This window comes from Carassius carassius, chromosome 50, assembly GCF_963082965.1.
Source record: "Carassius carassius chromosome 50, fCarCar2.1, whole genome shotgun sequence".
Classification (NCBI taxonomy): Eukaryota; Metazoa; Chordata; class Actinopteri; order Cypriniformes; family Cyprinidae; genus Carassius; species Carassius carassius.
Window position 1 is genome coordinate 5,279,371 of NC_081804.1, and position 144,179 is coordinate 5,423,549.

A 144,179-nucleotide genomic window follows, 5' to 3' on the forward strand; every position below is an offset into this window, starting at 1 on the left:
GCGAACTCAGCTACTTAAAAAGTGCTTCAGTGATGGAAAATTATTCCAGGACTCAATAAGTGCATAAGACTTGTTTTATTCGTAGATTGTAGAATCTGGCCAATGTATTAGGTGTAGCTCAACCTGCAGCTCTAAAAATTTCTTCTAGAAAGGCAGCATTTGCTTAAGCTGATGAAGCAGAAATGCATTAATTTCTGCTTTGGGAGATCTTTGTTTTCGAGACAGCATTCCCCTTCTGCTGACCTCCAGAGCACACAAAGAGCTGATTAGTCAGTCGCAAACTCTGTGTGCGTTCCGAATAGAGGCGCAGAGCTTGCACTGGGCACAACAGAGACAGGTCAGGGACCCATTCTTGTTGAGGAATAACTGATCTCTGAAAGGAGTGGTGGTAACCTTGGGCACATATCTAGGCCAGAGTCTCAGGTCAATGTGAGAGTCTGCCGGCCTAAATTCTAGGCACGATTCACTAATGAAGAGCCCTGAAGATCCCCCACCCTCTTGATAAAAGTGAGCACAGTCAGGAAGGCAGTCTTAGTGGAGATGGCACTAATTTCAACTGACTGAAGGGGCTCAAACAGATCTCTCTTTAAGGCCTGAAGGAAATTTGCTCTCAAAGATTGCCGTTGAAGCAATCAGGGTTACTCTCACTACACTTAGCTGTGTATGAGAAGGAAGAGACCACTGCCTGTGGTAAACAATGAGGATTCAACAACGAGGAGATTGAGATGTGAAAGAGTGCTGCTTCTCATAGAAAGACACCACATTCAGCTCCGAAAAACAGAAGGAGTGAACAAATGCTACGCTGGCCTATTTATACATGGATATTTTGGGTGTAGCCAGGTATGAAATTTTTGCTCGCCAATTTCATTGACATTTTCTTGATATCAGAGGTGTCTGGGCTGCCAAGAGTGTCCCCTAGTGTCAGAACTTCACACAACACAGCGTCAAAGTGACCGACTGAAAGGGAACTCCTCTTTTCCATAATATATCTGCTTAGAACATGCCTCATGGTGTTTGCTTAATGCACCACATGTACAAACTTTCACAAAGATCCCAAACTTTGAAATCCTGGCATATTAATGTTGTTTAAAACCCTAAAGCACCATATTTTTCTCATTCATTCAAGAGTACCCATAATCCTTCTGAAATGCATAAAGGCTCTGTTGGGAATTTTAGAAGCAGCATTCATTGCCATAGTGCTGAACAGATTGCTGGCAACACTGATAAAATCCACGATGGGATGTCCAATCCAACATTATACACACCCATATGCCAGCCTCCTCTCTCCAGTGGGACAGAAGTGATAGACAGCGCAGCTTTCACCGGCACTCCACCTCAGTCTTTCTCTGACTGCTACACTGAAAAAGTATGAAGTAAAAATGGCTACCTCATCTATTAAACACAAGCATGAGAGGATGGGAAAGAGAGATGGAGGTGAGGAATAGAGAGAAAGGAAGACAGTTGGGAAAAGAGAGGCTGGGGAAAGTGAGAGACAAAAATGTAGTAGAGGCCCACTAAAAGATATATCGAGAGGTGGAAAGAAAAATATCAGTAGGACCAGGTTGGCTGGTCTATGACAGCGCTGATGGATGATGTGTTGAATATGGCCTTTTCAAACTAAAGCTACAGGGCTACTCTTTTCGAAGATACTGATCTAAATCATCCAGCACTTCCTGTTACTTTCACCTGCACACTCTCATGGGCACATGTTGTATTGCTTTGTGATTGTGCGTGTGTTTTTAGCCCATACAGATTGTAAAGACAAGTTCACTAACTGCTAGTGTTTATTTGCACACGCTGTCCATGTTATTTTAACAGCCAATCACTTAAGGAATGATGCTAAATAATACAATTATGCACAAATACACATAAAAAAATTTGTGGGGAACATTTCTATTATGGAAGCACATGGGTAGCGATATTCAATTTGCAATGTAATATGCAAAATGACAATGCAATATGTAAAATGGCAATGCATTTCTGTATTTACATTTACATTTTCCAATACATTTGTGCAACGTTTGGTGCAAAATGAAAATGAAAATTAAATTACATAATTTTTATTTGCCATTTCATACACCAGTTTTAATATGTAAAATGAATACTAATTTTAACGCTTTATAAGTTGCAAAATTAAAATGAAAATGTATTACAGAAATGATTAGATATGTCTAACATGTTCAAGCAAAAACTGTGGCAAAATTATCATTTAAATGCTATTTTTCTTAAATGCATTAACACTCACAGTCAAGACACTTACGATTGCATTTTCATTCAGTGTCCCGCAATGAATGTAGCAAAATTCAATGTGCACATTGAAAATGCATTCCGAGCCGATCACGTGTCCGCCCCCTCGCGCCATGTCAATCACTGCGTGAACAAGGCGGGGCTTGTAGAAGGTCAGAGACTCAAATCTCAAGAAGAGGATTCAAGTGAGAGAACATGGACAAGACCGTTGGTCCGTGTACGTTTTGATCATTTCGGTTTATGGCTTCAATATTACATTTGCACTTGTGGGCGGGGCTGAAACGCTGCTTTCATCTGATTGGTCGAATCGCTCAACCTTCAGCTCGGTCTTTCCATTCTTTCAGGCAGAATAAGAGTCAGTGCGAGTGAAGCACTGTAATGTCTGAAACCACCGCTCACTGTTAATTATAATAATATTTGAATCAGATGATGCTGGCCACATAATTCGTGTTGCTGCGACTTGCAAGAGACCCCGTTAAATTATTTATAGGTTATAGTATTGTATAAATATTGTCCCACTGATAAATTTACGAAATAAAATTAAATAGGATTTTTGGGAAGGTAAGTCTGGCCAGTTATACAGCAACACGAGTCAGACGAGTCTGAAGATCTGAGCTGAATTTGGTGAAACATTAAAGTTCTAGTCTGTGTCAGTTACTCTCATAATAAATAATAATAATAATGTTACCCGTATTTTTCGGTATAAGTTGCATCAGTCCAAAAATACGTCATGACGAGGAAAAAAACAAACACAAGTCGCATTTATTCAGAACCAAGAGAAAACATTACCGTCTACAGCCGCGAGAGGGCGCTCTGGGGTAGGCTACAGGAGCACTGAGCAGCATAGAGCTAATTTTACTATTTTTATTTCAGAAATGTAACAATATTAATTTTTACAATTATTTATTAATGTCACACACACATACCTAGTGCCTTATGACTTAAAAGATGAGAGTGGTAAATGTTACAGACATGGAACTGTTCAGTCTATTATTGATTTTTAGAGACAGAACTATTTGCACTGTATTTATCAGTGGGACAATATTCATACAATACTACAACCTAGAAATAATTTGCAGGTCTCAGCAGCACGAATTATGTGCCCAGCTACATCTGATTCAAATATTATGCTAATTAACAGTGAGCGGTGCTTCTTATTCTGCCTGAAAGAATGAAAAGACAGAGTTGAAGGTTGAGCGATCAGATGAAAGCAGCGTTTCAGCCCCGCCCACAAGTGCGAATGAAATATTGAAGCCATAAACCAAAATGATCAAAACGTACACGGACCAACGGTCTTGTCCATGTTCTCTCACTTGAATCCTCTTCTTGAGATTTGAGTCTCTGACCTTCTACAAGCCCCGCCTTGTTCACGCAGTGATTGACATGGCGCGAGGGGGCGGACACGTGATCGGCTCGGAATGCATTTTCAATGTGCACATTGAATTTTGCTACATTCATTGCGGGACACTGAATGAAAATGCAATCGTAAGTGTCTTGACTGTGAGTGTTAATGCATTTAAGAAAAATAGCATTTAAATGATAATTTTGCCACAGTTTTTGCTTGAACATGTTATACATATCTAATCATTTCTGTAATACATTTTAATTTTCATTTTGAAACTTATAAAGCGTTAAAATTAGTTTTCATTTTACATATTAAAACTGGTGTATTAAATGGCAAATTAAAATTCTGTAATTTAATTTTCATTTTCATTTTGCACCAAACGTTCCACAAATGTATTGGAAAATGAAAATATAAATACAGAAATGCATTGTCATTTTACTTATTGCATTGTCATTTTGCATATTACATTCCAAATTGAATATCGCTACCCATGTGCTTCCATATTCTATGCCCAAATGTGTCTTTTTTGTACTGCATCCAGGAGTTTGCTTTTGAGTTTTTTGTAATTTCCATTCTCAGTGATTCTCATAAAAGAGAGGCGAAAATTATTTATTACACACACACGCGCGCGCGCGCGCGCACACACACGTTTGTTTTTTGTAAAAAATTGAGGACATCCCATAGGCTTTATTGGGTTTTATACTGTACAAACTGTATATTCTATGGCCCTACACCAACCCTACACCTAACCCTAACCCTCACAGGAAACTTTGTGCATTTTTACTTTCTCAAAAAAACTCATTCTGTATGATTTATAAGTGTTTTGAAAAATGGGGACATGGGTTATGTCCTCATAAGTCACCCTCTCCTTGTAATAACTGTGTTATACCCATGTCATTATACAGAGTTGTGTCCTGATATGTCACAAAAACATGCCCACACGCACACACACAGACACACACACACACATATATACATAAATTCTTTCTGATTAGCTGACAAATGTCCCTTAAATATTGCTTTGAAAAAGTGAGCTTAGAAAGGATAAGGAAATGTTAACTTGAAGAGGATATATTGGCTGCTTTTTGCAGAGACCTGCTCTTTCCTGTGAATAGCTTACAGGACATTACAGCACTATTGAGCCCAACTGTGAGAAATCCTTGCTGAAGCAGCTTTTCTGAAGCATTAGAAGTAGTGTCAGTGCCTCTTTCGGTGTCCAAAGGCGACAAACCTCCCTGTGTGAAATCATTCTACAGGACTGTACTTAAGTGCTGGGATTCAAGTCATTCAAGTTGATGCTGCATTAGATTTCACTAATGGATATATCTAAAATGTGACCTGAACTTTAGACCCAGCTCTTTTGACCTGAGACACTAAACAATCACCTAATAATTACAAACAACACTCTAACAGCCACCCAGAACACATAAAGCAACTGCATAGCAACATACTAAAATCCAGTCAGAACGTTTTAGAAAAAAATTAGTAGCAAAATTAATAGCTGTGTCCCAAATGACACACTATGCACTATGTGCTATGTATGCACTCAACCATGTAGTGTATGTATTACATGAGGTTATATTGCCGTTCATAATCGGATTAATTTTGCCCCTCACCCATTCGCTACCTAATTAAAGATGGGAGAGCGGAGTGCATGAATTGTCCAATATTTTTAAGTTATTTAAGTGCATCTTTCAGGTATTTAAAGTGAACTTTTTCTTCTTGGAATTTTCAGTGTGAATGCACTACTTGCACTATTTATAGTACAAAACATCATAGAATAGTGCATACATAGCCTACGTGATTTGGGAAACACCTAATGATTTAGAACACCATAGTAACCACATAGCAACTCCTTGAACTTGAAGCTGGAATAATTTCACCTGTATCAGTAAGCAAACAATTTAGAAATTATTCAAAAGACTCTAGCTACAGTACCATACAGCAACACACACTAAATACCATTCAGAACACCTCAGCTACTGCATAGAAACACATAAAAAAAAGAAAAATTAATTAATTAATTAAAAGCTTTTCAGAAACCAGCAGCCACCTAATAAACATTCAGAACATTCTAGCAACTACGCAGTACCAATTGGTGCTGCCGGTGTGTGTACACTCATAGAAATGTGTTTGAATTTTAAAACCTTTATTAAGTGGTTGCTAGGGTGTTCTTAGGGTATTTACATTGTTGCACACTAAAAAAAAAAAAAAAAAAAAAAAAAAACACTTAGAGCACCCTAGCAACCACATAGCAGTGTCCTGAACCAGCGGGCTGGTTCTTTTAGGATTGTCAGTAAGCAACCACCTAACAATTATCCAGAACACCCAAGCAAAAGCATAGCAACACTCGAAATGCATCTCAGAACACCGGAGTGAACACAGATACCAACAACAACAAAACGTTGTGGCAGTGCCTCACACAGACAAGCCCCCTTTTTCGTCAGAAATTATAAAAAGATATTTTTTGTGCGTCATGTATTTTGTCTTAATCTTTTGGAAAAATTGATAAACCCATACTAGCAATTTAATGTTTGTGTTGTGTGTGTAAGTGGGTACTTTGTTCATCTAGCGAGCTAATCAACATTCCAGTGTGACCGTGGTTTAACAGGGTATGAACATCTATGTAATTGGCATGCCTCGCTGATGTGTAATTTTGCTTGTCAAGGAGATTGACGTTTATTCAATTTAGCTAACGCTCTAACCATTCTTCTTTTCTTGTGGAGCTCAAGAGTGGCAACCCGAAGACGAGCAAATAAGCATATCTCCAAAATAACACTTACTGACCAGATAAACAAACCAAGTCAAATTTTAATTTAAAATGAGTATTTATAAACTAACACAAAACCAACCGAGATATAAAACTACTCATATTTGCATAACTGGTTTTCTCCTTCTAATAGGAGTTTGTTTATCAGTGATTAACAGGAAGTAATGAGGCACAGTTTGTTGGAATTGCTTTAACTGATTTATTTTGAAATATTCACTCTGATGCTAAATACTATGCATTATTAGATTTCGTCTCCCTCTACTGATCAGGGAAATATTGTATTCAATGTTCCATGAACGCTCTGCAAAAAGCTTTACATTTGAACTACTTTTGAATCAAAAACTAACCCATCATAATTGTCAAGTTAATGCCATTTATTTATGGTGTATTTAACTTATAATTGTAACAGCTTGATGAGAAAAATAGTGTAAAATGAATAACTGCAGTAGCTAAAAAGTAGATCATACTTATTTTTATTTTTTCATTTGCCCATCCCGAAAACAGTGGGAGCTGGAGGAAAACGGAAGAAAATATAAATTATGCATCTTGATGTCAGTTAGTTCAGAACTCGACAAAGGGAGTTGAGGAGAAATATGAAGGAAAAAAGAGATAATCTCTGACTTGCTTATAGTGAGACGAAAGGCAAAGAAAGAGAGAAACACAACATAAACCCTTGACTTTGTTTTTTATTAAAGTATGCCATTAATAAAGTTCAAAAATAGGTCAAGAATTTGTTACTTTGCTTGTGTGAGGGCGTCTATATCAGAGCATTCATGGATTTGTTTGGTGAGATCATGACATCTGGGGATGCAATATCTGAAGATGTTTGTGACGAGTGGGGCGAGTGTTTTGTCTTTATTTTGATTATTAAAGCTTTCATTTTGATTGTCTGCCAGTTCCCGCCTCCTTCTTCCTGAAGTTTATGGAGTTTTTATCGTTACAGTGGTGCCGAAGCCCGGGAGAAGGAAGGACGCGCTGCTGGCGATGGGTGTATTTGACGAGTGGGGCGGGCCGAGAGACATGGGTACAGAGCGAGGCCGGTGGCGTGATTGGAGATGAGCGATACCTGCTCAACCCACCCGGTCTCGAGTCCCACGGAGGAGATGGAAGGATATAAAACTGGAGCAACGACAGTGAAGGACGAGAGAGGACCAGGCCTGGACTTTTTTTTGGACTGGCCTGGTTTTTATTTGTGCGCGTCGGTCGTCCTGTGGGCTGACGCGCTGTTTTGTCTTTATTTTGATTATTAAAGCTTTCATTTTGATTGTCCTCCGGTTCCCGCCTCCTTCTTCCCATAATTATGGAGTTTTTATTGTTACAATGTTATATTTGATTGAAACATTTACCTCAGAATTCAAATTCTGTCATATGTACTTATCCCTAATGTCATCTTGCTTTTGAATTTCTGAAGTATATTCATGAAGCTCTTCTCTATAGAAAAGCCCAGAGTCAGAGTAAGGTGACTTAACCCTCTGGAGTGTAAGGGTATTTTTGGGGCAGAGTGAGATAAACTTAAAAATTAGAAATAAAGTCACAATTATGAGATACTGTAGTTTAATGGCGAGATATACAGTGATTTATATATGTATATGATTGAAATAATTTATTTCTTGTTGTGTAAATGAAGATCAGCGCAGACAAATGCTGCAGATAGCACACCTAGTTTGTTATCTTTATTTTATAAGTGCACAAAATTTTGTTGTTATTATGTCTGTATCCAAAAAAAGTAGATCTTTTTTCAATGGAATCTTTACAGATTCCATTGATGTATTGCTCTTATTTGTACGATTAAAACAGAAAGTGTAATTTAAAGGGTTAGTTCACCCAGATAGCAAATTTATGTAATTAATAACTTACCCTGATGTTGTTTCAAACCCGTAAAACCTCCGTTTAGATATTTTAGATTTAGTCCGAGAGCTCTCAGTCCCTCCATTGAAACTGTGTGTAAGGTATACTGTCCATGTCCAGAAAGGTAAGAAAAACATCATCAAAGTATTCCATGTGACATCAGAGGGTCGGTTAGAATTTTTTGAAGCATCGAAAATACATTTTGGTCCAAAAATAGCAAAAACGATTACTTTATTCAGCATTGTCTTCTCTTCCGTGTCTGTTGTGAGAGAGAGTTCAAAACAAAGCAGTCTGGATATCCGGTTCGCGAACGAATCATTCAGTTCACCAAATCGAACTGAATCGTTTTAAACGGTTCGCATCTCTAATACGCATTAATCAACAAATGACTTAAGCTGTTAACTTTTTTAATGTGGCTGACACTCCCTCTGAGTTCAAACAAACCAATATCCCGTAGTAATTCATGTACTCAAACAGTACACTGACTGAACTGCAGTGAAGAGAGAACTGAAGATGAACACCGAGCCGAGCCAGATAACGAACAAAACATTGACTCATTCATGAGTCAAGAACCGTTTCTGTCAGATGCATCCGATTCGTGAACCGAGGAGCTGATGATACTGCGCATGTGTGATTCAGCGTGAAGCAGCCCGACAAACAGGGCGTCTGAACTGAACTGATTCTTTTGGTGATTGATTCTGAACTGATTCTGTGCTAGAGTTATGAGCACGGGTAAACCGAAGGCTTGAATCAAGGGCAATCATCGCAAATGACGCCATTATACGCAAAAGAACCGGTGAACCGTTTTCTTCAACCGGTTTATTGAATCGAACTGTCCGAAAGAATAATGTAATGCATGCACTCACACTCTGTCTTGCACTCTGACTGAACTGCTGTGAAGAGAGAACTGAAGATGAACACCGAGCCGAGCCAGATAGCGAACAATAGACTGACTCGTTTACGAGTGAAGAACCGGTTGCATCGGTTTTCGGATCACCAGTAGTTCTTTCGGACAGTTCGATTCAATAAACCGGTTGAAGAAAACGGTTCACCGGTTCTTTTGCGCTCGACGTATAATGGCGTCATTTGCGATGATTGCCCTTGATTCAAGCCTTCGGTTTACCCGTGCTCATAACTCTAGCACAGAATCAGTTCAGAATCAATCACCAAAAGAATCAGTTCAGTTCAGACGCCCTGTTTGTCGGGCTGCTTCACGCTGAATCACACATGCGCAGTATCATCAGCTCATATAGTTCATATAATAGCTCTAAATGCATGTGTTTCCAAGGAAGACTGCATATAATTCTATGATTATCATTAAATACTTCTACATCAGAACACTGGCTACCGCGTCAGCAACCCACGAGTCGTTGTATTCTAGTGAGGGGCAAATAAAGTAGTTATTTTTGTTAACCTGGAGAAAGTTAATTGTAAGAATGTTGCAATTATGAGAAATAGTTACATCATGAGACACTGTATAAAGTCATATTCCTAGTTAGAAAGTCTATAATTAAAAAAAAAGTCACAATCGAGAGATCAATATAAAGTTGCGATTACAAAAAAAAAAAAGTCACAAGCCAGAACTTGGTGATTAACATCTTAAATTTTGGCCTGTCCTTTGAGTTTAGAGGACTTGAAATGTATGTATGTGTTTATTTATGCATTCATTCATTCATTCATTCATTCATTTTATATTCTATTTGGAGCTTGGCAGTCCAGGTGACTATAAACTGACTACAGGTGATTATAAATTTGAGAAGATTTCAGGAAAAAATAACAAGATACAGGATTGGAATGACATAAGGGTGAGTAAATAATGTCAGGATTTTCATTTTTGCTGAATTATCCCCTTAAGATTCTCTTGTGTAACTGAATAACAGTCTGATAATGAATAACTCCACTGGCTACACACTAAACATGAAGTAACCCAAGGCCTCCATCTCATCGTGCCAGACTCTGGGCTGCATTCAAGAGCTGCAAATCAATGTGAAGCCTGAACAGGCACAGGTGATTCACCTCGGCCAGTGCTGAATTATGCATGAGTCACCTGAGGAATCCATTCACTATTTTGTCTCATTGCAGCATGAATAAGCATTACGCTGATAAAACAGGCAAATAACATTTCATTCATTATGCAAACACCAGGGGATGCCGCTGCGGATTCATGGCTCTCTCAGAGTTCCCGTTCGGCTGCATTTTGTCAAAGTTGCTGATGAACTTTAATGGATCCGGAGCAGCACCCCGAGGCTTTCTGCACTCATTTTATTGTTGTTTACACTACCTGTTAAATTAAATATGCAGAGGCTGGCAGCTTTATCAGAGAAAAATAAGAGACATCCTCTATTTATTTATTTTTAATGATTTTCTGTTTGTTTGTTTATATGTTTATACATATGCCATTTGATATTTGAGTAAATATAAAAGTAAATACTCTTAAGCGTGTGTGTGTGTGTGTGTGTGTGTGTGTGTGTGTGTGTCTCCTCTTTATGTTCAGTTATTTCACTTTAATGTAATAGATTAGGATTAAAGTAAAATTACTCAACCTAAACATAGGAACCTGATAAAAATGCTAACTTTAGAAGAAAAATTATATTTATACATCTTTCATAAATCTATATAGATACAAATCTTATTAATATGTAAATATAAATTGTGAATATATAGAAGTAAATCTGCAAATTTAGTTGACTGAATATATAAATCTAAATCATGAATATGTAGTTATAATTCTGATTATGTAAATGTAAATTGCAATATATACATTTTAATATAGAAACAAGACTAAGTATATAATTATCAATGTGACAATGTGATATATATATATATACAGAAGTAAAGCTGAATATATAGTTAAAAGCCTGAATAAATAGAAGAAAATCCAAAAAGTTTTAATATATAAATATAAATTGTCAACGGATAGTTATTATTCTGATTATATGATTGTAAATCAGAATGTATATTTATAAATATTGAGTATTTTGAGTGCAAATATGAATATATATTCTATAAATGGAATATATATATGCTACAAAAATGAAAAATAAATAAATAAATAAAATACTACACATTCAGTTTAAACCTACAGGTATAAAAAAAAATGCTATTATGGCTCACTGATGCATCTGTAGTAAAGATAAATTAATTTTAATGTCATACTAAAGTGTTGCACACCACTGCACACATATCATTTGAGCTTTTACCTATAAGAAAATTATAACTCTTACCTAAGACAATAAGACTGTAATTCAAGATGATGCCTTTATGTGCTTTGTATTTTAGACATTTTTATTGCCATAGAAACAAAACCAGTGAAAATGTGCATCAATGGAATGAACAAAATCCATGCTTGAAAATGGGTGCAGTGTCTTTGTTTCACAGTTTACATGTTATTTATGATGAACAGCACAACCAAAATTGCTAAAAGATAAAAAAAAAATTACCTCTAGTATATCGTAAGTAAAAATTATTGTCACTTTACATTCATTTGACTATATGTATTTAAAATTGTTGAGAAATGCTTGGAATCTAGGGTAGGTTAAGAGCTCAGTGTTTGTTTTTTTTGTTTTTTTGTTTTTTTAGCTCACCAAGTCATTTGATCAAGAAAACAGTAAAATATAATTGGAATTTAAAATAACTATTTCCTGTATCGATATATATATTTTAAGCTGTAATTTATTCTTGTGATGCAAAAATGTATTTTCAGCATCCTTACTCCAGTCTTTAGTGTCACATGATCCTTCAGAAATCATTCTGATACGCTGATTTGATGTTAATTTACAAATATATATATTGCTCGTATAGCATGTTTTAGATTTTTACATACTGTCAGTACATTTCTATTGTATGTTTATTAATTAGTTAAAATATTAATGAAATTTGGATGCATACATACAAATACAATTGTCAATGTTGATACATTTTGCTGAAAAAAAAAATAGTGCTAAAAACTGGCATAAAACTCTATTCATTTAGTTACGCTTGGCAACTCTAATTTTGAGAATGGAGGTTAAGTCACATCTCTCAGTGGGTTTGGGAGGAATTCTGCAGAGAATAGCTTTTTGCTCCAAATCCAAACACCATTCTTCGCTCCTCTTTGTTCTGTGCACCGAATCCGAGACTTTGTGGTAGAAAACACATCTGCTGCTTTTGGACTTTAACTATGCTTTTGTGAAACTGTACATAAGGGGAAAAAAAAAACAAAGAAAACTGAGAGAGATGGTTAGAGAGACTGAGTGAGAGAAACCGTTTAAACAAATAAATAAAACACACAGCTGAAAATATAGGGCAATGAATATTCATACCCTTATGTGCTCTGACAAGCAAACTGAAATGGCTTTTCTGTGTCTGCAGACGTGCACCCTGTTCCTTTTGTCTGCTAACAGTATTTGCCCGATTGCATTTTCCATTTGTGAATGGTTTGTTTGCTAAGAGCCTGGCACCCATGTAAAGACACTGCTTAATCCTCCATCATGAACAAGAGAAGAAAGCGAAACAATGAGCACGGTAATGTGGTACTGGTACAGTATATCAACCGTTCCTTCTCAACAGACCTTCTACTTGGGATGTTTGTCTGCTGTAATCTTCTGGATTTGTTTCAAATGTAGGAAGTGGAATGGGCTGCACTTGAAGTTGTAAATCGTAAAAAGGCAACACGCTGTGTAGCAGACACCAGAATAAAGCTCTTCATTTGAAGAAAAGAAAAATGACACCAGTTGTTTTATTTTCAAGGATATCTCTTATTCCCAGTGCCAGACGTCAAGAAATAATTTATCAAGGAGCAGCAGAATGCTGTATAGTCTCATGTCGGTTTCCATTTCATGTGTGCATGGCTGGCTTTTAAAAGCTATATGTCGCAATACAAAAATAGTACGTAAGCATTAAAATAAGTACAGCTTTAAATATAAGCAACCACTTGGGATGTGGCCAACTCAATTCAAACTCATGGATCAAAAATGAACCAGCTCTTATATTCAGAATTCGGTCCAATCAGTCTCACCTGTTCTATTTTAGGTGTGTTACATTTATAAGTTTCTGTGCCCTTGACTTTCACACCTCGGTTGTGTTATACCTCAAAGATGTATCCTCATCCTCTCGGGCATCCATTCTCAGGCTTTCAACAGAAATCCAGAATTTCTCAGAAGGTGAAAAGATCAAAGAAAAAGAGACGAAAGAAGGTGAGAAAAAGTGCAAGAGCAATAAAGTGAATTTCACATACAACCGTAAATAAAGGTAGTTTTTGTTCTCTCTGTTTGCGTGATTGTACAGCGGCCTTCGTTTTCTCTGAAACTCGTTTTTTTACACCCAATCCATGTCTAGTCACCCTGAATCATCAAAAAAAAAGTGCACTGTATTAAAAAAATACAATATCTTTCCCTTTACAACTTTGGTGTTTCACATCTGGATGAATATTTAACATCTTGAGTAATACCAGCTTCTTAACAGTGCATATAAACCTCTGGAAGACACGAAGGCATGCTGAAATCATTAGAGCAAGAGCACAGGTGGAATAAAAAATCTTCAAATCCATTTTGCCCACTCAAGCAGCAAGACGGGACTCGAGCGCCCATATCCTTATGAAAGTAAATGATTTCTTCCATCTCCCCTTCAAGGTTATCAGAACTGAACACTGGCCCCAGTTCTCTGCGGGGCTTCTGTTTTCAGGGCATTGTGCGGAGGAAATGAAAGAGATACTATCAGCCTCACCACTGGATCACAGAGCGAACGCTCATAATGTTTCTGTCAGCCGTCCAATGTGGCTCCAGTTCTCTTATGAATCATTTAGACTTATGTCCCTGAACATGTAAGCAAAGCCTGAGCTGAAACGGCAGCTTTTTGGTCATGCGCTGTTAAGCTTGAGTCTTTGCGGAGTCTAGTTGTTTGCAAATTTGTTATGCTGATAACTTTCAATGATACGCAAGGAAATAACTGAATGGGTTGCTTCCTTTGAATATATTTGTGGTTTAAAGCACATCATGTTTGACAATGCAATGCAAAGCCAAAAGTTAGCTTGTTTTTTTTTTTTTTTCTGAATTTCCATTGCTTTCAGTAAAGCCGGATTTTGTTGTTGTTGTTTGCAATTGTTTAAGAAACCATTCATATATAACAAAATTACTAAAAAAATACAATTTTTTATATGATTTTTTTAAAATAAAGATAAAAAATAGCAAACTTAATCTAAAATGTTTAAAAAAAAATTATAATATAAACATTACCGATCAAGTAATATTAATTTGATTGTTTGTATGTTTAACAAGTATTTCAATTAGCAAGGATCATCTGAATTGATCAAAGGTGACAAGAATGACTTTAAAGATTTATTCTGTTTGAAAAGTAAATGTCAACAAATAATGGTCTTTATTTACAACAAATAATTCTCTATTCATCAAATAATCCTGAATAATATATATCACTGTTTCCACAAAAATCAAATGAATTATTTATTTATTTTCATTTTCAACATATATATATATATATATATATATATATATATATATATATATATATATATATTTTAAATGTCACTTGTGCACCGATTAAGCATACAAAAATGATTTTTGTAATACATTAGTTATTAAAATATATTCAAGTAGAAAACAGTTATTTATATTGTAATAATATTTCACAATATTACAGTTTTTACTGTAGTTTTTTAACAAACTTCAGCCTTGGTGAGCATAAGAGACTTTAAATATGTTATACTAAAATATATCACACTAATATACACTTCTGTTCAAAATATATAAGGTAACCGATTGACGACAATCACATAATGCTGATCGCATCACTTTCAACAACAAGCATCTAAATCCTGTAAGCAGGTGAAGAAACAGATGGCCAGATCGTATTGGCCGGGAACAGTTGGACCTAATTAACCTTTCTTTCAATGGAGGCAATGATGTCAGAGAAGTGATGTCACCAGAAAATGAGAGCTCAAAAGCAGAGCAGGCCAGGTTGAGGGTAACTGTAAAAAGTGTGTGTGTGTGTGTGTGTGTGTGTGTGTGTGTGTGTGTGTGTGTGTGTGTGTGTGTGTGTGAGAGAGAGAGACAAAGAAAGAGGCCTCAGATGACCAGCCAAACTCACAGACCTTTCGGCTTGACAGATGAAATGGCAAAGCTGAGGTCAATGTAGCTGTCAAAACGAAGAGCGTGTTCAGCTCGAGGTTCAACATACTGTAGTCCATCAGCGGTTCATCTTAGGCTCCTCTGTGAAAAGAAGCAAGGAAAAGTACAAAGTTCAAACAGAAGACAGCTTTTCCCAGTGAAAAACATGGAAAGACCCCCCATAAAGCTCTTTCTATATAGCGGACCACTTACTATGAAGTATAAGGAAACTTTTAACCAAACCATTCTTTTTATATTGTAATGGATGGCTGACAACTGCTGTTTCCGCATTAGAGCAGCTGCAGGAAACACCTTCCGATGCGTAAAACTCATTACCAGACCATTATGAGGATCCACCTGCAAAAACAGGTGCTGATCTACAATCCTCTAAAAGAGTACATTATTAGCTCAGCTGGTGAAAAACCATGACAAAGCGAAAAGTCGCACTGGTTGGTCCATCAATGAGATGCGACAAGCTGTGTTAACGTAAAACCACCAGTAGCATGTGTGTAAATGTGCATAAATCAAGCAGACCCCCTTTTAAGCTTTTCATTTACATTAGCTAAAGCATCCGGTTTCCCATAGTGCATTGTGTTCTTAGTTTATTGTTCATTTTTGGTATTTCTTTGCATATGTCACAGCTTTTGTTATTTGACCCTGTTTTGTTATTTAGGCTATCATTGATGGAAACCGTTTTGATTAGAGGTTGTTCTGTTCATTATAGGAGAGTGATGTTCATATTCAACTTAATAAACAAAATGTATTTGTTCAAAAACTGACTGTGCATCATCATGGATCCTTGACTTGTCACGGTTCATGAACTTTTGTGATAATGGAACATACTTAAATGTGGTAAATATTATAAGCAAGAAAAAATAGTATGATCTAATAGCATTTTATCCTAAATTTATATTAAAAAGGTATATGTTTTTTAAATGCAAATGGAAGATTAATTATTTTTGGATTATAATTAAGAAGCTGTGCATCTCTTCCCCTTAAGGATAGCAACATCCCTCAAAGTATTTAGAAAAAAAAACATGCTTCTCTAGTGTTTGAGTTTAAAAGGACAAGCCCCTGCAAAGTGAGAAATACACATATTTGGCTAATTAGTTGTTTGATGAAAGACAGCTATGAGTAAATTGTTTACAGTTATGAGTAAATTAACTAAACTTGGAGATTAACTTCCCAAACTTTGCATGAATAATGGGTCTGCTAAAAAAAAACTGTTTTTTTTTTTTGCACGAATCATGGGTCTGATTTAAAAAAAAAAAAAGAAACAGTGTTAATTATTCAGTTTAAAATGCATTCCGCAGCCCAACAAGACAACATATCTTAAAGCCATAGTTCACCCCCACCCCCCCCCCCCCCCAAAAAAAAAAGAATTCCGTCATCATTTATATCTGTAAGTAGCCTACCTCTTTCTTTAGCTGAACACATAATAAAATATTATGAAGAATGTTTGTAACACTTCCGGTTCCCACTGAACTGTATTTTATTTATTTTTAATTTTTTCATCTGTTCAATGGAAGTCAATGGGAAACTAAAACCATTTAGTTATCAGAATTTCAGTTTGACAAATTTCCTTTTTGGGTGAACTATCACTTTTACATATTATTTTTAACAATTATTCCGTAGCTGATGAATATTTCTGAGGGTGTGATTTTTAATGTATAAACTCATTAAATGTTTAATGTTAAAACACATTAAATTAGTTTACTAACAGTTTCTACTATTCAGTGGAAATGCATGCCTCACAGAAAAAAAAAAAAAAAAAAAAATATATATATATATATATATATATATATATATATATATATATATATATATATAATTCTGCCATTCAAGAAATTGTCATTTCACACTTCACATCTTAAATCATGTATTATGTTTAATAGCATTCTGTGAAGGAAATTACTTTTATTCTTTTTATTTTTTATGAGATATTCATAGTAATATTCTAATTTCATAGCTAGCATTTTAAGTATGCTATACCATAATTAAATAAGTACTTAAAAAAGTAAAATTTGCCTTGATTTTTGGTAAGCAAGTACACTAAATGTTGGGGAATATTAACAAACTTTATTAGGGTAAAAACTGTTTGTTGCTGTGTAAATCAGATAAATATGTATAATAATTTTCACATATTAAATATTTAAATTACTTATTTCACTAATATTATCTTAATGTTAAAATTATTAGTATTATTATTATTTTAAATGTATGATGTATTTGTGTCTGGGAGAAGAGTAAATCTATAAAACCTATACTAATAATAAACTGAAATGTGCAAAGCATCAGAAATGCATCAAAAATAAATAATGAAGGAATAATGATCAACAGTTTCCATTAGTTTTAATGTGACCTTCGCATGTCAAAAACTAGAAGTAGGAATTTGTTAGTTTTAATAAAAATTCACCCCAGGGATGTAAAAGTGCCTGAATAGAAAAAAACACATAAATCCTTCAGGCTCTGTTTTGGTTACAGAAAAATTGATTTTGCAGGAAAGGCAAAGAAGCAGCCAGTTTTAATGCATTTGAAATGTACCAACGATTAAAATTTAACTTGAGTATAATTACAATAAGATTCAGAGAAATATCAACTCGGTTTAAATTGATCTAATTTATTGTCTGCTAAGTTTACTCAAGCACGAGAGGTGACTTAAGGACAGAGTGCAGCACAACATGTGACGTGACTGAGCAAAGATCGATGCTAACCTTTGCTCTGCGCTTTGTTCGAGCTGCAACAGTGACCTTTGAATAATTTGTTACCCTTGCGATCAATAGCTACACTTATAAAGATATCAGATGAACGCTGTTGGGATTAATCTGGAATCTTTTCTAGCTAGTATTCCTCCCCTTTATCTCTCAAACTCTGGGATGGCGCCTGTTGATATCCAGGCCCTAGTAAAATCAATGGGACTCTTGTGCAGGTAGATCAAACAGCACCTAATCAGTGACTAATGATGTCTGCATGGCAAGCAGACCCTTGGGCCTTTGACTTGCTGATGTTACTGTGATATTGAGAATATTGAATTAAACTTGACCTCCTCCACGCCGCTCCTAACCTGCATTTCGGGCATCTGTGTGATGTTTGTTGCTCGGAGAAGCACCAAAGTGTGATTCACTAGTTCATCTTTGTTTTTCCAACTCCTGTTTGCTCTGTCCTTTTAAATTAAGCGAATAATCACAAGCACTTCAACCACTCTTAATAGCATAGTAGGTGGCAATCTGCAAGGACGCACACGCTATAAAAATTTCTTTGTATGTGTTTGCAAAGCACTTAAGCTTAAAACACTAGCGATTATAAAGCTATTTGTTTTACTGTTTGTGTGCTGTTTGAGTTCTATAATGATTCTATTCTCATAACAGACTCTGTGATTTGGTTTCATGCTGGAATCCCTTATTGCAGTTTTTAGTTCACAGAGCAAAGAAGATCAAATTCATACTGCTGCAAAACTGCATTAAAATTCTGCAACTGTGCTGCTCTACTAAGTGCTTTCTTGGCAGATGAAATCTTTGATGAATTACAAAAGACCCTGGACGGTGTGTTACGTTTCAGAGTGTGTGAGCGTGGCTCTGTGGCGTGTATATTAGTGAGGTCGGAGACTTTGGTGTGGTCAACAAAGTTTCTCAAACAAAGTCAAGGCCAGTTTTTATGCTTTTATGCATTTGATAGCACACGCTTTGTGCTACACCTTGTCTACACCAGACGCAACAATTGTGAAAGCTGATTTTAAACTAGGAAAACACTTTTATAATGCATAGTGTACACACACATTAACACACACACACACACACATTTATATATATATATATATATATATATATATATATACATACAGGTATGGAGATACAGACCAGAAAAAAAATTTGTGATATGAATATATGGGATTTTTAGTTATATATGTGGTTTTAAACTATTATAACTTTATAATATATAATAAAACATAATAATATTATAGGAAATAATAATATTAATAGAGTCTGTTTAACAAAAAATACTAATACAGTCTATTTCAAAACTTAATTTTTAAGTTTCTTTGTAAATATCTGTGAAATGAACTTGCAATTTGAAGAGCTAGTTATGCATTTTATGATATGAATTTATATATTCAAATATATCATTAAATACGATTCATAGTTATACATTCTGTAGAAATATTTACAATAATATTATAACATTGATATAACAGCATCATTTGAGTTAGATCAGACCAGAAACAAATAAAAAGTATATATTTTAATTTATATACATATAGTTGTAAATCAAATATCATTAAAGTTAAAATAAAAATAAAAATTTATATTTATATTTTATCTTTATATTTTAAAATGTCATGTTTAATTCACTGTTACTTGGTTTATTTGTAATTATTTCTGAAATATACTAGCAATTTCTAGAGCTAGTTATGCAGTGTATGCTATGACTTTATATATTTAAGTATAAAATATATAAATATATAAATATATATAAATATAAATATATATATAAATATATAAGTATTGCGATCTCGACCGTCTGGCTGAGGTCAGTCTAAAAAGGCGCTCAGGACAGTTGACAGAACGCTGCTGCGTGTCGTCACGAAAGTGTATCATTTTCATGTGTTATTAAGCCTGGCAACTTGCCAATTTAACCATTCAAAAGACTTTAAAGCATTCAAACACAAGACACGGAAAAGCTGAACCGAGTAGCTGGTTAACCGCGCGCTGCTCGGTGCTCACGCAGAGAGAGAGCCGAGTCTCACAGACAGTAACACTGAACTGAGCTCTCCTTTACAACCTTCTCATTTAAGTTCTCCTGCACCTTGAACGAACAACAACAAATCACAGTTTAAACAAACGTAAAAGGATGTGTAAGAACCCAGTTCAAAGCACCGCGGTGTTCTGGTGTTCAGGCTCATGCAGAGAGAGACGTCTTAAAACACTTGAACACCGAATTTGTCTGTTTTTGCTCTTGTACCAACAAATACATAAAATGCAAAGCCAGATCTGCCAAATTGCAAGCTCTTGAAGCAGACTTTGTTAGACTTGATTCCACTTTACAGAGCAATTACTCTTCACGGATAACAGTGGAACGGGACCTTGTTAAGAAAGCAATAAATAATATTCTGAAGCAACGCTCAGAATTTTTAATCCATAGAACTAGACAGCGTTACTATTTCCATGGGTCCAGACCTAGTCATCTTTTGGCTATGAAAATTAGGTCAAATGAACATTTTGCCGATATTTCCTCCATCAAATCCTCAGCCGGCATTATCACAACTGAACCCAAACAAATTAACGAGACGTTTCGTGTCTTCTATTCCAATTTGTACAAATCCGAGTCTCAGCCTGAAGAGAATAGATGCAGTGATTTTCTTAAAAAGTTACATCTACCACGGCTAGCAACAAATGCTTCCACTCTACTTGATAGCCACATTTCTTTAAAAGAATTGAACGAGGCTGCCCTTGCTATGCAAAGGAATAAATCACCTGGTTTAGATGGGATACCACCTGAGTTTTATGTTGTGTTCTGGAATAAATTAGGTCCCTTGCTTCTAGACATGATAACGACTTCAATTGAAAAAGGCAGCTTTTCTAGAGATGTCAATACTGCCCTAATATCTCTGCTTTTAAAGAAAGATAAGGATCCTTCAGAATGCGTAAACTATAGGCCATTAAGTCTGTTAAATTCCGATTTAAAGATTTATGCAAAGGTACTTGCCCGGCACATTCAGGATCACATGCCCTTGCTAGTCCATTGTGATCAGACAGGTTTTATTAAAACTAGACTGGCAGTGGATAACGTCAGGCGTTTTCTACATATAATAGATGCGGCAGTGGATGCTAAGGTTCCTTCAGCAGTGTTGTCCCTGGATGCAATGAAGGCCTTTGATAGGATGGAGTGGTCTTTCTTGTGGTCTGTTATGGAAAATATGGGTTTTGGTAAGGGTTTTATACATATGATTAAGGTTCTTTACTCTAATCCCACAGCATTAGTACTCACAGGACAATTACTTTCCTCACCAATTACTATCCCTAGGTCTTCACGACAAGGGTGCCCTTTAAGTCCAGCTCTTTTTGCCCTCTCCCTTGAACCTCTTGCCCAGATGATTCGACAATCTACTGAGATAAAACCTATTTCCATTCACAATACTTTGCATCATGTAGCATTATATGCAGATGATGTTCTGGTTTTCATGGAAAATCCAGTACAGTCTATTTCTAGCCTGCTGGCTGTTTGTGAAGAGTTTGGCCATTTATCTGGTTTCAGGGTTAACTGGTCTAAATCTGCCCTCTTACCTTTAAATGAGTCTGCTAAAATATTGCAGTACCCTTCCATTATCGCTGTTGTTCAGCATTTTAAGTATCTTGGGATACAAATTTTTCCCTCTTTGAACCACATTGTGACGCACAATTTTTCAGAAGTAGGCAAGGACATCAAGAGAGATTTGGACAGATGGATCAATCTGCCCAACTCTCTGCAGGCTCGAATCTCTATTGTAAAAATGAATATTTTGCCTCGATTGAATTTTTTTAGTTCTATGATTCCCCTCTCCCCTGCTGTCAACTTCTGGAATAAAATCCATGGTAATATCTCCCAATTCATCTGGAATAGAAAGAGACCACGTTTAAAACTGACTACTTTACAAAGGAAGAGGGTAGATGGAGGTTTGGCAGTGCCTGATTGTAAGTTCTATTTTTGGTCTTTTGTACTTCGGCCTTTGCTTGTATGGTTTAACCCTTATATTCCTGTCTCTTGGCGCAAGATAGAAGAACATATTGTGCAGCCATGGAATCTAGAAGACATCCTTTTTTCTAATGTATCAAATAAGCAATGTCGGCTGCGCTTTGGTCCCATAGTTTCCCATCTTATTCAAACCTGGAGGTTAGTTGAATCTAGATGCAAGGTCTCTTGCAAGTGGCATACACAATCTCCCATATTTAGTAATAAAGGATTGACAATTGGAGGCAGACCCATTCCTCCTTCACATTGGAGTAGGAGTGGTATTCGTCATTTGAAAGACATTTATAATGATTCTGGTTTGTGCTCTTTTCAAGACATTGCAAACTCATTCAATTTGCCAGCATCCTCATTTTTCTTTTATCTACAGCTTAGATCGGCCCTCAAAGCATATGGTGTTCCTTGGCAGCAACCTTTGCTTGTACACCCATTGTATAAGTTGATTATTGCTCAAGGGAATAATAGGGGCTTGGTGTCCATATTATATAACTTTATATTAGAGGCCTCTTATGCCAAATTGCCTTTAGATAGGCTGTGGAGACGTGACTGCCCAAATTTGGATCCAGAATTTAATTGGGAGGATGTTTGGGTAAATATAAAGGAGGCCTCTCGTAATCCTGACCACCAGCAGATACATTTCAACTTTGTACATAGAACGTATTTAAAACCTCGTAAACTCCATTTAATGAAGAGATTAACTGATCCAACCTGTACCCAATGCGTTCTGAAGGTTCCAGGCACTTTCTTACATATGATGTGGGAGTGTCCACCTGTTGCTCAATTTTGGACTCAGGTGGCATCCAGATTATCCGATCTGGTTTCAGCAACGATACCTGTAACGGTGCCTGTCCTGTTACTGAATAACCTAACAATGTTGAACCTTAATAACCAGCATAAGCGCACTGTACTAGCTGGCCTCACAGCTGCTAAAAAAATGATTGCATTGAGATGGAAGCCTCCTCATTCACTTTCTGTTAAATGTTGGATTCTTACATTTTTAGACGTGACTCTTCTAGAATTGTCTACTGCTCGAGTTAATGGTGCGAATGAAAAGGCTCTCTGTAACTGGTATACTGTTTCTGAATCACTAAAAGCCTGGGTGAGACGATCTCTTTTCTTTATCTGATTTAATTCAAGTTGGTTTACTCTGTGTATTCATTAATTCAAGGTTCTGAAATCGAGTTATTCCCCTTGTTTTTTTTTTTGTTTTTGTTTTTTTTGTTTTTTTTTGTTTTTTTTATGTATATTTCAATGTATGTGTATACTTTGTTTTTGTGCATGTGTGTATATATAGATATATATACATATTTTCTGTTGACTGTTGCTTATGATTTTAAAATGCTTAATATCTTGTTGTTCTTTTTCCTTCAATAAACATTTGATCACAAAAAAAAAACAAATACATAAAATAATATGTGAAAATATCCGTCTTGGATAGTATGTTCGAAAAAAAATTCGCTTATGTCTTAAGTGAAAGTAAACAGTTGAGGAAAAAAAGATCGTAAGTGTATTATATTGGATGCATTCATTCAATGTCTCTTAAAGTGACCGCGCCTAATTTAGCTACTAGCTGCTGTAATGTTAATCCAATGCAAGAAAAATGAAAAAAAAAAAAAAAAATGAAATGATTTTTTTAACTAGTATGTGCAGGACACTATTAATTAATATATGTAAGTGAGTATAGCAAAATAAGAGGGGGAGCTGTGGCCTAATGGTTAGAGAGTTGGACTAGTTACCAGAAATTTTGACCTTGTTTTGCTTACGTATTTTTTTTTTTCTAATGCAACCTTTTCACACATCAGACTGAACAAAATTAATCATTGCTTTGTAATTGGTCAACAAGGTATTGACAGTTGTCTGAAGTTTTGTTTGATTGTAATCCATTACATATTTTTCTATCAAAGTTATCTGATATTATCAAGATTAATTTGTTCTGACAGTTTAACTCTGAGTTCTTGTAATATTGTATTACCATTTTCTAAACTATAGCAAATAAACTGATAATGTTAGAAATGTTGAAGGTGTCTGAATAAATTTAGGTTTGACTGTATATTTAATTTTTACAGTGCTATTTTACATTTAATTATTCGGTTTCTGTACCTGGACACTTACAAACTTGAAAAAACTTAAACACTGTGTAAATAGCTCAAACAAATAAACAGAATGAACATACAAAATAAACACTTTCAAACAGGGCCCACTGGTACAACCTGCACCGGGACCCCGCTGACCCCAGCTACGGCCCTGCAGACACGGGACCCTGTTGGAGGAAAAGGGGAATTAGTGTTAAACATAAGCTTTATGTATTGTATACTTCTTTTCTCCATTGTTTTGTGTTTGTTTTTTTGTTTTTTTTTCTATCAAAGGACTTTTACATCTCCAACTTTGTGTGTCTTCCACAGAAACTATACCTTTTTGCTTCTTGGTGGAAGAAATCCTAAAATCAATAGCTATCTCTTCAAATGTAGGCGCTGCAAAGTATAACAGATTGATTCGGCTATATCATCTCCTGGGGTTTGGAGGCTGCCTCGTGGCTCTGTTGTGCCTGAATGTTCGGTGCATTAACTTATGCCAACTTCTCTGAGTAAATAATGGCAATAATAGTGGCAAACACTTATTTGATGAGCAGGCTGATCAACAAATTACAGAGTGGCTTTGACATCTTAAAAGCGATCAGGCAGCGGACAGCCTCAGGCTTCAGGTAGAGTTGTGCTGCACCTATCTGTCAATGTGATGGATGACCTTGTTCCCTAGACAGAATAACAACAATGAAAGGAAAAAATGGTAAGTAAGCTGGCTTGACAGTGATTTGTATGTACAGCGCAGGTGATGCAAGGGTCCGTGTTGGGCCAGGACTGGGACTGCGTGTGCATTCTCATGGGTAAATTGGAGAGGACACGGACTCTCAAACTGTGGGACGGCAAGTCAGGGGGTGTGCAGGCATGATCAGATTTGCAGTGCCTACAAACCAATGGTTGGCCATCATGTGGCTTTCTGAAAATTAAATCTGCACTGAAATGAGACTTTATGTGTTGAAGATTAAGTTTGACTCACAGTCAGGATCTATTATTGGTTAGTACGTTAGGACGGGCCATTCTTCACATCTTGTCTTTCCAGATGCACAGAATTGCTCAGTAAAGCTCTTACTGTCATGCCTTTTGAGATCTTTTTGTTTTGCTTTCATTTTAGGTTTTCATACTCTCTGTCATGTCATGACAACTTCAGTTTTGAATCATCATGCATTTTCTGGTTTCCTATGTTTCCTGTCTTACTTTCAGGTGTACAATAGATCGCCTGAAGAACTAGTTGGGTAATTGTTTGTAAAGAAGGTTTCGAAAATTAGGCTGTTTTGTTAATCTGAACCCAAAGAGGGCTGCAGGAATTATGAATTTGTGTAGGCCAAAACCAGGAAACGAGTTAGTATTTAGCTCTTACTCCTTCCTAATTCTGAAGCTCTTGTTTTTTTTTTTTTTTTTTATGGGTTTTTGGTTAAATGCACAAGCTCAAGATATTTTCATGTTTTGTTCTACAATAGCACACATAAGTAACAACCCCTTGTGATTTAAAAAAAAAAAGCTTTCAATTTAAAAAAATTGCTAATTATTGCTATCAAGTGACTAAATGGGACTGCTGAAGTTATCTGGGACTTTAAACATCATCACGCCGAATAGGTAAACTCATCTAATCACTAGTCCACATCATCATGATTTTGATCATCACGTTCTTGCAAAATTGTTTGTTGAAAGTGAAGTCGAATGATGGTGATGCAGCCTATCTAAAGCCTAACTTTAGCTTCTTACTTCTGTCAACTGATTTTAGCTTCGAAATTTATAAATGTTGTGTTAATTTGTAAAGATTGATGAACAAAACGTAAGAATCATGCAGAGCTTATTTTATGCAATAATCCAAAAGCCAGTGGAAAAATCCTATTGGGATTGTGTGGAAGGAACCAGTAAGAAAACACAACACTAATGGAAGGACAATCATACATTTTGTTCCCTATCTGGAGCACCCATAGTTACAGCTGCAAGTACTTGATGTGTCCTTGGTCAATATTTTTTTTTCTTTGATTATTTCTTCTAGTATTGTTTTGAACCCCATTGTCTGGAAAAGAAAAAAAAAACAACTGAAACATTCTTCAAAATATCTACTCTTGTGTTATACAAAAGAAAGAAACTCATGCAGGTTTGGAACAACAGTAAATAATGCCAGAACTTTCCTTTCTGGGTGAGCTATCCCTTTAAATAAAGCTGATCCTCAAACCCTTCATTATAATTTCAAATCATAGGGTTATGCGGTGGATAATTGAATTAAAAAAAATAAACTCTCATTTAAAAATATTACCTTCATAATTTCCGAACAAACACCCGACTAGTCGTTTCACGAAGTCTGTATCTCAATTTGCATGCATTAAGGGAATTATGGGCCATTGGAAGATGAAGAGGGTGGCTGCATCGCTAGGCGAACATGGGAAGTTCATATTTCATTCACTTACGCAGTAACTTGTGGGTCAGTGTGACAGCATTAATGAGCTGTCATTAGAGAAGAAGAGAGAGCGATTGTGAGAGAGATGGAGAGAAGGCTAGTGGTGTAATAGATAAAGGAAAAGACCATTACTAATGGCTAACTGAGTCTAAAGAGACCATCATCCGTGAGGACTAAAGTCATGGCCCCTAATTTTTGAGGCTCAAAAAGTTGCTTTTAATGCTGCACGTGTCAGTCATATTTACTGCATATAATCGACCTTGAAAGGCACAACTGTCCACCTTGCTAATTAAGTAGATGACATAGAGATGTCGTGATTTTATTCCTAGTGACAGCAACCGTTTTTTTAACTTTGCATGAAGAAAAAAGGACATTAAATGACAGCTGTAAAATGCTGGGCTTGCCATGCAAATACTGCACAGTATTAGATTCAGTCGCTGCCACACAGATGACGGATTTGTGTTAATAAATGAGCAGACCTAGTTATATGACTGCAGACACACCAAGGGAATCTAACACATCATAAGCTATAGCTTAGCATGACTCAATGTCCCATTTTTCCCAGAACAAACCTCCTTTTAGATCCATTTCACATGATTTATTGGAAATTTGTCCAGGTCATTAGAACACTGAGAACATTAGTTTTTAAATATGACTGGTGCCCACTTATAACATATATTAGCAAGTGTGTGTTGCTTTAGCACCTGGGTTCAATAGCGTGCAACACAAGTAATGTTACGAACATGGCCAAAAACTGCACTGAATGGAATTTGCAGGTCTTAACTTCTATTTATTTATTTTTTTATTTTTTTTCTACAGTGCATTGGTTTTTCAGCCAATATTACAGATTTGTCATTCAATTCAGTTTATCTATAGGCCTAATGTTTGATATTGTATATGGTCAAAACTGTATATTTAATTGTGCATGCTTATTAAGCATATAAAAAGTACATTAAATAAATTATAGTTATCTTTAGCAAATGTTCACATTTCAAAGTATACATAAAAAAGTAAGAATGTTTGTAACTTTTTATGTTTATTTTTTTCATTTATTTGGACAAAATACGATATAAATAATTGTAATAGAAATTCATATTAATTAGTCAGTATAAATGTTAATTAACATCAATAAATAATGTCTGACATTTACTGGTTAAAGGCCATGAAATTTGGATAGAAAAAAAAATATTGGTTTATCAGTATCAACCAGAATCGGTGGATCTGTAAAAAAAAAAAAAAAAAAAAAAAAAAACCTTTACTTTTTTGTGCTAAATTCTGCTAAATTGCAAATGTTCAGTAAATTCTTCCTTTACTTTTCTAAAACTTCAGACTGAGAACCATGCCACTACAATACACATTAACTTCAGAAATAACATCTAAGCCATCAAACAAAAATATCCAGAACACACACACAAAAGTCTCTTTCAGTGTCTAATATACATTCTGCAGTCTTGTCATTCTCAGATGACCTTTCATGGCAGAAATTCAGAGCAGAGGTGATGGCTGCAGTCCACCCCATGCTGACCACACAAACTGAGTCACAAAAACAGGAAGCCCTTTCACCTCCCTGTCGAATCTGAGATGCCTCCCACCCCTCCGTAGGTGCAGAACTCCACAGAGTTGATCAATCAAAGGTGTGACACATTAATCTGTCTTGACATACCAGCTCTCCCAATGGACTTCTTCTGAAGGGCTGGGATGTGATCCAAAACTCTGCCGGAGTGATGAAGCTGGATTGGCAGCAGAGGGTCGAGGTTACTCTTCGCATTTCAGCAATAGCACAGATTTGGGAAATAACTTTAGAAAGAAATGGGCTAAATTTGGATCCTAATCACAATCCTTTCAGTTTCTCAAGGTTTGAGTTTGATTTATGGAGTGAATCATGCAATGTGACCGTCAAACAAGCCTGAATCTTGATACTAAGTTTTGAGAGGTCTGAGAGTGATACAAAATCTGGTCTTAAAGTCAACATAAATTCCAGATTTCCCCTATTTACCATCTTAAAACACATCCCTGTGTGTGATATGTCAATGTTATTGTATATAATATATAACATTTCAGCAAAAAAACTTGGGAATAATTAATAGTAATTTAATGATAAATACTCATTTTAAAATTTAAAAAATTAAAAGCAAATTAAAAAGAAGCGTTACCATCTACAGTAGATCCAAAATGCTCTCAAAAATAAACTATACCTTTTGCCTCCATGTCCAGCTCACCATGCCAGTGGCATATGTATCTCCACCTGTGTAAAATTACACAATATTAACTTCTTTTCACACCTGCATTCGGTACTGGAGAGCAAATTGGTTGAGTAAATGATTCACTGACTCACTCGTAAATAGTCAATTGTTTCGTTCCTTAATGGATCAGTGTTGTTGAACAAATTGGTTGAATAAATGATTTAAATGACTCACCCATAAAGCCAACAATTAGTTTGGTTCTTGACTGAATCTTCAATTGATGGAATCGGTTAGATTCATGATTTAGTCACTCACATTTATAAAGAGCGTGTCTTGTTTCATTCATGTATGAATCAGTGAATTCATATGAACTGGTTAAGTAAATGATTCTTTGACACACTCATTAAAAATCAGATTGGCGGGCAGACTCAGTAAAATGGTTGCGGATGCAGTTTCTTATAGGTTTAAACCATTGATACTGACAGGGAGGTGTGTTTCAATTTCATAAAAGCCTGAAATAATATGCTACATCTACTGAGAGCAAATTAGCTTTGTTCTATAAATCTAATATCATTTATGAAGGAACTTGTCATTGTCCTTGAGTTTCTCCACTGAACTCTTTGGCACACCTCAGATGAATATATTTGCACTAAATTTAGCTTCTTCATAATTTCAGAAGATGATCATTTTTATCAAAGTTGTCATTGAAATGTCTGAAAAAATTCGAAGGAATCTCACTTTCTCGTACAGCTCAATTAATAAGGCTGACCAGAGTCAAGATTGAGTGCTTTTTAATATGATCCACTGATTTTTATGAGATGTTCATATTCGCAAGTCCTGCCCAATTTTCACCACTCCTCTTTTATTGGATGGTTTCTTGATGGTCTAAATGATTACATGGCACATTTTTGGCGCTTGCTGAAGGAAACTGACAGGTCTGTAATTACTTGTTTAATGAAGCAGACCTCTTAAGACCTGTCGAGAATATTATAAGAGACATTTCAACATTCTGGCCATCACAAAGAATCATCAAAATAAACACAGAATGAAGGACGTATCATTTATTTATCCTTCAATAGAAAGAGCAAATGACACGCCATTAAGTAGACCATTTAGTCTAGCCTGCTATCTGCACATTATTGCCATATTTTGCCCCATTATGCATTACAAAGAGCAGTCCCTCCTTAATGTGACAGCCAGACTGTGGCAGGAAACATGTCCAGCTTAACAAATAAAAGCGCACAATCGTGTTTTCAGACACTTTGTAACATCAGAGCTTAATAGAGTTGCGGCACAATGTCTCAGACAAAATTACTTTCAAAAAAATAAAGTGTCTGCATTTTTTGTTTGTCTAATATCATTAAGTAAGTCCTAGAGACGGCCACTTCAGGTATGTGAGTCATTCAGAAATGGCTTGAAAGTACAGATGTTTTCATACATACAGACAGATGGAAGGACGTGATTCTGGACCACAAAAAAAAAATTATAATAATAACATTTTGTTCCACTCAGCATAATTCCGAGGTCAAAGGAGGAGGCTTATTTCAGCATGACATTGAGTCAATAATCTACGACAGACCTTTCGCGAGAGATAGTGGTCTTCAAACAACACTTCACCACTCAAGAAAGACCTTAATCACAGGAACCTCCCATAATTCATCAAGATGGTTGGCAAATACTCCGATACTCCAATAGCCAGAGGAACGACGAGAAACAGAGATATAGAGAGATCATGTAAGAGCGAACAGGTAAAAGAAAGAGGAGTACAAAGGGCATCAGGACTGCCATAAATCAACATCCTTCCAAACTGTCACATTCATTCTGGCTTGATGTCTGTTCAGTGCTGGATGGCAGGGAGCACAGCCTTTATAAAATTCCGCTAGCATCTGATGGCATGATATTACAGTGGAGAGATACTACAGTCAATTCATCTTTATTTTGTTGATATCTGCCATGTGAAAACTACTTTTCAAATATAACAGGCCTGAATAGGAGGGGAGACCATATTTCAGATGGTGCAATATACAGTATAGCTTTACCAACGTCCCAATGGAATTTGAAAATACATATATACACCCTTTACCAAGCTGTCAAGCTAAAACTGAAAGTCTAAAGAGCTAAGTCTTGACATGTTATATATATATACTGAATAATTAATTGTATTCCTTTCTTTAATCGAAAAACCACCACACAATTCACTATACTTATGCTTGCAGTTATGCAAGAATTCAAGAATTCTCTATCACAAATCCATGGTGTAGTACAGTATGTGTGATTGCTTTTATGTTTCGTGCTAAAGACAGGTTTACAGGAAAGTTGGTTCTTCTTTAAAAATAATTAGAATATTATTTGTTTCAACCTTTTCAAGGTGAACCAAGTTATCTGCCATCATTGGTGACAATTTAATCATAACCTTTCAAGCTATTATGCCAGCAGCAAGTCGACTTGGTTTCTAAAGACACACAGCATTTCTATATAGTATCTAACTGGTGTATATGTTACCAATGTCACTCATTTCTGAGGGTTACATACCAGAGTGTAGCCATATGTTTGGATGTGATAGGCTTGAAAAGTAAAAGCTGTAATGTCAGCTGAAACAAAAGTTATTTAAAAATTAGATTTCAATAACCAATTACATAGACAAACTTTTCTATGGAATAACAGACAACGATTTGTTCACAATAAGGAACATGCATTAATTTTAAACAGGCAAGGATTTGCAGCACAGCCAAAGGGCAAACAGTGCTTATAAATCTCAATTTTTTTAAGCATTATTACTTCTTTACAAGTCAGCCTCTCAGAATAAAAGCTTTATTTGTTCAGAGAGACTACTGAAATTAGCTAAGAAAAACAGTTTCCATACTGTTCGTGCATTTCTATTATGAAAATAGGTGAAATTTGTATGTTTATAGCAATACATATTTTCTCCTGTGTCCCTGGCATAGTAGTACAAATGTATTTGCTATTCTTAATTTCAATGAGAATAAATAGCAGTATTTGAATTCTATAAAAAGTGTTGAAAACATTGATGTTAAATCTAGAGCTTTACATATGGATGGTTGTACCCACAAACAAATGCTTTGAATAGAGATTTGAGTCCTGCCTGGTAGGCAAGTTCATTATGCACAGCAAGAGAAACTCTCCCTGTAACTAAACACATACCCAGTAGTTCTTAAAATTGTACTTTTGGCAAGCATTCATGGAAAGAAGCATTGGTTCTTATCCCAAACACTTTTCCCAATTAATTTCGAAAAGGGTCAAGTGTTTTGGTCACTCTGACCTGCTTTTAAGACAACTTATATTTGCAGAGCTTCACAAGATTAGGCTTAATTTCCATGATGAATCAACTGTTCAGAAAGCCTTGACTGCTAAAGGACTCTTGATGTGACTCAAATAGGTCTGAGTTCCCAGAAAAGCTTTAAGTAGAAGACAGTTTCAAGAATCTGAGGTTATTCTGCAAGTTGTGACTTCATTAGGGTCAGGATTTTTAAATTATATCGGTGTGTACGTACCTGCCTTGAGGACTTGTAATTTCAGATGTAGTCTGATTGTCTTCATTCAGCAGCATGCAGAGTGACTCAAAGTTATTTGTTGCAAGCAATTAATGGAGACTTCTTTATGATTATGATTATGGCTTCTGTAACTACACCGACAGTGTCGATGATTAGAACAACTATGTCTGGAAGGTACAACCAAATGAGAAGGAAACTACAGTGTCCCTGATTTTCTCAAGCACGACCTGTTTTCCAGTGCCGAAACCTGGAACCTGGTAGTGATAAGCAGGATGCCCAGCTTCTTTTGTCTACAGATGTGCATGGCTGCCAGGGCCATTTTCAAATGGCCATTTCAGTCATGGTCGTTGATGTGTGGCTCTGTGGGAACACATGTCCTAAGTGCCCCTTACTTGTCTATTACCTGGGTTACCTGGGTAGGTACATGTTTTAAAAATAACATACCATTGACTTCACATTCATGTTTGGCATTGTACTCACACAGAACCTTGTACCCTTAAAGGCCTCATGCAGCTACTGATGCTGAATGCTGCAAATTCATTTCCTCCGTAGGTGTCCATAATTGCAGTCATTATATCTCCCATAGAACTATCAGTTTAATTGAGCCAGCAATGAGCTAATGCTTTGATGTCGTTGGGGGGATGGCGTACGCCTGCAGATCCTGTTACAGGCCCTCAGAATGAGCTTGAAAGGGGGCGTAGAGAAGACTCAAGGAACTTAATGGCTCTGTTTACACCTGCCAAACTGCTTGTTCATCTTTTTTTCCCTCTAAATGTCATTTCAACAGCCACGGAGGTTGACTGCTGTCGGACCCGAATGCACTGTTGAAGCGGCCTGCATGATTTTAATGGAGTTCGGGCCATGCCTGATCCTCCTAAATGGGTAATAATTGCATGGACTAAAGGAGGGGGTTTAGATGGACCCTGGCCAGAGCAAAGAGCAGATGAACTAAGGGACTGAGAAAATACATTTTATAACTGATTTCTATGCAAAGAATATGCATATTACAAGCTAGGACGTTTAATCACTTACCTCACAAAATTACACAATTTTACAATACTCCTGTTGTTTTTCCTGGCACTTGATCGGAATGATGGTCTGTACCAAAGCTGAATTTAAAATGAAAACATTAACATAAAACAGAAAAGCATTTAAACTGCAGCATAAAAAAATGACAAAGAACAAAAAAATATTGCTTAGAAGTTACTAGTTCATAACTCAGGAGACATATTAGGCTCCTCAGTTAAGGACAACTTTCAGAAAATTCCAGAAAACTGAGTAAAATAATATAAAAAAAAAACACATATTTAAACTTTGAAGAAAAAAATACAACATATAATATCAAAGACTAGGACTTTTAGGGTGTTTTTCTCAGGAGAAACATCTGAGAAACGGAGGAACTACAGAACCACAATTACTGTCATTGGTGTCTAGAAGAAACAACTGAGATATTAAAGAGAATTTTTGGTAAATGTAGAGCGTGTCTGATCCTAACGCACCAAACTAATTGCCACTGACATTAGCAGGATTGCACTCTCTCAAATGACTCAACACAGTGTCACCGATAGTCTTTCTTCCCAGAATGTGCTGCATCTAAAAGGTTTTTACTGTCTAATGGTCCCATTAGCATGACGAAGAAGTCCCAATGGGGTTCTTTTTCTTTGTATGGGAGTCTCTGCAGGCTTAACAGGCCAATTAGACACCAGACAGTTTATTAATAAACACATCTGTGGGGAAGGCGGGCCCTGTTTTCTCACCGCAGGTCTTTAGGAGCTGGTGCTAGATGCTGACAGTCCCCTGCTGAAGCTGAGGGCTGCCGTCCTTGCAGTTGCCCTTTAAACTGATCTGAGCCTGTTTGTCTTCTCTTGAAATGATTAAGGCTTATATTTGAGTTGAAAGCTGGGAAAATTGGCACTAAATCAGCACAAAAGCCAGCTCCCACCTAGAAGTTGAATAGATTTGAAAAAAAAATTCAGACCACGCACTGCCTGATAATGATGCCGATTAAAATTAAACAGTCTGCAAGTTTTGCAACAGCACCATTTTCGAACAGTCTAAGGGAGATTTTACACTAGATATTTCAGGGTGGACCCACACTGATTTTATTGGTTTGTTTGGTTAGTGCAAAAGTTTGATTTAGGTTTGACTAAACAATAATTTGTGTCACATAGAAAAATAGTTTTCGTTTGACTGAAATCACACCAGACTGCAATGTTGGACTAACAAATCTAGATAATGTAGCCTACAGACCCATTTGAACATTTTGCACTTAACAAAAAGGTGTATTTAGCCCAGAAGACAAATATAATACAAGCAAGGTATCATGGAAAATGCTGGCAATGTACATTTTTTGTACAGATGAGGAAACAAACAACCACAAACTTCAAACTTAAACCATGCAAAATCACGCATTTAGCACAAGTACGACGTCTAATGTGGTACAAACTATTTATCATCATTACAGAAACCCACCAATTTCAAACTTGCAATGACAGATCGCCATACAGATTAATCAATGGCATTAAAATCACAAGCTTAGACCTCATCCAACAAGCCAGCTGTAGATTTATTTTCCTGTAATCAAATAAGCGCTGGGTCTACTTTGACCCCACTGACAGTTCCTGACTAAATTTTTGCCAAAGGTTGGATTAAGTAAAAAAAAGATTTAATGATTGTCATCAGTCAAAAAGCAAACAAAGAGAGTGTTCTAGCCAACCCAGAAATGTCTAAGCATTCCTCAGTTCTGGAGTTGCAGCAGGGAGGCTGGGTTTTTTAAATGTATCAGCAAGCTATTGGTTCTCTAATGAGGTGCATGTGAGAAACTTGCTAGAAAAAGTAGAACATTTCTTTTGAACACGAATGGTAATCTATCATATGACAGGGGCAAGATGCCATTAGCGAAGTGGACTAAAACTACAGCAAAAAAAGATGGATATGACCTGGGACCTGGAGCTGAACTTGATTTTGTTCTTTATTATTTACTGTATTTGAATCTATTTAATGTATACTGCCATAAAAAAAATGCTGGAATTTTTGTATATTCCTACTTGTCAGCGATTTCCAGTTTAATGTCAAGTCACTAATAGCTAGAATACACTACACGACTTTCACCCAGATTTTTGCCCCAATTTACAGTCAACACAAGTGAAAAATAGTCTCAAGTGAGCAGTTGGAGTTGACAAATTTCTACTATTTCCACTTATAGTGGATGATGTCAGGTCTCTTTGTCAATATGAAGTAAGATCCCCAACCTCTATTTGGTCACCATTTACTTTTATTGCTGTCTAGGATAAACAATTGAGAAACTCTTCCTCTGATACAAGGACATTCGGAACTGGTCGAAACAAACCAATTCTTCTCTTTAAAAACCCTGAAATAAAGGTTTCCTCCTGGATACAGAGTGTACCATGCGGGACGAATTGGATCTGCACAAATTCTAGTTGACTTTTGCTGGCAAATTTGTCCCATCAGCACTCTTGGTTTCTATCCAGTCTTGCATGACTCAAACCCAAAATACATGTAGCACAACACTCCCTTTTTCCGAGACTACCATGGTGTGACAATCCCGAGCATGGTTTGTCGGTGTTGGAGGCCATCCAACCCATATCACTGACTGTTGCAAGCAGGAACAACAGAGTGCCATAGACTGAGTGGTGTCAATTCCTGTCAGAAGGCCAGGAGAGAAGAACATGGAGACTGTAGGCATTTCATGAGTGTCAGTAGACAGATGAAAATAGCTGTTATGTTACTCGGAAAAGGTCTAAGGAGCATAGCATGCTAATGTTGACGTAAACTACTGAGATGCCATAGTCCATTTAGCACTGAGGTAAAAAGGATGCTGTCAACTTGGGTTGCACTGATGGAAATCAAAGCACACTTAGGTTGTTGACTGACTAATGAAGCCTATGACTGAGACAATTTGACAGATATGCACCTAAACTCTAAGTTGTTTTTGATAAATGTAGTTTAATGGCATAACATCTGCTACCTTGTCTTCTGAAGGTTTGGTTGTTTGTGATATTCTTAATCTACTTGTAAAGACACATGCTATGAGTCTCAGCTTCATAGACAAATAAGTAAATAGCATCTGGTCTGATATGCTTTGTCAACAGTGAGTGCTCGCGCCTTATTGCAGCCAAAGTCGCTTGTGTCATAATATCGGGTTTAAGTAAAAAAAAAACTACACACTGCTTACTAGTTTATTTCTCTCCACTTCATTACCTTTTGTACTTTACTTGAATTATTAGTGTAAAACTATGTTTTACTTGAAGGCCACATCTGCCATTGTTTTTGTTAAATTGTAAGATTTCAAAATAAAGTTATTTTCATTAGCATATATTAGAAGAAATGTATTATTTTCAGAATTTTCAAAAATTATTTTTGTAGGTTATACAAGTACATGTTTTTGTCTTGTTCATTTAAAAGATTTGTTCAAAAACAAAGTTTAATAATACTGTTCACAAATGAAACAGTACTAGTTGATATCTGTATAATTTGTCTATAAAAAAATAACATCTGCGTTTTTAAGCAAATCCTTTGAGTCATTCACAGCTGAACAATTAGTTCATTTAAAATATTCACTTTTAAAACACTGTTTCAAGATATTGTTGAAATGCAACAATACTAGTGGAAATCTGTAATCTTTGCTTGTGGCCACTCAGTCCCTCTGCCAGGTTGTTTTGAGCCAATCACATGAGCTGGGCAAATGCCATGTGACTAATTACTCTCTAGCAGCGGGAATAAACATCATGACAGCGTTGATTGGATGACAGAACCACATGTAGGAACACACAATCCCAAGCCTGCTATTGTGAGAGAGAAAAATGCTTTTTTGCAACCAAACAAGGTAGTTAAGGCATATACCAGCAGGGACTGATGAGGTCATGCAGCCAAACCTTGACACCTTGGTGACAACTCTGCTGCCTTCCCAAAGATGGAAACGGGGAAGAATTTGTCCCGGGGCTTCAATCATAGATCTCACTGTAGTACTTTCATGTACTGTAGATCAACACTGCCTCCCAGGTACTCCGGTGGAACTACAGACTGAGGCTTCTCTCTCATTCTTTCCCTTGTGGTGCACTGCACTGGGAGAAGCCACAGAAAGACATGCTGAGTGGTGGAGAGAGAGAGAGAGAGAGAGAGAGAGAGAGAGAGAGAGAGAGCAAGAAAGAGTCATGAATCAGCACCCGAGCCAGCCGCTCGCACGGGAAGCCTTCAAACACGAACGGAGGGATCTGACTGCAAGTGTTCACTGAACTTATGATGTGCTTTTGAGCTATATATCAAAAACACTGAAAAAGTGTGAGTAAAAACTGAGATGGATGAGGAGAAAGGTGGATCAATATGGAAAAGAGCGTCTTATGGATTCTACACATGACATGAGATGGATGACTTGACACAAGAAACCTGAGGTGGGGGCATGGCCTGCTTAGATGAATCATAGAAGATTGTGAAAAATATGCACTTCAAAATGTTCTGTCAATCATTCTGCAATAAGAAACTAAATATTAATGATGCATGAATGCTAATCATATATTAAATTATATATTTTAATTATATAATATTATATGATAAATTATAATATCTGAAAGTTTGTTATTCCGATCGAATTCTACAGTATATATCAGCAAACTCTGTTGAGAATTATTCAATAAAGTTTAAGGTAAAAAGAAATTCCCTTTTTTACAGTAGCTTTTGTGATTGTGCTAAGTTAGTGCCTAATTCGTAGGGAGAGTGGCATACTTGAAACATCGCATCGGGTTATGGTTGAATTCTTGTTCCTGTGTCTCTCTGACCTTTAACTCTAATCTCCCCTTCAGCTCGACATGTTCGTCTGAGACGTTGACACAGTGGTCTGCTTCAGGGAGTGATCAAACCCAATTCACTCTGTTTAGCATGATCCCATTCAGCATGATCCTAAGTTCAAATACAAAGTTGTGTAGCCTTTTGAAAATGTTTAACCAGCAGTTTTTGGTACTTTATACTACTATGGTGGCCTATTTTAAATATGAAATGAGTGAATCTCATAATACCTGTCAACCTGGGTCATTTCATCATTGACATTATATTTTAGTCATTAACTTACCCAAAAAGTGTAAACACTGTGGAATTCAGCATTAACTTATTTGAACGTCCTGACCAGCTGGACACCGCAACAGTTGCTCGGCCAATGGCATGAGTTTAGGGTGGAGCTAGCAACCAGTATAGCTATGGAAGAACGTTTTCACTACTGATAAAAAAATCAAAAGGGGTAATTGCGACTTTTTTTCTCACAAGTCTGACTTTTTTCGGACAATTGCGAGATTATATCTTGCAATTATATCTTGCAATTCAGAGAAAAAATTGCTGGGCATAATTGTGGGTTTATTTCTCGCAATTTGGACTTTAAGATAATGTAAACTCGCAATTGCAAGAAAAAAGTTAGAATAAGTCGCAATTACCTTTTTTTATATTATTATTCAGTGGCGGAAAGGGGCTTCTTCAGAGCAGAAGAAAACCTGGTTGGGGGGGGATTGCAATTCTGAGAAATTTCTGAGAAAAACACAGCACTACATTATATTTTTAATGTAAAATACGTTAGCATTCTTTAAAAATGTGACTTGAAAATGTTTTCCAATGTCTCTCTACCAAAACATCAGCATATGTTGAGACATTGAGTGGATGAAGTGTTTTTCTATGCAAGTGTCTTTGTGTGAAGCACTTTTGTTTTGTAGTATATTCATCTGATGTTCAAATTTGCCTGTTTCATCACAAACACTTCACTGGAGCTAAGCCAGAGTAATGTAGCCTGCATTATTTATCTAGGTTTTGGGCGTATACTGCTCCATGCTGATTTCCCAGTGACATTTCAAGACAAAGAAGGAAATAAAGAGAGATACTGAGGGACAAACATAAGAGAGAGCAAAAGCCCGTTCGGATGGCAGATTCAGCAGGCATCTTGATCAGCGATGTCCTTTTGCCTCCACAACACCTGACAGAGCACATGAAAGCACACTATTCACTCAAACTAAACATACCAGCATGTCATACAGCAGCCATCAAAACAGCCTCAAACACATCTACACATCCTTCTCCTTCAAATGACAGGTAAACACACATGCGGGTGCTCTAACACACGCAGATGATGTTGAAATCAAGACGAATAGGTGTGGAGAGGTAGGGTGTCAGTCTACCATTCTCAAAAAAAAAGAGGTTGCTGAATGTCTTCTCTCTGCCTTTCTCTTTTCGTACCTCACACGCTCTCTCACTCACTCTCTTCCTTGTTCTCTCTCTTTCATCTGTCAGAGCTAATGAACAGATGTTGCAGGGCTGTTGAATGTAGGATGATGGACTGTGCCTCTGGCGACCGGAGCCAGCTGGGGAAAGAGAGAGAGCGAGAATTAGAGAATTGTATGATTTCTCAGCGATCCAGGCCATATTAACATGTAAAAGGCAGATCCATGATACGGCTGCACCATTTTCATGTGAGTTCATGTACATTTAAAGGGACAGTGCACTAAAAATAAAATGGAATAGTAATTTTCACATTAAAATCCTTTATTATTTATTTATTCTATTGGTGAAGATTACTGTAGAAAAAAAACACATTCTGGACATTTCCATTTTACCATAACATTATAGTTAATAGGGACTGCAACTGTCAGGCTCCAGAATTGACCTAAAAATATCAAACAAGCAGTTAATTGGTTTGTTTGTGAGGTCGTTGGAACTCATACAATAGCTTTACAAAAGAAACATACCAAAAAAAAAAGTATTACAGTAAGTAATAGTAACTAAATGAAAATATTACCTTCAACTGTAGATTTTAAATGAAATATGGTGCCATAGACACAAAATAATCAATATCATCTACTGTTAAATGTCACATATGTATTTTATACTTTTATTGTGGTTTTTTTTTTCTTCATAATTCCAGTCCCCATTTCATGGAAGCTTATTTCCACCAAAAAAGACTTTTTATCTCTCAATTTAGAAACAAGTTTATTCAATTAAATTGCACATTTACATTTCACAATTAAGACTTTTTGTCAGATTTGTGATATTATAGAGTATATCTCCCAATTACAAGTTACAAACAATTCGTAAATATATTTTCTCAGAATTCCAAGAAAAAAGTCAGAATTGTGAAATAAAAATTGCATTAAATTTTTTCATATTCTATTCCATGGAGGAAATAAACTACCATTTACTTCCATTGAGAAAAAAAAGTATTCTTTCAAAATGTGCTTTAAACATTCACATAAATACATATGTAAGAAAATGAAAGAAAATAAGAATTTCCAAAAAAAAAAATTAAATAAAAAAAAATTAAGAAAAACGAAAATGCAACAATCCACAAATAAAATAAATAAATAAACAAACAAACAAACAAATCTAAAAAGGTGAGAAGATAATTAAGTTACCTGAGAAAACCCAAAGAAATTCACCCCATCATTCCATCAAATGTTACACTCCATCTATCTTCATGGAGGTGTCCTACATCACAGCTGGGACCCATGTCCCCTGCTCTTTCTCCAGGGGAAGGTGGAGCACCGCCAGACACCAAATCATCAGAAAGGTCAAGAGAATACAAGAACCTGCAATGCCTGCTCAGGTTTAGCTGGGCCAAATGTTCTCGCACCCTGTGTTACTTCAAAAATGCACTTAACGCACATTTAGAGATCACTGACCCTCCCAGTTTTTCTTGACCCCTGTTGTCTCAGATCTTGTTGTCTCCATAGACAAGCTTCCATACTGTCTCATTTATATTTCACACATGAAAGCGTAATCATGCCAAAGACGTTACTATTTTCTCCGTCGTACAGTACGGAGAAATTATCTCTGGAAATGAAATTAAAACAGATTGAGATGTTGTGTTGCATTTGTCATCACGAGCACAGTTTCTTCTCAGGGTCCTCCTGCCACCGAGAGGTCAGTTCAATTAGTTCTCACTCTCGAGAGCTCAAGACTAGTTACTGCCAAGCTCTGGGACTGACACATTTGAGGACGTGTTGATTTTCATGCACGTCACACACCGATAATCAAATGTTCCAACACCCACGGTTCAAATCTGGCATTCTGTTATGTTCCATTAAATGACTAACTACCTACGGATTTGCTATTTATGCATGCATTTATTTATTTATGCATGTATGTGTTCATTTATTTGCTTTACAGTTGTTACTCACTTCCTGCCATTGCTTACTTCCAGCAAAGCTTTCCATTTAAAGATTCGACATGTAATCAAAACTAACCGTATTAACTTTCTGCTCACACTGTTGCTCTGACTCTGCATGATTCATCAGTGCATGTTGATCTAAAGAAAAAGCACCTGTCTTTGTAATGTATTTCATCAAAATACAATAATTTACTCCATTTAGTTTGAAATGACTTTTCTCTTCTGGTGATGTCGACAAGGCCTCATTTTTTTTAACCCCACCCCTCCTGTGATATATAGACCACACCCAGCCAGCGCTACTGATCTGATGAGGAAAGCCCATCAATCTGGAAATATGGCACATTACAGAACTAAACAGCTTGTGAGGGTCACTTTATTTTTAATTTAAAACCATTGTTTCTGAAGTGGAGTGAATTAGGAAAGATGCTGTGCAGTTGTTTTGTAGTTGGTATTTTACTACAACTTTATCGACTTGAGGTTGTCTGGTTCTGACTGATAATTTCTAATAATTTGATTAATCATTCTCAAAAGTATGTGATAGGATACAGCTGTCATAAGATATCCAGTATAGCACCAGTATGGTTGTGACATGTCTTCCTGCAGAGAGGGAAACAAACAGAGCAGTAGAGGACAAAAACATCAGCAGTTCAGCAAATCATATTAGGAACAGTTTAATTTGTCCTCCATGTTGGCAGATCCACATAAACATGAACACAAAATTGACCATCATAACTTACATAATATATATTTTTTGTTTTGTTCATTTCACATTAGTCCAATGGAAAAAAAAATATCCATCTTTATAATCAAATGTTGTTTTATCAATGGAATTACAAGGTTTTGATGTTTAGCCATATAGGGATAAAAAAAATAATTTAACATATATTATAAGGAAAAGTTTTTCTTGAATATGTACAATATATCAGTAAAAACTGTGATCATCTAACTCTCTTATAATGTTGTGAACCCCAAATTGTGTGTAACACTTCAATTTATTTTACATTTGTATTTATTTATTTTTTTATTATTATTTTTTTTTTATATTTTATTTTGTGGTAATTTTTAAATGTTTTACTTATTTTGATAAAACAAACTTAGAATTGCAATGCTTGCATGCAATTTATTGGTTACTGGCCACTGCATGAAAATCAGGTTATTAGTACGAGACCAGAATTTTGATAAAAATGTATCCCTGGGTTGTGACAGATTACGTAACTTTAAAATAACTGTGTTTATAGGCATGGTGAGACTTCCCCATCTTTCTGAGAGAGGATTATGCAATCTGAAGGTTGATTTACATGGTGCTGATCTGAGATCAGTATATCAAGACAGTTCAAGCATTACTTGCCTCCTCCTTTCCCTTTCAAGTCTCCAGAATACAAGAGAAACTTGACAGAGGGGAGTTTGCTCAATTCCCAATTCAATATGAAATGCAATTGCTTTGTTTCGCATAGGGGTCCCAGGCTACCCTTCCTCTGGCATCTGCAGAAAGAGTTTAGATGGACCCCCTCCCCTACTTTCGACGGTAAAAACAAGGGGATAGATATGAGAATACAGGGGGCAAGGTGGGCCACTCTGGTATGGCGGCAAAGCCAAAATCCAGGTCAGGTGTCTGGAAAACACAATCTGTCTCATAGCAACAGGGTTTCCTCACAGGGACTAGCCAAGCACCTCAGATAAAATATCCTCTCTTTGCAAACTAAAATGCTTCTCTCTGCCATTTTGCAGCCTTTGGAGAACTTTTGAATTGTGGGAGAGTGGTCAGATTGATTTTATATCCTTCACTGACATGTAAACACTGACGTTTGTTTATGGATGGGTCAAACATAGTATGTTGGTTCAAAGAACTGCCATTCATGTCTTGATGAATTGAAACTGTAATTCAAACTGAAGAATTGATTTCAGTATAGGCCAGACATCAGATGTTCAGAAGGTCATGAATTGAGATAAACCAATGCCGCCATCCACTGAGCACTTCTGCAGAAAATGGCCTAGATTTTAGGTTGGTTATAATGCTGAGGTGCAGATGATTGCCACTATTTGCAATAAGTAATTAGCAGAATATCCTGCTATTTTAACATACAGTAGTATATATAGAATCTATAGCTATTTGCACTTGCAGTGTAAATAGCATATCTCAAAAAAAAATTACTTTTATTTGCACTTAGTGTAAATAGCCTCTATCACATATCAAGTTGCAGCCTGGAATTAAATCACACCATGCTGGTTTTTTTCTGGACAGAGGTGACCTGCACCACCCACCCCCCGACTAAGCCTGGTTTCTCCCAAAGTTTTTTTTTTTCTCCACTTCTGTCACCGATAGAGTTTTGTTTCCTTGCAACTGTCTCCTTTGGCTTGCTTAGATGGGGATGCTTAATTTCTGTAAATATTGTTGGCTTGATTGCACAGACACTATTGAAAGAGAGCTGAACTGGGTGATGACATTACTGAATCATCAATGAACTGACTTTAACTGGAAAATTTTCTGTTTATTATTGCATTATTGACAAACTATTTTCCTGTTTGACAAGCTTCTTTGAAACAATCTGTAATGTAAGTGCTATATAAAGAATGGTGACCTTTGGTAATAGCTTTAATAAATAAATAAATAAATACTGTACATACTTACATACATAACACCAAAGTGCACAGTATTTGTGGAAAGTGTCTTTCTTCTGTATTGTGCCTCAGTGGCACAAATGACTCAAATTCATTTATAGACATGATTGAAGAAAACAGCATAAGTGCACCCTTTGCTCAAGGTTAAACTCAAAGACTTCTATGAATAATCATTCATCTCATTCAAATACTGATCATAAAGCTCTCTGATAGATGTATAATGATCCAAAATATTTTTATTTTTTTTTGCTACTTTTGTGTTTCTAAGTAAAGCAAAAACAGTATGTTTTTACCAGCGTTCTGAGGATATCTATGTATTTTCATCTCTTTCTGTTTCAGGGGAAAAAAACAGCTTTTTGTAAGTTGCTCAATTTGTGGCTAGAAGGGTGAATGACCCAGCTTTTTTTTTTTTCATCATTCCATTTGAATCTGGAAAAATATAAACCACACATTTATATCTGTACAGTTCAGGTGAACAGCACTCTGAGCAGGCCACAACAAGAAAATTATCTTTAGATACACTGTTTTCGTTGCTCATGGTCTGGTACAGGTCAGGAAGCCATCCATTTTCACTTATGATGTCCATTCAATGAAAGCCTTTGTCTAAAAATGCCATTTGTTCGAAACTCTGGGATGTGACTGAAAAGAAAGTGCTCATCTAAAATGCTGTAATCTGAGCAACTCCTCAAGAATGAGCTTTGTTTAATGTTGTACGAGTATCATAGAAAGAATATATTTTGAAATAAACAATGACAATCTCAGAATGCAGTAACAAGCTAGAGAGAATTTGAGGTGCTAATAAAATATTTATACTCACATTCAAACAAACTGAGACGTACAGACAATAACCCCCTCCTGCTTCTTAACTTTTAGCTGCGCTCTCAAAGGGCACATCACTGATAAGACTTTGGAGAGAGCTAATTCTTCCTGACAGAATGTGCCATCAAGCTATTTTTTTTTTCTTTTAGCTCCTCTGACCCTGATTATTGTCATTACTGCCCATGCAGCTGACAAGGAGACCTTAAGGGATATCATTTTATATTAAACCACGTATGGCAGGATCCTAGATATTTTACAATTTAATTATCATTGAGAATGTGAACGGAAAAGGGTGGCTTGCCCACTTCAGGTTGGTGGAGAGTTCCTGCCTCAAGTGGAGGAGTTTAAGTATCTTGGGGTCTTGTTCACGAGTGAGGGAAGGATGGAACGGCAGATTGACAGACGGATCGGTGCAGCTTCTGCAGTAATGTGGTTGATGTACCGGTCTGTCGTGGTGAAGAAAGAGCTGAGCCGCAAGGCGAAGCTCTCGATTTACCGGTCAATCTACGTTCCTACTCTCACCTATTGTCATGAGCTTTGGGTCATGACCGAAAAGGACAAGATCCCGGATACAGGCGGCCGAAATGAGCTTTCTCCGCAGGGTGGCTGGGCGATCCCTTAGAGATAGGGTGAGAAGCTCAGTCACCCGGGAGGAGCTCAGAGTAGAGCCGCTGCTCCTCCACATCGAGAGGGGTCAGCTGAGGTGGCTCGGGCATCTGTTCCGGATGCCTCCTGGACGCCTTCCCGGGAAGGTGTTCCGGGCGCGTCCCACTGGGAGGAGACCCCGGGGAAGACCTAGGACACGCTGGAGAGACTATGTCTCCCGGCTGGCCTGGGAACGCCTTGGTGTCCCCCCAGAAGAGCTGGAGGAAGTGTCTAGGGAGAGGGAAGTCTGGGGTTCTCTGCTTAGACTGCTGCCCCCGCGACCCGGCCCTGGATAAGCGAAAGAAGATGGATGGATGGATGGATGGATGGATGAATGTGAACGAGGTTGAGATTTCAAGGGTTAAAATGTTACTCAGCCGTGTAATAAATACACTGGGGGAAGCTGAAGTAGAACCCATGTGCAGTTTTAATTCCAAATAACAAACTAAACAGATTATGGCTTGACTTGGTACATGAACAAACTCACCTAATAGTGGTTACTCAAACAAAGCTAGACAATGGACAGTGAAATATGAGGGCTATATATACACAGGGATCGATGGCTGAATAAGAAACACCTGAGAACAATCAGATGATAAACCAATGACAACACAAGATATATGACTACAACAACCAATAAGAACAAGACACATCAAGAAAAACGAGCGTGGCAAGTGGTAAGAGTTCAAATTAGTGCTGGGCAATGATTACAATTTTTAATTGTGATTAATCACATCATTGTCTGCGATTAATTGCAATTAATCACATTGTTATGCATAAAACTATTAATGCATTCAAAAGTAGTTTATTGTGCACTTTTTTCATTACTGCTATATGAACAAAAGTGTAATAACATTTGGTTTGTAAACACTTTAAACAAATAAGGTGCCTTTTACAGCAGTGTTGCTTTTACATAGTAGCAGTTATAATATTTATTGTAACTAATCTCAACTTGAAACATTAATGTAATTAAATTAAATATAAAACAAGCTATTTGTCACTGCCAGGGCATAATTGTTTTTATTGAAAATATTATATATTACCCTAGCACTAGTTAAAATACATGCAATTCACTTTAAATGTGTGAAAAGATACAAATAACATGATAAACATATAAGGTATAATGTGTGTGTGTGTGTGTGTGTGTGTGTGTGTGTGTGTGTGTGTGTGTGTGTGTGTGTGTGTGTGTGTGTGTGTGTGTGTGTGTGTGCTGTATAAATACTAAAATAAACAAATATTTTACACACTCCACAATATTTACATCAGTTGTACAATATTTGTTCTGTGTAATTATTAAGCTCAACAAGCTGTTTCCACTTAATTTGACTAATCACTTTTTTATATACACTATATATATATTGTAATAAAAATAGATAAAAAAGTATAAATACATATTTATATATTGTCAACTGGCCTTTCAATGACATTGTGTAAGTTTTATTCACGTCAAAATATATGCATATTTTATATGTGTGAGAGTGTGTGTATGTGTTTGTACACTCACACATAAACATACATATAAAATACATATATTTTGTCATGAATAAAACATAAATGTCATTGTAAGGCCCACTGACCAAATGGTATAGCAAATTTTAGTAGTTTTTTTTCTCCTGTAAAACACACAAGCTTGGTTTGAAAGCAACAGCAGAAGTGAAGTTTTCCTGTAAATAATAAGTGATATTATTTTATATATTGATATTATATATATATATATATATATATATATATATATATATATATATATATATATATTTTTTACAAAAAAAATATATATATGTATATTTATTTTTTTTTTAAAGAAAGAAAGATACCAAAAAATTCAAATTGTGCAAAACCATTTTTTGAATAGATAAATGCAACTTTTCCTTTTTTATTATTATTAATATTTTGGAGTTTAACAGCCATAGTCCTGATTCACTTTAAATATATGGAGGAGCGTATTTTAAAAAGTTGTGCACCACTGAAAAAAAGAAAGAAAAAAAAACGTATACAGTTTTGGACCATAATGTGAAAATGTGTAAATAATGACAGTATTATAATTTTTGAGTAAACAATTCCTTTAATGAAATTGATTATTAATACAATCAATTTCCTAATTTTGACAAACAGAAACAGCATGAAGCACTATAGATTACAAATAATAGGATTACAATTCCCATTTATCTGATTTTTCTAGTTATGTCCAATGATTCTGTCTAGTTCCTGAAGGAAAAAGTTGAACTTTTAATGAACAAACTCATTAAAACAGCAATGGCTATGTTCAGAAATATCCCATTTGGCCTCTTACATCAGATTGTAGAGCTATTCAATTACACACAGAAGTCCTCTGACGTGCCTGAGAGTTTTCATGGCCTGCTCTAAAACCACATCATTAAAGCAAGAGCTGCTTCCCACCGTGAGGGAAGGAAACCCCGCTGGATGGTGGCATGGGTCCAGCTCACCAGAGGCGACTGGATTATCTCCCGAGCACCCAGATGTGTCCAGCTGAGAAGGCCAAGCTCAGATGTGAGGGCTTCGAATTCTGGCAGCGCTGCCAAGAATATTCAAGTGAAGCACAAATGTGCAAACTCCTCAGCTGCGAGGCTTATTTGTGGCACGCAGATTGTCATTTCCTCCATTCAGCTGTCACATAAAACAAGGAAATGTAATTCAAAAGCAAAAAGATATTTGTCCACCCACCACAGTAAAAATTAGATGTAATTAAATGCACTTTAATAACATGCAATTACACTATTATGGTGACAATATGCCTGTCATGGTCAAAGCAGGGAAGATTTAGCTTCTTTAGCACTTTTGATGCATAAATAATCAGCCTTCAGGATGAAAGTCTTTCACAATTAATCGGCAAAACCCCCCAGTAATTTCTGGAAACATCTTTCAAAATGAATGCTGTCTTTATATTGTGCTTTGAAAAAGTAAGTGCACCGCATGAACAGTCGCAAGTACTTGGTTCAACATATTAGAACTGGAATTTTATTTCGACACTATTGTAGAAGAAGGTGATACAGTTCAACAGAAGAAAACAGAAAATATGACTTTGAAATATTTTATTTAACAAAAATATCTACATCTTCTGTGGAAAAATTAAGTACAACCCTAGATTTCTTTGACTGCATGGTTTGTCCGAACTAACATCTTGTTGGTATTTCTTTTAATTGTCTACACTGTAAAAAAAAATAATAAAAAAATTAAGTTGTAAATAGACCAGATTATTGAAGTATGTTTTACAAGAAATTACTATTTCAGTTTTTAGACTCAATGCAACATATTACATGACATTTCCTTGTAATTGTTTGTGAAATTTACAAGCAATTTTGAGTGAAATTGTTTCTACAGTACATCATTTTGTTTTCAGTGTATCTGTCTTCTACATTGACAGGTGCAATATTAGCCTTGAACAACATGTACTATTGTTCGTGCACCCCACTTCTGGCATTGAGATTTGGATTTTGAATTGGCCGTTACAAAGCCCTCTATTTCGCTCTTCTTAGCTATTACTTCAAAAAAGATTTGACTGCATTTAAATGTGCACTTACAGACAGTTTAGCTTCAACATTTGTACATTCTCCTGAAGACATCTTTGGTATAACAGCCCTAAACCATAAAATTCCCAAAGTTTGTTAGCATGTTCTAATTGTTGCACCTGATTCCAAATGTATGGTTGAGATAACATTTTCAAAACAAGATAACATTTCTTTTCATTTAATCCTTGTGCGGTTCTGAAAAATCCTTTTACCTAATCTGGTTTTCCCAGTTAAAAATCACCACCTTTTTAAAAATTGCTTTCATATTGGATATTGGATTCAATGGTTTTGTCAACTTGTTTTCTTCCAAATAGCACAGGTTCTGCATTTTTTTTGGAACCTACTGGCCATGGGCCTCATTTATCTGAGCATATGCACCTCAGTTTTTGAGTGGGGAAAAAATCATTATGCGTGGATAATTTTGGGAATGTTCACTCAAAAATTGATCTTAAATCAATGAGGCCTATGATCAGTTATTTCCAAAAAGAAATAAAAAACCTGTGCTAACTAAAAGAAAACAAGCTGATAAAAAAAGATTGAATCCCCAAGTGTAACAAGCTGGATAAAAATAATCATTAAAAAAAATTACAAAAATTATCCATGTAGGGAAGGGGATTAATACCCTGTTAATTCGCCGTTTGATCAAAGTCAATGAGTTTTAATCCAATGCGGTAACATTAACTACCTCTCCAGGGTCAAAATGAATGGGACACAACATGAGGGTTAAACTAATTATTGCAAATTGTGAATACTGATTTTTATCTATTAACATACATAAAATTCCATTACTCTTGGGTGTGCTTAATTTTACACAGCCCTTTATATTTACAGTACATCCGAGGTTTGACTTCCTCTAGCTCGTACACGAACTGAAAGAAACGGACTAGAGGAAAGCAGTTCATTGGGGTGATGAGGACAGACACCAGAGGTCAGTTTCTCAGCCACCCAGCTTGACTGCTGGACACTTTCCTCACTTGGAAGGACAACTGGGGTCAGAATTTTGAACATCAAAAGAGCAAGCTGTGCTTGCCATCATGTCCTATGGATGTCAGATGTGCAATTCCCAATTAGTTGTCAGAGCTGTCAGAAATGATCACAGATGCTCTATTTTGCGAACCGTTGAAGCTGTTCTTGTCACCTGGTTCGAGAGTCACTGCGTTTACACAATGGTTTTAATAGTTCTGGATTTGGTTTTTATTCATCCCTGCTACAATTCAAAGAGTCTTTTTCAAAGCAGGAATGATTTCTTCTTAATTTCCTGCAGTGTCAGATGTAGACATGTGCTGTACGCTGTTCAATAATGTCTTGTTTGTCTAGACAGCATGATATAAATCACAGATTCTTGCACATGCTATCCATCATGTGTTCCCAAACAGAAAATGTGGTCAACATGTGTCCTTGACTGAGCTCAGCATTCTTGTGCAACTATGATGAGCGATTCTTCACCATGCCACCTAAGACCTAAAGAAACATTAAGCAATTACACAAGTTCAGATGCAATAAATTTCAGATTTATGCAACAAAAATCAGACTGAAAGAGCAAGACCGTTAAGGGAGGTTTCTTCTGACTTGGTACGCAACCATTATATCTACCACTCAGAACACCCTGGTAACCATATAGCAACATATTAATAACACTATAACAACTGCATATGAATGAATGTGAACCACTTACAAAGCACAAATTGAGGCTAACATTATAATGTACAGTATGAAAAATGTATATTTTATTAATTTTAAAATGAACTAAATACATTTAAGAGTGTTATTCAGTTATTGGGGTTTTTAAATAAAAACTATATTAAGATGAAAATAAAGAGACACAGACAGATAAGATAGATAGATAGAACAATAAAGTACCTCCCTACATCAAGTACTTTACTGGCATTTATTCAAACAGAATTTGTGCAATGTTACCCTCGACATCGAAACTTCCTCCTATCTTCCAAAAATGAAGGAATAAGAAAAATCAAAGATAGATAAGCAAGTGTTGATTTAAAATATGATTTACCTGGTTATTCATCTGCAAAATTGGATACCACACTGTCTCCTGTACTGAAAGTGTGTAGTGATGCAAGGGGGACAAAAAAAAGAGAGACAGCGATTTGAAGTTTGCGTGTCCCAACAACAAATTTCACCAGCATCCCATCAGTGGCCAAATGCTTCTGCAATATCAGCACTATCTCTCATTTGCGTGTCTTTCTTCCTGTCACTCCATGCAATTACTGTAGGTGCATCCATGCATTGAAGGGGGGGGGGGGGGGGGGGGGGGTGGAAACAGACACAAACCATGCAGCAGGCCTGTAAACACGTGCAGAGTTTCTTTAGTTGATATTGTCCTCAGAGACCAAGCTGTCGATGTCACCTGCTTCCCAAAGAGTCCATGAAGGTGATTTTCTCCTTTCTTGTCACCGCCATATCCTCACTGTCTATTTTCCAGCATGTTGCACCTTTAAGGAGTGCTGTTTCATTTTCAGATTTAATTCCAGCTGCCCCACCTGGGAAACTAATGAGGTGTCTTTAAATGCAATTATTGCAGCGTCCACAATATGTTTTCTGCAGGTAGATGTGCATATATTATGAGATTATTTTGTGCCTGACTGCTGGCGTTACAATCAAGTGCTTGGGATATGTCAAAGGTTGCTTCAGGGAGTGAAAAGGTACAGTTACAGCTGAGACATGTACGACCTGTTCATGCTTATTTTAGAAAATGTTCTCAGGTGTTGATCTTTGCCTCAGAGTGCATTTATTAAGGAGTAGTGCATTTGCATATTAAAATTCTGTCATTATTTACTTACTTGCTTGTCATTTCAAACCTGAGGAGAAGGACAAGAGAAGTCAAGCAGAATGTCCATGCTGCTCTTGCATTGCAATGAAAGTCATTTTCTCTTTTCATAGCTCTCAAATCATCTGCGGTCAAGTATAATCAAATAATGCATTAAGATGTACTGCATCAAGTTTTGATGCCAAATGTCACTGGTTCTTTCTAGTGATACCAATATTAAAATCTGCAGTAGAATTCATTATTTTCCTGTTATGACTGAAGAATTTTAATATGTCTCATATTAAAATGTTAAACTACTGTGTGTAAATATATAAAAAATATAAAACATAGAAATAAAAAATACAATCAGACATTTTACATGATAGAAGTGAATAAGTGAAAAAAACATTGTATATATATATATATATATATATATATATATATATATATATATATATATATATATATATATAATCATATATATATAAACATGCTACCAATTAATGTCATTAAACAGTACAGTATAAAAATAAAATATCTAGATTTTTTAAATAGACATTTAAGATTTTTCATTTATTATAAATTTACATTTATTGTCTTTTTATTATAAATACATTTATTTATTTATTTATTTTTATTTTTGTATTTTTTTTTATTACATTTCTTTTTTGCAGATTGGCAGCATCCATTCCCATTCACTTTCATTGGCATAGTTTGTGTTCCATTGAAGAAAGAAAATCATACAGTTTGGAATGACAGAAGGGTGAGTAAATAAAGGCAGAAGTTTTGGGTGAATTATTCAACAAAACATCACTGCATAATTATTATTATTATTATTATTTTTAATAATAAATTCACACACATTCGATTTCATTCTATGTCATCACAAAAGCATCTGAAGCATACTGAATGCAATATAATTTTAAAGATAAATGCTCACAGAATCACATATTCTAGATAAAAAAATAAATTAATTAATTAATTAAAAAAAACTGTTGCTGTTGGGAGCAGTTTCCATGCGAAACTTCTGCAAGATCACTGACAACAGTATATGCTTCTACCTAACAAAAATATCTCTCAGAACTTTTCCAACAAATCTGAATTCATCTAGAGATTTGAAACTAATTGCAAAAGCATTCACTGGAGTCAAATCAGACTATATCAAAAGACGTCCATGCCACTGATTCTTTTTGAAAGCAGAGGCTGAGATCCCTCTCTCCACGTTGAAATAACTGTAAAAATGCTTCTCCAGAACAAGCAGCTGCCTCATATGCCTCAAAATGGGGTAAACATAATAATTTACAGTTATGACAATCATTTGAAAAACTCTCCCTGTGTTTTACAGCCACAGGAACTGGATTAGAGCCACTGAGCCACAAACACTTAGAACAGCCGCATAGTCAGTAATGATAAATGTGTGTTTTATGGGTAATTATTCAACAGTGAGATGCTACACCTCAGTAGGACTTGTTTGGGAAACAAAGCCAGGTCTTACAGTGCGATACAGCACTTTCTCTCTCTCTCCTTCTCTTTTTCACTCTGTTTCAGTATGCCGTACATGGAATAGAATAATTGCATATAGTCCGACTGTAAAGATGTAATGGTTGGTGGTACAAAGGAGACATCATGATGGAGATCAATGAAAAAGTATTTTATTAAGGTAAATCCAACATATATATGGAACACATGCCAATTTAACATAATCGAGAACAGACCAAGGCTAAGCGGAGAACTGAGAGTATTTGAAGTGGAGCAAACAAAAAACTATGAGTTAATTAATCACACACAGGTGAATGAAATTATTATTAGGAGTAAAATTAGGTAACAGGTGAACTGAAACCACGATGAAAATCAGACCAAACATTGAACATAACCCTAACAACAGACTATACATTTAAAAATAGTATACAGTATACTATTGTTTCTACCACTGAAAAGAGACAATATTTACATACAGAAAATTATAGTATATTGCATGCTGTTTCATGTATGGATTTTTTTTCACCTTTTACAGTTCTTGTATGTCATTTGCATTTACATAAATTCATATATGCTGCATTAAGATGCACTGCACCAGGTTTGATGGCAAATATCACTGGTTCTTATTAGGCATGAATATTAAAATTCAGGTCAAAAACAATAAGATAAGCGGTTTATTGTTTAAATATGTTATCGTCTATAAATGGTTCATATTCAGATTTTATACTATTTGTGTGTAAATTAAAAATAAAACACACAAAAAAATTAATTGTTTATGAATCATTAAAAAATTACAATTAAAAAATGCATATTAATTTCGATATTAGCTAAAGTGTTTTTAAATGAGTTTTAAAGAACAGCATGATAGATAGATGATACGAGTGAATTTAAGAATCACAACATTAACCATTTACAATTTGAAAGATGCATATTCATAAAAAAAAAATGTAAAAATGTAATTGTTATTGTACCACGTCAGCATAATATTGGGGGCCAAACTAGCAGTTGAATCAAATAATGAATCAGAAAGGAGATTCATCGAAGTCAGTTTTAGTGCATTGCATTGTGGGATACAGTCTTCCATGCAGTGTACTCTGGTTGAATACTGCACATGTCATATGTTCAGTTCATACTGCAAATTTACACAATGTACACAATGCATACTGCAAATAGAGCAAGTAGTAGTATTCCTTTTCAAAACATACCTGTATCTCTCCTAGTCTCCCTCCTAGTGATTTTTGTCTTCTGTACTCCATCTCTCTGCCAGTGTCTATTGATCTCTGGCCCAGGGATTCTCTGCAGGATGGATTGCACTCAACAGCAATAATGGCAGCCGTTTCTTGTCCCATTCTGCCCGTGCTAAGCATCACATTGAGAAGCGAGAGAGCGGGGAGCTAAGAAATACAGATAGACAGAAAGAGCACGAGATGAGAGAGGTACAAAAGTGCTTCGGAAATGAAAGCTTGCTCCATTATCAGGTTACACCAACATTCGCTTGGGCATCTTAATCTCTCCCGAATGGGGAGTGTGTTCTACCGTCTACACACCCTGGAAAGGGGAGGAAAGTATTATCTGCAGGTTGAGCTAAGGTGGGGTTCACACAGAGATCAGGATCAACTTCAGCCGGGTTTTGTGCGCACACTACAACAGAAACCAAAGATAATGCAAAGAGTTTATTGCTCCTGTAATAACCATTGGAACTTCAATTGATGGCCGCCCCATTTTTATTGCTGAAACATTGCATAGCTATTTGTTTTTTTTGTTTTATGGGGGGGGGGGGGGGTTCTGCCTGAAATAAAACTTTTTTTTTTTTGCTATATTATATTTTTATTATTTCTTAATAAACCTTTTATATTTTAATTAGTAATTTTAACAGTAATTTACATTAAAATACTTTTTTAAAACATCTATATGCTATGTTCTTTAGGCTATAGGTGAACTGTTCAGGCCAAAAAATATTTAATATGTAATTATGTATATATTAAATTTTTATACAATATTTTTTTTTTAAATACAATTTGTGTAAGGCATATATGTTGCTGTTTTATATACAAGATAAAAAAGTAAAATAATTATTAACATAATATAATTATTATTAATATAATTAAAAATCATTCACAATCAAAATGTTATTTTGTGTAAGCCACCTGTATGCTATTCTTTATGAAAGCTAAACATCAAAACAAGCCAGAACTATATTAATTTATTAAATATTTATAATATGTACACTGTATATTGTATAAAATATATACAATATGAAAGCCTGAAATGTATGGTTAATGTGAGCAGATGTAAGTGATGCTGAATTGTGCATTTCTAGATCAAATCCAAACGATCACTCTGTAAGTGCTTGTTTTGGGACTGTGCACCTTCCACTAGTGTCCATGAGACATCAGAGTAATGTGAAAATCCAATTCAGCTGCACTTTTCTCCATAAGTAACCTTAAACCATACACCATACATTTCTGCCCGGGCCGTGATGATAGATCACGTGATAATAATCCACTGTATGTATTGGGAACATGCTTGAAAGATCCATTTTGAGATTTTTTTCATTTTTTTTCCATTATATGACAATATAAAATTATATGTGGCAGGATAATTCAGATGCATTTCTCCTGAGTTACAGTAAATTAATAAACATGAATTATTCATGTATATGCCATTGCAATAACAGATGAGAGAGAATAACCAAATGTCAGCTGATAAATGTTATGTTCTCTATGAAAATTTTTATTTTAACATTCAAGGTGGTATAAACACTACTTTAAGTGAAAAATCATAGTCTTGAAAGCTCAAGGACCTGTCTGGCAGGCAAAATTGTTTCAGTCCAAGTGCACTGTGGGATAGGTCATGGTTGTCATTGGTTGAAATATGGCATTATGTTCACTCAAGTCACATAGCTGTTGCTGTATTCAGGTATATTGTCTATGCCAGTGTTTCTCAGTTGGTGGGTTGCAGAGTGTTACAGTCAAAGAAACAACATCAACAACAAAAAATGTAATTCTAAAGGTCTTTCTGATGCGAGACTTTTATTTTGAAAGATGTGCATGAAAACTTTTGACACTTTTTTTGCAGTTTAAGTAAAGACTGCCTGAGAAAAACATGCTGTCCCGATTCACTATCTACTGTCAGATGAGATGTTGTCAGGTTTAATGTCAGTCTCATTATTCTCTCATTATTTTTACAGCTTGTTATGAAATAAAAAGTATCTCACCTGTGTTAAAGTGACGTGACATACAGCCAAGTATGGTGATCCATACTCAGAAATCGTGCTCTGCATTTAACCCATCCAAAGTGCACACACACTGCAACACACACACACTGTGAACACACACCCGGAGCAGTGGGCAGCCATTATTGCTGCAGCACCCGGGGAGCAGTTGGGTATTGTAGTGGTATTGCCAGCCCAAGACTTGAACCCACAACCTTAGGGTTAGAAGTCAAACTGTCTAACCATTAGGCCACGACTTCCCCTTCCACAACTTTGCCATGTTATATAGCTACTGTGACTGTAGCACACACTCTTCAATTGCTCATGAAAATGCGGCGGCGCACACTGTATATCATTTCACTAATGCGTAAAACTGGTACTTCTTGTGTTAGCTGGGAAGGTTTTGCATGATATCTATTCCATTCAGGAACAGTTTTTATGTTTCATTAACAGTTCATGTTAGGATTGTGTATTAAACATGATAACTGTTGTTTCCATAACCCAAAAATGCCATTTTATTTTCACTTTGTGTTATTTTGTATATATATATATATATATATATATATATATATATATATATATATATATATATATATATATATATATATATATATATATATATATATATCATAAAGTGGTCCGCGGCTTGACCATGGAAAAAATGTGGGTCCCATGGCTAAACCAGTTGAGAAGCATTGGTCTAACTTTTATTTATCTCTTTTTTTTTCATGCCATGATCACACCCAGCTAGTCCTGATCCAATCGATTCCAATTAATTAATTCAAGTCCCGCCCCTAATTTTTCTTGTGAAATATACTGCTTCACTCAACGAAGTCTTTTGAGAAATTGAAATAATTCACAGAATGGAGAACTTGAATTTGTGCAAAAAACGTACAACCCAATCATGAACCTGCAACAAAGAAACACTATAAAAGGTGTACTTATGTAATTATTTATTTATTATACATTCAAATTTATTCTATTTTCAAATAGGTTGTGAATTGTGTTCACTAATTTCATAACTGATGAATTTTACAGTTACTGAACTGAACAATGACACTATTGTCTTTTTAGAGCTGCTTTACAGTACAATTTAAAATTGTATTATATATGAAGTTCACATTGATTCTTTTATTTTCCGTTTTATTTACTGTGAAACTGCTTTGAAACTACCTGCATAGTGTCAAGTACTATTCAAATAACAAGTGACTTGATTTTAAGGAAATTGATTGCCTAATAAACAAGTCACACAAAGATGACAAAATGTTTACTTTTATATTGTTATTCTTTTACCAAATAAGTCTGAAGTCTATCTAATTTTATACTCTCAACTACAACTGTAATGTTATACAGCGAGTCCCAAACTGCGGCCACAAGGTTCCCTGCGGATAAAGCCGTGGAGTCGATACTGTAAGTAACACAAAAACTGCAAGGAATATCGCCCGAAGCACCTGTCTTCGTTCTTCGTTCTTTGGATTTTAACCATTGTTCGCTGAAGAAATGTCTGAGAGACTTTCACCAATATGTTTCGTGCCCGACCAGACAAAAGAAGTAATTAGACTTGTGTTACGGTTCTATCAAGGATGCATATAAAGCTCTCCCGCTCCCCCCGCTGGGCGGGGCTGACCATAACTGTGTCCAGCTCATCCCGTCATATCGCACGGCCTTAAGGAGGGGAAAAACTCTCATTAAACACGTTAAGAACTGGACTGAGGAAGCAATCCTGAGTTTACAGGGTTGTTTTGATTGCACCGACTGGGGCATGTTTAAGGAGTCCTGTACCAACATAAATGATCTTACAGATGTTGTTAGTTGTTATGCTTCCTACTGTGTTGATAATGTAATCCCTGATAAAATTGTACAGGTATATCCAAACAATAAGCCATGGGTAAGGAAATCACTAAAGCTGTTACTAAACAAAAAGAGGCAGGCATTTAGGGAAGGAAACTTTTTAGAATTGAATAAGTTGAAAAAGGAAATAAGAAGTGAAATAAGGAGGGCAAAGCAGGGTTACAAAGAAAAAATAGAGAAAGACTTTGGTGGTAGGAATTTACGTTCAGCCTGGGATGGTATGAGAACTGTTATTGGCACCAGGAGAGAAAAGAATGTCAATGTTGTTTTAGAAGGTTTTAGTTGTGACAGTTTGCTTGCAACAGAGCTAAACAAATTGTATTTGAGGTTTGATACCACTAATTTTAGTAATGTTATTTTAGAACAGAAATCACATTTATCTGGAAAAAGGTGTTGTCCCCTTTTTTGACGAACAAGCTGTGGTCAATATGTTTAAGCACTCCAGATCAGGAAAAAGCCCTGGGCCTGACAATATAAGTAGTCGCATGCTCATCTCTTGTGCAGAGCAGTTAGGTCCAATTTTTCATTATATTTTCCAGATGTCCCTAGAGCAACAGAGAGTGCCGAACATATGGAAACAGTCAACAGTTATTCCAGTGGCCAAACTAAATCATCCAAAATTATTAAATGACTTTAGGCCAGTAGCTCTGACCTCCTTAGTCATGAAGTGTTTTGAAAAACTGGTTAAAAAAGTCATACTTACAAAAACAGAGAATCTCCTAGATCCACTACAGTTCGATTATAGGGCTAAGCGAGGGGTAGATGATGCCACTACTACCTTGTTAAACTTACTATTCAAACATCTTGAAGGTAGTAAAACACATGCAAGGATTCTATTTGTTGATTTTTCATCGGCTTTTAAATACAATCCAACCACATATTTTAGTTGATAAGCTCTTAAAGAACTTTGACCTCGATTTTAATATTGTGGGATGTATTCTTGATTTTTTAACCGACAGAACTCAGAGAGTGAGGGTGAATGGTTGCTTGTCTGAGGAGATGTCATCATCCACTGGGTCTCCTCAGGGGTGTGTCCTCTCACCTCTCCTTTATATTCTTTATTCTGGCGATTGCCGCAGCCAGCATGGAAATAGACATATTTTTACATTTGCAGATGACTCTGCTATTGTCAGTCTCCTCTCTAACGAGGAAAGTGACCATGGTCCTGTTGTGGATGATTTTGCACTTTGGTGTGATAGGGCATTCCTTCAACTAAATGTTGAAAAGACAAAGGATATGCAGATTGATTTTAGGCGAAAGTCTTCAACTCCACAGACCACTATTATAAATGGGAAGATGGTGGAATTCGTAGAAACATACAAGTATCTAGGCAGTTTGATCGACAATAATTGTCCTATGGGGACAAATAAAGTCTAAAGTCTAAGTCTAAGTCTAAAGTCTATACAGTGCACAGCAGAATGTGCAATAATATTGTAATTTTACAGATTTGAACAGGCACGTCAGCATAATAATGGCGTGCTATACCAATATGCCGAGAGGCAGCAAGCGAGACAGCATCAAAGAGGGATGGCCAACAACACTAGCACTGAAACGACGTGGAATATATGATTACTTTCTTAACAAGGCTCAAGTTTATACTTTGAGGACAAATGACTGAATCATGAATATGTTCTCTAGGACAAAATTTAGCTTTCATGTTAACAAATGTCTTTTGAGATTTGATATGTTGAATCTTTTCCTTGTGAACATTACTAATGCACAGACAATTACCCAAAAAGAAAGAGGAAACCTACCATCTACCCTTTGTTAAGATCACTTCTGTTCCCCAGTGATCTTTCGAGGGACCGGACCTTTATAACAAGTGTACGGTCTGTATTCTTATTCCATAGTCAGCATTAAAATCTGCTGGCTAGGCACAGGTAAACAGAGCTCTTAATTCTGAGTGTGTGTATGATAGATGACTGCAGAGCCTGCTGGGTCTGAAAGCCATCTTGGTGTGCCATGCAATGTGACATGGCAGCTCCACAATTATCTATAGAAACCTTTTACATTACACAGATGTCTTTACTGAAAATTTTCAGTAAAGACATCTGTGTAATGTAAAATCTACTAGTTACTAGAATGAGACCGAGCTACTGTAGATTTATGTTTCAAGGTCGATGTCAAGCGTATCTTAATTTCTGCCATTTCGATTTTGCCAGATAAAGTACAAACCGATATTAACAAACATCATCGGCTAAATTTTAAAGTCAAGAAAAATGCATGATTTTATACATACATAATATGACTGATAAATACTATGTAAAATAAACTCACAAAATCATGATAAATAGGTAATGAAAAGTAAAACCTCTAAAAAAGTTTAAAAAATAAGGTTAAAAATAATTTTAATGATTGCATATGAATTTCCATTTTGGGTTGAACTGTCCCTTTGTTAATCTAACCCTGCTCATATATGTTTAGCATACTATCCCTTATTCTAAATCTACATATCCAAATATTTATAACCCCACTAATTCATTCTCTTTTTATATATCTTTAACATTTATTAATATATATTATGATGGCGCCTACCTCCTGTTGCAATGCCGGGAGTTGATGAAAATGGTGGTAGTCAGAGTTGGACAAACAAAGGCAAATCCAAATTCCCCAACTCAATCCGAGCAGCTGAGTCCTTAGCCATCTTCAAGATGGCTATTCTTAATTTCTAGTGGAAGATGGGCATTACCGTGACTTGTGAGTACAACGACCCCAAATGACTAACTGTTTGTTATTTTGCTTGATTGTCATTTTGAGGCTATTTCTTGATTAATAATATTTCATCTCACATGATGTTCATCTGAGTATTTGTTGGTTGTAGATAAAACTGGATTCAGACCTTTGGACTCTTGCAACTTGAAGCCTAGAATTAATAGAATTTTATGATTTTGAGTTGTAGTTTGTACAGTATATGCATAGAGTTAAACGTTTTTGAAGACTGCCATATCTTTAAATGTGTAAATTAAAACTATGAAAGGTTATTCTACTTAGCCTTATGTTGCAGTCACCAACTAGTTGTAGGATTTTTTTCTGTGTAGCAGAGATGCAAAATAAGATTCAAAATCATTTTTAATATCCAATAAACACTGCATGGAGTAGTGGTAAGGACGTATCTGTGTTCTGGGTCATCTCGGTCTCATATTTTGGTCTGGACTTTAGTTTCTTGGTTGAGGCAGAAGACTCTTTGAGTTTCCTGAAGAAAACAATGAGTCTTCAGGGATGAGTTGCCGTGGTAACACCGCTTCATCGACTCTAACATTTGATCCTTTGAGGCGGTTTCATTATCAGCGGTTATTCCACTTATTATGATGTTGTAAGTAAATCTGACAATGTGGATATACACGACATCAGTCTGGTTCAGTAGTCTAATGTAGCATTATCATGTACTGCTTTCCATCAATAAACAGTGTGATGTTGAGATTGGATTTTAGTAAAGCATTTTCAAAACAATAATGTCATTGTTTTATTTACATTACAACTATGGAGACAAAAGTTCTGATGCAAAAAGAAAGGAAAAAATAATGTAAAAATTACAAAAATAATAATTATTACAATTAAAAGAACTATATTAAATATATTACAATTGTTCTTTTAGAACTACTTTAAAATATTTAATGTAATTAAATCAGAATATTAGAATGATTTCTGAAGCATCATGTGATACTGGAGACTGGAGTAATGATGACGAAAATGAATCATTTTCATCACAAGAATAAAATATATCCAAATTGAAATTGGTTAGTTTAAATTGTAATATTTCACAATAGTGTTTTTACTGAATTTTGATAATATAATAGACTCCTTTAAAAAAGATTCAAAAATCGTGTATTCTAAATTTTTTGACCAGTAGATATCGTGGCCATACATTTTTATTTGGAAATCTGGTGGGGACAAAATGTTTCATCACAAAAAAAATGTCAATGGCTTCTGACTCCCTAAAGTGGTCCTCAATGCCAATATGGTGAAGCTGAAAACATGAGAAGGGATGGAGACTAAAAACCAATTACAGAGTTATTCATTTCACATTTACAAAGCTCCAGTCAGCCCACCTACACATTGTGCGTGTGTGTTTCCAGGAAACAGCCAAACATGAGAACACATTTGTCTTGATGTTATCTCAAGATTAATGGAACATTAAATGAAGTTCACTTTAATAACAACCAAAACACCAAATTGAAAACCACAATGCTCTAACACTCTAAAAATGTACAGGGGGCATAGAGGCTAATCGTGCTTTACACTAAATGACAAATATTACATCCACTGATCAAGCAAATGGATGAAAAGACATCATGGAGCATTTTATAGACAGGCTGGCAGTAAATAAATCAAGGCTTGTTTTTACGCTGTTCATATTAAGCTCTTTTAGCCACTGGAGACAAACTGGCCTCTCTGTGTCCCCTTGCCCCCCTTCCCATCAGTTTCATATTAGGATCAGCTGGCTAAGAGAATTGTATCTGAACTTCCAGTTCACCCTTTTACTTCTGCTTATCCCAGCCTTGCCCAGTTTCTCAGCTTTCACATTGCATCCTCTAAACTTCAATCTGATCAAATAAGGGAGGAAATAAGAGAGTCCGTCTCCAGCGGCAGAGGTATAGCATCTGCGCCCAAATGCTTATGAAGAGCAGCTGCACTAGAGATGTGTGGTATTTCCTCGGCTGACCCCGGCATCACCTTTATTCACAGGAAGACTCCATTTTGATTACTTTTTAGGGGTTATCATGCGCTCTGTCATCTGGGTTGCCTGTACCCTTTATAACTGTGCTGATTGTGTTTGCCAATTTGTTGCCAGAAGGTTAGCTGTGATTAATATATATATATTTATTTTTATATATATTAAACTATTATATATATATATATATATATATTTTTTTTTTTTTTTTTTTTTTTTTACATTATACCTCTATGTTATTTTCATAAATTATTTAAACTAATTTGTTGTAAGGGAAACCGGTTTACCTCTCAAAACCTCTTGACAGACTTCCTGTGTTCAGAATACTGAACTTCATGTTAAATCTCTTCCATTCAGATAATGGAATACAATATTTTAATCAGAATTATAAATTTTAATGTTTGGCCATTGTGGTAATTATTCCTAGTCACAAATTTATTTTTCTTTTTGTTTTTAAAAAAAATTAAATATTGGGACATGGCCTGGTTGTTTTTGGTGAGAATTTTTGTTGTTGTTGTTGTTGTTTTTTGTCTTTAAATAAATACACTTAAAAAAATGCAGCAGTTTTAAACGTTGAATGTCTCATAATGTAATTGTTTTTAAACCTTTTCTTTATTTTTAGGGGTGTTTAAAAACCTTTGACAACTAAAAAATTTTCTAATGCGTTTTGCCCATTCATTTAGACAGCAGGATTTTGGGCACTGAAAATGCAAGTTTTTTAAACAATACCATTATCTTCTCCGTGTAATCTACAAAAATGAAATTTTGTGAAAATAGTGACATCACGCACATTAAGTGTTCAGTCTCAAGGAATGCAACTACTGGCCTGGCATGCATAATGCAGAATTTTTTTTTTTTTTTTTTCTCATCTGTGTGAATGGCGATCTTTTTGACAATGTTGTCATCTGTATGCAAAAGTTTTCAAAAGCACAAAGAGAAAACTTTTCCATTTTTATTACCGTTGTTGTGTAAACATACCTTTATTTTGGTTGTATACATTTTTTGTTATAAAGATGTAATTGTTGTTTATTTGTTTATTATCAAAGATTTAGTTTGATACTGAGAATTTTTAATTTTTTACATTTTTGAAAATCCAGCTATATAATTTTTAATAATGCTTGTAAAGCCATTCTAGTGAAAACTGCACAATTTAATTTAATGTACTCTTTACATCCGAATGTATTTAATTGAACATTTTGCGGTCCACAATTGTTTTTATTTTAGGTGTGGTTTCTTTAACCTTTCTTGTTTTACTAACTAAAGTTCAACATTCTTGATTTTTACAGTTCATTGGCCCAGCTTAACCATCAAATAAAGATCTGCTTGGGACAACAAAGGAAATAACATATCATCCTATCATTCTACAGTCTACAGTATGTCCCTCATCAACATTGTCTAAATTTGCACAGCTCAATGTGGAGCTGATTTAATCCATGTATTCCGACAACCTTAGGGAGCAGAGAGATGGTCTCTGTGCATATATACTCTTGCTGATAGGCAGCTGTATAATTGTATGTACAGCCACCATCCAGCTGTGGAGACAGTCTGAGGCAGTGCAAAGGTTCAAAATCCTGCTGTAACCAGATCACAATTCCTGCATATCTAATGCATCTTGCTGGTCTTTCTCATTGCATTCTCTCTCTCTCTCTCTCTCTCTCTCTCTCTCTCTCTCTCTCTCTGTCTTTCTCTAGTGTGTATTGTTCACATTTCTATCTCTCACACCTTCTCAACAAAACAAACATGAATATACAAACACACACACACAAACACTGTGTGTGTGTGTGTGTGTGTGTGTGTGTGTGTGTGTGTGTGTGTGTGTGTGTTTGGATTGGGTTAGGTGAAGCAAAGGAATTTTATGAATCTATAGGGTGAGTTCTTGGGTTGCTATATGGTTCATTTTTGTTTTCATACATTGCTCAAACTGGTGTGTTTCTGGAATTCTGATGTGTTCTGAAGTCACTGCAAATTAAGCTCTAAAAGAGCATTTGGGACATTATCTCAGTTCCTACAAAATAATTCTCCCCTCAAAAAAGTGGTTGCAGTAAGGCACTTACAACACTGTAAAAGCTCATTAGTTGACCTTACTTAAAAAAAAAAAAAAAAAAAAAAAAAAAAAAAAAAAAGCAAACCGGTGTGTATTTCAAACATTTTCTTTTTTAGGGGTTCAAGTGCTGAAACCCTATTCAAGATTCAAGATTCAAGATTTTTATTCATCACATACAAAATTATATATAGCGTATATAACCAGCAGTCAAATGTGAGTCAGGTCCACTCCATGGACGGTGCAATTATTAAACAAAACAACACAGATGAAAATATACATAAATATAGCTATGTAAGAATGAAATAAAAGTAAACAATAAAAATATAAGAATAAAATATAAAAAAGATGTATATATTGTAGAATTAAATATAGAACGCAAAATAATGTGCATGAAAGTAAACTGTAGTCTAATATTAAGGGATGTACAATGTGCATATGTGCATTTTACTGTAGTCTTAAATATTAAGATACACAGGAATGTACAAGAAGCAAATGTGCAAACAGGGTGACACTGTCAGTGTGTCTATGTGAGGTAGTGAATGATGAATATCTTACTGATAAAGTGAACATTAAGTGGAGGCATGAGGATGTTAAGAGGCTGGTTTAGAGTTTAGGAGCCTGATGGCCTGGGGGAAGAATCTCCTCCTGAGTCTCTCGTTTTTTGCCATCAGGCTATGGTAGCGCTTACCAGATGGCAGCAAAGTGAAAAGATGGTTAGTGGGGTGGGTGGAGTCTTTGATGATTTTAGCAGCTCTACTTCTGCAGCGTTTGAGGTAGATGTCCTGCAGAGAGGGGAGAGAAGACCCTGAAATGCGCTCAGCTAAGCGCACAACTCTCTGCAAGGCTTTGCAGTCTTGACTGGAGCTGTTCCCATACCACACTGAAATGCACGGAGTCAATACACTTTCTATAGCCCCAGAATAGAATGTTTTTAGGATTGCTGGTGAGATCCTGAATTTCCTCAGCTGTCGCAGATGGTACAGTCTTTGCCTGGCTTTATTAACCTGTGTTTGAATGTGAGTAGTCCAAGTCAGGTCCTCGGAGATGTTTACACCAAGGTATTTGAAGCTGCTCACCCTCTCCACAGGGGTCCCGCTGATCATAAGAGGAGTGTAGGGCTGTCCACAATCAGCTCTTTAGTTTTGCTCACATTCAGAGAGAGACAGTTGTCCCGGCACCATGATGTTAATTTCTCTACCTCATCCAAGTATGCGGTCTCTTTATTGTTGTGAATGAGGCCCAGAACCACAGTATCATCCGCAAATTTTATAATAGATGTGGAGCTGTGCGAAGACACGCAGTCATGTGTGTAGAGAGAGTAGAGCAGGGGACTCAGGACAGTGGTTTTCAAAGTGGGGACCGCCATGTGGCGCCAGGGGGGCCACAGCAAGTTGGAAGAAAAAAGCAAAAAAAAAAAGATATATATAAATATTTTACAAATATTAAAAAATATATATTTTTATTATTATTATTATATTTGTTATGAAATAACATTCTTATAATTTGTCGCTATCTGAACATTAAACTTTTAATGCTAATCTTTCTGATTGGCTGGTCGAAACCTCAAATAAAAAAAATCAGAAAACGAACTCCTGGCCAATTAAGACTCGTAGGTATGAGGCAGCATACATTAAGTATGGATTTACCTGCGTCACACACAAGAATGGACACGAGTGCCCCAAATGCGTTCTCTGCTTCGAGATACTCTCCAACGAATGCTTAAAACCATCAAAACTTCAACGTGAACCAGAAGCATCCAGCAGAGGCCGAAAAACCAATTGACTTTTTTAAAAGAAAGGAAGAACATTTGACCAGGCAGTCAGCAACATTTGTTCGGCAAGCTACTGTCCCTGAGAGAGCATTGAGGGCATCGTTTTTGGTTTCCTTTCACATTGCGCGAGCTAAGAAGCCGCACACAATTGGAGAGGATTTGATACTACCAGCTACTAAAGACATTGTTAAAGAGCTACTGGGTGAGGATGCTGCCCAAAAAAAATTGGACATTGGACGTATTGGAGACATGGCTGAGGATGTGTCTGCTCAACTGTTGGACCAGGTGAGAGCTAGCGAATATTTTGCGCTGCAGCTAGATGAAAGTACAGATGTGGCAAATGCTGCCGAGTTGCTTGTGTACATAAGATTCATTTCCCAAGAAATGTTCGTTGAGGAAATATTGTTTTGTAAAGCACTTGAAAGTAGAACCACCGGGAAAGAGATTTTTCAAGTGCTAGACGAATATATTAATTCAAATGGACTTGACTGGTCTCGTTGCGTGGGTGTGTGTTCTGACGGGGCCGCGGCTATGACTGGGAAGAACAGTGGGGTGACAGCTCTCATCAAACAGAAGGCCCCGAATGCGGCGTTCACGCACTGTATGCTCCATCGAGAAGCACTGGTGGCTAAACGGTTGGATGATGAGCTTAACCAGGTACTACAGGACGTAATACACGTAGTAAACTTCATTAAAGCAGGCCCCTTGAAACACAGACTTTTTGCTATTCTGTGTAAAGAAATGGGAGCCCGTTTTGATGGATTGCTTCTTCACTCAAACGTACGCTGGCTTTCACGAGGGGCAGTTTTGAACTGTGTGTATGAGTTGCGGAGGGAGGTTGCAGAGTTTCTCTTGTCTGAGAAACATCAGCTGGCTGACCGTTTTACAAATGAAGCCTGGATTCTCAAACTTGCATATATGGCTGACATTTTTTGTCATCTGAATGTGCTTAACCAAAGCATGCAAGGGCGTGACACATACATAGTGCATATGCAAGACAAAGTGCGTGCTTTTTCCCTGAAGATTATGCTGTGGTCAAACAAGCTCAAGGAGGGAATTACAGAAATGTTCCCACTTTTACACCAAGAGCTGCTGTCATCTGGTGGGGAGTTGGACACCATTTCTTCACTGATACAATCACACCTGGAGCACCTCCAGGGATATTTCAGAGAATATTTCCCTGACATTGACAGCACCCATCTAAACTGGGTAAGGAACCCATTTGCCCCTGATGTAGGCTCTTGTCTGGACTTAAAATCACAAGAGGAGCTGATTGAGATGACTTCTTCATGGGATTTAAAAATGAAATTTGAGACTCTTTCTCTCTCTAACTAATGGATGTATGTAAAAAAATGACTTTCCCATCCTAGCTGAAAGTGCTCTGAAATTCCTTCTTCCTTTTGCAACCACTTATTTGTGTGAGTCTGGTTTTTCAACTTTAAAAGTACTTAAAACAAAACACAGAGCACGTCTAAATGTGGAGAGTGACATGCGTGTTGCACTGACAGACATAAGGCCCAGACTGGACAAACTATGTAGAAGCCACCAGGCCCATCCGTCCCATTAATATCCTTTCTCTCTCTCAGTGTTGAATGTTGCAACCAGGCCAAGCACTCCCATTGACTCACACACAGGCTCACACACACACGCTCACACACACACACACACACACACTCTCTTTAAGATCTTTCTTTTTCCATTCACTGACTGATACACACAGATACAATGTTGAATGTTGAAATTACTGTTCCAGATTTGAAGATATTGAAATTACCATATATGATGATCTGACATACAAAAATTTTGTTATTACAACACTAATAAATGTCAATGGATGTTCACCCAGATGTTTTATTTGTTTATTTATTTACATTTGCCGTAGTAGGTATTGTCGATGGGTTCAATAACACATCATGCAAAAGGGGGGCCTTGGCCAGAACCTAGCGGTATTATGGGGGCCTTGTCATGATAAAGTTTGGGAACCCCTGACTCAGGACACAGCCCTGCGGGGCTCCTACGTTCAGGGTGATGGAGCTGGAGGTGTACTGGCCTAGTTTCACCACTCGAGGTCTGCTGGTGAGGAAATCAAGAATCCAGTTGCAGAGTGAAGAATTCAGGCCGAGGTCTATGAGTTTAGAAGCTAGCTTTAAGGGGACTATAGTATTAAAAGCTGAGCTATAGTCAATAAATAGCAGCCTTACATAGTTCCTGTTATTGCTGTCAATGTGTGTGAGAGAAGAGTGCAGGATGTGAGAGATGGCATCATCTGTGGATCTGTTTGGGCAAACTGAAGAGGGTCCAAAGTATCCGGTATGGAGGAGCAGATGATGTTTTTAACCAGTCCCTCAAAGACCTTCATGACTATTGATGTGAGGGCAACTGGACGATAGTCATTCAGACAAAAGGGTTTATTGTTCTTAGGCACAGGGATGGTGACCGATTTTTTTGAATGAGGTGGGAACCACCGATGTAGCAAGAGACTCATTAAAAATGGATGTAAACAAACCAGCGAGCTGATCAGCACAGGACCGCAGAACACGGCCAGAAATCCCATCAGGTCCGGCTGCTTTCCTTACATTCACAAGCTTTAGTGCCCTCCGAACCTTGTCCTCCGACGCGGTGATCGCATGATGATCGCTGATCTGACTGCTGCTTCCTGACGCGCTAATCGGCAGACTCACACTGCTTAGATTGCTTTCAAAGCGGCCGTAGAAAGTGTTTAGCTCGTCAAACAGCGACAGATCTGCTCTCACCTCTGCAGAGGATTTATGTCCAAAGGCACAGATGGTCCTTAGTCCTTGCCACATGAGTCAGGAGTCATTTAGCTGGAAATGTGACTCTATGCTTTCCCCGTATCTGTGTTTGGCGGCTCTTACTGCGCACCGGAGAGCATAGCACAATGCTTTGTACTCGCTCATGTTTCCCGACAGAAGACCGGCGTTGTAAGCAGCAGAGCATTTGTTTACTGCTGAACAGATTGATCTGTCCACCCACGGTTTCTGATTTGAGAATGTCCTTATAGTTATTGTATCCGTAGCTTGTTCGGCTAGCGTGTTTACAAAGCTTAATGCTACATTCGTGAACTCGCTGACGTCAGATGAACTTGCGCAAAACATGTCCCAGTCTCCGTCATCAAGAGCAGCCTGTAACGTTGCTTCTGATTGGGCGGACCACCGCGTCACCACCCTCTGCACCGGGGGATCTTGAACGAGCCGTTGTTTATATTCCGGTGTGAGGAAAATGGTGGCATGGTCCGATTTGCCGAAAGCCGGTAGTGAGCGAGCTTTAAGCGAGCTTTTGTAGGCATTCTTAAACTGAGTGTAGCAATGATCCAGTGTATTTGGTCCTCTGGTTGGACAGGATACATGTTGATAAAAATTAGGCATAACTTGCCTGAGTTTGGCTTTGTTAAAGTCCCCAGCAATTATAATAGCAGCGTCAGGATGTTTGTTGATGTTGCCGCTGAGCACATCGTGAAGCTCAGACAAAGCCAAGCCGGTGTCTGCTTGTGGAGGGATGTAAACAGCAGTTATGATGATCGATGAAAACTCCTGAGGCAAATAATGGATAAATGTTCCAGATGAGGGGAGCAGGAGCACGACAGAGTGGAGATATTCCTGGGGTCACACCATTTCTTGCTAATCATGAAACACACTCCTCCGCCTTTGGATTTACCGGCCTCGGCTGTCCAGTCCATCCGTAAAACAGAGAAGTTTTCAGACGGCGTTACAGCAGCGTCTAGGACCAAGGGCGTGAGCCACGTTTCAGACAAACAAAGGATGCTACAGTCCCTAATGTCCTGTTGAAAACTTATCCTGGCTCTAAGATCGTCCATCTTATTCTCCAAAGACTGGACATTGGCGAGCAGAATGCTCGGTAAAGGAGGGCTGTGTGCTCTTTTCCTTAGTCTGCTGCGAATCCAGGCTTCGTTTTTCAGCAAATTTGACGTATGTTCAAAACCTACGTCTGCAAACTAGTCCTAGGTTTTTCACCCAATCGGAACCAAACAACTGCAGATATGTTCTCTGGAAGTCTATAAGCAAAAAGTGATTATCATGGAAAGTGATTATTATGGAAAGTGATTATCAGTAATTATCAAAAAAAAGTTGAAATTTCGATTCACTGTTGCAATGGGACACCAAAACGTTCAAAAGTCAAGGACCAATATAACGCAACAGGCTATTACTCGTGAACGAAATGAGATATCTTAACCAAACTTGCTACACATTTGTGTTATCTAAAACTTTGGTGAAATAAAAAAAATCCCACAAATCTGCCACTTGGGGCGCTATAAAATGTAAAAACATAAAAATGCCTATGACTACGCAACCGTTGGTCCGATTGACCTGAAAATTTATTTGCAGCGTCTTTTTCCAATGCCGCACAAGAATCTATAAGGACATTGGCGTATCTAAACAAACATGGCCACCATTGGTCAATGAAATTTGAGCACCTATTTGACAAGGTTAACGGAGGTCATGTGGAACGAAACTTGATGGGCATGTTCGACTCATGGCCCTAAAGGACAGTAAGAATTTTGAAAGAAATCGGCCACTAGTTGGCGCTAACTAGTTTTATGGCTCTGTAATCACGTGGTGTTTCACATATCAACACAATATGCATATCATTTGATAGACCTCCTCATAATGCACAACTTTGCCTCAAGAACTATTGCTGTCAATCAAACCGTTCATTAATTATACACAAATATGTTAAAAACCTACTTTTGTAAAGTAGTAATAGGTTTTTTATCCGATTGGAACCAAACCACTGCAATAATATTCTCTGGACTCTCTAGATCAATAATTATAAAAATAAATTGAAATTTGTCCCTCGGTTACTTGTAACAGTGTCATTTATTAAAGGGGTGTGGCCAAATATACCCAAAAGCCTATAAAACCTAAACGAAAACTCAAAACTTTACAAAACCTGGTGAAAACATGTTACAGATGACTCTTAACAAGCATGCACAGTTTAATGGAGATCGGACCATAGGTGGCGCTATAATAGTTAAAAAGGCCTCAAAGACACAAGATTTCTATAGAAAATTACCTGAAATTGTAGAACATGGTCATATGGTCACAAAAACACTATATCTTCATATCATATGACAGATCTCCTCATTATGAACAACTTTGCCTCTGGGACTAATGATGTCAATCAAATCATTCATTAATTATTCACTAAAATGTTAAAAACCTTCTTTTGCGAACTAGTTCTAAGTTTTTTGATTAATCTCAATCAAACCACAGCAGTAATATTCTCTGGACTCTCTAGATCAATAATTTTCAAAAAAATATAGAATTTTGTCCTTTAGTTATCTATAACAGGTTAATTTAGAAAAGGGCCGTGGCCAAAATACCCAAAAGCCTATAATACCTAAACGAAAACTCAAAAATCTATGAAACTTTGTAAAAACATGTAGCAGATGACTCTTAACAAGAGGTCAAAGTTTCATGGAGATCGGACCACATTTGGTGCTATAACAGTACAAAAGATCTCAAAACACAAGATTTATATGGTAAATGGCCTCAAATTGGTTGAAAATGCTCATATATTCACTAGAGATTCATATCATATTATAGATGTCCTCATTCTGAACAACTTTGCCTCTGGGTCCAATGTTGTAAATAAAACTGTTAATTAAATATTATATAAAATAAATAAAATAAGCTACTTTAACAAACTAGTTCAAGGGTTTAAGCTGAAAATCAATAAAACCACTTCAGTACAATTCTCTAGCCTCTCTAGGTTAATAATTATAAAAAAATGTTGAACATTTGCATGTGGACAACTATATACCGTTCATTTTATAATATGTTCTTTACGTAGTGTACCCAAAGGCCTATTACAGTTTTTCTCAGTCGCTTTTGGTACATTTCAAACTCACAATTTGCAAAACAGTAAGTGCATTTCTCAAAACAACTCGTACAAATAGCAAAACACCATGGATTACCTGCAAAAGCCAGTCTCCTGCTCAAAATCCTTAGTTAATCGCTCAAAAATAAATATCTGTGTCAATGAACGTCAGTGCCATCGAATGACAAGTCCTTGTGTCATAGTTTACGGATAAGACAGTCAAATTGCTTAGTCATGTTGTCAATATAACAGTGTACTCTGGAGAGATGTTTTGATGTAAACTATGGCAACATTTTGGATGACAGTTACTGTATTGAACAGTATGCCATATGCTTATGTATGCCATATATCCATTTCAAAAGTAGAAAATTACACATTACTGTATGTGGGATATTGATTGAAAGAGACTGGATAGAATTCCCAGTTACACTTTTACTAGTGGTCTGTCCCAAAAAATTATACAGTTTTTCTCAATTGCTTTGGCACATTTTTCGAAACAGTCTTAACATTCTCTAAACTGTGAGTGCAAATGTCACAACTGTTTGCAGGAACTTCAAAACTTTATAGCATGTCTGCAAAATGTAGTTACTCAACCAAAATATTTAATTCATACTTCAAAACCTAGTTATTGTGTCAATAATTTGGCCAAGGCCACCAAAATCTAAAGTATCTTTGTCATTGTGTGACCCACACTGGTCAAAATGTTTAGTTGTTTTTTCACCACAACAGTCAACCATGAAAATTAAGGGTTTAAACTAAAATCTCATATTTGTTGAGAAAAGTCAATAGTATGTAGAAAAAAAAGTCTATGAACATTTGTATTTTTACAGTGTTTATTTTTGTACTTCATGTGTATATACATAATACAAGTGTATTTACTGTACATGTAAAGTAACTGACAAGAGTAACAAGATTTCACTTTAAATTTCATATTTGTGTATTACCACAAATACACAAACAACAAATAACATTCATGGGAAAAAAAATAAAAAATTATTCTTGGTGGACATCTTGTCGCTCACGTTGGTCAGGCCAAAGAATTTCATCAACATCACATCTGATGTTTTGGTCAGCTGTGATGTCCTCACATGCAGCATTCATGGCATCCAACAAAGACATCTGATTTTGTGGTCTATGATCATACACTTTCCACCTCCATGCTGAAAAAAACTCTTCTATTGGATTTAGGAATGGAGAGTATGGGGGAAGGAATTCCACTGTTATCCTTTCATGTGCAGCAAACCAGTCCCTAACACTGTTGGTTCGGTGGAAGCTGACATTATCCCAGACAACAACATAATTAGGCAAATGTGGTCTAACTAAACCTCTTTCTTGTTCTAGAATCAGGTCTCTGTAAAGTGCATTTAGGAAGGCCAGGAGACGGTTGGGTATTATAGGGCCCAATGTGTGGAATATGTGTGCTCACACCGTTCTCTGAAATGGCAGCACACATTGTAATATTGGCCCCACGTTGGCCTGGTGTGTCAATTGTGGCTCGGTGTCCAATGAGATTGCGACCACGTCTCCGACCTTTGGACAGATTAAACCCAGCCTCGTCCACAAAAACAAGAATGTGGGTCGTTTCATGTACTTCTAACTCCATGATTCTCTATGAAGAAACAGAAAAAAATGTAACAGTAAGTGTATTTTCTTATGGGTTTCTGAAACTTACAGTAAAGTAATACAGGCATCTTAGAAAAACAGGAAAACTCAATAAGTGCACACCAATGGTTTACCTGGACATACTGGTACCGCAACGCCTTGACTCTTTCACTGTTCCTCTCAAATGGCACCTTATAGATCTGTTTCATAGTCATCTGATGTCTTTTTAAAACTCTGTCTATGGTGGAAATGCTGACAGAATTTATATTTGCAAAGACATTATTGTCATTTATGATTGCACTTTGGGTCTCTCTTAGCCTGATGGAATTGTTGGCTATGACCACGTTGCAAATTTCTTGTTCTTGCAGTTGGTTAAATACTGCTGCTCTGGTGCTGGTCGAAGAGTACAGCCTAATGTAAACAGGTCCACAGTGTCATCAATTGTGCAAACCTTTCGTAGGGAAAACAGGTAAATATGTAAGTGAGAATCGAGTCATCAGTTTTGATCAACAAGCCATATGCAATTATTTGTTGTCCAAACTGCAGACAACTGCAGTTGTATGTACTCTTTGCACACATGTGCCAAAGCATTTGCAATTTGCTCAAATCAATAAGAAATTCCAATCTGATGTGAAAAAGAAGCAAATTGTTCAGAGATCTGAACTTAATGTTTTGGGAAATAAAAAAAATCATTTGAGAACTGAGCCAAAGCAATTGAGAAAAACTGTAATACTGTAAAAAAAAAAACAATGTCACTGTGATATAGAAAAGGAAAAATAAATATGGGCACAAAGATGAAAATAAGTCAATTGTCAGAATGTATAACTCTTGTGTTGTCCCCTGTCTATACAGTATAAGCTTTCCAACTGAAGATTCATGAGATGAACCTTTGAGCTATTTCAGAGAAATGGTTTATCATTAGTTTATCATGTACATTCTATTCATTAGTAAAGATTCACTTCCACAATTCATGCCAGATTGACAAAAAGTCTAATAATAATGTGTAAAAAAGTGTGCTTGGGAGTTTATGACAACTAGATTAACTATTTTGCATTTAATGACTTATACGATTAACTAAAGACCCGATGTTTTGGGGGGTAAGACTATTGCACAGAAAATTATATAATAAATTTTGAGCAACATGACATTAGCAACTGATAATGTAGGAAACAACAGAGAATTGTACATAATCATTTGCATGGATGTACCAAAGCATTTGCAACTTGTTCAAAGAAATGAGAAACTGCTTTTTTGATGTGCACAAGTGACACAATGATGTGAGAATTGAACAGGTAGTTTTGAGAATTTCAATTCTGATCTGAGGAATGTACCAAAGCGACTGAGAAAAACTGTAATACAAACAGAAAGCCCACAATTTCTCAAGACTGTGTAAAATAATGCATAATTTCATTCTAATAAAAGCATGCAAAATTCAAGAGAGATTGGGCAAAAAATAACGCTATAATAGTTATAAAGGTTAAAACACAGTGATGTATGAGAAATTTCCATTTATAACCACTAGATGGTAGCGGAAAACCACTAATGGGCTCATTCAACTAACTTAAACAGTACTGTTCAAAGGTTTTATGTATTCATGCCAAAACATTATAAAATCACTGTTATAACATTTTGAATCTCAGTGAGTCAAAGTTTTACATTTTGTTCATACAGACATATCAGTTTTTACAGTTTTGCCATATTATGATTACAGTGAAACCTGAAAATGACATCTAAACTCTTAAAAAGAGAAGACTTGCTATAAGTTTTGTATCACCTATCACTTATTTCATATACTGTATCTATAACTGCAACAAAATGTGTGTGCATGAATAGCGTTGTATGTATGTGTCTTTGAGTGTATGTGTGTCTCTGTGAACATGCTTATAGACTATACTAGTTTAATCATTTAATTTCAATGTGTGTCTGTTAGCCTATTCTCCATTTTGGATGTGTTTAACTGTCATCCATACATCCTGGTTGGCTGAGACCACCACAAAGGCCTAAACTGCTTGAACCCCGATAAATGCTGCTTGCAGCTTTAATTTGTTGTTGTTGAGCTAACTAATATAATATTTACAGAATTATGGAATTTCTCAGTTGTATTTACCTACAATTAAAATCAATAAACTGTTGTCAAATATGTAAAGTCAACAAAAAAGTGTCAATTTGTTAGAACATTTGTTCAGTTTTATGGTGACTGGATAATAAGTTAAAACACACACTGTTTCAAATTTACAAGATTCAAAGATTATTTGTGCTAACATGAGGTTGCGATAAAACAATCACATTTTTGTGAACGTTTCTCCAAGTTCTGTCATGTAAATCAATAAGTACTTTAAATAGCATTCATTTGATAATTAATGTAAGTGATTAAAAATACTAACTTAATATTTCTGATCTAAGTGATGTGTCACAATGTCTTCATTGTAAATGTCTTACTGAATTTTTTTTCCTTGACTCAATACAAATGAGGAATGAGTTTTTATAATTATTTCTACATTTTTTTGTCTGTGGTAATAATGCCACAATTGCTATCAAAGACCTTAAATTGTACTAAATCTGAAACATTCCTTTATTAGCACCAGTACTATGTACAGTATACATTACAATACACTACAACAATGTTGTTGTTGTTTTAACTGGAGGTTTTCTTTAAGCGCCAGGCTGTAAAACCCAGTTTGGTTTTAAGTGGGAAACTGTGACTTTGCTGTAGAAGTCACAAAATGAGTTTAAGAGCATCTCCTTTCAACATGTCTATCATAAATATTTCAATAATATATCAGAATGTCAATAACAGAACAAATATGCATACAAGTATAAGACATATCCAAGGTTTGACATGCCACAAAAATTTATCTTGTTGAACCTACGAGACTAGGATCTGACTGGCCGTCTTGATGAGGTAAATCTACATTCGAACTTTACATTTTTGCAAGTCATGATTAAAGGCAAACAGTGGCTTAGTGTCTTTATCGCTGCAAGGATGTAATTATTGAAATCTTGAAGTTTTGTTTTACTAATGTCCTTTCTTCAAACTCAGCAGATTATAAAAGATACATCATAAAAATTACTGCAAAGGTCAGTACAAGTTAAAAGAGGAAAAAAAGTATGTTTGACCAAGACAGTGTTGTTGGGGCACGGCCTCCCAATAAAATTCGCCCCACATTAATGGAAATAGACCATGATTGGAGTTAAGATTATGATCCATATGTGATAATAAAGCCAACAGCTGCTACATTCCCTCCACCTCTGATTCCAGAGTCCATTTATTCAACTGAGCTATTAATAAATGTATATGTGAAGTAATTTGTGCAAAATCCTCTACCTTTCACTTGATCTCTATTCCCATGAGATGTCTGAAGCCTGAGAAGGTGTCTCCAGATACAAGACCTGGGATAAGGCTTACCGCTCAGTCTTCCAGGGTCCCCTTATCTGACAGTTCAAAGAAAATCCTAAATTTGATATAATTGTATTTCTCTTTCCTTTTTAATTCGCTCTCCCTTCGGACATCCGCCATCTGGGTCAAGGGCGTCAACGGGAAGGAAGTTGCCAAGATGGATATAGCAAACCTAACATTAACATGTGATGCAAATATCTTAAATATTTATTATGTTTATGTTCGCTTTATTATAGTTCACCTCTGTAATCTTATGCAAGATGTTATACCTTCGTTTCTTTGCTGACTTGCCTGCATATTTTTGTCATCATTTACTCACCCAAACACTGCGAGTTTCGTGGAAGACAAAAGGAGATGTTTAGTATAATGTCCAGGCTGCTCTTGCTCATACAATAAAAGTGAATGGAGACCAGACAATGTCAAGCCAAAAAAAAAAAAAAAAGATGGAAAAAAACAGAACTTAAAAGACTACAAAAAGATTATATGATAGCAACTTTTTAGGTTTTAAGAGCTGAACGTATAAACACCATCATGGTAACACATTAAAAAAGGTAGTAAATATTATTTTAATAATGTAATAAGGAAAATAAACTGAACATTAAATGTAAAGGATCACAGGTATGGAAGCATATGGGTAGCAATATTCAATTTGGAATGTTATATGCCAAATGACAATGCAATATGTAAAATGGCAATGCATTTCTTTATTTACATTTACATTTTCCAATACATTTGTGCAACGTTTGGTGCAAAATGAAAATGAAAATTAAATTGCATAATTGCATAATTGCCATTTCATACACTAGTTTTTTACACTACAAATTATAAGATGACTTGTTCCCTTTTTCTTCCAAAAATTTTACATTTAATGTAAGTTTATGAAATTTTCACCCGTAAATAATAACAACACTTTCTGTTAACCAGAAAGCTAGCAGTTTTCTAAGAGGAAAAGGCTGAATATCATTATCTAAAAATCTCACTTGCCAGTCTTGGTCATCATTTGTCACCATTATACAGAAAAGAGCAGCTCTTACATTCAGCTATAAATATCTTTATTTGTGTTTCCGGGAAGAAAAAGACATTTGTGAACTTTCCCTTTTAAAATAGTAATTTAACTTCTCACTTTAGCAGAGAGGCTAATTGGTATTCATCCCTGCATCAGGTCTGTGTTTTTTGAGATAGAAGGTGTTTGTCACGTACCTGAGAGTAAACTTTAACCGCACTTTATAGTACAAGGCACTATTCTGGTACTGAGCTGCTTCAGGCTTCGAGTAGCACTAGAGGTAGAAATCAAGTACAAAAGTGCCTGAGTCTGCCAATTAAAGGCCATTTGAATATATTTTTGGAGTGTGGGCATGTACATGACAGTTTCTGTGTATACTGGGATAACATTTTAATTGAAAGCGCCAAAAATATAGTTTGGCTTAAAGCACCACCTTGTTGCTCAGATACCATAATTTTGACACAAACCATTTCAGATATAAGCTTTATAATATTCATAGTGGCTCTGGGTTCTTTTGTGTAATAATATTAAGATCATTTTTATTCATGATATCTCTCCAAATTGTCCTTGGGAGAGAAAGAGTATTTTACAGTCAAACGCTGACCCGTTGCTTGTGAATAAACGTGGCAAAACAATCACAGCTCATTTTTTAAAAAAAAAGAATGCACAACACTTCAACTCATGGGCCCCCAGGGGCCCCGGAGTTAGTAATGGACTTGTTAAAAATGAATTGAAAGAGAAATAAATTACATTGTCCCCTACCGTTTTATTTTAGCGCACATCACCAGCTTCCCTAATCTAGTTGGCTTCATAAGGAAAAGGCTCATTTTACACAATGAATCTTAGAGTTATTTTTTTTTTTGATTTTGGTAGCAGATTCTGGACTTTGTACAGTATATAAAAAATATTTGAAAGTTTAATGTAACATTTAGTCCTGTAATTTTTGTGCAGTAAACGGGCATGGCTCTAAGTTTAAAGCATTGTTTGCACAAAACACATCTGAAGAAACAAGCAGAGAGGAGCATTGATCTTGAAAATGTGTCGAGACCAACAGAACAGGCTTTGACCTTTTCAGGAAAGCTTTGGTGATTTGCAGAAAAGATTTTTGTTCGGGTTTCCTTTAGCTCATTTTAATGGGTTCTTTTTCCATCAGGCGCCACACGAAATGGGTTGAAATCAACTTTATAAAATGGGTTAAAGATAAAAAATAGAGAGAGATTTTAAACATATAAGATATATTTGCTATTGGAATTTCTTTAATTTTTTTATAAAATAAATCTATAGGTGATATTATAGTTTTAATCATCAATTTAAAATGTGTGATTACTAAGTTGCTGTAGGTCAATAATGCATAGATCTTCTCCACCAAGATTTTCAGTAACTATGAAAAGTATCTTCTCAATAAGAAGCACAATTTGAGTTATCATTTATGCAGTGTAAATGATGCGATAATAGTGTTGACTTCCTACAGCTGCCATTTTGAGGGATTTCTGCCATTCATTCTTCTACAAATGTCTCCTCCTCCTTATATTTATCTGTTTGTAATCGTGGCAGCACATCCTTCATTGACACCTGTTCCCTAGGCCATGAGTATGTTAGCTCATTAGACTTTAGGGTCAATTTCATCACATTAATGTGGCATTACACTGACAGGGATGACCCCTGATAGATGATACTTTGATCTTGGACAATGCTACAGACCTTGAAGTGGGAGAAGAGAGAAAATCAATCGTTCTTTCTGGCAATCAGCTATGGCCCAGACAGCTAATGCAAAACATAATGACCTTGTTCAGAGATAAGCACAGGAAAGAGAGAGACAGAGAGCGTGAGAGAGAGACAGGACGAGATGAAAGCAGACAGCTACTGATGCTGGTGGCTGCCAAGAGTCGCTCCGATACAACAGGAGTTCAAACTGATTAAGGCCTTCTCTAAAGGTCACCCTCCAATTGATTGAAAGTTGAATTTCTTTCACTGGGCATCCCAACTAACCTTTTACCGCTTTGCTGAGGATGAAAAGTAAAAAAAAAAAAATCCTGGTATTATTTTTTTTTAAGCAGAAGGGTAAAGGAAACACAGATGACAAACTGCAAACATATTAGAGATGTTTTAAATGTAAATACAAAGTGACGCACAAATGCATAGAAATCCACATTGGAGGTTTATGATCACAGTGTCTTTAAAATCACTTAATTTTGTTACATACAATATGATACATGTCATTTAAATATATGCATACAAATATACATATTCCGAGTTTAACATGAAAGCATTAAAAAAGACAGCTGATCCCCATAGTTTGATTATGGAAGAGTATTAATCACTCTATGACGTTACGTTGACCATGACTGCTGGTTGCCGTTACCCATCGGCGTGCCTTGAGCCTTCTACGGGGCAGAACACGGAGACTAATGGCGACCTTTAGGTGGCCTAATGAAGCAAGGGGAAGAGAATTGCTTCTGTCAGCTTTTCTTTTCCCGCCCACTAGCTATACTCACATTAAAACAGAAGGGGACATCTAGACTCAGACCTTGAGAGGAAGGGTTGAGACCTGAATTGGATTTTACTTCTACTCTGAGTAAAGAAGCCGTCTTAATTCACATTGCTGACATTAAACTGACAGTTAAATGGAGGAGTTTGTTCTGGTGATGATTTACATTTACATTTACATTTAATCATTTAGCAGACGCTTTTATCCAAAGCGACTTACAAATGAGAACAATAGAAGCAGTCAGGTCAACAAGAGAACAACAACAGTATACAAGTGCCATGACAAGTTTCAGTTAGTCTAGTATAGAACGCATAGGTAGGTTTTTTTTTTTTTTTTTTTTTTTTTTTAAATTAAAAGACAAGAAAAGGAAAAGTGCTAGTGTTAGTTGGTTAAGTGCAGGCGAAAAAGATGAGTCTTTAGCTGTTTCTTGAAAATGAGTAAAGACTCAGCTGTACGAATTGGGATTGGGAGGTCATTCCACCAGCTGGGCACAGTCCAGGAAAAGGTCCGTGAGAGTGATTTTGAACTTCTTTGGGATGGTACCACAAGGCATCGATCACTTGCAGAGCGCAAACTTCTGGAGGGCACATAAGATTTAACCAATGAGTTTAGTTAAGTTGGTGCCGTGCCAGTGGTCGTCTTGTAGGCTAGCATCAGTACCTTGAATTTGATGCGAGCAGCTACTGGTAGCCAGTGTAACCTGATGAGGAGAGGAGTAACGTGAGCTTTTTTTGGCTCATTGAAGACAACCCTCGCTGCTGCATTCTGGATCAATTGCAGAGGCTTGACAGTACATGCAGGAAGGCCCGCCAGGAGAGCATTACAATAGTCCAGTCTGGAGAGAACAAGAGCTTGGACAAGAAGTTGGGTTGCTTGCTCTGACAGGAAGGGTCTAATCTTCCTAATGTTGTATAAGGCAAACCTGCAGGACCGGGTAGTTGTAGCAATGTGGTCTGTGAAGCTTAACTGATGATCCATCACAACTCCTAGGTTTCTAGCTGTCCTCGAAGGAGTAATGGTTGATGAGCCCAGCTCTATAGAGAAGTTGTGATGAAGCAATGGGTTAGCTGGAATCACCAGGAGTTCTGTCTTCGTAAGGTTAAGCTGAAGGTGATGGTCATCCATCCAGCTAGAGATGTCCCTCAGACAGGCTGAAATTCGAGCAGCTACCGTCGGGTCATCTGGTTGGAATGAGAGGTAGAGTTGGGTGTCATCAGCGTAGCAGTGATAAGAAAAGCCATGCTTCTGAATGACGGATCCTAATGATGTCATGTAGATTGAGAAGAGAAGTGGTCCAAGTACTGAGCCTTGAGGAACCCCAGTAGCAAGGTGGTGTGACTTTGAAACATCACCCCTCCAAGACACACTGAAGGATCTGTCAGACAGGTAGGACTTAACCCACAGGAGTGCTGTTCCAGAGATGCCCATCTTTCTGAGGGTGGACAGGAGAATCTGGTGATTAACAGTGTCAAAAGCAGCAGAAAGGTCCAGTAAGATGATTACCGAGGATTTTGAAGCTGCTCTTGCTAGTCGCAGGGCTTCAGTAACCGAGAGCAGAGCAGTCTCAGTTGAGTGGCCACTTTTGAAGCCAGATTGGTTGCTGTCCAGGAGGTTGTTCTGTACAAGGAACATAGAAAACTGGTTGAACACAGCTCGCTCAAGTGTCTTTGCAATGAATGGAAGAAGGGATACCGGTCTGTAGTTTTCAAGAAGCGCTGGATTTAGAGATGGTTTCTTGAGCAGTGGGCTTACCCGAGCCTGCTTGAATGCTGAGGGAAATGTTCCAGAGTGAAGAGAGGAGTTGATAACGTGAGTAAGCGAAGGTATGACTGAAGAAGAGATCGCTTGAAGGAGGTGAGTGGGGATCGGATCAAGTGGACAAGTAGTAGGATGATTGGACAGGAGAAGTTTGGAGACGTCCATCTCTGAGAGTGGGGAGAAGGAGGAGAAAGAGTGTGCGTCGGTCATTGTGAAGTTGTCCTCAGTCTGCGGTGTGGAGAATTGGTCGCTGATGGATCTTGTCTTATTTGTGAAGAAAACTGCAAAGTCGTCCGCTATAAGAGTCGATGGAGGAGGTGGTGGCAGCGGATTAAGAAGAGAAGAGAAAGTCTTGAAGAGTGTCCGAGCGTCACAACAGCTGTTAATTTTGTTGTGGTAGTAGGATGTTTTAGCCGTGAAGACATTTGCAGAGAAGGAAGAGAGGAGAGACTGATACACACTGAGGTCTGTAGAGTTTCTTGATTTCTGCCATTTCCTCTCTGCAGCCCTGAGTTTAGAGTGATGTTCACGGAGAACCTCAGACAGCCAGGGGGCAGATGGGGCAGTGCGTGCTGGTCTAGACAACAGTGGGCAAAAGTTGTCCAAGCAAGATGTTAAAGTGGAGCAAAGAGTGTCCATAGCGTTGTTCGTGTCCAGAGCAGAGAACTGAGAGAGTGCAGGAAGCGAGGATGAAACCACAGAAGATAGGCGAGATGGAGAGAGTGAGCGTAGGTTCCGTCGAAAGGTGACCTGCGTTGGAGTGTGAGGCACTTCAGGAGTAAGTGCTAGGTTAGCAGTAATGAGGAAGTGGTCTGAGGTGTGCAGTGGAGCAACTGAAGAATTGTCCACAGAGCAACAGCGCGTGTAGATGAGGTCCAGTTGGTTGCCTGAGCAGCCATGCTCAGCCATGCCTGAGCAGCCATGATACAGACATTCCCTGAGTGTTAGCAAATGAGAAGTTTGGAAACAGACTTATTTCACTTTTATGTTGTTATTATTGCTTATTCTGAAATTACTTGGCTAGGCTTCAAGTTAATAATTGGTTAGAATGGGTGGAAAAATTACTAACCAATCCATAATAACATATGCCATCATTTCCTATCAAAAGTATTTATAATTTGTCTAGCTGTCAAGTTGCGTTTTATAGCTGTATAATTTCCAGCTTTTCTCTCTTAATAAAAAAAAATAATTAAATAATAATATTGATAATAATAATTGTTTTGTAAAGAAATGTAACATTACTGAATAAACATATTCTGGCATTTGGTTACATGGATACAATTTTTTTATTTTATTTTTTACAAAATAAAAAGATAAACAAACACCAACAAAAAAAAAAAAAAATTAATTAGTGAGTTAAATGAAACCATTTTATGTAGTTTGGTAGTATACACACACACACTTACTTTTATGCAATATACTTTTTCCATGGCTGCTCAAGGCACAACTGAACCAAAACATACATAAAAATAAAAAAAATTATCTGTAAATCATTATCAAAAAATTCACTTGTTAAAATAACATTGCTAAAAATGAAAATGTGTTTTTGCCAATTTTTGTACTTTGTATACATATATTAATATTCATTAGGTGTGGAATTTTTGTTATCATTTGGGTGGGGCTATTTCCTTCTGAACTGAATTAGATTATGGAAGTAAAATGGAATGCAAACACTTTTTATGTTAATTTAGCAAAATATTCCAGGGAAGTCTAATGTAGCTTTTGTTGTGAGACCTTAATATGAAAGTTAATTCATAACCATTACTTGCAGTCTTTCAGGAGGTCTCAAAAAAAATGTAAAAAAAATTGAATAATAAATAATAAATAAATGAATTCTGTTACTGTCCATGAACAGAGGTGTGAACAGCGCCACACTTTACTTTGCACTGTTAACGATGGGATCATCCAGCGTGTGTGTATCCATGCATGTAGCCTAATTCGCCCTTCATTTTTTCCTCGCTTTTTCTTTCATACCCGCTGGTAATGTGAGAAAAACGACAGCTTGGGGTCTGATAAAATTTACCTTGATGTTAATGAGGTTCCTTTGGATAGAGTGCGGTCTCTAAAACGCATACACACATAAGCAAGTGCGCCGCTGACATCATTGCGCTGTCAACGCCACCCCACTTACCTCTGTCAGTCTCGGGAACACGTCGCGGCCCACACTTGTCACACTCATTAGTCCAAGCGAAGAGATTTACAACCCACTTGATGTATCCCACAATCCCCAGCTCTGCTCCATTTGATCTGTCAGTACAAGCCTCTCGCCGACATACTTTTTCCATGGCTGTTCAAGGCACACTTGAGAAAATATCATCTGAAAACAAATTCTCTGCCATCTATAGACTGTGGGTCAAATATCATCAGACACTCTCGGCCGCTTTAATTCAAGATGGTTTCCAATAGAACTGTCATCCAGCATTGGCATTCAAAAGAAGCGATTCTTGTGTTTGAGGTTATAGAAAATCATGCCATCGTTTAGAGCTTCTTGCAAGCAGTTTTGTATGGTTTTTGTATGCTATGACCAGTGTTGGGCAAGCTACAAAAAAATAAAAAATAGAAAAAATACCAAACGTTAGCTAAGCTACGTTGAAAGTTATCCATGAGAGAAAATAGTTGCATTACAAGCTACATAGTAAAAGTACTTTCTAAAATATAAAGGTTCCAAAAGAGGGTTTCAACGTGATGCCATAGAAGAACCATTTTAGGTTTCCTTTTTGTAAGGTTCTGGTCTTGATGGACTGCAGCCTCCTGCCGGAGGGGAGTGATTTAAAAAATCTTTATCCAGGGTGAGAAAGGTAAGTCAACATCTTAACTGCCCACTTCAGGGTCCTTGAGATGTACTGGTCCTTAAGAGGTGGCAGGTTGCATCCAATGACCTTCTCAGCACAGTGGATGACATGTTGCAGTCTGCCTTTGTCCTTGGCAGTGGCAGCAGAGTACCAGATGGTGATGGAGGAGGTGAGTATGGACTCAGTGATGGAGGTGTAGAAGTTCAACGACATTGTCTTTTGTCAAAAGGGTGATCCTTTCTAAAGGTGATCCTTAGCATTTCCTATCACAACCACATAAGCAATGAAGAAATACTACAAGGGTCCAACTCAAGACATCTGTCGGAAATTGTAATGGAGCACCGAATGCAATTATTTGGCCACATCTTGCGAATGCCTGATCATCGTTATCCAAAAATCGCTTTAAGCTGGGTACCCCCCAGAGGGAAAAGGAAGCTAGGACAACCTTGAAAGACTTGGTGCCAAAACAGCCTAGGAGCATTAAGAAGCTCTTAGGGCTGTCACGATATTAGATTTTTCATATCATGGTTATTGTGGCCATAAGAATTCACGATATGGGGTTTTATTAACAAAGTTCGGGAGGAGCACGATCAGATAATCATCCAATTTGGCACAGGTGCATCTCGTTTAGCTAACCATCTTAACTAGCACAACAAGTGTATATATATCCAGCCTTCCTACCTCCTGTCCTATGACAGTTTTCGGCATCCCTCATCCACCCTAACTCCACACTTCTAATCTATTTTATCCCAAATTAGGGATAGGGGGAGTTCTTTGGTTTCAGGCTATGCTCCGGGCCCAGACCCCTCCCCCAGGACAGCACGCCAAAATATGCTTACTATTCGCTTTCAGATTAGATGTAAGGGTGAACTCGTGAAATCAATATATTGTGATATCTACAGAAACCTTGGGGGGAAAAGATATCAGTCAGATTATTTCTTACTTTGTTAATTGAGGTTTTCTTTTTCACCAAACGGACATACGGATACTGATAAACGCAGGGCACAAGACTCTGGCTTTCTCCGTCTTCTTTGAAGCTCCTTTGACATAACAATAGAGAACATTCTGTCGAGTTCAACAATATAATGAATAAATATTAATGGAAACACTTTACAATAAGATGTCATTTATTAACATTAATGTATTAAATAACATGAATGAACAATGAACAATACATTTATTACACAATTTATTAATCTTAATCTTAGTTAATGTTAATAAAAACATTATTTCATTCATTGTTTGTTAGTTCACAGTGCATTAATGTTTACAAATACAACTTGTCATTTTAATAATGCATTAGTAAATGCTGAAATTAACAGGAACTAAGATTTATAAATGTTGTGGAAATATTTTTTATTATTATTTATGTTATCTATACATGTTAACTAATGTTAACTAATTAACCTTATTGTTTATTAAGTTTAATGAAGCAATGTGGTCGCTCAGTTTTTCAAGATCAGTTTTAATTATGTAACTGTCAATAGATTTGAACAAAGAAATAAAGTGTTACAACACACAGGCCGTAAAGATTGAAAATACAAAAATAAGACAAGTAAAGAAAGTGCGGTACTTATTAAAATGATCACCCATTACTTAATTATATGAACACAGACAACCGCTGTTAACAGGTTAATATAACGTTGTATATCATCACACACTAAATTAACACGATATCGATAATTGTTTCTTTGAATATCACGGTTATAGTCAATACCGGTATATCGCGACATCCCTAGAAGCTATAAACATTTTATACAGTAGGACGGTGTTGACGCTGTTACAAATGACCAAAATCGCTGGAGAACTCTTGCTGCCCAATGTGCCATGCATGGGACCATATGATTATGGTGATGATGATGATGAGATGCCAATAAAGAACCTTTATATTTAAGAATGTAGCTTGCTATATGTTTTATAATTCATATTTGTTGTGTTTTTTAATTGTCTTTACTTTTTAGTACATTGTTCTTCACAAGCTAACTTATCTTTTTCTTTACATGTAGAAGGATGAATTTGCAGGTTTGTTTCAAATGATTGAATTTCCACTTTATCTATATGTTCTGTTTATCTTTGTTATCCTATTATAGTTTATGATGTAAAGGAAGTGTCTATATAATTCAGTGAACCATTTCTGTTTTGCTGATCTCTTGTACTGATTCCTTCACACAACTTGATTGGTAAAATATGTTTTTTGCGAGTGTCATTGCTACTTAACTCTTAACTTGAATAGCTTTGTTGCATGATTTGTAGTATACAATATTTGCTAAATCTCTATTAAATAATGTAGTTAAGCTAACATCTAAGCTTCAGTGTGGCCATATTAATAGTCTAATAGAATATTTTCTGTTAAACATTTGAGAGTCACTTACAACCCTAAAGACAAGAACATTGTAATGTCAAAAGACATTCCTTGAATGCCCTAGAGAAGGAATCATTCATTTGGTATAGATGGCTGCATGTCTACATCTACAGTGGATTCTCTCAGTTGTAAACTCAAGCTCAGTGATTTTAGATCTGTGAGTTTATTTGTTTTATTGTCTTTTTATGGTTTATGGTTTTGACCGGGGGTTAGTTATTTAAAAAAAAAACTGGAAGTTCTGGAATGACAAAAACATCTTCAAATGTAAACTTTTTTTAGGGAAGAAATGTGCTTATCTGTCAACCCTCATGCGGAAAACCAAACTGAAAAACCGAATGGACCTAAAACGTGCTTAATTTTCAGAAAAATATCTCTTTTTTTATTTTGGGGTGAAATGTGAACTGTACATGTTTCACTTCACTATATTCTTTAAACAAACCTCAAGCATCTGTTGTGGATCACTTCACCTTCATGCGCTAACCCTTACAAATCAAATATATCACGGTCTAGACAGACTTGGAGTAACATACACAACTGAACGTCCACGTCTGACATTTTGCCTCCTGACCGTAACATCCAAGATGGCTTCAGAAGGAGCCTAGAGCGTCAGTGCACCCAGAGAGCATTACCTGCAGTTTTCAGGACAGAACAAGTCAAGTGTGTAAAGTTTAACAGAAACATCATAGAAAATGAACCCGGCCGATGGCATTTTAATCAGAACGCCCCGCCATATAAAAATAGAACTGTTGACAGAGCTGTGTAATTTATTTCTTGTGCTGTTGATATTGGTCTACACCATTTGCAGTTTGCTCATTGTTACACAGACGAAAAGTGAATATTTTCTTGTTCATCTGAAGTTCAAGGGAAGCAGATTTGGTGAAAGTCAAACTGGCGGATGTCATGTCATCTGAAAAAATAGCCGGTACTGACTATTTTAAATTTAAATGTGCACCACAGCCTTTTCCAGTTAAAAATGGAGTGAATTCGCTGAACTGTCTTATTCTCTAACAGTTTAGTTTAACTAAGTGTAAATATGCAAAAATTGTACTGCACTATAAAAAAATATATATATATATATATTTTCAGCACAATATGCACCTCTTTATGCAAATTAGGCTTATTAGGCAAATTATACTGTTATGTGTGCCTTGTTCACAAATTCGATGTTTTTTATTTAGTGTAGTTGGCGAAAGTTTATTTAACATATTTTTGTACAACTTGTACATCATTGAAACAAGTCAAATTAGGAATTCAAGGGATAGCTGTTTATAATGCCTGATGAAACAAAAAAAGTATCAAAACATGCAGATGAAGTGGATGGGATGGATTGAAGAACAGACGGACAGATGGATGGACAGATGAATAGATAGATAGATAGATAGATAGATAGATAGATAGATAGATAGATAGATAGATAGATAGATAGATAGATAGATAGATAGATAGATAGATAGATAGATAGATAGATCGATCTCACTCTATGATCTCACTCTATGTCTCCCTTGTCGTTTTCAGTTGGACGGTCAGTGCAAATGACATAGTAGACATCAGACCTCTTACCCATTTTTTGGCCTGCGCTACAAACATCAATCATGAGCTCTCAGAGGGAGTCATACTCATGCACTTTCCATCCGTCACCCTCTCCCTTATGCCCGTACCACTCAGGAACAGGACATTTTAATGCACTTTCAAAGTCAGACATTTCAGACGCAGGCAAAGGGAGCAAGAGAAGGAGAACTGGAAGGGAAGAGGGTATATGATAGATTATGCATAAAATTATAGATTAAACATATTTCCATTCGGGCCGCAGATGTCATTTTGACGTGGGATTTGCTTAGCAGCATCTGTCGATATATATGCATGCAAAATACACAAGGAGGGAAAAAAAGTTAAATACCAAAGGGCTGAGAAACAGAGTTTGAAATAAGAATGGAGGGAGAGTGCATGGGTAGAGTGACCGTTTTTTAATGGGTGATCTACTGTCCTTATCACAAAGGGCACTTGTAGATGCTGAGATAAAGCTTTCAAAGTGACAGCTCAGATGCTCTCTGCAGTGGTAAAGGGCAAAATGCTGAAATGCACAATACATTTGAAAATATGTTTTTTCCATCTGGCGGCGTAAGACAGGCCTTCGACTTTAATTTAACTGCCTGTGGGAATTCTAGGATGGATGATAAAGCATCTGTATTCTTGAGGTGGACTAACGTTAAAATCTCTAGAATTGAGGATTTTAGTGCAGAAAGGCATGTAAATGTCCTCAAGGGTGATTGGTATCTAACTAACTATGCTGTTGATTGTCTGATACAAAGATGACACATGATTGCAATATAAAATCCCATCAGCTTGAATGGTGCCTGGCGTTAAGAGCGGCATGTTTATTGAGAATGAACTTTAAGATTAAAAATGTTTCATTTTGGCCTTTTTGGCACTTTTATTGATATGGGGAGATAAAGGGAAATGGCAGTGAAGAGGGAGGACTGGGATGAGGAAATGTCACAAGCTAAATTTGAAACTGCCGCCCACATTAGCACTTGTCAGTTTGTTTTTCTTATAGTTTTTTAGCATGTGGTATGTAATCTGCAGTACTTAAGTATATATAAAATGTGTGTTTATAAATGGATGGATGGATATATAGATTGAATAAATAGATGTAGGCAGATAGATAGATAGATAGATAGATAGATAGATAGATAGATAGATAGATAGATAGATAGATAGATAGATAGATAGATAGATAGATAGATAGATAGATGTATCAGACAGAATATAAATATTATTGCGCCCCTAACCATCATAAATTATGGTCCATTTTGTAGCTTCTTCTTAAGATTTAGACAGGAAGTGACCTTTCTTAACCCACTAAGCTTTTAGCCCAGTTAGTATCAAGATGCTTCTGCTGATCTTTCCTTTTTGTAACCAGTGGATACTTCCAGACACGGATCTGACAGTAAATATCGCTTGCTCCTCACCTCTCGGCTGATGGGAATACATTTTTGTATTCAATTACAGCAAATGACTTGAGCGGATCGATGCCTGCTCCCTGTTGAAAAGAGCATCCTTTACCGACTACATGTTCATACAACACACCAGGCAACTGAATGACTCCAGCAGCAGCACACTATTTGTGTGCTCTCCTCTCTCGGGGGGGAGATTACAGCTCGTATAATTTTTACGTGAAACAGTTTGATGAGGGGGCAATGGATCAAAAGCCTTTGGGTGCCTAAACAGATCGAAATGGACTAAATGTTCCCATTTGTATCCTGCAGACAATGGTTCTGCATCCACCTTGGAAGAGCACAGCATTGATCCAATAAAGGAAAGCCAAAACGGACTCCCTAATTTTATTTAATTCACATGAGGGATCTGTCATTTTGTGCCGCAATCGGTTATAGGTTCTGATGGGGTCGAGTGAGATGGTGGAGGTCTACTTAAGTCAAGCAGACAAATTGCGCTATTATGAGCTGGAGAGGACAGAGGTTGAGATTTTAATCAAGACCTTTTGAAAGTAATGGTGTCATTATAGTTAAAAATACTTGTTCCCTATAAGATCATACTGTGAATTAGAGTTGATCAATTTGATGTACAGTCTGTGACGGAGAAATGCTCAAACAGTGGAGATTTCGCTATGCTGTTTAAACTGTGATAGATACATTTGCATGGCTATCAATGAGCTGCTTTACTTCTACAAATGAGATCGGTGAAAAAACATATGAAAATATGAAGCGGCACGAAGAACCTATTAAAGTCAATTGCTGTTTGCACTTCATATTACTTGTTTGATTTAATGTATTTTCAAGTGAAAGAGGATGTAAAGCTAGAAGAAAAAAACTGGAACAGGACTTTTATCTATTGAAGATGTATTGGATGATGAAAAATAGGTGTTGCGTGCAATAAGTCAATTTGCTAAAACAATAGCAATTTATTTATTTGTTTGTATTTATTGAAAAAAAAAAGTGAAAGTGAAATGACATACAGCCAAGTATGGTGACCCATACTCAGAATTCGTGCTCTGCTTTTAACCCATCCAAGTGCACACACACAGAGCAGTGAACACACACTGTGAACACACACCCGGCGCAGTGGGCAGCCATTTATACTGCGGTGCCCGGGGAGCAGTTGGGGGTTCAGTGCCTTGCTCAAAGTCGTGGTATTGAAGGTGGAGAGAGAACTGTACATGCACTCCCCCCACCCACAATTCCTGCCGGCCCGAAACTCGAACTCACAAACTTTTGATTGCGAGTCCGACTCTCTAACCATTGCGTTTAGCTGTACATGTAAACATTTTGTACCATATAAGCGTTTTATCCAGATGGATCTAGCGTCCCAAAGTGAATAAATCTGAAAATGACACCCTTGCGTTTTCGTGTGCACAGGCAATCTGTATATTTTGTGAAATGATGATGTCATCACCCCATGTCTCGACCCTAGTCAGACACCACTACGTCACGTAACAGCAAGAACAACAACAATGGTGGACTATGCTTGTGTTCATGCTGCACAAGATACTGAGCCTATTAGCTTTACTAAAGAAAAATCTAAAATTACTAAAGTAAAAATGTTTGTATACAGCTAGCAAGGTTTATGCATGCTCAAGTCTTGTTCTACACTTTTAGTGCATCTCTGTGGCAGAATTACAGCACCACATACAGGTCTGAATTGTATACTACACTGTTTTTAGTCGATTTCAGTGGTTCCGTGTGTATGCAGATATTTCTTGAGAAGATGCAATATTTCTGGTTTTTTTTATTTAATTTTTTTTTAGAACAAAGATCAGATAATCAGATAAGAAAAGCTCTGGCTCTGGGTGGATGTGGCCTTTTAATATATTTTTGCAGTTTTTAATTTTGTATTTTTTTATTAACATTATTAAAATGTGGTTTTTAAAATGTGGCCGATCCAGAGTTGGATCTGTTTTTTTTAATTTACCTGATTTTACTGGTTTGTTTGTTTTTAGTAATATTTATTTAAGAACAGGACTTTTTTAGTAAATTAGTAAAGAAAAAAAATGCTATTTGTTTGTTAGCTTTTATTGGTGTTATTTGTTTGTTTGGCCATTGGTTGACATTATGCAAAGTCTTTAAAATGTGGCTCATCAATCCGAATTTATAATTGGATTTGTTTTATAATTTAATAGTTTTACTGGTTTGTTTTTATTAATATTTATTTATTAATTTGTCTGTTGGTTTGTATTGTGCTAAGTAGAAAGAATGTAAAGGGAAGGAGTTTGAAAGTGGCTGATCAAGTCATTACTTAGAATTGAATCGGTTTCATAATGTTAATCGATTTACTGGTTTGTTTGAGTTTTTTTTTTTTTTTTCTAACTCAGATGGCAGAGGTGGTGGACTCAAGTCAGATGACTTGACTCGAGTGAGACTTAAGTTGCAAATTTTAGGACTTGAGACTTGCTTGACAAATATTCATAAAAGACTTGACTTTGACTTGATATTCATGACTTGAGACTTGACCTGGTGGAGTATCCCTTTGTGTGTTCATGTCCCATAAAGGTGATGCATGTTTGAATAATGCCATTTGGTGACATAGAAACTATTTTAAGTGAACTGTTTAAATTTTTTCACTGTTTTCTTCAGTGTTTGAGGCATATTGAAAAAGCTGTATCTAAATACTTTTCATGCTTTTATGTTGGATAGTTTCAGTTACATTTACATCTAGGCCTATGTGGTTTTAATTATTATTTATTTATTTATTTTAGATTTTTATTTTATTAACAACTAAGCTGTATGTGGACACTTTTTGAGTAGAAATGCATATTGTAATTTTGTTTTGTTGCAAATAAAACTCACATAGTCCATAACTACTGTAGGTTTAAGTTATTTTAATATATATATTCAGTTAAATCATCAAACATTTGTATGACTTGAAAGTGACTTGCTTGATCCAAGCTATGACTTGACTTGAATTGCTTGATTCTCACAAAAAAAAATGACTTGGACTTGCTTGAGACTTGAAGGTTAAGACTTGAGAATTACATGTGACTTGCACATACTCCCACCTCTGTCAGGTGGTACATAATCTGAAGTTGTTTTTTGCACAGATGTCAGATGTGTCAATAATTTGTAGGAATAATTTTGTCTTTTGATTTGCATTCATCAAAAGCTAAAACAATTGAAAAAATGAAGAATTTAATTAATTCTATTATCCCAAACTGGAATTAACCTCTGATTACTAGAAAATAATAGCAAAAATAATTTTTGTTTTTCTAACAGGTTTCCAAGGCAATTTGTTCAATTTGTCCAATCTTCCATTGGTTGATCAAACACAAAATGACACAACTGGTTAACATGGGAGCAATGGTTTTTCAACAAAGAACAGTTTTCACACTTTTTGGGAAAAGCAACCTACAGTATGAATGACATTGACAATTCATCTTTAACATAAACATTACATTAATTAATTCTGGCAGGTTATAATGTGCATGCAATCTTCGAAAATGTCCATGTTTTAGTCTGTTTGTTTGTGCTGTCTGCCTCTGTAGTCTTGTGCTCTGGAGTGATTGAAACCCTGGCATAGAGATTCTGATAGTTTGTGAGGCCTGTCCATGCTTTAAGCCACTTGAAGTTGCTGACACCACAGGAATGTAAAACAGCTCCTCCTGTCAGTGTGTGTGTGTAGGCAGGATGCGGTGGTGGCATTGATGGAGCGAAACGTGTGTGTGTGCGCGTGTGTGCGCGTGTGAGTGTGTGTGTGTGTGTGTGTGTGTGTGTGTGTGTGTGTGTGTGTGTGTGTGTGTGTTTGCTTCATAGCCGCCCTGACCGCACTGTCTTGCCGTGTAGAGACGATGGCAATTCTTGCACTCTCACTGCACCACTTTTCTTCATTTGACTCTGATTATCTTTGATAATGTATCTGTGCCATTACCCAGCTAATAAAATGGAGGAGGGTGGCTGAGGGGACGGGGGTAATGGGGTCTGAGCTCTGTGACTTGAGAAAACACACTGACAAGCTCTCCCGAGGAGTGCTTGAATCACAAGTGACGCATGGGGCGCCTTGCCTCAGCTTGGCTAAATGTAACAATCCTTTAGTCACTGTTACCGACCTGGACAGCTCACAGCAGGTTGTAGAGAGCTGGACCATCTCAACGGGACAATATATCAAGGCTGATGCAGAACTGTAGTTTGAGCCTTGAATTTTCCCTTCAGGAAAGAATGGAGTTCATAATGTCGAGCCTTAAAAGTCTTAGCTATTTCCTTTAAAGGGGTCATATGATGCGATTTAAATTTTTCCTTTCTCTTTGGAGTGTTACAAGCTCTTGGTTCATAAAGAAGATCTGTGAGGTTGCAAAGACTAAAGTCTCAAATCCAAAGAGATATTCTTTATAAAAGTTAACAGTAAACCACGCCCCTCTAAAACGGCTCATTCCCACTATGTGGGAAGATCTGCATATGCTGCCCAGATGTTCATGCAAAGAAAGAAGGTGTACATTTTATTCTTGTTGTAGTATTGTTGTTGCCTCCGCCATGTTGTATATATGCTGTGTGTTTGGTTGTGAAAGAGAAACTACTTTGTTTGGCCTTCCAAAAGAGGATGATATTTGCTTCGTCATGCCTGGAGCTGATCCGTGCTAGTCGCTGATGAAATACATCAACTTTGCACTGTGGATCGCTGGATCGGCTTCCACAGTGGACGAAGTGGAGTCCAGCCCGGACTCTAGGGGTCGTCTCATGGTTCCTGGAAGACTGCCGGATGTGCCTTCGTAGAATACGCTGGCCACGCCATTCTCAAGCCCGCCCCACCCTTCTCAGCTCATCCAAGCCAGCTTCCACTTATTCTAGGCCATGGCTCACTCTAGGCCTCCCTTCGCTGTGTGACGTTGTTTCGTTGAGAAAACAAAACTACTTTGTTTGGCCTTCCAAACAAGGACACATTTACAAATGATCTTTATATCACGTTTATAATGGGTTTTATGTTTATGTCTTATGTCTTGTCACTCCGGCCAGACAGGGCATCACAATTTGCTAAGGGGCATAACATTTCCGTCACACACTTGAGGTATTCGGCCAATCACAATGCACTGGATAGCTGACCAATCACAGCACACCTCACATTTCAGAGCAATGAGCCTTGTGAAAATCAACGCGTTTCAGAAGGCTGGGCATAGAGGAGAAAAAATAATGTACAGTATGTGGAAAATAATGTGTTTTTTAAACCTTAAACCAAATAAACACATTTCATTACACCAAATACACAAAATAATGTTCTTTTTAGCAGCATCATATGACCCCTTTAACAAAAAGATTTGTCAAACATGTAGAGCTATGCCTTCGCTCTGAAGTATAAAAAAAGAGTTTCAGTTCTGCTTACACATACACGCTTTTGGTGCACTTACAGTATTATTGTGTTCATTAACAAAGTAATTTCCGTTGTGAAGCCGATTTCCACTTCTTGATTAGCTGTTGCTGTAAAAAAGCACCCACAATTAATGTACAAATAGCTCCTAAGTTTAGAGTGATAGCTGTTAGGTGTTGGTGAAGGTTTTTCCAAACTGGAGCTTCACTTTGAGGCCTACTACACTACAAGCTACTGACAAAAAGTAGTTACATTTTTTTAGGTACAGTATAGAAAGGCTGCAAATAAAGGGCTGAACAGGAGCACTATTATTTATCGTATAATGAAGAATTGTTTTGTAAAATTATTGAAAAAATAAATCTAAATAACAATATAATATAAAAATATAGCACATAAAATTATTTTTATAGACACACACATGTGTGAATGAATGTATATTTATGAGTGTGTATGTGTATGAAAATAAATGTAAATAATTTATATACACATATATATATTTGTCAAGTTTATTAGTTTATTAGTATTGTCATTTTTAACACATTGCAGTGCAATGGAGAAAAAAGTAAATGTGTTGCCTTTAGGAAACTGCTCTTTGAAAAAAGTACCTTGTTAAAAAAAAAACTGAAAGGTGCCCAAAACGAATTACTATTATTAAAGTGTTATTCAACACATTGAAATTTTGAGACTCCCAAAGTGGCTTGCGATATTTCTGATCCCTTCCCCTCAAGGTTTGTGCTTTCTTGCCTTTTCTTACAAATAAAATTGCAGTTAGTCTTTGAGGCATCTTCAAAGATACCACTGAATGACCCATATCAGCTCTAAGGACAACAGCAAAATTAGTATATTTGTCCCATGATATGGCCACAGGAAGTGATGTGAAGCTTTACTACTTTTCTTCAGTCCCCCACTTCTCCTCATTTCTTCTTTCGTTGTGTTAATCCCTGAATGTGGCGGGCGAGTGAACAGCAGGCTGAAACTACGACTCTAAATGAGGCTCAGAGAGAGTCAGAATGGCTGCTGACAGCTTTATAAATGGCTTTCCCACTTGATATATGTTCACCCAACTCTGGTCCAATTTCGTTTAGCTATTGTTTTCCTACTGTTGCTTCAATCCATTTCAACAATTGTTGCTTTTTGTATAAGCAAACATATATTTTGCATAAAGCCAGAGTAGCCTATCAAAGATGAGAGAGCCATGAACCTTATGGCCATTTTATATAAAAATTTTATGAAAAAATACCAATTATGTCCACAATATGTAACACATGTTAAGTTAAGGCTTTTTAGGATGCCATGTCCTTGATGTAAAGGAGATTTACAGACACTGTGGCTTTAAATGTTCCACCCCATCTCACTTTCAGAATATCCCAACATATCATTTAAAGGGGTCATATAATGGCCATTTTCCACAAGTTGATATGATTCTTTAGGCTTTTAATGAAAAGTCTGTAACATGGTTTGTTTAAAATTTCTCAATGGTAGTGTAAAAAACACATTTTTTTACCCTGTAAAAAATACATTATACTCTTATAGGCTGGATCATGAATGATTTGGGAGAACATAAATGCATTTAAATAAATCAAGGGCGCATTTCTTTCAGATCCAAACATCGATGAATTACAGTTTTAGTCACTTCCTTGTTGGCTACAAGAGAGAGAGTGGGAGGTTGCCGCTCTGGTAAGACACAAGTCCAGTCTGTGCTGAAGCGCTGCTGTCAATCAAACAATCATGGGAGGGGCCTCCAACTGTGTGACGTCACACGGTCAGACGGCTCGATTTGAGAAAGGGGAAAACATTTAACGAGATTACAAAAAAAAACACTTGGTGGATTTTTATCATTATAGGGTGGTTGTGTACACACACTGCCAAAACACATTTCAGTTCAAACAACTTGTAAAAGTGCATGTAGCATTATATGACCCCTTTAAATAATTTACCTCCAGCTATTCTTTAGCACTTATCTGATAGAATACTTTTACAGAAATAACACCCTTTTCTTAGAATGACTCTGAAATGTTATGTTACAAACCACACAGAGAGACAAACCATTACTAAATGTCACTGAGCATCATGAGAAGAAACCCCAAAATGGAACATTTCAATTGGATGTCATTGTTTCCACCAAAGCAAGCTTTGGAACTCGAGCATGAAGCTGAAATGCGTGGAGAGTCTCCATCCCACTAATTCTCTCTTTAATTAAAGCAAGCAAAGGCGAGGGCTCTCACAGCTGCCTGATCTCTGAATTGTTTTTGTGTTGGCACCAATTACACCTTCCTGCTTAACGCTACATGAATGGCGGTTTGATTGGAGGGTAAGCCCCAGTATTAATGCCAGTGTTTCATATTGCCCTTCTTAGAGACCTTTGTCATTTGTGATGGCACAGTGCTTTTGTTTTACACTTTCATTCCAATTAGAGAAAAGATGACGTTGAGTGACTGGCCCAATCTGTTCCCTCATGTGAAACATAGAGAGTGCCATGTCTTCTCTATTTTCCCCTTTATTTTTGAAATAAAAAAGGAGATTTTTTTTCCCAGAAGACAGAGTGCCATGTCTTCTCTTCCTCCCACCAACACTCAAAATCCACTGCAATGCTTTTAACCGATATGTGTTAGTTGTCTCAAGTTCTTGTGCCTCTGCATGCCTCTGACAATTGCAAATGTAAAGTTCACAAGTGACTGCCTTTGTATCTTCTCCTCGAAGGCCGTGCCTACTTGGAAGGCAGTGAGAATTGAAATTCCTCTGACATGCTTCAAGACCCTCGATCTCAGATTCTTGTGGGGGGGGGGGGGGTGCGAGATCAGTTGCAATAAAACCTCACCTCAAAAAGGTGCAGTCGAAGACCATCTCAGGAATCCCAAAGTGACGTGATGTCCCGACCAGAGGAAGGTGAGAGGGGCCATCATCTGTGGGTTATAAATACTTTCACCTCAGCAGTCAATAATAACATCTCATAGGCCCCCAGAGCTGTCGCTGTCCAATAACTCAACACAGTGTACATGTCAGTCAGCAGGACAACCTGAGAAACAATAAATCACTTTAGGTTGAGTTATAGCACAATATGCCTTATTTATTTATTAATAAAAAAAATACAAAACAAGGATTCAGAGAACTTAATATGAATAAAATCATAAAACGCATCAGAAAATGATTAATTGATTAATTTCTATTTCATTTCTATTCCAATTTGTGTGTGTGTGTGTGTGTGTGTGTGTGTGTGTGTGTGTGTGTGTGTGTGTGTGTGTGTGTGTGTGTGTGTGTGTGTGTGTGTGTGTGCCTTTGTGTATATAATTCCAAAATAAGGGTGAAATAATATAGTGGTAACAAGCGAGGCATGTTCTTTCATCATGGAAGAAATATATCCAATTTCTGTATCCAATATACAGCCATATCGCATGGCTGCAAGTGTGATATTGTGTTTATACAACAGTTTGTCGGCAAGAGTGTGTAAATAAATAAGAAACAACAACCTTTGTGCAGAACTACTTCCTTCCACCACAGATTCAAATCTTAGTTTGACAGTTTAACAGCTGAGCTCAAACCACCATTACTAATTTGAAAATGTCACTTTAGAACTAGTATCAGAGGAACATTGAGTTGCCATTAAAAGCTTATTGTATTAAAAGCTCACTGTATTATGTAGAGTATTATAAGAAAGAGATTAACTGAGCGAGTGTGATTACCTGCATCTGATCCAGCATTAATTCTTCAGCTCAAATATCATATTCAAAATAAAACATTAGTTTGAATGTTCACTGAGGAAAGCGATATCTTTGTCAAACTATCTTTCATCTGTTAAGGGTGATTTCCGATGACAGCACTGCTCACTGCATTTGTTGGCTGCATCTTAGGCCATGTCCACACATACATGGGTATTTTTAAAAACTGAGTTTTTAGTTTGTCAAGAGCATGCCAACCGTAAAACTATGTTGGCCAATTAGAAGCCTGAAAAAGCTTCCAGTAGGCAGAGATAACAGCGCATGCACCGACATCACAAGCCAAAAACTATGGTTTCACTGTCTACGATAACACTGCAACCGGAATTTTTGAAAATCTTCACCCTGGCAGGAGTTTTCAAAAATGTTCGGTTTCAGTAATCTGGTGTTGCGTTTGTGTGTGGATGAATGGCCAACTGCGGTTTGGCAAATAACCGTGTTGTGTGGACAGGGCCTTACGATGTGTTGTTGAAAGTACAACCCTGTTTCAGACTCTTTCAATATAAAAGTCTTTACTGCTGACTCAATCGTAAAAACATCTCTTGTCGCCATCTAATGGTGGAACAATGAAATCACTATCAGGAACACACGCCATTTCTCAATGTTCAGAAAAAAAGTTATATTAAACAGTACACATTCAATTAAAGATGTATTAAACTTTTATTGTTTTAATGCTTGAAACCCCTTTTTGTAAAAATAATTTGGTAAAATATTTTTTATTACTTTTTATGTCAGTTTTAAAAATCATGGTGCTTTATAAAATGTAACTTTTTCATTATGCATTTATTATTTCTAGGCATTGTTCCCATTATTATGTAAACACAATAAATGTCTGTTTGAAAGGCCAAATTTTAGACAAGCAAACATGAGTTTATGAAGGTGCAAAGAAGCTGACAGGTAGCACATTGTCCGATGGCTTTGAGCATAGCCTGCACCATCATGTTGGCCAGATAAGGAGAGCTTATGGGCTCTAAAACAATGAGACATGAAGCCAGACATCACTAATGGTTAGACAGCCAAATCAATGTGCAGAAGCTCTTACTGAATACAGTACACTATTGTGATGTTTGTTGCAGCAAAATTGTTTGGCTGCACACTATCTTTAATTCAGCTGCAATGATGGAGCACCATTAATTTGTTTTTGTGCCTCTTCTCCTCTCTCATTCTCTTGCTCTCTCTCTCTCTCCCTCTTCATCTCCTCCTTATCCTCCTTATCTTGGTGACTGTGCAACAACTAATCCCAAGGGATCTAAACCTAATGAATCTCATTGATTTGTTCTAGAGGGATGAGGAACAAAACGGAATGGGGTGTTTTGACACAAAAAATTAGATTCACCAAGTCTCTTTTGGGCTCAGTAAGCTTAAGAGGTGAGGGAGAAATCTGGACTTCAGGTTTATAATTAGATTTTCCTCTCATGAACTCTCGGCTAAGTCTTTTTGCCACCATTCCATAACCCCAACGCCCCCCCCCACCCTTTTTTTTTTTTTGCAAAACTGCAATATCCTTTTGGGTTCCTCCTTTTGGTTGATGTGGGTGGGATAGAAATCCCTTCCAAGTAAATTAATGTGTTACTTCAAACCCCTGAGGCACAATTTTTTTTGCATTAAACAAAAGTCAGGGAATTATTTACATAAGGGTTGTTTGTGGAATTTCGTAGCAAAAAGTGTAAGTTGTGCATCTTCTATTATTATATTTTATTTTTTATTTATTAGGCTGGAGAAATTTGTGATTTGAGGAATCACAAGAAGAATTGCGTTAAATAGTGCCTCTGTGACCACCATAAATGGTAAGTTGACATTTACTATTTTATACATTTTATGGTGGACTTGCATGTAAAGGTTGTGAAACAGTTAAACAAACTAATTGGAAAGATATAATAATTTGGTCATATGTATAATTTTGGCTGAAGGGTCACTGACCCTTCCCAGGGCGTCGGACTGGGGGTAAAACCAGTACTGATTACCAGGGCCCCAAAGGAAGAGAGGGCCCTTGAAAAGTCTGGAATATATATTTTCAAGGGGAGGGGGGCCCATTAGGACTGCCTATGCATAGGGCCCGGGATCTTGTGCAGCAACCTTGACCATCATGTTATGTTCTCACTAAGTAAATACACCTTTTTGGCTAAGTTGTGCATTTAATTAATTCTTCAATTCCCACTCCATTGGTAGCAGATTGTTTGGGGCTCCTCCTTTAATTAGCTTCCCTCTAGCACCAGGGCACATTGTTTCAATTAGATACTTAATGAAATTCAATGATCATAAAATACAATTACCACCATGGTGCACCTCTTCATTGAAACCAATTATGGTAGTGTTAACAAGCGAGCAGAAGTTTTTTTCATCGTGGACAAGAAGCAGACAGGAAAAAAAAGGCGTCTAGGGATGTCTGCTTCTCTTCTTCCGTTAGCAGTGTTTGCACTGTCATAGGAAGAGTAAATTGCTGGGAGGCCCGGCCTGGTACTTGACCCTCTTGAGTGATTTGCCAGTTAGTGAGGTGATAACTAGATGTGTGCACTTCTGTGTGTGTTTTTCCAACTGAAACAATCACTCATTTGTTTTGAGAAATTCATATTTTACTCCACAATACATCGTAAAAAGGTGTTAGTGTAGTTTCTATGCCACTCGTGCCACTTTAACACTCCTTCCATCTGCCATTGGTCAAGGTGAACAGTTAAACCCGCAATAAAATCACTCCATTGGTTGGGCAAATGTTGCTATGCTGAGCTAGTCAGATTGTTTAAACAAAGAGTTTAATGTTTTGATAGCACCGCAGAGCCACAGTATTTAAACTTTGTTTGTAAAGGAAATCAACCTACTTAAAGTGTTGGCTTATTTATAATTCACTAAAGTTTAATTGGGAATGGAGAAAGTATTCTAACTTTAAAAAAAAATTGACACTTCAGCTTTAAGTAGTCAGAAGCCTGATAGATGCCAAAGGGAACTGTTACTCAGTCAAATTATTATTCTAGTTTATGACAGAGACAAATGGATGCAGTCAAAGCTAATTTTAAAAAACGGATGATGATTTTTATATATTGCAAATTTCAAATGCACATTATAGGACTTTGTAGTACCTGTAGAGTAGTGTAGCACTCTATGAATTCGACATTAATATCAAATGTCAAATGCAAAAGATTAAACATTTTTCATACCTTAAAAAGTTTCAGGTGTGGGAGGTAAAAACTTCTGAGTGTAAATGCTTGCAGCCATTTAAGGAGCGATCGAATCACTCACAAGCAACGCCTGGCATGTGCAGTGATTTCAGACCAACCACTGTGGAAAATTGGCCAGTGACCCCCGAGATGGGTCAGTCCCAATTCACAGATGGCAAATTGCATGGAAGGCATTGATTAATGGGAAAGACACAACTCGTTATTGTCGGCGGTGTCATCCTCGCTCTCTGAGTAGCCCGGGCCCACACCCTCTCGATCCACTCCCTCGCCTTTCATCAAGCTAGTGGATGAAATTACAATTTAACAATTGATCTCACTCCCTGCAATTAATGGCCTTCTCGTTGGCATAATTTGCAGAAGAGAATAAACAGCGACGTAACTGAGACCCGGCAAATGGAAGTGCGAGATACTTATGTTCATTCGCCATTTAGCATATGAGGTACTTTCTGCTGATTGTCACTCAAAGGTAATTGCGGTTCCACATATATTAGCACATATGAGGCGACTCTAATAATAGAAGGATACAGCTATGTTTGTAGGAATACAATGGCGATAATGGCTACAATGAATAGAAATCTGACTGCAAGTTTTGTCCAGTGATATATTTAAAATTGGTATATATGTTATTGTACATGTCTGTTGTGAAATGTTTAGTTAAATTCTGCTATTCATCGTTTTAGAACATTAGGTCCTGTAATATCTGTGCCAGTAGTGACACCAAACAGAATTATAAAAAAAAAATTATACTTTTATTTTTATTTTTTATTTTTTTTTTAAGTTTCCTAAACACTTTGCTGTTTACCATTGGCTGGATATATGGCCCCACCCACATACCAACTCCATTGATTGAGCTGGAATACTCAAAGAATGAGTTGGGAAAGTATTTCACTTTATATAAAAGAAAATTATGAGTAACTTGCAAAAGTTTGAAAGTAGCTTGCCCAAGAAATACAGACACTGACTGCGGTGACACAGGTAATGGAAGTACAGACTGATTTATATCCGCAGACCAAACAAAAACATTTTTCAGTATTCCGAAAGTCAGTCACCCGCTTAGAGAATAGACTCATCATCCAAATCTATTTCCAGTAACATCTTGTCCAGTGTACCCTAGAAGGAATCATTTTTCTACCTTTTAAAGTGCGTGTTTTGTTTTTTTGTGTGTATTTTTTAAGGCTGGCTGATGGCAAATTGCCCTGACTGACTCATAAAGGAGCAGGGATGTCAGCATTATTGGAGAAATATCATGTTTGATCCAAAACTCTTTCTCGTCTCTAGGCAGAAGATGACATATGGTTCTGACTCACTCACCTGTAAGAAGGCCTCTTCTATATCTGTCCAGCAAGAGTAGGACAACAGAGGACGCAATAACATTGACTTATGAACAAACATGACAAACCACAGCACATACAGAAAAACAGGCACATACAGGTTTGGATCATCATGAGGGTGAGTAAATCATGACAGAAGTTTATTTTTGGGAGCTGCTTCTTTAAAGAGTGAACAATTGGAACAAATGAAGATGATGCATTTGACATCAACTTCATCTTGTTGATACACTGTTGTTTTGTTGTTGTTGTTTCAGTGTTGTAGATCTTCTTGAGCTGACAGCTCTGAGTTTCCATATTTTGAGTGGGTATCTAATCCAGTGAAAGCAAATGTAATGTAAGAAAGAGCTTGGCAATGTTGTCACCTTCACCTCTATGCTGGGTTTTATCGAGGAGGACGGAATTTGATTGACACCGTACTGCACCTTCACACATTTGCTCTGACGAAAAATGCTGCTGCTCTTCACTCATATCACCTATATAGATAAAGAACAAAAAAGCCTGACTAAAACAAGGTGAATGACGTCTCATCTCAATGACAGTTCAAAGACGGTGAGTAGAACTAAGCCACACAAACTGTGTAAGCTTGTATGTTTTTTGCAGAAAAATAGATTACTTACTGTATTTCATACTGTGACCTGTGATTAAAAAATGTAGGGTGAGGACTTTGTTCAGTTTATTGGTCATTGATTTGATGCACTGTAAAAAATATTTTTCAAACAAAACAATGATTTTTGGAGTGCATTTTATACAAGTAATACTATTTCAGTATTTCTACTTCAAAATTTCATGTTTAAATTAATGTTACTTGCCGTTTCTTTGTAAAGGATTAAAAGAAATGAATTATAGTGGTGAAATTTACTAGCAGTTTCTGAGTAAATGTTTCTACACCAAATTGTAAATGTTTTCAAATCGAAGCAAATCTAAATGTGAACCTGCAGCAAGTGGTTAAGGGGGTGGGGGGGTCATGATATTCTGATAAAAAATTACAAGAGCAAAAAAAAAAAAGTAATAAATAATAATAACCAATGAATTAATCAATCATATGCATGCATCATATGCATCAATCATATGCATTTAGAATATAGGATGAAGATGCACCTTATCTCTAAAACTCTGCATTCCAAAGACTTGTCAGCCAACTTGAATACTTCTGAAGCAGAGAATGGTTTCTGATTGGATAAAAAGGGTGGATTGGATAAAAAACTTCCCCAATGCTTTGTTGCTGTCATCGGAGAAACTAATAATTATGTATATATAAGTAATTAAAAGCTCTCTAGTCTTGTCATATTCCCTGTTACAGGCCTCTGTAGTTAATTTCCCCCCATTTAATTGCAGCATGAACACAAACCTTGAACCAGAACCACAGAAAAGCTTGCTCCACCATTGAACGTCAGTTTAAGCTGCGGTGAACTCTGCACCCAATGCGTTTAAAGCCTCATTATCATATTAGCAGAAAATGGCTAGCAATAACAAAAGGGGGCCAGTGTTCTTGGATTAATAGGAGCTGGTTCATTATAGTACAAGTGAACAGCTAGGCTTCTTGAGGCTTGTAAAGCGGAACTGCTCAAGGTGCGCCAAGGCTGTTATTGCAGTTTCTCACGCTTAACTCACAGAACCCTGCTCTTTTGTTTATAATTGTTCATTTACTATACTGACAATATTTTTTTGAAGAATCTTTTGTCACTTTTAAATCCCTTTCGGGTTCAAATCCTTTACATGACCTACATAAGCTAAATACTAGATGTTGAATTGTATTAGTGGTGCTTGCTAAACATTTTTATAAAATTTCTTCATACAAACAAACATTCACAACATTGAGGTCTGTAAGATTTTTTAAATGTTTTTTTTACGTTTCTTATGCTCACCAAGGCTCCATTTATTTGATCTAAAATTCAGTAAAAGCTGTAAAATATTATGAAATATTATTACAATTTAAAATAACTGTTTTATGTTCCAAATTACTGTATATTTTAAAATGTAATTTATTACTGTGCTACGACAGCTGAATTTGTAGCAAATATTACTCTAGACTTCAGTGTCACATGATCCTTCAGAGTCATTCTAATATGCTGAGTGGGTGCTCAAGAAATATTTATTATTATCATCAGTGCTATAAAGATGTGCTACTTAACAATTTTCTGAGAACTGTGAATCTTCTCTGGATTATTTTTTTTTAATAGAAATGTTCAAAAGAGCAGCATTTATTTTGAAATATAAATATTTTGTAGCAATATAAACTATTAAAATTAATTATTAAATAAAGTATTAATAAAGTAATAAAGCATTCATTTATTTCCCCATGCTATAAATGACTCTGTTTGTCCACAGACATAAATATTACCTGCTGCTTCAAATGAATTTTTTGAGTGGCCAATTAATCCCCAGCAACCAAACAGCAACACTTTAACAGCCAATCAAAACACCTTAGCTGCCATATAGCAACCGCCTGGCAACCACCCAACAGCAGTTTTGTAGTAGTTGTGAGAAAGCACTATTGACTTTTTTTTTTTTAAGTAAAGATCTAATTATTTACATATTTTTTTTAACCATCTCACTTAAGATTGTAGTATTTATTAATAATCTACTCTTCAGCATAGTTATTTGTGAACACATTAATGCATTGTGAGATATTTTAGCGGAGTGCTTAGCCAGCTTCAATAAAATTTGGCTTAATGTGATGCTGGATGGTGGCCAGATCTCCTCCTCTGCTCAATATATCATACATGTATAACCACAACAAGACTATGCGCATTACACCATCCATCCATCAGCATGGACAAGAGCTGCCGCCCCTCCTCTCAATCTCTGTCGGTGAGTGGAAGCACCTGTAAATAATTTTTTATTTTGCAGCAGATTTTTCATTTTGCTTGGCAATTGGTTTACTTGTCTTCAGAGGGGTCCTGAAATAAAGCAACCTTGACCTGGTATACCGCTGGTTTTGTTTTAACAAGTTTATTCACACCAGTCCTGGAGTTTCAAACTCTCCAAGCTCAGGTTTTAGGCTTTGATATTAGGTAATGCATTAGCATGATGGGAGTAGATGAGTTCAGTACAGTTCAGGCCGTTGAATATTTTAAAAGTGTGACGATATTTAGATATATGCTCATAAATGTGGCATAAACCATCAAACAAACAAGCGCCCAAGGATGAATCCAAGTTTGTATGTGATACCGTGTTTGGTGAAGAAATGTTTAGATCAGGGCTGAGCAGGACAATGGTTATTCAGTTTTGTGAGTATGTGATTTTAGACCAAACCAAACTCTGATGTCACACAGATTTGTCAGATAATGTCTCTGGAGTTCACAATAATTCTCAGTGAATATTTAATTGCAGAATTAGTTTTTTCATTAGAAATCATATAGGAGTAAACCCATGTGTGTCTGACTTTAGAGAGAGATAAAAAAGAAAAAGTATGCTTGCAGGAAGGCTGTAAACTTTACTTGTCTTCCAAGTGTGCCCCTGGATTCAAGTCCATTTCATAACTGTTTAAAAGTTGGGCAGGACTGCTCCGGATAGCCGAAGAATAAATTCTCCTCTCAGCTATATGGAGAGAAAAGCTACTTATTTGTGATGCAATTCATGAGAATGAACCAAATACACTCTGGGGGGATAAAAAAGTGCCTTGGGATAGAGAAGTGTGTAAGATGCCACAGAAACTTGTGCAGGTTTATCTCCTTACGTTCTTTTGAGCATTAAATCTTTCAATAACTTCCTAAAAATGTTTTCTCTAGGATATATATATATATACACATATAGAGAGAGAGAGAGAGAGAGAGAGAGAGAGAGAGAGAAAAAGAGCCTGTCACTTCCAGATATCAAACTTAAAAAAAACAGAAATAAACTGTACGTGTACATACAGGGTTTTTTTTTTCTTGCAATGCACTTTTAAAAAAATCTAGCAGTATATGCTTTAAACAAATGACTATATAGATTTTATATTTGTATTTTATTTAAAGTTTTAGAAAAAAAGAATATTTTAAGAGTTTTTAAATAAATATTTCAATTCAATAGTTCACGCTTACATATAATTAGCTGAGGTATGGAATGCGTATTTGGCGTGCTGTCCGGGGAAGGGCTCCGAGCTCGGGAATGGCCCGAACCTAGAGTACCCCCCCTTCCCCGTCTATTTATAAAGTGAACTTGAAGTGAGGAGATGGGGTGGAGGAGGGATGCTGATAAACCGTCAATGGATAGAGGGAAGTCAGCGATATTTATACTATGGGATTGATTACTTGATTATGGTCCACCTGTGTTGATTAGGCTAAGTATCTGATGTGCTCCTCCCAAATCTTATTAATAAAATTACATTTAAGTATTTTTTGAGAAATGTTTGATTTGTTGACATTAAGCATTAGGTATTATGATCTAACAACAATATTTTTAGCATTTATTAAAGTAGGTTATTGTTAATTTACTATTATTTTATTATTATGTTATTATAATTTATTCATTATATGTTCATTTGTAAAATATAAACAAATGATTCTTATAAAAACTGTGACCAAAATATGGTTTACACTCAGATGTCGTTTTGTTTAGTTTGTGTTAAGTCTCAGTTAGTCTGAGATTTGTCTTTAGCACTTTTAATGCAGTTTAGTAACTTTAAGAATCTACAAAGAAACTTTTTCTCCAAGGCCATACTCTTAATAAAAGCCTTCATGTTTACAGCCTCACTGTGAGATAAGAAATCTAAGCCACAATGCTAAGCAATTACTCTCACTCAATGCAATTATGAAAATTCACCAAAACATTAAATATTGATTGGCCTGTATTAACTTTGAGCCACAGTTAAAATTAGAACAAATATTAATCACATTCCGGGTTGTTGGCAATAAAGTCCAGCGGAGAGTCACGGATAATGTGCTGAGATAACGTCTCTGTTTGTGTTTTCCAGTCTACAATCCGAATATAGGGGACTGTCTATATCCAATTAATTAAGCCCACTGGTGCACACACACATTTTTGTTATTAAGGACATCTATGTGTGCTGGTAGGATGACTAAATGTCAACCTCCTGTGTTCAAGTTCCCCTTGCGGGATGTGATAACGTTCCGTCTTATTGCATTTAGAGCTCATCAGGTTTGTCCTTTTATCTGGGGTGTTAATGGACCACTTCACTAGCTATCTGTATGTTCAAATAACCCACAAAACTGAGGAAATGTCATTGGCTCTGACTGTGTAAGGCATTTATTGTGAGGGTGTTGCAAATGGTGTGAAGAGACGCCAGATGCTGTACAGAACTAGTCAGACTGTCATAAAGCAATTGGGATTTGATTATTGTGTGTGTGTGTGTGTGTGTGTGTGTGTGTGTGTGTGTGTGTGTGTGTGTGTGTGTGTGTGTGTGTGTTTGACCTTTTGGACCTTTTGGACCTTTTGAAGTTTGCTTTTGGGGACAAAAGTGATCACTTTCTCACACAAAAGTGTAACCTCAATAGAACAATCATTTATAATAGTTTTATTAACTTATAAAAGTGCCTAACATACTATTTTATGGTTAGGTTAGGGTTGTCACAATATCAAAATGTAGGTTATTAATTAATAAAAGGGGTATTTAATGATTCTCAGAACCAATTTTGATACCTACTATGATGTTGAACACATTTACTTAGAAAGTGAAATATTTATATTATTTTAAAACAATGTTAAATAGCGTTCAAGTATTTTTTGTTTTTTTTTAATTTACACTCTTACCTGTGAACCAGTACAGTCCTGAATCAGTCTAATTAGCAGCACTGTTTGCCTGGTCAGATTAAAGGTCAGACAGTTCTCTGAAGCATGTCTCCTGCATGCAATCCCAGCCACACAGGTGTGGGCAGGTGTCAGACGCAGTCATCCAGAAATCTATCTGTCTCTTCATGCTCCTTAAGGCCTGGGGGGAAATGAGCAGCATCTGCTGAACAGGTTCATCTGTTGTAAAATTGGATGGCTGCGTCTACCCACATTCAACCTTAACTCAAAGAGAGAGGGATAAGAAAGTGAAAAAACAGAGACATTGATTTGTTTGATGCTTCTTCAGTCAGTGTTATGGATTGACAGTGGTATTTGCTAACCGGTGTGATTCAAGAATTCTCTTGTTTATATGGTTTACAGGAGTGCGCTAGTGCTTTTCGAAGGAATAACCAAAGACTGGTTTTTATTTTTTTTTGTCATCAAGAATAATGCTTGTAACCATACTGATAGTGACCAAAATGTAGAATATTGTCACAATATCTCGTTCTAGCTAATCAAAAGTGCTTTTTAAGCCGTTAGCGCTAATCTAGTAGGCTAAGCTGTTAGCTTGCTTACGGAAAACACAAAGAAATATAAATGTTTAAATTAGCTTTGGTATGTGATATGCAATTTAAAAGATATTAAATGAACACATTTTGTATAAGTAAGCAAAATATTTCTCAAAAATTATTTTTCTTATTTCTTTTCAGGCACAAAATATAGTTACACACATGAAAACATCTAGAACACACACACAACAGCAATTAGTTACAGACAATTAATTGTCCAGGCATTTGTCACTTTCATTAATTAAAAAACGTATGTAATAGTATTTTGCCTCTGCTAATTTCTACATTCCCTTGATTAAATGTAGATTCTCTTTGTTGTTGTTTTTTTGAATAGCCAAAAATAACTGAAGAAAGAAAGTTACGCAAGCTTATAATTTAAGCAGTTAAATGAGAAGCAGATGGAACAAATAAAAGGTTTAAACAACAGATACTGCTGCTAGGAAAACTCAGAAATTATGTTAATTTAGTTGTCTGTAAGAAGAATCAAGGGACTCCATTTTTAAGCTTCCTTCCACTCCTAACAGTTTTGTATTGATCAACAGCGCATTTTTGAATAATCCTCTGTGTTTTTTGGCGGTGTTCTCCCATAGTCCCTGACAATCTGTTTCAGCTACGCCTCGCATCCCCTGAAAGTCCTACAGGACCGCCGGCTAACTTCCCCAGCTCAGCAATACCAAAGCAGATCAGAATCTCTGCTGTGAATTTATGTAGTCTTTGTTTTTGTTGTCACGTTGCCGCTTTTTATGTCTCCCATGATGCAGATGCGCGTTTATATGAAGAAGAGAAGGGATGGACCCTCTGACTCCTGAGGGATTTCTGCTGAGGTTTACTTTCTTGGCACTGTCAATAGCAATTACCGTGCAAGGTTTCTCCCAAAGCAGGCCTGGGAAAGATGTCGGCAGCCTTGTGCTCCCTCATTAATAAGACTGGAGAAAGTTACCACCGATATAAAAGCCTCTGACTTTGAGAATTGTGTCCGGTAAACACTCGGGAGTATAAAAGACACATATGGAGACGGAAACCTATGCAATGGTTCTCAAACAAGGATTCTCAAAAGTCAGAATTGGTTCCTTGTCAGTTCTTGAGTTTAAATTTGAATTGAATAAATCAGGAAGTTGATTTGGAATGAGAGGAAGAGACATTTACAGAAGTGTAATTGAAAGAAATTCAACCTTTTGCTTTGACAAGCTTTGCTTTTTTAGTCAGAAATTACTTACAGGAATTTCTCTGAATCTAACTCATTATAATTCCACTTTTTTACATTCAACTTTTTGCTACTTGAATTCAAATTAAAATTTAAAAACAATTTAATGCACAACCCTGTTCTCGTCTGGTTTTGAACTGCAGTGAACTGCAGAAACCAAACAACATGCAAATGTGCATGATGTAGGCTGAATATGAAAACTGACCATTTTATGAATGCATAAACAACCTCAGAAATATGATTTACCCATTTTTGGGTCATGACCCACCAGTTGAGAACCACTGATGTGAAATATAGCTGTCAGAATGCTGTGGGACATTGGCTGGCGTTGAACATATAATTACAAAAAACACTTTCCAGCACCAGCCATGGGACCCACATTTCACCCATTGTTCAATATCCACAGCTCTGTGAATGCAAAGCTCAGCAATCCATCCAGATTGTCAGATGTTTTGACAGCATGACTTTCTGCATCAATAATTAACAAACGTGTCTCAATAACAGAAGTGTTTAAAATGGTAATTCATAAACGGTTCGACCAGAACCTGCCTAATTTTGGTGATTGACACTTCTCGGAATGTGTTGGTAATTTGTTTTTTGTGCCCTCGGATTCAATGTTCCACCACTTTGATTCCTTGCACAATGCACAAAATGCCCGTAGGGTTACAATGATTCTCCTTTACAGGTTGGTGAGCTGTTCTCCCATTGTCAGATGACTAACTGCACCATGTCCTCTCGAGCAACTATTTTGATCTGAATAAATCAGTCAAGATGTTTCAGAAGCAACCCTGCTGGGACTTTTAACTAGAGTCATTATCATTTGTCCAAGTCATCAATATATATCAAGCTGGCACGTATTCGAAAAGACTCAAGAATCAGGTTCTATTTTTGTACTGTTCCCCATGGTGTCATTTGATTCTTCAATAATAGATTGTCAAACTCTCTTTTTATCTTGTTTTATTAATGTTTACATTGCATTCTGTTGCTTGACTAGCCTGTAAATATCTCTCCTTTGAGAGATACATTGAAGAACTGCAAGTCGTGGTTGGCGTTAAGTGAACCTGACCGAAGCTTGAAACATAACCGTCCCGTCCTGATTGCAGACCAACTTAATAACCTCCATCATATGAGCTGGCATTGTGAAACCAATGAACTATGACCAATCATTCACATGATTGGACTACGGGGGGCTAGGCTTGGTTGGCCCAATAAAAACAGTAGGTGCTGAGTCACAATATTTATATAAGGTTGGGACAGATGGCTGAAAACTCTCAAAGCCCCACAGTTCATTACTTTAGAAGTCTCCTGTTCGCATCCAACCGTGTTTGTTCAATACACAGACAATAAACAACATTCAGTGTGAGAGTCCCACCCTCATGTTTGCCCTTTAAAACAAAACGTGCCATACAGATGTGGAAGGACTCCCAGTGCATGCAGATGCTGCTACCCAGGTGACTCCAAACGGTTGTAGCTGCTCTTATTAGAGTGTGTGATTTATTGTAAGTTAATACTTTAGGAAAGATATGTGTGCGTGGAAGGTGGAAGGTACAGGTCATGGCATAAAAGCAAAACATGACGACAGGAACTCATAATGCTAATAGCTGGATTAGCATGAACACATTATGGATAAATCCAATTACCCTGTAATGCTCACCGACTTGCAGATTTATGTAGTTTAGTATGCACATTTTCTGCCTCATTGCTGCCGGTCATAGTTATTCATTACCGTTTGCTTTGCATGCACCAGAACTAGCTTGCCAGATAATCTTGAAAAGACCCTCTTTTTAGTTTTTTTCAAAAAGATCATTGGTGCTTTACATTTTGGACTTGAGTGATTATTTTTCAACACTGAATTTGTTGTCTTTTCATTGATTTAGTGTCAACTTTTGCTTCTTTGACTTGTTTGTCAGTACTAATGATCAGGATGAAGTTTGCCATTGTTAAATGTTCATATTATGGGCGTCTCTGAAAGGTTTGTGTTTATTGTGTTTTTTCATATTGTCAATTATGTGTTTAAATAATAGTTCACCCAAAAAGAAGAGGTCTGTCATTATTTTAGCTCTTTTTAGCGTATTTTTTTCCACTTCCACATTATCGAAGATTTGAGATCTTTATCATGATTGTATTTAGTTTCAAAATTAACATCAATGATACCAAAAGCTCTCTAATTAACATGTGTTGAAAGTGAACTTGATATGGACTACTTTTTGGAATATTTTATGGTGTTTTTAGACAGCTGTCATCACTATAAACTGCTGTAGATGATGTTCCACATGAAAAATAACTGCACATGCATTTGTAACAACATGACAGTGAGTAAATGATAACAAAATATTCATTTTTGGGTGAACTTTTTGTGGTGTTGTTTTAGTCCTTTCCTGACAGCTGTCATCAGTTGCTAGTTATGTTCCACATCAATAAAATACTACTTATGCATTTAGAACTAAAAATATTAATTTTGGGTGAACTATCCCTTTAAGTTACAGTAAATTTTATTATAGTATTCGTATGAATTTTCTGCAACATAATTATTACAATAGCAGGGAAGGCAGTAAATAGCAAATAAACGCAGTTCCACTAAACATTTTCATTATAAGCATGTTTATTCATATTCCTGGATCATTTTTTACATAATAAGTTTTAACAAACAGGTATAAAAGGCAACATTTGTTTGGAATCCGCTGGTTAAACTGACTGTGGATGATAAGTTACTGTGCATACAGAGGTTTGAGGCCCATAGTTTTCAGTTTGTTTTGTCACATAAATTGCAATTTAATGTATTTTCCTTACATCAGCACTCAAACCAGCCATTAAAACATTCAAAGACTACACAAGCTCACAAGCAGAAGTGTCCTGGAATAGTCAAATAAACTCCCATAATCAAGGGTAATACTGTGAATCTTGACAGATTCGGTGATGAAATTCCACATCAGCGACCCCCAGCTAAAAATACATCTGATTGAAATAGACATTCCCCATGATTCCTAGTGAAACAGCGTGGTGAAAAGGCCCAGGGTGCTATTTCTTCCTTTTCAGCTATTATGGGGCGTGATGAGGGCAAAGGCTGTGGATCAAACGGTGTCGTCTGATATTCTCCAGAAGCCTGAGGACAGTGTCAGAGAGTGGTCCCAACCCCCCCGGGAGAGAACAGGCTATGTCCCGCTGTCCTCTCAAACAATAGGAAGGGTAATGGCCTCCCTAAGGCCTTTCCTATTCAGTCTGATTAGACCACCTGCATCAGAGGAGCCCGCCATTACAACAATTAGCTCCATTTATCAACCTCACATCCTTGAAAGAGGGACCATGAGCGCACGAGAGAGAAAACAAAAAGAAAGTCTGAGTGGAACAGAATGAAGAGAAAGTCAGGGAGAAGACAGAAACAGAGACAATGGTGCAAAAATTGTCCAAAGACAATGATGAGAATGAAGGCTGACAGGAGAGTTGTTGCATAATCGTCCCAAAGCCAGAACACTGTCTCTTTTTTAAAGGAAATGCATATTTGCACAAACTCAGTGAATGTTAGCTAGTAAACAAATACCTACATAAAAAAAAACATGATTTTTAGATTAAAACATGAAAAATAACCAAAAAGTTATGTACTATTCTGAAGTTTTTTTCTCTTTTAGGAACATACGTAATGCATCTGGAGTGGACGCAACTTTTCTGACAATATACTCTAATTTTAAAGTCGACCCAACATGCACAGCAGGTAGGTTGGATTAATGCATTTTTTATGCAGGTTCAAAATAGACCTAAACCGAAAAACATAGTTTTGAAGTCCTATTTCCACTCTTCCCAGTATGCATTGGGAAATGAATAATTCATATGGTTGCATCATTTGATCATTTGGCAGTTTCATTTGTACAGATGTTGATTTGTTGTCACATTTTGTAACTTAATGATATTAATATCTAAAAAAATTAAGTATGTGGAAATGATAAGAAACATACATTTAAAAGGCTGAATTTAAATAGGTAATTGTTTAACTGATGGTAGATTTTATATCAAAGTAACATTTAACATATATTAATAACATTTTGAGTTAAATCAAGATGTACTTTATTATAAATCAGCATACATTTGACAATAAAGCATACAATATAAAATGTAAGCTCCTTTTATTGCCACAAAATATTTAAATTCTGTCTATCGCTGTTCTTGTTTCGTTACTGACAGTTTATTCCATGAACATTTATTTATTATTCATGTTAATTTATTCCAAAATAATTTTTGTTTACATGCTAGAATTGATTGGTTTGATTAAATTATATAATCAGAGATAGATAGATATTTCCCTTGTTGGTGGCTTCAGTGTACCTGCTCATCTTTACAAGCTACTATCTTCCATAACATTAGTATTAGCAAGATATGAATTTGGCGCATGCTCTTTGAATGTAGTAAACAAGAGCATGCTTGCTAATTAATGCTTGCTAACTTAATCTACAATCAATTGCTGGCTCTTTTTGATCTTGATCTCTGATGTATAATTTAGCACAAGTTCAGGGGAACAAAATCTACGGCCTATACAACTATTCTGTTGTTAGGAAATTCAGATAGATGGGCTAAACCTGCGAGCTGGGGTACTTCATCTCGGCAAAAATGAGTTCTGAGCAGTGCAAGTGCAGAGCACAAATGTGAGAAATGTGTGTAAAGATTTTGGAGTAACCGTTGTTTAAGGACTAACCTTGACACTGCTGTGCTATAAATGTGAGACTAAATAGCTACGCGTAGATGTATGGCAGCGATGGGCAATTCCTCTCTACAGGTCTCCAGAGAGATCCACAACTGAACTGAGAGGAGACGTGATGCAGAGACCTCGCTGTTTTGTCTTGGCTAAATATAATATGCTAGATTTTTCATTGTGCTATAACGTGCTTTTAATTGAACAGGAGGTATTTTTCATGAAAAGAAACGGATATTACAAACCAGGCTAAAAATCTACAAAGTGGTGTCTCTCCACAAAAAAATGGATCACCCCCTCCAAGACTCCTTCAGAAACTCTTCCAACTACTTTCATCTTGAGGTCAGAGCCGACTTGAGACTGCCGCATATGCTCCCATCTGCCAAGCAGGAAGAAATGATGGTGATCTTATTTCTCATTGTGAGTTCTAGCACCGCCATTTACCCAGTTAAGCTATTATTGGTATTCCAGGCTGTATATGGCCAAGGTAATGCACTTACAATGCGTCAACATGAGGGCTTTGTTAATTATCCAGGCTCTGAAGCCGTACTTCATAATGGAGGGTTTGTGGAGTGCAGGGGTCTCCAATTCCCTCTCGGTCATCGTGCCCCATAATCCCCCGTCTCATCACTGTTGTCAGCAAGACAGTATATCCATCACCTGGAACCATGGCCTCCACAAACTCCTTAATTAAGTCCTGATCACCCTGTCCTCTCTCTCTGGCATTAGTGTGTTTAATTTCCTGCCTTCATATCTCTAACCCTCGCCAATATTTTATTCATCGAGTTTCGACTCATGGCTGTGTTTGGAAAGGGCTGTGCTCTCTTCCTCTTGTTTCTACTTCCAAAAAAAAATATGACAGTAAGGCTCTATCCATTGATTTAGCCATTAAGCAAGGCTTAGGCTGAATAATTCTGTTGAAACACTGCTCAGGGGTTCGTTTGAGTAATATTTAGACAACATATATATGGATTAGGCTTTCCAATCTACAGCTGCTGATTGGGTGTATTGGACGTCCACACTGTTTGTCCACAAATAAGGCTGGGAAATTGAAAGGTTGATCTCAAGACTGCTGGATTTCAGAAGGTTGTTTGTTCTCTGAATATAGAATGAAACAGATTTGACTTTAACTTTAGTTTAAATTTAAGACTTTAAGTTTGGTTATCAGTGTTTTGGGAAGATTGGCAATCCCTTAAACCCCACAATAAAACTATCAAGTGGCTAGTTTTTGTCTCCATTATGTAAATACAGTACTGCAGGGATGAGACATTGGTGTCTAAATTACCAGGAAAGTTTGATTCTGAAAGTGAATTCATCCTTTAATGTTAGGTTTTGTTAGCAAGTTTGGACATATAAATTAACCTTTTTATAAGCTCTGTTCACATGAAAATGGGGATCTTGGAGCTAGATAGCTAGTTGTATGATAAAAAAACCCACAATATGTCATGTTTCTGCCATGTTCCAAATGTGCGCTAAATACTAAGCATCAAATATTTTCTGTTTAGCTGAGATTTTGAAGAATGTTTTAACAGTTTTTGCTTATCAAAACAACATTGGACCCCAATGACTTTCATTGTTTGGACAAAAACAACACAGAGACATTTTATTTTAAATAACTTCTATTTTGTTTCACAATACAAATCAAGTCATTCAGGTTTGGAACAACATGAGGTTGAGTAAATTTTTGGTTGAGATAAGCATTCATTTCAGAAGTCCTTTCATCAAACACGCTTACAAATCTGCTCTACTTCTACCTACCCTGCGTATTTGTTTTCATACATCAGGCGTGATGAATACCTCTCACAGACTGAAAACAAACAAATGTGGTACAGTATTTGAGTAGACTATAAGACAGCTCTGAGTGTGTATGAGCACTCTATCAAATCTCTAAGCTAACAGGGTGCAGAATTCACTTCCCCATCATACCAGCCCACCATGGAAGAAATAGAAATTTTGATACGCAGCATCCACAGGTGGCCCCAGCGGCGCTCTTTCAATTCCAATTGCATGACTGACATCCCTCGCCATGGGAGAGAAAGACAGGACTGTGATTTTCAGGAAGGTCGACCAAAGATGGACGGTTTGCAGGCACAGTTCTCGGGACAGTGTGCGCTCTAATTTCACAGCTGAGCTGCGTTCGGAGGCGTATTGGACCAGTGTTCAGATAGACTTTCTCTTTTTACACCTCTGCTGTCAGATTTATTACCTTAGAGACATCTATCTTTTCAATTTGACAGCGCATATAACAGATTGTCATCATGATAAGTATGTTTTTAATTTTTTCCCAATGTCAAAGCAGACAGAACTGTAATTTGATAGGTATGTCATCTGAAAAGACATTTATGAAGCTATTATTCCAGTCACAAATAGTTTTTTATCAAAATAGATGGTAGAATAAGGGTATTACGTTAACAATTGGCATTCTTGGCAACTGTAACCTTGTGAAGATGTGACTACAATATTTCCGTCCTGTTAAAAGTGTCTTGTTCTATGTCTTTCTTTGCAGTGGAATAGAGCACTTCAGATATAAAGAGCACAAATGGATCTTACAGTATGTATGATGGTTTTCGATTATTCATTTGGGTCGAACCGGCGAGAGGAAAAGTTCTCATAATGCAACTTTAAGAAGAATCCTTGAACCTTTAAACACAAATAAATCATTGAACTGGGTTCCTGAGAAGAAATAGTCTGAATCTTGGCTCATGGATTTCTTTAATTCATTGGATGTGTCCAAAAAGCTGAAAAATTCTAATACACAGAGGTAGAAAGGTAACAAGGCATAGTCAAACCTAATGTTTAAGTAACATCCTCTTTACTATATTGGCTCCATCTGGTCTTTTTATCCCAAAACATACCCTACTGTATACTTCACAGCCTGTAATATCCTGAAAGTTTGGTTCAGCAGTTTCTAAAAGGAATAAAAATGCCATCTTTAGGCATGATTTTAAGGTTATTAAACGTCAAGTCATGCACTAATATTATTTATTTGAAGTAACTGCTAAATTCACTATATTTTATAATAATGTAATATAATGTGTGTGTGTTTATATATATATATATATATATATATATATAGTTTTTTTTTCAGGATTCTTTGATGAATAAAAAGTTCAAAATAGAAATCTGGAAATCTAGAAATCTTTTGTAACAATATAAGTCTTTACTCTCACTTTTTGTCAATTTAATATATCCTTGTTAAATAATACAAGTATTATTAAATAAAAAATAATAATAATAAAAAAAAAGAGGGGGCGAAACTTACTGACACCAAACTTTCAAACTTTTGAACAGTAGTGTATATTATTACAAAAGGTTTTTTTTTTCATCAAAGCACTTTTTATACACCAAAGCAGCACAGCTGTTTAAAAAAATTATAATAAATCAGCATTTTAGAATGATTTCTGATTAATCATGTGTAATGGCTGCTGACAATTCAGCTTTGCATCACAGGAATAAGTTACATTTTTATATTAAAAAACTTTCTTCAAATTGTAATGATATTACACAGTATTACTGTTTTTACTGTATTTTTGGTCCAAAAATATCTTGATGAGCATAAGAGACTTAATAAAAAAATTACTGATATATATATTTACATTTACATTTACATTTAGTCATTAAGCAGACACTTAACCAAAGTGACTTACAAATAAGGACAACTAAAGTAATCAAAATCAACTAAAGAGCAATGATATACAAGTGCTATAACGAGTCTCTGTTAACAAGTGTTTGTCTCTGTTGTTTTTAAATAATATAATAAATAAAAAGAAAACAGATAGAATAAAAAAAGAATAGAGCAAGCTAGTGTAAGAGGTCTTTTTTGCTTTTGTTAATTGTATAATAAATGAAAAGAATACAAGAATACAAAAAGATTCGAGTTTGTTTATATATATATATACAGTACAGACCAAAAGTTTGGACACACCTTCTCATTCAAAGAGTTTTCTTTATTTTCATGACTATGAAAATTGTAGAGTCACACTGAAGGCATCAAGGGCTATTTGACCAAGAAGGAGAGTGATGGGGTGCTGCGCCAGATGACCTGAACTCCACAGTCACCGGACCTGAACCCAATCGAGATGGTTTAGGGGTGAGCTGGACCGCAGACAGAAGGCAAAAGGGCCAACAAGTGCTAAGCATCTCTCGGAGAACTCCTTCAAGACTGTTGGAAGACCATTTCAGGTGACTACCTCTTGAAGCTCATCAAGAAAATGCCAAGAGTGTGCAAAGCAGTAATCAAAGCAAAAGGTGGTTACTTTGAAGAACCTAGAATATGACATATTTTCAGTTGTTTCACACTTTTTTGTTATGTATATAATTCCATATATAATTCCACATGTGTTAATTCATAGTTTTGATGCTTCAGTGTGAATCTACAATTTTCATAGTCATTAAAAATAAAGAAAACTCTTTGAATGAGAAGGTGTGTCCAAACTTTTGGTCTGTACTATATATATATAGTTAAGTATTATTTTAAAGTATAATATATAAAGATCTCTAGATTTCTGGAAAATTACTTCTTTCACCCTGTCTGTCATCTTGTTCCCTTTCAGGCTGATGTGTTGGTGGCACAAACCTGTGGACCTTCCAGACCTACACGCTTCGGTAAGTCCAGGTGAGTCTAACCCATGTAACGAGCCAAGATTGTGACATGCCAAAGGAAGGGGCCTTGGGGGGAATCACAGGACATTTACTTCCTTTGTCCTTTGTTTCCTCCACTGCCGTTATATGTGTCAAGCAGTGGGTCATTTTTCTAGCTTGGCCAGCTCACCCCTCCACCCAGCCCAGGCAGGCACTCCCTATGGTGGCAATCATCTTGCTGACTAAACTCTAGTCAGTACAGTGGGTATTTTTCACCAGCCCTTCGGCTTCAACCCGACATGCTGCAATCTTTCATGTGGATGCCGCTGTGCCACATTCTTAAATAAAGGCAATGCATTACAGGAAGGAAAGGTGTCAGTTAAAGAGAGAGAGAGAATGGGTCTAATGATGCAAAAAAAAAGAGGCATGAAAAACGTGGCACATGAAATTCAGCTTTCAAGAACCTCGACATTGCACCAATGCACTGTAATGTAGAGATGGGTGCACAGAGATATTATATATATTAAAATTATGGATCATGCTGATTAACCAGAAATGATATATAGCCAGAAATTATGTAATAATGCATAGTGTGTTAAGTAAATAAAATCAAAATACAGGTATGATAATATACAGTTTGAGAATGGAGTTGCTAAAGATTACATTTAACAGCATTATTAAATAAATAGTGTTTAAGTAGAATGAATATGTAAAAATATAATAGAAAAAATACAAACATATAGTTATATTATTATTATTGAAATCTATATAAAAATGTCTCTCTTTATTTATATATATATATATATTTATTATTTATTAAAATAATGTATATATATATATATATATATAAATAATAGAAAAAATACAAACATTTAGTTATATTATTATTATTGAAATCTATATAAAAATCTCTCTCTTTATTTATATATATATATTTATTATTTATTAAAATAATGTATATATATATATATATATATATATATATATATATATATATATATATATATATATATAAATAAATAATAGAAAAAATACAAACATATAGTTATATTATTATTATTGAAATCTATATAAAAATCTCTCTCTTTATTTATAAATATATATTTATTATTTATTAAAATAATGTATATATATATATATATATATATATATATATATATATATATATATATATATAAAAGTATGAATATAAAAATAATACAATATTATAATTTAATTATATCCAGCCAGACAGTATCAATACCACTAAATAATAAAAATAATAATAATAATAATGTACAATATGGTACTGATATGTTCTACATATTAGTATTCATTTCTAAGTGTATAATGGGGGATTTGATTATACATTAACTTTTTTAATGTCTCTGATTACATTTTATGGTAAAAAAGAAAAAAAAAGAAGAAGAAGAAGTACTTCTCAGAGTTGTTTTAATGTAGAGCTCTTTGGCTCCAGTGATTTGGCTTGATTTTGAATTTTAAGGATATTAATGAGTCATGAAACAGCAAAATATCTCCAGGTTCCATGATGTGGTACTTAGAATAGATTTCTTCCAGCTGGCTGAGGGTGTTTTTGTGGGCACATCACACCTGTACTAAAAGCTTATGCTCTGACCATCCATGCCATAGCAAAGCCACAAAATGCACATAATATTCTGTCACCAAACGTGGCAAACTTGGATACGCATGACAATGATGGAGCCCCAGCGAATGGGCTTACACGCCACATTTGGTAATTTGCACACCTACCTGCACTTCAGAGCAGCACAATTACTGAATGTCTCCGGGGCGGCTGGCCTCTCCAATCCTCATTGGCAGGCTAAGGCGCACCTCTTCGGCACTGTCCGTCCGTGGCTGCCACGCCGTGAAATGGATGTTAATTCTGTGAACTATCTGTACCATACAGAAAATGTTTTAAAACCTACATATGATTCTCGCTCACTCTGCTGCTACAATAATCCAAATGTGGGGAGAGAAAGGGAATGGGTAAAAATGAAAACATCAAACAAACCTGTGAAATGCAAAACAGCACTAGGTTTACTTGTGGTTGTTCCCATCAGTAGGGCTTAATGAGAATTTCACCTTCCAAGTTTTAATGTAAGGTAATGGAGGGGGGGGGGGGGGGGGGGCTTTAAAAATAAGGAGTTGAACTATATTATGCAGTTAGGTACCTCTTCACTAATGGAAGGTACGGACAGTTTTCAGTGGTGCTGTCCAGGGTCCTGAAATCACCCCTTAAACTCACAAAGACTAGCTACTCAAGAGCAGAGGTTTTCATTGGAAAGCACTAACAAGGTTGTACAGGGTCATGTGTATCTATATATATGTATACGAGTATTTAAGCTGCAAACACCATCAGAGCCGTGTTGGTGGTGGCTTGACTGTGTGCAGCAGTTTTGAGGTCCCATCTTCAACCCCAGACCTAATACATTGTTGAAGCCAGTAGTTAACCGTGTATCTCTACCTCATATTGTGTGTGCTACATATTGAAGTAGTTTTCTCGTTTTGGTCTCTTTCTATTACACTTTATGATTGAGATTCAAAAGGCAGAAGTGAGTGTTATCTTTACAGTTTTTTTGGATTGCTTAAGCATGATTTTCAAAACAGGGCCTGTGTTTTCAAAACACTACACACAATTAGCACAACCACACACCCAATTAACAAAACACTACAGATCCTTTGCATAATTAAACACTCTTGTAAAAAGTATACACTTCTGTTTAAAAACCACACTTTGTTACCATATGAAACACACACGTTTCACATAACTATACTGTGTTTGCACGAGTTACACTCTGCTGTGATAAACCTAAAACACTTTTAGCACTTCTACTTCCCTATGATTAGAGTAGGCTACCATCAACAAAGTACAAATATAATGTAAATTCACCAAACATAACACAAGACCAATGTTGCAGACTGAAGAAACTCATTTATTTCTCAACACGCCCAAAATGTTGACATGGAGATTCATAACAAAATGTCACTTTACATATTGTACTGCAAGTTTACTGCAAAAAAAAAAAAAAAAAAAACACTAGACATTGTCTCTTCGCCTAGCTGGATCTGGCCAGAGAATTTCATCAACATCTCAGGCAATGTTGTCATTAGCAAGACACCTTGGAAAGAAACGTCTTGAATGGCGAATCCATCTTTGTATTGCTGCTACCTCCATCTGGTCACAGGCCTCCTCCATGGCTTGGATGAGAGTTACCTCAGCCTGGAGACGTAGATCATATACCTTCCACCGCCATGCCGAAAAAAAATCTTCTATAGGGTTGAGCAACGGAGAGTATGGTGGAAGATATAGGACGGTGAAATGTGGATGTTGCTGAAACCAGTTCTGAACCAGAGCAGAGCGGTGGAAAGATACATTGTCCCAGACAACAATATATTGCATATGATCGATTTGATTTGCTGCGGTTATGTTGTGCAATTGGTCCAAGAATGTAAGTATGAGTTCTGTGTTGTAAGGGCCCATATGGGCATGGTGGAGGACCCCATTCTGTGTAATGGCTGCACAGAGTGTTATATTACCCCCACGTTGCCCTGGGACGTTGACTATAGCCCTGTGGCCAATGAGGTCCCCCCCCCCCCCCCCCCCCCTTTCGTATTCTTGCCAGGTGGAACCCAGCCTCATCTATGTAAATTAACTCATGCTGGATCTCCTCTCCATCCATTCGTAAAACTCTCTGAAGAACAGTGTCAGGCAAAATTGTGTAGTTCAGTGTAGATCTAGTATACATATTACAGTACAGTAAAAGATATGAGACAGTATGCAAGATCACACTGCTAAAGTGAGTACATACCTCTGCATAATCATGCCGCAGTCGTTTCACCCCTTCAGAATTGTGCTCGAAAGGCACTCGATAAATTTGCTTCATTTGAATATGTTTTTTTTTTTTAGGATGCGTGCCAGTGTTGATGTTGAGACCTGATGGATATTGTTGAAACTGACGTGGTTATTGACAATGTTAGCTTGGAGCTGATTGAGTGTTATAGAATTGTTGGCCAAAACCATGTTTACTATCTCCCTCTCTTGCTGTTCTGTGAACATTGGAGGCCTTCCCCCTTGTCGTTCCTGACCCTCAATCCTATGTAGAAAAAAAAAAAAAAAAAAAAAAAAGTATACAATAGTACAGTAATTTCACAGGAAAAGGTAACAGAAATGCTGATAGTGCATAGAATACAGTACTGTAAGCAGTTACTGAAACCGTGCAGATGTTTTTGATATGATGATATTTTTACAATACCTATTTTCCAGTCGAAATGTTCTTATCACACTTGCCACTGTGTATCGGCTTAGATTTGGCTGTACTCACAGTCCAGCCTCCCTCAGCGTCAGGCCGTGGTTGACAATGTGGTCAACCAGTGTTGCGCGGATCTCATTCGTCAGATTCGGTCCTCTTTGAGCACCTTCTTGTCTTCCTCCTCTTCCTCTTCCTCTTCCTCCTCCTGCTCCTCCTCCAGCATGGCCTCCATCTCTTCCTCTGTTGATTCCTCCTCTGTTGATTCCTCTTCCTCCCCTTCCTCCTTGTCCTCCTCCACGTTCTTCTCCTCGTTCTCCTCCTCGTCTTACTCTTTTTCTGACTCTTTCCATTGTGCTTGAAGACAGATGAACTCACCTGCTGCTTTTTATAGTGCTTATACACCTGATTGGTGTGTCTACAATTAAGCAAACAATTGTTTCCACACCTGATGACTGTGTTGAACCAATTGGTTGGATGGTACGGTAATTTGACAGCCAGTGCTTTGGTATTGCAAGGAAGTGACTTCATGATAGATTTTTTTGTGTAATGTATGTTAAGTGTGTTTAGTGTTTTGCAAATCACTGTGTGTCGAGTTTTGTGTGAGGTTGACAATGTGCTTATAGTTGTGCAAATATGGGCTGATGTTTTGCTTCTTGAGTGTAAGGTTTTGCTAATAGTGTACTACTTTTAATTTTAGTGTGTAAGCAATCCAAAAAAACTGTAATGATATTCGTTGTATGATTTAATTCATCTGTTTTTATCTTGGTTTATTTGAAGTTTGCTCGTTAAACTGTTATTTCTTTATTAGTGGGGTTAGTAGGTAGGTGGGTGCCATTTATTTTGAAGACTTTTTCTTCTGTTTATGTTAGTAAGGGAGTTAGCTTATTTTGCTGTACTTTTCTTTTTAAGTAGTTTGGTTAATAAGGAGTAAGACTGATTATGTTTGTTGTTTTGGCAATACCCCCTTCTGATTGTAATACCCCTCTTTCTTTTTGCCTAATTTGTTAATAAAAACTACTTTCTTTAATGAGATAACTATGTGGTTATTGTGAAATGACTCTGGGTCTGGAGACGGGTTGGCTTCATGCCATTGCACATTCATTTCACCACCATCCTTTTTTTATTTAATTTTTTTTTTTGCTGTTTCATTCCTCCCCTTGATCAATCAGGAAAACGTAACAACTGATATAGTTTTCAGTACACTAGTTGTAGTTGAGACATTTATGTCAGAAGGGCAGTTTTAAATTCTGTAATCAGTAACTCATTTAGGTGTTTGTTATTCAGTGTTATGCTTTGTGATTAATTTAATTTGCTTTACATTTCAAAAGTAAATTCGTGAAGAATGAGTTGTTTTATAACTGCACAATCATCTGAGATTACAACATCAAGCATTTATCAACGCATTAAGTACCATGAGCCATGGATATGAGCAGGATCCAAGCTGCGTACTCTCTTCTTTTTACCGTAAACAGTAAATAGTCCATCAGCTCATTTTTTGGCACCCCAGCAGTCAATGCAGAAGATGGACAAGCTGACTACGCCAAAATCGTGCATACATCCAAAATGATTTAATGAGCATTGGCACCTGTCGCAACAAGTTACTCAACTCTCAAAAGTGAACACCCTCTGTCTGAACCAGGTCTTTATTTAAGTGTAACTACCATGACACTGCTTGGAAAGTGGAGAAAGAGCACACACACATACACACCGTCTCTGTTCCTAACAGATGGGACTCTGTCTGTTCTATGAGGGCCCACCGGCAGGTTATAGTATGTGCTCCCTTGTTACAGAGAGCGTCAGCACATACAGTATGCAGGGCCTAAAAGGCCATGTTAATATGTTAGAAGAGACAAAGAGATGCCTGAGTCCACCACTGAAGCTCCTGTGAGATTCCTAGTATTATTGTAATCAACTTCTGTAAAAATACAATAATACCCGGCTTTGAAATATTAAATGGCTTTCCCTCCAAACTGTTCTCTCGACCATCTGATGTGCACACATGCTTCTGTTTTTTCGATCGCCTTAGACAAAACAAACAATAATAACGGAATAAGCGTAATTTCCCCCGTTGAGGATTGAAATGAGTTGGTGGCTGAACTAAGGCTCCACACAGTCACGCTTTGTTGATTTGGAACACTCTTTGTTTTGTGTGTGTGGTAAGACTGCATCAGGCTCTCTTTCCGTTGGCCTTGTTAAACTGAAGCGCTATGTTTCCCTCTGCTGGACGGGTTGGGAACAGCATTGTCAGGATGAACCAAAAGGCATTCGTATTGCTGACCTAAAGAGTGACGTCCTAGAAAATAAATCACTCCTTTGTCAATACCCTCATCCATGCGTCTGGTTTGAGAAAAAGTCTCGAGAATGTTGGCAAAATCCATTGCTGCAAAGTGATTCAAATTATTTGTTTTTTACCTCACAAACACAAGTCTGCTTATGCACCTCTAAGCAAAGACACAGCTAGTGAATCTTCCTGAACATGAGTGCATTCTGAGGTTTATTTTATTGATAGGTCGGCTCAAGGCTGATATCCAGACATACAAGGTAAGGCCAAACTTATTTGACTGTGTATATTCATAAAGTTTCCTCAATAGCCATTGAGAGATTATTTTTCCCATGTAGCATTAAATTTCCCATTAGATGGCAAGATTCACTAATCAGAAAATCATTGTGATTGAGAAGTCACTGAATTTATAAAGTTTCTTGATGTGGACATGGATGAGATGCTCTTTAGAAGGGATTTCTCATTAGCTCTTGAGAGATGACAGTTCACGTGGAACCTCAGAAATCAAGTTCACCAGCCATTGGGAAGTATTAGTAAAAAATACAACTTTTACAGGATTTTTTTTAAAAATAACATTTCCTGATTTGAACACATTCAAGCATTGAAGGCAAAGCCAACCAAACTGCAATGTCTTTATTCCTCAATGGCTTTTAAAAGATGACAGTTTGCATGGAGCCTCAGTAGAAGGCAAGACCAACCAAACAATACTGTCCATATTCATGATGTTATGAAAATCAGTTTCTCTAATGCAATAATGCTTTCAGAAAACCTCTAGAGGGGATTCTTTAAAAGCCCTCGGGAGATGACAGTTTCCATGGAGCCTTTCAAGTTCCCCAGCAGCTAAGAAGTTGGAATTACCCAGACAAGCAATATTAATTTAATGACTAGTGTTTTCAATTCATACAGTTCTCTAAAATGTTTTGAGCTCTGAACATACACTAGTAGCAAAGACTGCTGTACTCTTTATCTCAAAGCCATTTTTCCCATTCAGCAATACACCAACCTTGTAAAAGCATTCAGAAGGGATTTCCCAATGGCACACGCCCCTCAAGAGATTACATTTCCCATGTAGCCACTGGTGCTAAATCAAGTTCACCAGCGGCTGAGAAGTTGAGAGAACAATCGTTGTGAAGACTATCATTTTCGTCTTTACACTTCTCAATGTTACCATTTTGCTATAGCTCTTTCAAAAGCAAGATAATTTATAGAGCTCATGTGAGTCAGTTCAAGATTTTTAGCTATATTTGATAGCATCTGATGGGTTGACGTAGACCGAACGAGTGCATGAATGAACTTCAACCAGAACTCCATCAATCCTTGAGTCATCCTGTCCACTCCAGTGTGACTCAGAATCAATGGAAAAAAACATTTTTATTGGGTTGCCTTGACATTTATATACCAATTCATGCTTTCCGGACATGGGCACGTGTACAGTTTTTGACTTTGACAGAATGATAATAGCCTGAACTTACAGAGAAAATGTTTCAATATGTTTGCATTCCGTGAGCTCTTTATTTCTGACCGTGTCCACAGGAAGTCCTTGAGACCTTGTGATGGAGTGGGTTTGATATGTGTTTATTTGTGAACTTCTTAACCTTTGCTCTTTTAAAACAACACTCTCACCACCACGGGTGGATCTCTCACTTTCCGGGCAAAGGGGGCATCCTGCTGGGCCAGTGCTGACTCCGGAGTGCTTTCGTAAGGGTAAGGCAAGCTACCCTTGATCCTGGAAACTGTGGAGCCTGTGGGGAAACTCTTGCTAATGGTTTCAACTCGTGTGACATAGAGGAAGATGACCCTTAACTCTTATCAAGGACCAAATAGTTACTCTAGAAGATGTGACAACTAAACACTGAGCTGCAGAATAAAACCCTGTTCACCATCAAGGACAGTAACTTAAGCTACAGTTAAAAACCCCTCTAAATTAAAAAAAAAATAGCAGTTTACACCACAACTATAATGATAAAGGCACAGAGGAAAGATAATGTAAGATATTAAATCACTTTAAGAATTTTTTTCAGGCGATGTACAATAAAACATTGACAGCCAGAATCCATCCTGCTTTAAAGAGCTCGATAATTCATAGTGGTAGATGATATAACTTGCAGTGAGCTTATAATAAACAGGACATTATCATGCGTTGGTGTGAACGTTGATGTGAACGGGCCTTTAAGGGATTCGTCTTGCAGTCCGAGAGTTCACAAATGGTGCAACCAATGCCACTGTTGACCATAACAAAAATCCGGGAGAGAAAAATTGAGAGGCTGCAACCATAATGGCACAATGAATTGCATTCCGTTTGTGTGTACATGTGTGAAATATTAGATGGTTGGCTGTTAATCTAATGATTTTCTCACATCTTTTATGCATGGTAAGCTCTAGCAGTCTCTCACCTACAGTCAACAAATGAATTCTAATAATCCTTTGAAGGCTCAAAGTCTTGGTGAGGGTTCTTGTTAGAAAGGGGGAGAGGCATTAGTATGCGATGAACAAGATAATAGGGGTGAAGGGAGGGAGGGAAGGAAACGTGTTTATTTGTTTATTTGTTTATTTAAAAGGATCCCCATTAGCTGACGCCGAGACGACAGCTAGTCTTCCTGGGGTCCAAACAATACATACAAAACCCAATAATTACAATCACAATTACTCCCAAATATATCATATGTAAATACAAATGTGTGTAAGAGAACGCCAAGCGCTTGTGGTTTCCCATGTTATTCGCCCTCTGATAAGCCTCATGTTGCGTAGCAACCAATACTTTTATTCTCTTCTTTCCGTTCACCTTTCTTCTCCCGTTCCCATCTCTTTCTATTACTCCCTTACTATCTCTATCTACCTTTCAAGTAGTAAAGCAGCACTTTTCTGAGAATGTTCAGTCAGAAAGAGGTGAGAAAGCAGTGGTTTGGAAGACAAGGTTTTGGGTTAAGCATTCATTACAAACAGTTGCTGATTAATATTTTTGTTGAATCCATGAAACAAAGGATTCTTTGATTAACAGAAAGATCAAAAGAATTAAAAAAAAACATTTATTTCAAATAAAAATGTTCTGTATAATAAATGTATGTACTGTCACTTTTGACCAATTGAATGCATCCTTTATGAATAAAAGTTTTAATTACTTTGTATTTTGCTAAAAATGTTCATGTTTTTACTGCTAATGGCCTTAGATTTTGCATTACACCACTGGTAGAGGTAGTAGTTATAGCTGCTAATATTATGAGTGCCATTTCCTTTAGTAATAGCAGTAATGTAAAGATAGTACTAGTTGTCATGGTAAATCACAGGCTGTAATTGTTGTTTCACTGAATTTTACATCCATTAGTGGCAGGTCAAGAGCCGTTTGTCCTCCAGCCCCTGATGACTTCATCAGTGAGGCTTTGATGATGCTGATGATGCATTAGCCAAATCTCATATGAGGATTTTATTCCCTCCAGGAAGCTCCAGCTAATCCATATGAATTTCCATCTGTTCATAGTTTAGATCAACCCGATTTGGTGTTTTTCTGCAGGTGAGAGAGGCAAATGGAAATGGAGAAAATAGCCTGGATTAAGTTGAGGTAATGGCACTCATGCACTGCCTTTTGTGTGCGCAGTATCTGCAATTTTTCTGGGATCCCATAAAGGGTAAGTCAATTTTTCATTGCATCAGGAAAGGGAATAAGATAGAAAGAGTGGAATACAAGAGAGAGGAGAGAGATAAATGCTGTTTTCCCCTTTAAATACTCATTTCACCATCTACTTGGTTTCAGCCAATCAGCTCGATTCGATGTGGCCCGGTAATGAGGTGTGATGAGCGAATGAGCTGTGGTCGTGTGACTTATGCTGGAGCTGAACGAGAACTGAACTTTAAACGGTTCGCATCTCTAATACGCATTAATCCACAATCCGAGATCCGAAAACCGATGCAACCTGTTCTTGACTCGTGAACGAGTCAGTCTTTTGTTCGTTATCTGGCTCGGCTCGGTGTTCATCTTCAGTTCTCTCTTCACAGCAGTTCAGTCAGTGTACTGTTTGAGTACATGAATTACTCAGGGATATTGGTTTGTTTGAACTCAGAGGAAGTGTCAGCATTAAAAAAGTTAACAGCTTAAGTCATTTGTGGATTAATGCGTATTAGAGATGCGAACCGTTTAAAACGATTCAGTTCGATTTGGTGAACTGAATGATTCGTTCGCGAACCGGATATCCAGCTGCTTTGTTTTGAACTCTTTCACACAACAGACACGGAAGAGAAGACAATGCTGAATAAAGTCATCGTTTTTGCTATTTTTGGACCACAATGTATTTTCGATGCTTCAAAAAATTCTAACTGACCCTCTGATGTCACATGGACTATTTTGATGATGTTTTTCTTACCTTTCTGGACATGGACAGTAGACTGTACACACAGCTTCAATGGAGGGACTGAGAGCTCTCGGACTAAATCTAAAATATCTTAAACTGTGTTCCAAAGATAAACGGAGGTCTTACGGGTTTGGAACAACATGAGGGTAAGTTATTAATTACATAATTTTGCTATCTGGGTGAACCAACCCTTTAATATTATTAATGTTAATTAATAATTATTGTTTATTAATAAATATTAATACATTATAATGCACATTGAGTTCTATGATTTGGATATTCTATAGTAATTCACATGCAGACATTCTATATGACTGCACATTAATGTATTCTAGATTATATTTTAAATAAGGTTTTTGTTAAACTTTATTTACAGCTACAGAGTGTAGTAGAATTAAAATTTCATTGGTATTAATGTTCATTAATTGTATGTGCTGGTATATCCATTTAATATAAAAATCAATGCACATTACTGTGAAATTATTTAGAATTAATGTTCATGAAAACAGGATAATATGCATTAATATAGAATTGAATGTGTGATAATGTACATTAACATAGATTTTATTGTGCAGTGCTAGAATATAATATACATTAATATGCATAAATATAGAATTCAAAATCCATTATTTAATGTGCATTAAATTCTATATTAATACACGTTTAATTAATGCAAAGTTTTGAGAACCCTTGGCAGCTGACAACAACCAACAAACTAAACTCTGATAAACAGATAAACTCTGAAGTGTATGCTATTGTTTATGCTTAATGTCTTATTTTTAAAATCATAATGGTACAGTGAAATCCCTTTCAGTATAGGTCCTTAATGATTCGAGATTACATGTATGTTACTATTGCAGTTGTGGTTGCCACGAAACAGTGTTGAGCAGTGCAAGATCAGAGCCTTATTTTTAGACCTGTCTGTTTTTCTATGCACCCCAAGTGAGAGATTATTGATTATACAGGTCACCGGTAATTGATTGATCAGACAGATAATCAATCCTGTGAGGTCCAAACAAGCTGCTAAAATATATTGTTGGGGTTTAAAGGATTGACATCGGTCTTGACCAGGCCACAGGAGTTTGACTATAGCATGATCTCTGGTTTTCAAAGGTGATGTGTAGAATTTTTCTGAAGATGAGCCCCGAAACTACATCTCAAAATATGCGACGAGACAAATCCCAGTCAAGTGGAAGATACTGTGAATGGGCACTTTGATGTGGCGGATAACTAGTCAGAGTCTGCCAGCCCTTCGGCCTCAGTGAGCCATCAAGCTATTTTCTTTTAACTGAGAAACTAGTTCCAAAAGCTCTCCAAGAAACCAGAGATCTGCAGGCTGGAAGGTTGTTAGCTCCACAAAATGTGTGTGTTGGTCTGGAGGAAGTTGCCTTGGGACTCCACACAGATGGCATTGACCACAGGGACCGGATAAAAGAACCAGAATAGGAATGGCTGCAGAGACCCTGCTGGGTTGCTGGTTGAGCTTTCCATCTCTCTCTCTCTCTCTCTCTCTCTCTCTCTCTCTCTCTCTCTCTCTCTCTCTCTCTCTCTCTCTCTCTCCTCCCTCCCTCTCTCTCTCTCTCTCTCTCTCTCTCTCAATGTCTGTTTTTCTGTCTTGTTTGTAGGCTGGTGTGTGTAGAGAGGCTCCAGTTTCTTTCAAACTCATTTACTGCCATTTTACAGAACATTTGGGTCCAAATGAGCTGCATGCCAGAACCTTCTCCCAGTTCTCTGTGACCCACTTTTGGCTCAGGCGGACCAATGGAATCAGACCCTCGAAAGAAGGGCAGATGCATTTGAACGCGTCTGTTAAGGTCACATACTTGCGCCAAATTGCATCAAGATGTGTGGTCTATCTCTAGTTCCCATACGTATTCTCACTGGCCCAGAGAAAGATATTGGTCACAGTCTGATGTGACTAAACAACAGGAAAGTATTAAATATTCACCATGTTCTCACTGAAACACACCACTAATTCACACAGAGCCTAATGCCAGGTTGCCTGGAAAAAAGTTGTTCAGTATCCAGACAATTAAAAATCAGTGTCTGAATTATATGTCATGTTATTACAATATAATATTGTGGATTGCAATATCACAACATTTTAGTGTTTTTTATTTTAGGGGTTATTTTATGTGTTGTATCTTCCATGACTTTCAAAAAATTTGAAATGAAATATAATGACATTTTTTAAATTATGATATATACATATATATATATATATTCTTTTTTATTATTATTACAGCTGTCAAGACATGATGTCTGAAGACAGCAAAAAATAAAAAATTAAGTAAATATAACAGATTTTTATTTACTTTTATTTTTTTTTTCCAATCAAGCTGTAATTATGCGAATATTTTGTGCATAAAAGACATAACCATTCTATTCCCAAAACGCTTCAAATGTCATCTCTTCCAAAGGATGCTATCAAACACAATTACTTAATTTGAGATCCTATGACAAATTGCTCGTGATGTGCCTCATTTCTAACTGCCTGGATAAAAACATCTGTTAAACATCAGATGGAGTGGAAATGTTGTGATCATTTCCCATTGACTGCAAAATGTCTTTCCCATCACTTGGCCTTTTCTCCATACATTTCCCTCTATTTCCATCATCTACTTGTTTATAGATCTGTTTCTGTGTCCACTGCCTGAGATCTTTCATCAAAGCAGGGCCGACATTACTGTTGTCTTTCTTTCCAGCTTTTCTTGCCTCCCTCCTGTTCCCTGAGCCTTGGCACACTCCTCACAGGCTGATTTAAGGGGGAGCATTTCAGTGCAGGAGATTAAATGATTTCATTCCTCTCCTCTACTGCTCTCTTCTTGCTCTTGATGGGGTCCCCTGCTGCTTCAGAGGCACGTGGGGAAAGACGTGTCCTGCGTAAGAAGCAGCTTGCTTCTAACATGCGTTTGACCCTTCGTTCCTGCAGCAGAGGGAGCGGCTGCTTTCAGCATCAAATGATTAGTGATCTGGGGCCCTAGAGCCATGGAACTGAGCTAGGTATACGCTCAGTTTTCTGCCATCAGTGAACAGTTAATGTTAGCCTGAGTTACAACACACACAATGGAACAAGGCAACTTCATATTCTCAAGGCGGGCATTTTTTAAAGGGCAACTTTGATGCAAGAACTGAATTACATTATTAGAACTGGCCCCAAGAGTTTGTCAGACTGTTTTGTTTTCTTTATTGGTTAAACAAAATGGCATTGGCAACATTATATTCCTTAATGAATGAAAAAGACAGAGAATGCTATTCACAAACTTTATTAAATATATTCTAAATTTAGGACAAACTCTAAAAACACATTTAAATAACGCTTATAGTGGCCTTAGACTCCTAGAATGTCTTACAATTATACTACGGGGCTGTTGAATGCTTGAATCTGATTGGTTGACGAACATTCTAAGGTTTGCTATTATTTTCAGGGACAAAAGTAGTTCCAGGCAGGTCTTGACCACATTACATTTTGAATGTTCCTTATTTTATTGAATATAAGCATATAAACATGAGTAAACATAGACAGAGAAACTTTTCATAGACAGTTTGTCACAAAGATAGCTTCGAATAAAGCACATAAATCATATGGACTGCTTTTAAGGAGCTTTTTTTTTACAGCTCAACAGCCCTTGGCTCCCATTACGGAAAATGGCACAGCAGACATTTTGTAATATTTCTTCATTTGTGTTCCACAGAAAGAAGAAAGTAACAGATTTGGATGGACATGAGGGTGAGTGGGCTAAATGATGACAGAACTGTTTTTTTAGGGTGAACTATCCCTCAATTCTTGGGTCAACATTGGTACTCAAAATCTAGAGAAAAATAGAGTTAATCCATTTTTATAATATACGAGCAGTGGGACATTGACATTTTATTTCTGAAAGCAATGTCTAGTACCACAGTTCCATGTCTTTCAACCTATCAACCCCTCATTCCTCGTTAAATCCTACTTGGAAATGTTTGAGTAGTGTGAAGGGACTCTCCACTGGGCGATTGGGCTTGTTCTCTCATAGACTCTGGTCTGCTCGGATCACAAAAGTCTCCCTGTGAAACTCCCACCAGCATTTGTGTGTCCCTTTCTCAATATATCCTCTGCTCTCTCTCTATATCTCTTTCTCACCATCTCTCTCTCTTATATACACAAATTCACATTTCTCATGGCTGACTGCATCATTATTCTGTGAAAGGGCCGTATTAAAGATGCATCTCCACGCTCGTGACTCAAAGGGAGCTATCTGACCCCAGCAATAGCTGCTGAATTATGGAGACCATAAAGGAAGGTGTTTGCCTTTGATCTGATTCAGACTGTTTCACACACGTTTTCTCTGTGCTTTTTTTCTCAGGTAGGACTGACAGACGCATGTAAGCAGGGGCGCTGCCAGGAATGTTGGGCCCCATGACAAAAAATCAAATTGGGCCCCCTCTGCGCAGCTGTTGTCACCCCATCTCTAGAACCTAACTGTCCCATCAACAGCTTTACATAACTCTAATCAAAGGCTTGCAACTGTCTTGCTGCTTGTACTTCAATACTAGTACTAGCAAAATATTTACTGCTGGTGATTTGTAAATGCAAGTCTGCATACAGTATGCACCTCACTATTTGATGCGATTAAAAGCCACCATAAAAATGTCCTTAAAGCAGTGGTCTCAAACTCAATTCCTGGAGGGACACAGCTCTGCAGAGTTTAGCTCCAACCAGCTCCAAATCACACCTGCTTTGAAGTTTCTAGTAATTCTGAAGACCTTGATTAGCTGGATCATGTGTGTTTGATTAGGGTTGGAGCAAAACTGTGCAGAGCTGTGGCCTCCAGGAATTGAATTTGAGACCAATGACTTAAAGCAACACTATGTAACATTTTTTACCTTATAATAATGTTTCCAAAATCGTTTCAGTGGTTCATCAAGTTGTAACAGGGTGAAAGGCACTTATGCCTCCCTGGAGTACCTGGAATGATGCTAAGTCATTAACACAGTGGTAGCTAATTTATATGTAGTTTTCAAATTAAAATAATCATTAATTCTTCTTTCTTTAGACCAAATCAATTAAGCTTATGAGAAATTTGAATCAAGGAATACATTTGGAAAATCTTGAATAAATTATGACAATTTAGATTTTTGAACTATCCATTTAACAGATGTGAAAAAGGAACTTATAAAAATATTATATATATATATATATATATATATATGTGTGTGTGTGTGTGTGTGTGTGTGTGTGTGTGTGTGTGTGTGTGTATTTTAAAGAAGCACAATAAGACAAATACAATAGAGATACAAATTAAACTCATTTTTCACATACTGTAGGTTTTACTTAACATGTATACATTTATTTAACGTCTTTTGTTGGTTAAAATTAATGACATAGGTAGCCTATTTAATTTGCTGTCCTTTTAAGACGAAGGCATGCATTAAATACTGAAACACGTTCAGTTTTCACATTCACTTAATCCATAACCTACTGTATTTAAGATACTCTACACGATAAACATTTGGACTGTTGTGTGTGTATTTGAGCTCTGAGAGAACTGATCGCGCGCTGTAGATGACAACTGAGGAAGTGGAGCGCGTGGGTACGTGTGAGAAAGAGAACACTAACTTTAAGTTAATCGACAACGAATTGTGACTCCCGGGAACCCTTCGGGTGCTGAGGCTATTGTTTCAGATGGCTAGTTCGCATTTTGGAAGTCTATCCATCCACTGCAGCTGTTATACTGACTAGATATCCAAACGGCCCTTATCCAATCGCAATCCAATGACAGGGACGCACATTTTGAAAGACAATAGCCTATATGATGCATTCTGAATGTCCAATAGTCCTCAAATAACATTATAGTCTAATTAACGTCTAATTAACGAAAACGCAGCATAAATTTCGTCATAATTCGTCATCAGATATTATTTTTAGCTCATCATTAATTGACTGTCTGCAACTAACAAAACACCGTCACTGATGAGTGCGCTAAGGCAGGGCCAAACTATTTCATGCAGATACAGGGGGGTGGTCGGTCAATATGGATGTTTTATTTTTTGGTCAGTGGTGATATTTAACTTTTATTGCCAAAATAAGTAAAATCAAAGACATCATTAATTTTATTATTATTTGAAATATACTCAATGATAATGTTTTATATAGTGTATAATATAATAAACATTTTACAATTAGTTTTTACCTATTTGTTGGGCCCCCTGTCAGTCAGGGGCCCTTGGAATTGTCCTAACTTTTCCCCCCTATACAGCGCCCATGCATGTAAGTTCTTCAAAGTGATACAACGATACAGTGATGCAACAACATAATTGTATGATATTATCCCCACCGCAAGTGATCATCACACTTCACCTTCTCATTTTACACCATTTTGAGTGACAGAGGTTGAGATGGATCATATCTGAGTTTGCAGAAGGGAAAGCGGGGTTAAATATGGGTGTCATTTGTCACATGTTAATAATATAGTGAGGTTGTGTGATAGGCTGGCTCGAGAAACCTTTCTTTCTCTCCTTATAATCTTTACACCCGATTTCCGCTCTTTTTCTCTGATGATCTTACAGCCCAGTCTAAAATAACACATCACGCTAAGCAATAATGACCCCGTATTTTGGACGTTTAGGGAAATTGCTCCTATCCTGGTTGATTCCTAGCTACGTCATTGTTGCAGGGTCAGATGCAGTGTGTGTGTGTGTGAGTGTGAGTGTGTTTGTGTGTGTGTGTGTGTGTGTATAAATTTAAAAAAGAAAATTAGATATGAGATATTCTCTGCAGTAATCAGTCTAAAAGGGAGAAAAACTCAGTAGTTTTGCATGCCTCATAATGTGCTCAAAATTGCTAAATATAAGATTTTAATATGAACAGTTATTCTGACAAAAGCTGAGATTATATATTGGACATTATTCAATTTTCAATATAGTCCTATTATTTCAGCTCATTTGTCATTTTTTAAGAATAACTGGTCTTTTTTAAACTTCTAAACTTATTTAACTAATTTAAGAAAATTGCTTAATAGAATTAATGCAATGTATGTTTATTATATTTTAATATAACTTTATATGTTTTCTAAGCTTATTGTCCTTTTTTAAGCATACTAACATAGTATTTATTATCATTTATTTTTGTTTATAGTGACAGTATCTACATTTACTTAAGGAAATTGCTTAATATAATGTTTATAATTTCAGAGTTTATGTATTGTGAACTTTTCATTATATTCATGTTTCTTAAAACTCATTGTAATTGTTTTTTTTTTTTGGGGGGGGGGGTTGTGCACCAATGAATCACTGGTAATTGGGTAATAACTTTGAATTAATGTCAACTTTAATGCATTAAAGCAGTTGATAGCAGAGGGACAGAGATGACAACAATTTTAGCCACTTCAGTCTGTGTCTTCTAATAGGTTGTCATGGGACTACTTGATGACAGTTGTGAGTTGAAGGTGACCATAGCAGCAAAGGCATTCAGTCACTGCCACCGTAGACTTAATTAAAACCTTCCACTGACCCTCGGTGAAAGTAAACAGGAGACACCGGAATCCTAGACCAACAATACAGACCCCTCCTGAGACATTTTCCCTATGTCCGCACTCTCAGATACAAATGAAGTCACCTTCTTGTTATGGTGAGTATGTGTGTTCATGACTGTGTATGTGTTGTCTCCAAGGTACTTAGATCAAATGGCCTTTTCTTGCTGCTGTCAGTGACTCAGTGACTGCTGTGAGTTTTCTTTAAATAACAAGAGGAAGTAACCACTCGAGGATATACTGTCAACCACAGGGGAGGCTCTAGGTGAGAGGTGAACAGATCTAGTCTATGAATGTGTTTTTTGTACTCAAGTAAACAACTAACTGGAAGGGATCTCCCATGGACAGGGATTTAAAATTAAAAATGCTTTGTTAATTAATCAGCACAACACCAGGGGTTCCTAATACCGGTATTTGTGAGGAAGATGTACATTTAATCTTTCTAATAAGTACCATTTAAAAGTTTGGGTTCAGTAAGATTTTTAATCGTTTTGAAAGTCTCCTGCATTTATTTGATCAAAAATACAGTAAAAACAGCAATAAAAATGTAATTTATTCCTGTGATGAAGAGCTGAATTATTATTCTTTTTGGCATAGTCTTCAATGTCACATGTTTGTTTAGAAAAAAAATTATAAATTCTTACCGACCCCAAACTTTTGAACTGTAACATGTAATAGCCACTGATTTCACTATTCTAGAGTTGTTATTCACAATTAAAAATTAATTATTTTAGGGTCTCCTAACTAAGTTTCTTATAAGTATGCATATTACTTGTATATTAGCCATTCATTAGTACTAATTAAGCACATATTAATGCCTTATTCTGCATAACCTTATTCTCCATTCCTAATCATACCCAATACCTAATCTTAACAACTACCTTACTAACTATTAATAAGCAGCAAGTTAGGAATTTGTTGAGGAGAAAGTCATAGTTAGTAGTAAGTGTTCCCTATTCTAAAGTGTTACCTAAATAATTGATAATAAAAATAATTTAAATACTGTACAAGTAATTCTAATTAAAACAATCAATAATTATATTTCCAGTTGTTTGTAACTGAAATAAAAATATGATGTTACTTTTCATCTATTTTGCTGCTATTATAACTCATTTTAAAATGTTTCCTTTAAATTAATCTATTTTTAAAATAAGTCCGTTCTAAAGTATTCTTGAGAGGTCTATATACAAGAACCGTTTACAGATGAAAGTTGTTCTTACTTTTCTTCTCTCCTTAAAATATTTGTTTGATGATGGATGCCATTGTCTTTGAAGAGGAATTTTTCTAAAGCCTCGCCTCACCCACAAAAATGTGGCATCAGTAAAAAGCTCTGAATGTCATCTATGGAGCAGTTTTATATGTAGTAATTTGGTTTAAAATAATTTATATACAGTACAGCTTAGGTTTTGAACACAAGTGCTCATGTATGTTAAACAAAAAAAACAAAAAAATGCACACTAGCAAAACGCATCTAGTGAAAACTAAAAGTATCCAGAATAGCCACTAACAGCCACTTAAAGATAATGGTTGTTTTGTGCTTTTTTTTCCTGGCAGAAATACAAATGCGGTACAAATAGGCACTATTTGATTAATGGATGTTACACATTAATGTCAATATATCCCAGTAGAGTTTAACAAAGCAAGAATAGATACAGGAAGATAAAACACATGCTGACATAATACCAAACATGCCCTGATTCCTAATTACATACTCTTTTATATAAGATACACAACACCCAGCCGGCATCAATCATAATGTTTACAGTCATGCTTATCCTTTTGTGCTCGTACAATGATCATTTATTTAGCCGTCCATCTGTGTTTGTTATAGGGGTGATAAGGAAGTGGGGGGGGGGGGGGTGTTCTAAATGAAAGCCGAGCAGCTAATGTAATTGAAAATAAACTAAAGTGCAGGTATATAGCGGAGCTCCACGCATTAAGTTCATCATGACCATAACTAGGCTTGGGTAATAATAAAGGCAGCGTAGATGGACACAGATTTACAGTGTCATGTATGAGGAGTGCAGTCAGATGAGACAATGTCGTTTTGAAGGTCGTAAACAATGTTGCAGCCCTCAGGGCTAATTTTATTGATAGCTTTCTTGTGCAGGAGTCTGTGTCTGAGAGAGAATGTGTGTTTGCAGTTGTTTTTAGGCAGTATAGACTGAGGTTCCAGTTTGGCAGTAATTGAATATTGTGTTTGCATGTGTGTGTGTGTGTGTGTGTGTGTGTGTGTGTGTGTGTGTGTGTGTGTGTGTGTGTGTGTGTGTGTGTGTGTGTGTGTGTGTGTCTATGTGTATGTGTGTGTGCGTGTGTGAGATCGCAGAGTTGGATACTATAAGTGTGAGGTCCTAAAGTCTGAGACTACTTTGTTCTAATTTAATTGAAAAAAAAAGACTGACTGTCTGTAAGCAGTTTAAATCTAATAAATAATTTCTGAATTTACTGTTTAAATATTTCTTAAAGTATTACTGACCTCTAAATTTTAAATTTAAATTTTTAAATTTAACAAACTTCCATTATTATTTAAAGATTTACTTAATCTCCATGACTTTTCCATTTCAAGAAATACAAAGGACAATATCTCTTCAACAAAGAGAAAATGAAAAATGTGCACTGAGATTATGATTTTAATTATTTAAAGTATCATTATTTGGGAAAAGTCATTTTAACTATTCAATAATAATACTGCAAGCTATTAACAATACACTAAAAATGTTTTTGGATAAGAAGAATAATGCACTTTCAAATAATCCACTTAAAGTCAATAAAGTCAATAATGTTTAGACATTTTAAAAAAAGTTTCCCACTCATAATAACAACTTTGTGGTGGCATTCATGTGCTTTCAGCTCATAAATACGATCTATCCTACATGACAATGTCAATTCAAGTCAAGTCACCTTTATTTATATAGCGCTTTAAACAAAATACATTGCGTCAAAGCAAATGAACAACATTCATTAGGAAAAAAGTGTGTCAATGCAAAATGATAGTTAAAGGCATTGATGTCATTGAATTCATTGATGTCATCTCTGTTCAGTTTAAATAGTGTCTGTGAATTTATTTGCAATCAAGTCAATGATATCGCTGTAGATGAAGTGACCCCAACTAAGCAAGTCAGAGGCGACAGCGGCAAGGAATCGAAACTCCATCGGTGACAGAATGGAGAAAAAAAACCTTGGGAGAAACCAGGCTCAGTTGGGGGGCCAGTTCTCCTCTGACCAGACGAAACCAGTAGTTCAATTCCAGGCTGCAGCAAAGTCAGATTGTGCAGAAGAATCATCTGTTTCCTGTGGTCTTGTCCTGGTGGTCATCTGAGACAAGGTCTTTACAGGGGATCTGTATCTGGGGCTCTAGTTGTCCTGGTCTCCACTGTCCTGGTCTCCGCTGTCTTTCAGGGATGTAGAGGTCCTTTCTAGGTGCTGATCCACCATGTGGTCTGGATACGTACTGGATCCGGGTGACTGCAGTGACCCTCTGATCTGGATACAGACTGGATCTGGTGGCTACGGTGACCTCAGAATAAGAGAGAAACAGACTAATATTAGCGTAGATGCCATTCTTCTAATGATGTAGCAAGTACATCGGGTGTTATGGGAAGTGTTCCCGGTTCCGGTTTACCTAATTAATCCAGCCTAAAAATCCTTTAACAGATTTGGATATTAAAAGCGTATTAGTATGTTATGTGTAAGCCAGGTTAAAGAGATGGGCCTTTAATCTAGATTTAAACTGCAAGAGTGTGTCTGCCTCCCGAACATTGTTAGGTAGGTTATTCTAGAGTTTAGGCGCCAAATAGGAAAAGGATCTGCCGCCCGCAGTTGATTTTGATATTCTAGGTATTATCAAATTGCCTGAGTTTTGAGAACGTAGCGGACGTAGAGGATTATAATGTAAAAGGAGCTCATTCAAATACTGAGGTGCTAAACCATTCAGGGCTTTATAAGTAATAAGCAATATTTTAAAATCTATAAGATGTTTGATAGGGAGCCAGTGCAGTGTTGACAGGACCGGGCTAATATGGTCATACTTCCTGGTTCTAGTAAGAACTCTTGCTGCTGCATTTTGGACTAGCTGTAGTTTGTTTACTAAGCATGCAGAACAACCACCCAATAAAGCATTACAATAATCTAACCTTGAGGTCATAAATGCATGGATTAACATTTCTGCATTTGACATTGAGAGCACAGGCCGTAATTTAGATATATTTTTGAGATGGAAAAATGCAGTTTTACAAATGCTAGAAACGTGGCTTTCTAAGGAAAGATTGCAATCAAATAGCACACCTAGGTTCCTTACAGATGACGAAGAATTGACAGAGCAGCCATCAAGTCTTAGACAGTGTTCTAGGTTATTACAAGCAGAGTTTTTAGGTCCTATAATTACCACCTCTGTTTTTTCAGAATTTAGCAGTAAGAAATTACTCGTCATCCAGTTTTTTATATCGACTATGCATTCCATTAGTTTTTCAAATTGGTGTGTTTCACCGGGCCGCGAA

General features: G+C 36.6%; 1 long non-coding RNA gene across 2 annotated transcripts; it reads right to left on the minus strand.

Annotated features, from left to right (window-relative positions):
• Window positions 1-12,047: 12,047 nt before the first annotated feature.
• On the minus strand, window positions 12,048-13,501 carry LOC132133465 (uncharacterized). 2 transcript variants are annotated; one of them, XR_009429157.1, is made up of 3 exons: window positions 13,207-13,501; window positions 12,512-12,672; window positions 12,048-12,383 (listed from the first exon to the last, which is right to left on the minus strand). It is a non-coding gene; the product is annotated as an uncharacterized LOC132133465 (long non-coding RNA). The 2 variants fall into 2 exon arrangements; XR_009429156.1 differs by having other exon boundaries at window positions 12,512-13,053.
• Between the last annotated feature and the right edge of the window lie 130,678 nt (window positions 13,502-144,179).